The sequence below is a fragment of the Mustela erminea genome, chromosome 5 (genome assembly GCF_009829155.1).
Source record: "Mustela erminea isolate mMusErm1 chromosome 5, mMusErm1.Pri, whole genome shotgun sequence".
Classification (NCBI taxonomy): domain Eukaryota; kingdom Metazoa; phylum Chordata; class Mammalia; order Carnivora; family Mustelidae; genus Mustela; species Mustela erminea.
This window is the reverse complement of record NC_045618.1, coordinates 106,729,304-106,873,482: the sequence shown is the minus strand read 5'-3', so window position 1 is coordinate 106,873,482 and position 144,179 is coordinate 106,729,304. Positions and strand designations below refer to the sequence as shown.

At 38.0% G+C, this 144,179-nt stretch overlaps 1 long non-coding RNA gene across 1 annotated transcript; it reads left to right on the top strand.

The window, feature by feature from the left end:
* Nucleotides 1-25,928: 25,928 nt before the first annotated feature.
* LOC116591451 lies at nucleotides 25,929-75,644 on the top strand. The gene is made up of 4 exons (XR_004286011.1): nucleotides 25,929-26,066; nucleotides 73,652-73,758; nucleotides 74,963-74,993; nucleotides 75,477-75,644. It is a non-coding gene; the product is annotated as an uncharacterized LOC116591451 (long non-coding RNA).
* Nucleotides 75,645-144,179: the final 68,535 nt, after the last annotated feature.

Sequence of the window (144,179 nt, the reverse complement as noted above, 5' to 3'; positions counted from 1 at the left end):
AGTAATTACTTTGAATATAAATGGACTAAATGTTCCAATCAAAAGACACAGAGTGACAGAATGGATAGAAAGTAAGACCTATGTATATGCTGCCTACAAGAAACTCACTTCAGACCTAAAGACACATGCAGATTGAAAATGAAGTGATGGAAAAGCAATTATCATGCAAATGGAAGTGAAAAGAAATCTGGGGTAGTAATACTTATATCAGACAAAATGGACTTTTAAACAAACACTGTAATAAGAGACAAACAAGGATACTACAAAATCATAAAGGGAACAATCCAACAAGAAGATATAATGTGGTAAATATTTAAGCACTCAACATGAGAGCACCCAAATACATAAAGAGGCTAAAAACAAACATAAAGGAAATAGTTGATAGTAAGATAATAATAATAGGGGACTTTAACACATTAGTTATAACAATAGATCACCCAAACAGAAAATCAACAGATCATACAAAATAGTGGTTTTGAATGACACACCGGACCAGATGGATCAAACAGATATATTAAGAATATTCCATCTTAAAACAGCAAAATACATAATCTATTCAAGTGCACGTGGAACATTCTTCAGAGTAGATCACATATTAGGCCACAAAACAAGTTTTAACATATTCAAAAGGACTGAGGCCATACCATCTTTTCTGTCCACAACACTATGAAATTGGAAATTAATTACAAGAAAAAATCTGGAAAGCACACAAATACAAGGAGATTAAATAAAATGCTGTTGAACAATGAGCAGGTCAACCATGAAATCAAAAAGGAAATAAAGAAATACATGGAAAAAAAATGAAAATAAAAACACAATGGTCCAAAATCCTTGGGGTACATGAAAAGCTGTCCCAAGAGGAAATTTTATAGCAATACAGGTCTATCTCAAGAAGTAAGAAAAATCTCAAACAACTTAACCTTACATTTAAAGAAAAAAACAACAAAACCAAAAGTCAGTAGAAGAAAGGAAATAATAAAGATTAGATCAGAAATAAATAGTATAGAAACAAAAAACCCAAAAGAACAAACAAATTAAACCAGAAACTGGTTACTTTTCATGGAAAAGATCCATGTAATTGATAAAACTTTAGCCAGACTCATCATCATAAAAAAAGTAGAGAAGACACAAATAAACAAAATCAGATATGAAAGAGGAGCAATAACAACCAACAGCATAGAAATCAAAGGATTATAAGAGAATATTATGAAAAATTATATGCCAGCAAATGGACAACCTAGGAGAAATGGATAAATTCTTAGGAACATAAACCTACAAAAACTGAACTAGGAAGAAACTGAAAATTTGAACAGACTGATTACTAGGAATCAGCAATCAAAATACTCCCCAAAAACAAAAGTTCAGGCCAGATGGTTTCACAGGCAAATTCTACCAAACATAAAAAGAACAGCTAAGGGGTACCTGTGTGGCTCAGTGTGTTAAAGCCTCTGCCTTAGGCTCAGGTCATAATCCCAGGGTCCTGGGATCAAGCCCTGCATTGGGCTCTCTGCTTAGCAGGGAGCCTGCTTCTTCCTCTCTCTCTGCCCCTGCCTTCTTGCGATCTCTGTCTGTCAAATAAATAAATAAAATCTTAAAAAAAAATATCAAGAACAGCTAATACTTATTGTTTTCAAACTATTCCAAAAAATAGAAGAGGAAGAAAACTTCCAAATTCACTCTGTGAGATCAACATTACTCTGATACCCAAACCAGATAAAGGCACTAGAAAAAAAAAAAAAAAGAGAGAGAGAGAGAATTACAGACACATATCTCTGATGAACACAGATGCAAAAATCCTCAACAAAATGCTAGTAAACTGAATTCAACAATATATTAAAAAAATCATTCACCATGATCAAGTGGGATTTATTTCTGGGATGCAAGTTTGGCTCAATATTCACAGATCAAACAATGTGGTACATTATATCAACAAGAGAAAGGATAAAAACCATATGATCATTTCAATAGATGCAGAAAGAGCATTTGACAAGTATAACATCCATTCATGATAAAAACCCTAAAAAAAATTAGAATTCTGTATGATCCAGTAATTCCACTACTGGGTATTTACCCAAAGAATATGAAAACATGAAGTTGTAAAGATACATATAGCTCTATGTTTATTGCAACATTATTTACAATAGCCAAATTATGGAAGCAGTCCACATGTCCGTTGATAGATAGATGGATAAAAAGTGGCATAATATACAATGGAATATTATTCAGTCATAAAAAAGAATGAAATGAATGAAAGGATTTCATTCTTTTTCATTCATCATTTGCAACAACATGGATGGATCTAGAGAGTATAATGCTAAATGAAATAAGTAAGTCAGAGAAAGACAAATACCATATGATTTCATTCATGTATGGAATTTAAGAAACAAGGCAAAGGAAAAAGAGACAAACCAAAAAAACAGACTCTTAATTATGGAGAACAAACTGATGGTTACCAAAGGGGAGGTGGATGAGGGGATGAGTGAACTATATGAAGACGATTAAGAGTATACTTACCATGATGAGCCCTGCGTAATACATAGAATTGCAGAATCATTATATTGTACACCCAAAACTAATATAACACTGTGTATTAACTATATAAGAATTAAAATAAAAAAATAAAAAATAGAATAGTAAAAATTTTTAAAAATAAAATTTAAAAGTAATAATCTTAATGTTTATTGGACATTTAATATGTACAATGTTCTGTTCTAAGTTTTTTATATTATCTCATTTCATCTTCTAAATAGTCTAAATAGGTACAATTATGATCCTAATTTCACAGATAAGGAAACTGAGGCACAGTGAGGTCAAATAATTTGACCAAGGTCACAAAAACAGGAAGTGGTTAAGTCAGGGATCTCTATGGAGTCACTTTGATCTGGAGGCTAGGTATGCCTTTAACTAGTGGCAACACTGGTAAGGAGCTAATCTAGTCCCTTCATTCAATAGGTGTAGAAGTTACAGGTCACACACACTGGTGATATCTTATTAGTGAGGACCCATGGTAAGATTAAAATTCAGAGCTCAACTTCCAGGAAACTGCCTGACTCTAGGTTTAGTTTAGATTTTAGTATGGAAGGAGAGAAGACAAGAAGGGAGGGAGAGAGTGGAGAAAAAGGAAGGAAGGAAGATTCATAGATCAGTTAGTTGATTGTTTGATAAATCAAATGATTGGTCTATAGATGGACAGAAAGATTAATAGATTAATAGACCACTCTCAGGTATCTCTAGGACAAAACAGTTCTAGCCTACAGTAATCAGTTATTGCTCCTTAAGCCATGGAAAAAATACAAAGAGATGCTATTAGTACCACCCCTGAGTCTCCTCAAATTTATTGCAATTACACAAGATGTTGTTATGTGCCTTCCAGGAGGCCCACAGTTGGAGAGGCAGGAGGCTTTGAGCGGGTAAACTGCTTTCCCAGCACAGCCTCAGAGATTCCTCTCCTGAAGAAAAATTGACTTTATTTTCTGTCTAAATTAGCTCACAAAGTTTTGTTCTTGTTTCATTTCATTGACTTTTTAAATAAAAAGTTTGTAAATTTTAAAATCCTCAGTCTCTTTGGATGAGTCATGCAGGAAATCAAATTTCTGCTTCAGTTCAGTTTATATTTTTCTCCATTTAATTATCTTAATCACATGTAGTCCTACTTCTACTCTCAACCAGCCCCTGTTGTAGTATTTAATTAATAAGGTCACAGATAAGAAAGGTTCTGATTGTGCTGTATCATTTTATGTGAGATTCTAAATTCCCCAGAGGACACAGATCAGGTTTGAACCCAGCATTTTGGGTTGCTTTCCAACTCTTTTAACAAGTTTTACATTTATTTTGTTATATATAAAGTGTATTTTAGGAAAGCAGGAAGAGGTCTACAGCCACTGCCAGAAATTGTGGAAGTATAATTTACTGAAATATTTATATATATATTTTCCTGAATTTTCCTTTCTTCCCAAATTACTAAAATTACCTGGACATATTGGAAGTCCACCTCAGGAATTTTTGTCATAGGGAAAGCACAAGCACTAGAAGCGTTTAGCTTTCAATAAGCTCAAACCCATCGATAAGGCAATATCAGGTGTCCAAAGAGAGGGAGGAGAGAAAGTTCTAGAGAGAGCAAGGGGGAAGATATACAGGAGAGATTACTGGGGATTGGAAAGGGATGAAGGGCTGGGGTCCCTGCTCATTTCTCTCTGCTCACGTATGAGACGGAGTGTAAGGGGACTGATAACTGACTCCCAAGAAGTGGTACAAGAAAGTGGTCACAAATGAGGGTGGATGCAAGGGACACTGAGGGAGGCAGACCCTCCACCATCATGACAGGCTTTGGGGAAGTTAAAGAGAGAAGGATCTCCTTGCAGGTCCCCTTTTACTCCTAACCCTGGTTCTTATCTACTACCCCACTCCAATTCTGTGGCGATCCTTCCACTTACTAGAATCTTCCTCTGCCTTCAATGGCCAGTTCAAGTCTTGTCTTCTCTACTAAGTTTGTTCCATTAACTCTGGTCCACTAATTCTTATTCAGCTCATCCTCAGAACTCCTTCATACTTACGAATTGCCCCACACAGAGACTTTTAATGATTTATTGTCCTTAAGTTTTCTCTCCTTCATTCTTTCAACGGATATTTATTGAACACCTGCTGAGTGTGCCAGTCTCTGTTTAGGCACTGGGGAGGCTCTCATGTACCCAGGGACATGAGACTACTCTCAGGACACTGACACTCTAGGTGGGAAGAGACAGAATGATAGGTCCTGCTCCTCAATGTGTGCCAGGCTCCTGTTGGAATCTAATTATATGTTACAAGAAGGGAAATGTTGTACCACACTTAGTAGTCCAGGCATGGCTTCTGGACCACTCTTTGAGGAGAAATGGTATATTGCAAACTCCCCAGAATACACTGGAATATCTAAGCATACTAGGTAATTAAGGAAAGAGGGTCCACAGATATCAGGCAGGATTCTGAATACCCCCAATCTCAGGAGCAGGGAGATCTCAGATTTCATCCATCTTGGAATTTGTATTTTATCATTATTATTACTAAAGACATAGCATGTAAATACTGACTTCAGTGTATTTCCTTTGATCTTAGAGTTGAAGAACCCTAGAGTTGTAGAATCTTCCTATATGTCAGTAAAAAGGTTATTGGTGATTTCTGAGTTGCTTATAGGGAAGATGACCTACAAGAAGTGTCTTTCCTACTCCAGCTTGAGTGTGTCCAAATGGTCAAAGGAACTGTTTCATACTCAGGAGTCAGGAGTTGGTAGATCCATTATGGCTAAATATCTTCCCAAGCCTAAGTGAGTTGTTGGTTTGAAAATCTGGCTTCCCTGCCAATAGAAAGATAAAAAATGGAAGTAAGGCAAGTTAATATTGGGTGGTCTTTTTCCAAATTACTGGCATTGTCAAAAAAAAAAAAATTCCCACACAATACTGGAGGCCAAATATGTCCCCGGAGAGAGGGATTTTTGGATCCACAGGGAGTAGTGGAGATAGAAAAATAGATTGATGGTTTCTAAGAAAAGCAATTATCTTACGTTTGGTATTAGAATCACTTGGTTCAGACTATTACTTATGAACCATTCTTCCTGTTGATAATTATCATTTTGTGAGGCAGAGATCTCAACCATGGAATTAGGAATTGTCTTATTTATTTTTCTTACAATAGTGTGTCAACAGTAAAGAAAGAAAAGTCTGGAAGAAGCAGGGTAGTGGGAAAGAGATATTTGTAATCATTAACATGGTAAAGAAATAATTACGGATCTCAAATAGACCCTAGAGGGATACCAGATGTTACTAGCAATTGAGAGGAAACCTGGCTGGCTATGTATGTGAAATAGGATCTATCCTTGCCAATGCCACCCTTTGAGGCTTCAAAGAGGAAAATTAGAGCTTTCAAAGCTTCGCTGGCAAATTGGCATGTAGTATTTTGTTGAAAAAAAAAAAAAGGAAAGGGAACTAATGTATAAAGAGACTCTTTTCCTTTGTGCCTGCATTTTATATTATAGGAAGTTTCCTACTCAGAAGATAAAGCTAGAATTATCTTCCTGTTTAAAAAAAAAAAGTCGATAGTTTAAGGATATGTGCCACGAAATGAGATTTATCAACTCTTGGAAAAACTGACCCAAGACAAACTGCATCCTTCAGTACAGTCACATTTGAGAAGAGTGACAAAGACAACCCATCTTATGTCAGTTCCACTCAAATTTTGGTTAACACATGATGTTTTATGGCCATATATTGGGGTCTCTTGGCTTCCTTTGGCTATATGCAGATCAGGAGACAAAAATGAAGAAAGGGTATTCGGAGTCGCTCTTTAAGTAGGATGAATGACAGGGCTGACAATGGGTGCAACAGAGCTCAGCAAATGTCAGCCATTCTGGAATGCGCCATTATGTCCTGGCATTATCATGCTCGGTTTTCCTAGGAGATCTGGTCAATCTACCTGCTGGGTGGCATGGAAATTTCACAATCTTTGTAGATTGCCCACAGATGCTGCTCCTGTTTCAGCCAAAAGCCATTTTTAAGTTTATTATGTCAGTGACTAAAAACCAATTTCCAAAAACTGAACTAGACAATAACAAAAATTAGTACAAGGACAGATGATATTAATTAAAAACAATATGAGTCAGAGGGATAAATCCAGTTTTGTGAGTAGTATTTGGAGACATGAAATACAAAACAAACAGACTTCGGTTGCTTGTGGGGGGAAAGAGGAGTCAAGAGGGAAACTTTTGTATTGCTATAATTGTCTATTACTATGAAACAGATTTCAGCCATGTTGGGACTGCTAACATCCCACAAATAAGGAGAACTCCAAAAAGTTTGGTTAGGGGAACACCTTTCTCTAAAACATACCATACACTATTTCTATATGCTGTCCCAATGCACATTTACAACAGCAAAGGACTTAGCTAATAAAATAACTAACTGGGTGAGCAATCAAATAATTATATGTCACACAGTGTTCTGCAAACCTCTTTCATCATTTGAGATTTATCCCTACCTGGTACCACTCTCTAACTTAAGTCTCCCAACCTCCTATTGTACCCTTCTGTACCAGGTTGGATTCTTACCTGGTTATTTTTTTTTTTTTTAAGATTTTACTTATTTATTTGACAGAGAGAGATCACAAGCAGGCAGAGAGGCAGGTAGAGAGAGAGAGAAGGAAGCAGGCTCCCGGCTGAGCAGAGAGCCCGATGTGGGACTCGATCCCAGGACCCTGAGATCATGACCCGAGCCGAAGGCAGCGGCTTAACCCACTGAGCCACCCAGGTACCCCTCTTACCTGGTTATTAATGCTGAGTCTCACTATAGTCTATGCAATTAAGAAATTATATTTCATTTTTTATCTGTTCTTCAAATTAGTATTTGTCACCAATAAGAGAAGATGTGTAATTTTTTTTTCTTAATTTCAAATTGTGTCCCTAAGTAGCTGGTTAATCACCATTTATAAACATCAAGTTATTTTTCCTCCTTCTGTCATTTATATGCAGCCTCTTTGTATGAAATCTGCTTTTATGGATAGATTTTAAAACAAGCACAGAGTAGATTAGGTGAACTCAGTAGTACTGTTCATTATGTAGTGTGGACAGGGCTAAAAGACATGTTAAAATTAAATTTAAAAATGATGATCACTCCAACCAGTTGGCCAAGGATTAACGTAAGAAACACATCCAGTGAGAAATCTCAGAGTCTTCAAAACAAGTCAGAGTGAGATCATTGTCTCCTTCACTCCCTGGTTACCATTTCTTAGCTTTTATCTTACAAGCCATTTTGCTCTGTCTGCAAGATTACGCTGTAGAACTACACTTCCAGTGGGCTGGCTAGAACACTGGGTCTGGGGTTATTTTGTATGTTACTTGCACTTGGTGAGCAGGTAGTGTTCAGAGCAGTTGGCAGCAAATAGGAAAGTATGATGAGAGCGAGGGCAAGCAGAAGGGTGCAAAGTCATCTATGAGAAATACAAGGGCAACTTCTCATGCCTGGTGGAATCTTCACCCAGTGTTGGTGACAGTCCTTGTGGGAGTCCAGGAAGCTATACCTTTGAGAATATGCTGCATTGTCTCCTGCTTTGTGTAACCATCTCCATACCTTTTTGTATGCATTGCCATTAAAAACACTTCGCATGATTTAACTGGATCTGTGGGAATTTTTCCGTTACTCCATCCTTCAGCCAACTGTGACAACTACATGTCTGGAAAGGGCATAGGTTTGAATTGCATGGTCTCGAGGATTTCTGTGTTCTTCAGTTCTTAATATACAAGTCAAGGATTCCTAAGAATTAGGAGATGATGATTTCAAAATCCTCTGATATAACAAAAAGAGCATGCAAACTAAAGAGTGACTCTTCCTGTCCTAGTACCCAAGGAAAATCCCAGAGCATTACAGATTGTGCAAAATAATCTGGTTAGTTGTATATTAGGCTGTGTTTCCATATCTTGTGGTTTGGCCCTCAGTTCTAAAGCATAACTGAGTTGACTTACACTTGTATATACCATGTTAATAGTTACAGGCAATATGCTTTGTTAATAAATGTCAATAAAAACAAGGCCATAATGTACCATATAAGATGCCTAAAAGTCTCTGTTGATCAGGATAATATTATTGAATAGGAACAAACAACTCTAGCCCTAGAAGAACTTGCTACATGCTCATTTCTTTCCAGAAGTATGGGAGAAGTCAGGTGACTCCATAAGCTACTGGGCAAGGGGTAAACATTGCAGTGGCTTTCAGAATTTACCTGTCTAAATTCTAGACTACCACAAGTATAAAACAAAGATGTTTCGGTATTCCTTTGTGTTCCAAATAAAGCTACTGTAGTCTGACTTCCTCATGCCAATGGGATGGAATTATTATCTACCACTTAGAACATGTAAGACATGTTAATTAGCCCTTAGAATTGCTCAGTAAAATGAAGTCTGTGCTGAACTGGATGTAAGCATCTGCAAAGCAAATATGCTAATAGCCTTCTTCATTAGCTTTAGTTGCATAAATGGAACAACTGAAGTTTTAAGATCTTTTTTTACTAAAAAAAAAAGTTAAATTGCTTGAGAGTGCTTCAGGTATGCATTTGGGTACCTTGGTGATTAATACTACTTCCTTTCTCAGTGAACAAAGTTTGTGTTTTATATAAGCCTGTGGTTGGTTGGTTGGTTGGTTGGTTGTGTTTTTGCCTCTGGTTTTTAAACTTACAGATTCTCTGAAATTATTTGAGGGCCACTAGGCTTGGGAGTAGGGATGAGTTAAGTTTTAGGGAAGAAACCCTGTCTGGTTTCAATCAGAGCAGGTTTGATTTTTCCTCATATACTGGAGTTCCATGCAAGGTTCTCAGGGTGGTGGGTGGGGAATTTTCACTGTTTAGAAATGTACCTGGGGAGCACCTGGGTGGCTCAGCGGGTTAAAGCCTCTGCCTTCTGGTCATGATCCCAGGGTCCTGGGATCGAGCCCCTCATCGGGCTCTCTGCTCAGCGGGGAGCCTGCTTCCTCCTCTCTCTGCCTGCCTCTCTGCTTATTTGTGATCTCTGTCTGTCAAATAAATAAATAAAATCTTTAAAAAAAAATGTACCCGGAAACAGTCTGTAGACAGCATTGTGCTAAAAAAAACCCATGTAGTTAAAGCATTATGAAATGCGTTCTTGGAAAGGGAGCTAGTACTTCTTAAACACACAGAGATGAGCCAAATTTAGTGATGTATATAACCAAGAGGTACAAGCTGGGGGTGGGGGGCTGAATGATAGAAACAGAGGTTGGGAAAACAGTTCCCATGTGGGGGCACCTTCCTCTGTTATGCATTGAAAATCAATAAAGAAGTCTTTATTATAAACTCCCATTTCACATCTAAACTGCACATTGGCAATGATTATGCTTGAATGTCATCTCTAAGGAGGACACTGAAGTGTTTCACTTGAAATCAGCTAAAATGTGATATAGAACCTGAGGCACTCTTTATGGTTAAGACCACCGTTAGGTTTATCATCCAATTTGTTTGACCTGTAGATTACAATTCTATGAATTACTGCTCTTTGGAAGGGCTTTGTCCTAGTCAAAGTATCATTATTTGCAGATGACATGATACTATACATAGAAAATCTTAAAGACTCCACCAAAAAAAACTACTGGAATAAATGTATTTGGTAAAGTTTCAGGATACAAAATTAATACCCAGAAATTGGTAACATTCCTATATACTAATAACAAAGTAGCAGGAAGAGAAATTAAGAAAACTACTCCATTCACAATTGCACCAAAAGGAATAAAATTTGCACCTAAGAATAAACATAACTAAAGAGGTTTAAAGACCTGTACTCTAATGAATCACTGAACATTATATCAAAAACTAATGATGTAGTATATGTTGGCTAATTGAATTTAAATTAAAAAAAAATGAAAAAAGAAAAAGACCTGTACTGTGAAAACTATAAAACATGGTGAAAGAAATGGGAGACAACACAAAGAAATGGAAAGATATTCCACACTTATGGATTGGAAGAACAAATACTTTGAAAATATCCAAATTACCTCAAACAATCTATAGGTATAATGCAATCCCTATCAAAATACTAACAGCGTTTTTTCACAAAACTACAACAAATAATATTAAAATTTGTATGGAACCACAAAAGACCACAAATAGCCAAAGCAATCTTGAAAAAGAAAAACAAAACTGGAAATATCACAATTCTAGATTTCGAGGTATACTATAAAGCTGTTTTTTAAAAAATTAAATTTATTTTCAGCATAACAGTATTCATTATTTTTTCACCACATCCAGTGCTCCATGCAATCCGTGCCCTCTATAATACCCACCACCTGGCACCCCAACCTTCCACCCCCCCCACCACTTCAAACCCCTCAGATTGTTTTTCAGCGTCCATAGTCTCTCATGATTCACCTCCCCTTCCAATTTCCCCCAACTCCCTTCTCCTCTCTAACTCCCCATGTCCTCCATGCTATTTGTTATGCTCCATAAATAAGTGAAACCATATGGGTTTTAATCAAAATAGTATGGTACTAGCACAAAAAGAGACATAGATCAATAGAACAGAATAGAGAGTCCAGAATTAAACCCATGCTTATATATGCTTATATGTAGTAATCTACAACAAAGGAGGCAAGAATATACAATGGGGAAAAATGATTTCTTCAATAAATGGTGCTAGGAAAATTAGACAGCAACATTAACAAAAAAAAAAAAAAAAATGAAACTGACCACTTTCTTAAACCATACACAAAAATAAACTCAAAATGGACTCAAGACCTAAATGTGAGACCTGAAACCATAAACATCCTAGAAGGGAACAGAGGCAAGTGGCATCTGTCAGAAGCATCTGCCTTCAACTTAGGCCTGAGATCAAGCCCCACATCAGGCTAGGGAGACCCTCAGCAGAGGGTCTGCTTCTTTCCTCTCTCCCTCTGCCTTTCCCCCTGCTTTTGTTCATGCTCTCTCCCTCTCTCTCTCTCACTCTCTCAAATAAATACATAAAATCTTAAAAAAAAAAAACAAAACAGGCAGTAATTTCTCGGATGCTGGCTGTAGCAGCATTTTTCTAGATATGTATCCTAAGGCAAGGGAAAGAGGCCTATATCAAAACAAAAAGCTTTTGCACAGTGAAGGAAACTATCAACAAAACAAAAAGGCAACCTACTAATGGGAAAAGATATTTGCAAATGATATATCCAATATGCAACTAATATATAAAAAAAAGAACTTATATAACTCAACACTAAAAAAACAAACAATCCAATGAAATATGGGCAGAGAACCTGAACAGACATTTCTCCAAAGAAGATATCCAGATGGCCAACAGACACATGAGGAAATGCTCCACATTACTTAGCATCAGGGAAATACAAATCAAAACCACAATGAGATGTCACCTGAAACCTGTCAGAATGGCTAAAATAAAAAAGACAAGAAATAACAAGTGTCAGCAAGGGGAACTCTCATACACTGTTGGTGGGAATGCAAACTTGTACAGCCACTGTGGAAAACAGTATAACGATTCCTTAAAAAATTAAAAAAAAAATCACTACCCATTTGGACATTTACCCGAAGAAAACAAAAATGTTAATTTGAAAGGACATATGTACCCTGTGTGTTTTTTTTTTAAAGATTTTACTTATTTTTAAAGATTTTACTTATTTATTTGACAGACAGATTACAAGTAGGCAGAGAGGCAGGCAGAGAGAGAGAGAGGAGGAAGCAGGATCCCCACTGAGTGGAGAGCCCGATGAGGGACCCTGGATCATGACCTGAGCTGAAGGCAGAGGCTTTAACCCACTGAGCTAGCCAGGCGCCCCTACCCTTGTGTTTTTTGCAGCATTATTTACAATAGCCAAGATATGGAAGCAATTCAAGTGTCCATTGATAAACAAATGGATATTATGTAATATATATAAATTATACAGACAATGGAATATTACACAGCCAAAAAAAGACGGGGTTATGCTATTTGTGAACACATGGATAGATCTAGAGGATATTATTCTAAGTGAAATAAGTCAGACTGACAAAGACAAACACCGTATGATTTCACTCATATGTAGAATCTAAAAAAATACAAATGAGAAAACAAAGAAAGAGCAGAATCAGACCTATAAATATAGACAACAAAATGATGGTTGTCAGAGCTGAGAGGGGTGGAAGGGGGCAAAATGGGTGAAGGGGAGTAAGAGATACAGGTTTTCAGTTAAGGAATGAATAAGGCATGGGAATAAAAGGCATAACATAAAGATTAGAATCAATGATATTATAATAGCATAGGATGACAGATGGTAGCTTCGCTTCTGAGCATAGCATAATATATAAAGTTGTAGAATCACTATGCTGTACACTTAAGATTAATGTAACATTATGAGTCAATTATGCTCAAATAAAAAGTTTTTAAATAGTAAAAAAGAAATTTTAAATAATAAAAAAGAAAGTACCAATAAAAAAGAAAGTATCAATGCTTCATCCTCAGATTTGAAAGGAGTAAGCTTGGGATTGAAAAGGACACTCTAAAATTGATTTCTGTCTACTCATGGGTTATTCCAGGGCAAACTCTTACACCCCAAATTTTAAAAAAAGTCAAAGGTAGAGCAGCATCTTTGTTCCTTGGGTGATAAGAAGTGCATTCCCTTTTGCTGTTTCTATAAAGGAGAATGTTAAATGTTCCATGAATAGACTGTCCTGTAAAGCCCTTTTTGGAATACATCCTAAAATATACTTAGAGATTAAACAAAAGATTTATGTACAAGAATGTTACAGCTTTATTTGTAATGAAGGATAATAGAAAACCACTTAAATATCCAGCAAAGGGTGTTCAGTTAAATAAATTATGGTACATTCCTATATTGTAATGTTATGCAGCCCTTTAAAATTATACTTTTGAGGACAAATAACTTAATTTTTTAAATGTTTTATCTATTTATTTGTCAGAGAGAAAGATAGAGAGTGAATGAGCACACAAGCAAGGGGAACAGTAGGTAGAGGTAGAACAAGTCTCCCCACTGAGCAAAAATACCGACATGGGGCTCGACCCCAGGACCCTGGGATCATGACCTAAGCCAAAGGCAGAAGCTTAATGAACTGAGCCACCCAGGCGTCACAGAAGGTAAATAATTTTAGAAAATTCTGATATAAATGTTTAGTGAGTATATGTTAAATATTATTATAAGGTTAATTTAGTGCAAATGTTAAGTGTACATAGAATTTAATCCTTATATATTCAACAATGTATAGATATAAGCATGAAAATAAGGAAATTCATCAAAATACTAATAATGTTTTTCTGTGTTGGAAGTAATAATGACATAAATACCTTTTCCCTCTGGATCTTCCTCTGTTGCATACATTCTTTATTAAGAGAAAGCATTATTTTTAGAATCAGAAAAAACTAATTATATAGTAAGGCACTTGTCCAGATAGAAGGTGACATACTTTTCTGTGTGAGAAAATAAATATATGGGTGAAATGAACTTGGGGTCTCTAGCGAGAAGATGAGTAATTTACCTGGGAATTCCCAGAGCATCAAGAGAAGGAGACCCAGATCTCACTCCCATCTTTTTGATGTTCAAAGTAACTGAAATTTTTGGGTGGGCTGGATAGCTCTGATCATAACCGAATGACAAAAACGGTGGGGAAACCTCTTAATACACAATCATCTCAAGGATAGAAAGAGGATCCCAAAGTGGTTATCAAAGATGACTAATGTGTTGGTTATGGTGGGATGAAGACAAGAATCCGCCCCGACCCACAGGAGAGTTTCTAGCTTTAGCCTGATGCTATAAACTAAAAAAAGCATTCCAGGGACATATGTTATCACTGAAGCTGTCCCTCTGCTAAGAAGAGAAATTCTTTGCTAAGGGAAGTTGTGGACTCAAACCATTTAGTTGAAACCTTAAAAAGAGATACAGACTTATTTTCTATCTCCAACCTAGTAAAATGGGACCTAATAATTGTTACTTTTTTCAAATAAAGGGATAAAACTAGCTTAGAATACATACAGGCAAGATATTAGATAAAGTGCTATAAAATGAGATGAAATGGTATAATAAAAATCAAGACTGATTAAGATTATGAAAAAACCTTTAATAATTATACAAATAAAACAGCTAGATTAAAAATACTATGAGTATATGAATAGCAACACAAAAATTACCTTAAGGAATACTCTAGATAAATATTGTTAATATTATTATATATCCTTTGAAATTCTCCATAAAAGTGGTATAATACCATACATAGTCATTCACAGTTTAACTTAAACACTTACCAGATATACATTTGTACATCAAAAACACAGATCTACATCATCTCTTTCAATGGCTGTGAAATATTCCATTTTATGGTGTAGTGATAATTTTTAATATTCTGATTTTGATGATCTAACCTTAAGGGTTGGGATTATGATGGTGAACAGGATTCTGTCTCCAAGTGGGAACTTTTTTCTACAGATGGTTTTCCTCTTATAAAAATACAGTAACTAGGACCATACTCATATTCAGAGCTAAGAGAATGGGAATTCTCATAATCTAAAAGATAATTTTGTGAAGGTCAACAGGACCCAGGCAGAATAATATTCTGATTTATTAGACTTGTCTCCTTATGTTAGATAAAACAGTTGAGCCAATGTTAGTTTGACCTGCTCTTCTCTTCCCGAGTCTTAGAGTGAAATATAGACCAAAGAGAGATAATACTTCTGCCTCTCCTGATACAATAGCCTTGAGCAGTGAAAAAAGCTATTTATTCTGGTGGACAGAAATCTGGAGAGACACTACAAAATCTCTGAGCTTTGGACACGCTGAGGCTGTTGCAGTCAATATTACCTTTCTTTTGCCTGAATGAAATCCTGCCCAACATTTCCCTTCTAGATCATTCTAAGTTGGAAATCTTGTGGACTTAATGTAGGTGGTCCATGAATCAGGAGGAGTAAAACACATCTATTCAGAAAAGAAATCTATCTGGACCAATGAAAGTCTTTTACCAGGATAAGGAAAAGATAGTTTGGGGTCAGGGTGGGACATGTCACTGGAAAGCAGTTATAGCTTTCACTTTGCTCTTATATCCAATAATTAGAATTATTTTTCTTTATAACTATCTGGTGGTAAAAAGAGCTTAAAACAGTTGAATAGTTTAGGGGGTCTAAAGAAAATTACAACAGGCTTGATGCATCATAATTCACTTAGTTCTTTTATAGATAGATCTCCTTATAGATCTCTTTTATAGACAGATACTTAGTTTCTTTCTGGGTTCCCCCCCGGCTTGCTCTTTCTTTCTCTCTGACAAATAAATAAAATCTTTAAAAAAAATAAAATAATTTTTAAAGAACTGTTTAATTCAAAATGTGAGAAATGGTACACCACTTTTTTTTTTAGGTTACTCCTCAGAATAATCATAATGATCATCATTATAACAGCATTTATTTAGGACTTACTGTGTGGCCAACTGCTATGACAACCACACATCTTATTTACTTTTCAGAATAGTGCAATGACATCGGTTTGATTAGTTCATATATTCATTGGCCATTTATAATTCTGGGGGCAAATTTTTGTTCTTGTCTTTTGCCTATTTCTCTTTGTGTAGAAGAAGTACCCTTTAAACATTAAGGTAATCAACCATGTCTTATACCATACTTATACCATGTCTTTATTGGTATAAGTCAAAAGTAATTGATAAATCAGAAAGTGGGAGAAACAGGCTCTTACTGAGATACAGGTGGTACAAAAATAAAATGGGACAAGGAGATGAAGAGATGATTGGAATTGGAAGTAAACATATGAAATTGTATTTTCATATATCTTAGTCTCCCTAAATAACCTTAGATTTGTAAACAAGTTTCAATGGTTACCAGATTGTATAAACACTGTGCGATTACCAAGAAATATTTACTTTTTAATGCCTTTGGATGTGGTCACAGAATCAATGATTAAGGAATTACCTTCTACAACTAAGAGTCATGGACAGTAGGCAGTGCCCGTCAGAGCTAAATCAGGCACTTGCTTCATCATCAGGACAAGGGTCTTCACTATTCCTGACTGGAAGAACTTGGTTATTACTCTAGAAACAGTGACTGTGGTGTATTTCCTCTTTTTCCCTTTTGTGTTCCAAATTTACCACTGTTGGTGGGAAAAGACCTTCTCTTAGATTGTAGCTGATCAGACCAAAAAGAGTCACATAATGGAGAGAAGTGCCCATCACCAACAGATCCTAGACTTGTAACTTGATGATACAACTGGATGGGACTTTGGCAGCATCTCCTACAGGAAAAGGGAAGCTAAGTCATGTTAGTTGGCATTTGGGTGGCAAAAGGGCAGTCTGTGAAAGAAACTGCTTGTTAGCTGACCTCATTTTCTTATTCCTCTGTAATAGACACCTTGAATTTCCACTAAGTCCCTGCCTCCCTTGCACCTAGATATGGCCATGAGACTAAATTCTGGTCAGTGATATAAATGGTAGTATTGTGTACAAATCAGGATTGTGCCCTTAAAGTGGGGGAGGTATGTCCTACTCTGCCTTCTTTTTTTCCTACCTTGCTTCAACTGTGGATGAGATAGTGGACCATCAAGGACCATTATTAGAAAAGGGGAACATCTTAGAGATGGTGCAACAACACAGGAGTCTGGGTTCCTGCATCACCTCATGGAGCAGATGCCTTAAACCAGCATGGCCCCATTTGCTTCCAGTCTGGTGGGCTACAGGAAAGTGAACTTCTTTTTTTTTTTTTTTTTTTTTTAAAGATTTTATTTATTTATCTGACAGAGAGAAATCACAAGTAGATGGAGAGGCAGGCAGAGAGAGAGAGAGGGAAGCAGGCTCCCTGCTGAGCAGAGAGCCCGATGCGGGACTCGATCCTAGGACCCTGAGATCATGACCTGAGCCGAAGGCAGCGGCTTAACCCACTGAGCCACCCAGGCGCCCCAGGAAAGTGAACTTCTAACTAACTTTTTCTTTGGACCCCTGTTATATAAAACCTGTATTCCAGTTTCTGTATGTAAAGATTATACCTTAGTGTATTTTGTCCTGCTACAGTTCTGAAATACACAGGAATTAATGTTTTTGCATAATTTTTTGTTGAGAAACCAAAGTACAAGTTAAAACATGGTTTAATTTATAATAATATCCTAGTTGAGCTGACCAGGGATTTATCTTGAAACTGAGAAATGTTAAATATATTTTTTCTTTTTTCATGAAAACAAAGTTCAAACTTCTATTTGGGAAAAAAATCCTGTTTTTAATCCTTTTATAAATGGAAGGTTTATATTTGCAAGTATTTTAACTGGTTGCTTGGAAGGTGTCTTTTCTAAACAAACATTTTTTAAGCATAGAGACTTCCAAAGAACATTTAAAAACCCAAATGGTTTATATTAAATCTGAAAATTCAGAGCACTAAGTTTAGAGTACTTTTAGAAAGCACAAGAACTTATTTTTGAAAGCGAACAAACATTAACATGCCCATGTTAAATATAAATCATTAAAAAGCATACTAGAACTAATGTAGTCATGGTACTTTTCTCCCTTCATTTTGAAATTTAAAAATCAACCTTTCTGTCATATCTTGCACAAATTGACATTCTTCTAACTGTACATATAAGCAGCTGTTTGGCATTAGGTTGGGTCAGCTTCACTTTTTTTTTTTTTTGCTTAAGCACTTAGCCAATCTTTTAGATTCAACTGAGATTTCCTGCAACTTCTCAGGTAAGATTTTTTTTTTTTTTTTCCAAGAGCTTTGTTATTTTCTCATACAGTAAAAATAAGAAATTCATTGAATTCCAATTAATTTGCTCCCTTGAATCTCAGTTCACCTCTAAAAATGAACAAGCAAAATTATTGACACATCAATTTTTATTTTTGAGGATTCAAGTACAACAAATATGTTAAAGTATGGTAGGCACCTGTTATTCGCAAGGGAGTAGACAAACACAGTCAGACAGATGATTTAAACTAAACTTGAGGCTTTCTTGGCCAGGGATGCGGTACAATGGGTGTGTGTATGTGTGTGTTTGTCCGATTCAAACCTAGCAGATAATCAAAATGAGACCTTTGTCAAGGATTCTGCCATGTACAGACCAAGTCCCTAACTAAGGTACTACTTCCAATCACTAGGTCCACTTAAGAAGGTGAGTCAGGCCTGGCAGATAAATACATTGGTATGGAGAATTCAGAAATTCTTGCATTAGTTATTGTGCAAATGAGATTCTAATTCCTAGCCTATTTCACAGAACAGAATCGGCTGTATCTCATTTCAGCATGGTAAGAGACATTCAACATTTTGCATTTGCATTTACTCTTAACCATCATATTCATCTTTTCCAAAGCTGTGTCTAGCAGAAGTGATTATCTAAACATGGGCTGTATGATTCTGGACTGTCTGACAGATGACAGACAGCTTGTTACTGAAAGCTTACACTAAAGGTTTTGAAAGACTCTTTAAAGACTGGCATCAGGAGATACAGCCATGAGAATACTGTCTTGCTGTCATTTCGTTAGACATGGTGGCTCTGAGTCAACATCCAAGCATACTTACTCATGCATTTAAATACAGAAGTAAGTATAAAATCAGCATAACTTTTATACCCTTCCTCTTCTACTTTATATATCTATAACTTTTCTTGTGTCTTTTATAGATTGACCACATTCTCCCCCTCATTTTAATTTTTAAATTTTTTCTTATTTTTTACTAACATATAATGTATTATTAGCCCCAGGGGTACAAGTCTGTGAATCGCCAGATTTACACACTTCACAGCACTCACCATAGCACATACCTTCCCCAATGTCCATCATCCAACCATCCTCTCCTAACCTCCCTCCCCCAGGAAACCCTCAGTTTGTTTTGTGATATTAGGAGTCTCTTATGGTTTGTCTCCTTCCTGATCCCATCTTGTTTCATTTATTCTTTTCCTGCCCTCCAAACCCCTCACATTGCCTCTCAAATTCTTCGTATCAGGGAGATCATATGATAATTGTCTTTCTCTGACTGACTTATTTCGCTCAGCATAATACCCTCTAGTTCCATCCATGTCGTTGCAAAAGGCAAGATTTCATTTCTTTTGATGGCTGCATAGTATTCCATTGTATATATATACCACATCTTCCTTATCCATTCATCTGTTGATGGACATCTAGGTTCTTTCCATAGTTTGACTATTGTGGACATTGCTGCTATAAACATTCAGGTGCACATGACCCTTTGGATCACTATATTTGTATCTTTAGGGTAAATGCCCAGTAGTGTGATTACTGGGTCATAGGGTAGCTCTATTTTCAACTTTTTAAGGGACCTCCATGCTGTTTTCCAGAGTGGGTGCACCAGCTTGCATTCCCACCAACAGTGTAGATGGACCACATTTTAAAAAGTCTGCTGAGGATTTCGTTTACCAACTAATGCTTTATGATTGTGCTATTTCAATTTCTCATTATTATTAATGGTGCTTCTGATGAAGCTGGAAAAAGAACATGAAATAAAGTCCAAAACCAGCAGAAGAAGGGAAATAACAAAGATGAGAGTAGAAATAAATCATACAGAATTCAAAAACAAAGTAGAAGAGATCAACAAAAAGAGGAGCTGGTTCTTTGAAAGAATTAACAAAATTGACAAATCCCTAGCCAGACTTATCAAAAAGAAAAGAGAAAGGACCTAGATAAATAAAACCACAAATGTAAGAGACGAAATCACAACCAACATCAAAGAAATACAATTATAAGACAATATTACAAGCAATTATATGTCAACGAATTGGACGTTCTGAAAGAAATGGATAAATTCCTAGAAACAAATAAATTACTAAAACCCAAACAGGAAAAATAGAAAATGTGAACAGACTTGTAACCAACAAAGAAATGCAATCAGCAATCAAAAAATCTCCCAACAAACAAGAGTTCAGGATTAAATGGCTTTCCAGGGCAATTATACCAAATATTTAAAGAAGAGTTAACATCCATTCTTCTAAAACTATTCAAAAAAAAAAAATAGAAATGGAAGGAAAACTTCTAAACTCATTATATGAGGACAGCATTACCTTGATTCCAAAACCAGACAAAGACCCCAAAAAAGAGAACTAGAGACCAATATCTGTTATGAACATGGATGCAAATATTCTCAACAAGATACTAGCAAATCAAGTACAACACTACTTTAAAAGAATTGTTCACTATGATCAAGTGGGATTTAATCCTGGGCCGCAGGAGTGATTCAATATCTGCAAACCAGTCAACATGATACACTATATTAATAAAAGAAAGAATAGGAACCATATGATCTTCTCAATAGAGGCAGAAAAAGCATTTGACAAAATATAGCATCTTTTCTTGATAAAAACCCTCAAGAAAGTAGGGATAAAAGTCAGAATAGCTAAGATTAACCAGTGAGGAAATGACAGGTGTTGGTGAGGAAACAAAGAAAGGGGAACCCTCCTACATTGTTGGTGGGAATGCAAGCTGGTGCACCCACTTTGGAAAACAGCATGGAGGTTCCTCCAAAGTTGAAAACAGAGCTACCCTACAACCCAGCAATTGCACTACTGGGTATTTACCCTAAAGATATAAAGGTAGTGATCCGAAGGGGCACATGCACCTGAATGTTTATAGCAACAATGTCCACAATAGTCAAAATATGGACAGAACCTAGAAGTCCATCAACAGATGAATGGATAAAGAGGATATAGTATCTACATAGAATAGAATACTATGTGGCCATGAAAAACCCAAAACTTGCCATTTGGAATGATGCAGATGGAACTTGAGGGTATTATGCTAAAAGAAATAAGTCAGTCAGAGAAAGACTATTATCATATGATCTACCTGATATAAGGAATTTGAGAGGCGGGGTGGGGGTTCGTGGGGGGAAGGGAGGGAAAAATGAAATAGGATGGGACCAGGGAGGGAGACAAACAATAAGAGACTCTTAGTCTCAAGAAACAAACTGAGGGTTGTTGGGCAGGGGGAGGGATAGGGTGGCAGGAGTGATGGACATTGAGGAGGGTATGTACTATGGTGAGTACTGTGAATTGTGTAAGACAGATGATTCACAGACCTGTACCCCAGAAAAAATTAATACATTATATGTTAATTTAAAAAAAAGAAAGAAAGTAGGGATAGAAGGAACATACATCAGTATCATAAAGGCCAGCTAATAATATCCTCAATGGGGAAAAACTGAGAACTTTTCTCCCAAGGTCAGGAAGGTGACAGGGATGTCTACTCTTACCACTGTTGTTTAACATACTACTGAAAGTGCTAACCTCAGCAGACAACAAAAAGAAATAAAACACATCCAAATCAGCAAGGAAGAAGTCAAACTTTCACTCTTTGCAGATGACATTAAAAAAAAAAAAAAGACCACCAAAAAATTGCTATAACCGACATAAGAATTTAGTAAAGCCACAGGATATAAAATCAACATACAAAAATCTGTTGCGTTTCTATACACCAATAATGAAGCAGCAGAAAGAAAAACCAAGGAATCAATTCCATTTACAATTGCACCAAAAACCGTAAGATACCTAGAAATAAACCTAACCAAAAGGTAAAAGATTTGTATGCTGAAAATTATAGAGCCCTTATGAAGGAAATTGAAGACCTCAAAGAAACAGAAAAACATTCCATGCTTATGGATTGGAAAAGTAAATATTGTTAAAATGTCTATACTATCCAAAGCAATCTACACATTCAATGCAATCCTTATCAAAATAGCACAAGTGTTTTTCACAGAGCTAGAACAAACAATTCCAAAATTTGTATGGAACCAGGAAAGACCCCAAACAGCCAAAGAAAAGTTGAGAAAAAAAAAAAAAAAGAAAAGAAAGAAAGAAAAAGCAAAGCAAAGCAGGAAGCATCACAATTCTGGACTCGAAGTGGTATTACAAAGCTGTAATCATCAAGATAGTATGGTACTGACACTAAAACAGACTCATAGATCAATGGAACAAGAGAGAGAACCCAGTAATGGATCCTCAACTCTATGGTCAATTAATCTTTGATAAAGCAGGAAAGGATAACCAATAAAAAAGACAGCCTCTTCAACAAGGGGTGTTGGGAAAACTGCACAGGGACAAGTAGAAGAATGAAATCGGACCACTTTCTTATACCATACACAAAAATAGATTCAAAATGGGTGAAAGACCTAAATGTGAGACAGGAAACCATCAAAATACTAGAGGAGAACACAGGCTATAAGGAACCTCTTTGATCTTGGCCTCTGCAACTTCTTATTAGACCCATCACTGGGGCAAGAGTAACAAAAGCAAAAATGAACTATTGGGACTTAAGCTAAAACCCTTCTGCACAGCAAAGGAAACAATCAACAAAACTAAAAGGCAGCCGAAGGAATGGGAGAAGATATTTGCAAATGACTTTTTTTTTTTCCCACTGAGAGATATAAAGTAAAGATTTAATTAAATGGAGACAAACCATTTTCCTGGAAGAAAAGAATCAATGTTGTAGAGAAGGCAATTCTTTTTAAATTGATTTATAGATTTAACATAACCCCAATGAAAATCTCAATGAGATAATAATACTCAACTGTTGGCAAAAGTACAGTGGAAACAGTCATTTTCATGTACTACTGGTAAGAGTTCAGATTTGTGCAGTCTTTTTTTTTTTTAAATTTTCAACTTTATTTTATTTTTTCAGTGTTCCAAGATTCATTGTTTATGCATCACACTCCCAGTGCTCCATGGAATACATGCCCTCCTTAATACAACAGGCTCACCAAACCCCCCCACCCACCAAGGAAGAGGGAGTTGCAAATGACATACTTGATAAAGGGTTACTATTCAAAATCTATAAAGAACTTATCAAATTCAACATTCAAAAACAAATAATCCAGTTAAGAAATGGACAGAAGACGTGAATCCATAAAGAAGACATCTAGATGGCTAACAGACACATGCAGAGATGCTCAACATCACTCATCAACAAGGAAATACAAATCAGACAAATGGATAAAGAAGATGTGGTCCAGATATACAATGGAATATTACTCAGCAATCAAAAGGATAAATACCCAACTTTTGTATCAACATGGGTAGGACTGGAGGAGATTATGTTGAGTGAAATAAGTCAAGCAGAGAAAGTCAATTACCATATAGTTTCACTTACTTGTAGAGCATAAGGAACTGACCTTAAGATGAGGAAATTACACTGGATTATCAGGGTGGGCACAATACCATGGAATTTTACTTAGCCATCAAAAAGAATGAAATCTTAACCATTTGCAACAACTTGGATGGAGCTAGTGTATTATGCTAAGTGAAATAAGTCAGAGAAAGACAAATACCATATAATTTCATTTATATGTGGAAATTTAAGAAACAAAACAAAGGAACATAGGGGAAGGCAAGGAAAAATAAAATAAAAATAGAGAGGGAGGCAAATCATGAGAGACTCTTCACTATAGAGAACAAACTGAGGGTTCCTGGAGGGGAAGTGGTGGAGAGATGGACTGGATGGGTGATAGGCATTAAGCAGGGCACCTGATGGGATGCACACTGGGTGTTATATGTAAGTGATGAAGCACTAAATTCTAACCCTGAAACTAATACTATACTATATATTAACTGACTTGAATTAAACTAAAAACTTGGAAGTAATAAAGAAAAAATAAAGTAGAAGTCCTTGCTCCTGGTGAGACTACCTCTTCCCAAGCTTTAACTCTTACCAGGATCAGAACGATGGCTACAGAAAGGGACTATTTCTCCATGTATCTATATATAGATAGAGAGGCAGATATGGCACAGAATTACTCTAGGGCTGCCACTCACGCTAGTCTCTGTAAATGGTGCCCCTGGAGTTAGGTCATGCACAACCTTCAGGTTGTATATGACAGCCCTGGCTACTGAACACAGCGTGCTTCCAGGAAGATAAATTGCCTGTCCGCTTCTTAGGGAAGACCTCCACTCCCACCAACTCAACATTCTTCATATGACACTTTCAAGATGCCTAACAGACTGGTCTCAAGAAGGATATTACAATTAAATTATTTACCCATCACTCTTAAAATTAAGAATGAATCAGATTAGAAAGCTAAGAAACAATTAGGATGAATTCCATCATTTGTTGATTTCCTAAATCCCTGCAACTCCTCCAACTCTGACTGTACAAGAACCTCTGAGGTCATTCCTCATCTCTCTGACCCTTACTTGGTAGAATGCCTTGTTAAGACCCGATTAGGGCACCAGCTAAAGGCAATACCTGGGAGGCTACAGTTGCTGTCCAAATGTTGAGGCAATGCAATCAAGTTGAGAACAAGTAATTTACTTGGGAGGTGAACTTGGAAATGTTGGTAAGGGGGTGAGGAAAAGAAACTGAGAAATGAAAGAAGACCACAAAAGATGTATTTTTGAGCTTGTTAATATTGTGGTTAACTGGGGCTCAATCCCACTGAGTATCTTGGGAGGCAGTATTGGACATGTGTCAGAATCATCTTCTTTGAGGGGTTAGGAAGCTGGAGATGTTTTTCACTAGCTTCCCAGGTATTTGTTTTCTGGCTGCTTTCAGGGATATTAACCCTTTGATCCTTCTGCCTTACCCTTGTAATGGGTGGTCCTGCTCCCAAAGTCAGATAAAAACCCTCAGATGTTTACTATAGAAAGAGGTTGGTACTTGGGCAAGTACCAATAACATCTGCTCAAGAAGTCATCTACGCCTACATTTTTCAGGTAGGTAAGCTGATAAATTTCTTATTTTTATTTAAGAAAATTTGAGGTGGGGTTATATTTTCACTTTTCACTGAATGAAGTCCAACTAATCCACATAGCAGACATATATATTACATAATCCATATGCTATAAAATTACAAGAAATACTCATACCAGGCATAATAATTCCATGATTAATAACACTTGGCACTTCTTCATAGTTACAGTATGAATTTAGTGGCCATCTGCTACACATCAGTCCCCATGCTAGTCATTTACATGGACTAAAAACAGTTACATTTTATTGAGCCCTAACTTGAGCCAAGATTCTTAATTGTACTATTTGTTAATGTGTATGTTATTTTATTTGGCAAGGGAGGAATTAAAGTTGCCAATAAACTGACCTTAAGATGAGGAGATTACACTGGATTATCAGGGTGGGCACAATATATTCATGAGGGTCCTTTTCAATAAAAAAGGGAGGCAGGAGAGTTGGAGTCAGGGAAATCTGAAGATGCTGCTCTGCTGCCATTGAATGAAGGAAGAGGTGCAAGCCAAGGAATGCAGACAGTCTCTATAAATTGGAGAAGACAGGGAAATGGATAACTCCCTAACGCCACCAGAAAGAATATAGCCCTGCCAACACCTTGACTTTTGCTCAGTGAGACCCACTTTGAATTTATGACCTCCAGAACTGTAATCATAAATTTGTGTTCTAAGCCCTTAAAGTTGTGGTAATTTGTTACAGCAGCCATGAGAAACTAATCCATTGTAACTAAAGGTGGGTGGTGGCCTCTGTAGAACTAGCTATTCCCAAGGTTCCAGAAATAATTGAAGTGTTGATAGATCACTTAGAAAGGTTCTACATTACCAACTTATATGATGGAGGGCTGCATAAGCACACCATGAAAAATGAACATAAGGAAAAATATCAATTTAAAGGTAGGACTGCTTACAGATGTTCTATTTGAGAAAAGCTTAGCCTGGTAAGTTACAGCCTAGTTTGGGGTGAAGACTTCCCTGGGGTTGTCTTCTCCTAATAGTATAAAGTCTTGACAAATCACTGGATGTGTATTCCTTTTTATTAATCTCATAACGAATCTTAGAATTTTTTCTTTTTTCCCTTAGTCACAGAATACAATAAAAATAAGGTAGGATCTGAAAAATCCTGTTTTACTTTTGGGTCTCTTTTCTTCTTGAAGTCCAATACTACTCTTTGAACACAGACTAGCAAACAATATACTCACACCAAAAAATCTGGAAAAATATTACCATTTTTATGTTTAACAGAAGTCAAACTATCTGTTTATAGAGAGATTAAACGTATAGTCCTTTGAAGAATATCTATCATCTCTATATTGGTGTATTTGTTATTTCAAAGTATGTACTCCAGTTGTTACATTGACTTTAATATATATATACCTGAGGAAATGTTTCTAATTGTTCCATGACATTTCCAAAATGTAATTTTACTTTGTAAATCAAATAATGACAAAGTTAATCCACAGTGCCAAGGGCTTATAGTATTGAGATCTGATTCAGTTTCTTTTTTTAAAAAAATTGATTCTGATGGAAGAGATTGGTAGAGAGGTAGGTTTAAAACCGCTGTAGACGGGCACCTGGGTGGCTCAGTGGGTTAAAGCCTCTGCCTTCAGCTCGGGTCGTGATTTCAGGGTCCTGGGATCGAGCCCCGCATCGGGCTCTCTGCTCGGCAGGGAGCCTGCTTCCTTTTCTCTCTCTGCTTGCCTCTCTTCCTACTTATGATCTCTCTCTGTCAAATAAATAAATAAAATCTTAAAAAAAAAAAAAAGAAAAAAGAAAACCAACCCAGAGCCCAGCCTTGCGTAACAGCATGGCCTTGCTTATAGTTGATATTAAAAAAAAAAAACAAAAAAACAACAACAAAAAAAAAACCAGCTGTAGAAAAAATCAAGGTTATCTCCAAAGAATTTCTCTGAGAATCAGGACAATCATTTATTGTTGTTGTTGATGGACATCTTGGCTCTTTCCACAGTTTGGCTATTGTGGACATTGCTGCTATAAATATTGGGGTGCAGGTGCCCCTTCAGATCACTACATTTGTAAATCCCCAGTAGTGCAATTGCTGGGTCATAGGGTAGCTCTATTTTCAAATTTTTGAGGAACCTCCAAACTGTTTTCCAGAGTGGCTGCACCAGCTTGCATTTCCCCCAACAGTGTAAGAGGGCTCCCCTTTCCCAGCATCCTCACCAATACCTGTTGTTTCCTGACTTGTTAATTTTAGTCATTCTGACTGGTGTGAGGTGGTATCTCATTGTGGTTTTGATTTGAATTTCCCTGATGATGAGTGATGTTGAGCACTTTTTCATATGTCTGTTGGCCATTGGGATGCCCTTTCACAGAAATGCAGGACAATCATTTGGCTGCATTGTCAGGTCCCATGTTAGAGTCTGGTCTCATCAAGAATGTTCAGAGCAGCAATATCCACAATAGCCAAACTGTGGAAGGAACCAAGGTGCCCTTCAACAGACAAATGGATAAAAAAGATGTGGTCCATATACACAATGGAGTATTACTCAGGAGTCAGAAAGAATGAATGCCCAAATTTTACATCAGCATGGTTGGGACTGAAGGAGATTATGGTAAGTGAAATGAGTCAGGCAGAGAAAGTCAATTATCATATGGTTTCTCTTATTTGTGGAACATAAGGAATAGCATGGATATAAGTTTCTTGACAAATCACTGGATGTGCAGGGGAAAATGAAGGGGGAGAATCAGAGGAGGAGATGAACCATGAAAGACTATGGTCTCTGGGAAACAAACTGAAGGTTTTAGAGGAGAGGGGGTTGGGGGGATGGGTGAGCCTCGTGATGGGTATTAAGGAGGGCACATATTGCATGGAGCACTGGGTGTTATACATAAACAATGAATCATGGAACACTACATCAAAAACTAATGATGTACTGTATGGTGGGTAAAATAACATAATAATAATAAAAAAAAGAATAATGGCAGTTTTTCTACTCAATAGGTAGTTTTTATTCCTTCATGCTGAGAGCGTGGAGAAGAATAGAAAATGAGGATTTATAAAAGATGTCAGGGTAGAAAATCCATCCAAATTCATCTGGATTGGGCAAACTAGCTAATAATCCATATTTTTGAAGCTATAGAAACATTTCTCAAGAATAAGCCATCATGTACTCATCTTCCTCTAAATGCCAGTGTATGAGTGATTAAATGGTGGTATTTGAACAAAGTCCCTTCTCTACTCTTAAGTTGACTAACATACACCAGAAAAAGTTTTTTTCACCCTATATTTTCACAAACCAGGATACTTTGCATCAGGAGTTCAAATTTCATTTTGCTTTGTGTGAATATTTTGGGATTGTTTGCTTCTATATATTTATTTAAATATAAGATCACATTTTCCTTTATGGGGAAGAGACCCTTTTTGTTGTTTGTTTTTTGTTTTGGGTAAGGAGACAAGCAATCTGGCCTCCTGTGCCTCTTGTTCCACTTTTCTTTAGTTATCAAACAGAGATGGTTGCTTCCCAGTCTATGGGTACATATAATTGATTGCTTTTGTGATCTACTGCTTGATGTGGGTGAAAGATATTTCAAGCTTAGGAGACAGACATTCAGGAGGAGTTGAAAAATTCCTTTCTGGACGCCAGAGAAGGTTTCCTGACTAACTATGCCAACATAACTTCAGAAGAGCTTAAAATCTTTTTGCAGGTAAGAGATAAAGGGGTTTTATTTTGAGAGTTATAAATTTGTCAATTGTGTGAAAGACAGCTGTAGATAGGAGATTTTATAGAATGCCTTCCTGTGTGTTTTACTTAAACTTTCATAAATAATAGCACTACTTTACTGGCCCCTGAAGAGAGAAGGAAAAAAGTGATGGGCCCTTCTAGTGGCAGAAGATGTAAAGAAAAGAGCAAGAGAATGTAAAGTGGGTAAGACAGATAGATACTGGCAAGAGGAAAAGTTATACAGAGCAGATAACACTAGGGCATAGGAACTCTAAAAAGTCAGGAAAGATTAATTAGGATTGGACCAAGTTTTCCACTGACAACAATTATTAAAGCAAAACGAAACAAATGCCACAAAAACAACTGCTGGAAAATACAGGAGTAGAGGCAAAGCAGATTGGCCCCAAAAGGGGAATGACCATTTAAATCAAGCGCATGAGCCAAGTTCCACATTGTCTTCTGCCCTGTGAGTTACTTTTCAGTCCACTTGGTGAGAGGCAGTTAAGCCCCAGCAGAAAGCCACAGCCTTACGAGTCTGAAGTGACCAGTCAGAACGTAGGGCTCTAACAGTGGTTGCAATCTGAGAAGAAAATTCCAGAGAGGAGGAATCCTCTAAGTGAGAAAGTCTGCAGATGCCATATCTACTATGAATTCTTCTCAGGCTGTTGGCTGGCTCCTTAGTCATGCCGCTCAGAAAAACAAATGAAAGAAGCGTCTCTGATTCCAAAGAGTCCTGAAGAGACTTAAGCAACCACCTGTTACTGGGGAGACGGAAGTCAGAGTTCAAGTCTCACCAAGTTAGAGGGGATTTGGTAAACACCCCACACTGTTGAGATCCCAGAAACACCACATCCTACAAGTAAAACTGAAGATACCGCAAACTCTAACAAAGTATAAAATCAGCTCTCAACAAGATTAAAGTGATCTGCTGGTATTCCATCTGCCTGCCAAATAAACCCCAAACCCTCTTTTTTAAGGACGGTAACATTATCCAGAGTCTCTTTACAAATTTTCATATACAATGGCCGGCAGTCTATTAGAAAATTAGGAAATATGATTCAAAATAGAAACAATTGACTGGATACTAAGTGAGCCATAGGCATTAGAGACTCACCAATAATTTGAGACAGAGCATTACCTAAAGACTTCAAAATAAGTTTAAGAAAATCTAGTTAATAGTTTAAGAAAATAGTTTAAGAAAATCTAGGAACAGATAGAAAATTTTAGTATAATATCTGGAATTCTTAAAGAAGCATCAAACCAGTATTATAGAGATGGAAAACAGATTAGTGGTTAAGAGAAGTTAGGGATAGGGTGGTGGTGGTGGCTGTGTATCAAGGGATAGTGTGAGGGAGAGTTTTGTGTTTTGTCGACAGAATAGCTTTGTACCTTCATTTTAGTGGTAATTACATAAGTCATCTTGTGCTCTTTAAAAATAAAAGCTTTCTTGAGATACTGTTCCCATACTCCTACAATTCACTTACTTAAAGCTCACAATTCTGTGGTTTTTAGGATATTCAGAGTTGTGCAAACATTTTATGTTATTTCTGTCTGGTTTTGCTATCTGTCAGGCAAGACTTAAGGATAGCACTGGGAACAAAACCGCCCCTTACTTTTCTCCCTCCCTTCCTTCCTTTAGTAATTATTATGTGTACCTACTTGCTCCGTGTCTAATGAATGATACTGAACTTGAAATACCTCTGGGAATTTTATGTAAAAGCAGCATTCATCCCCATGGCAGATTGTGTCTATTTTTCCTTTTGAGCTTGGGCTTTTTGTCTGTTTCTTTAGTAATCAGTTTCATTTATTTTATGTCTTTTGGAAATACTTTGCAATTCAAATTTAAATATGATTCTTGCTTTTCAATGCTATGTTTTATTATTTTGTTTTGAATGCTTTTAGCATTATTTTAATGGAATTTTAGAAAAGTAGGCAAGAAAAAAGAGCCTGCTGCACCACTTAAAAGTACATGTAGCCCGAAAGTCATCTGTATGCCATTCTTTGTATACTATTTACAAGTGATTACGGTGTTCATCTCAACCAGCAATCCACACACCTCTTCTATAGAGTCACTCAAAAATATGGCCCTGGCTAAAATTCGCTTCTAATCTGACCTCCTCTTACATGACCTATCAGCAGCATTTGCCACTGGTGATCCCTCTCTCCTTCTTGACATACCTTCTTCACATGGCTTCCAGGACACTGTGTCTAATCCTGATTTTCCTCCCGTTTCATCTGTTTTTATTTCTGACTTGACTTTGCTGGTTACATTCTTCTCAATAATATTGAAGAGCTCCTGGGTGCAGTCCTCTGAACTTCTCACTTTTCTATTTATTCTCATTTCCTTTGTGGTTCGTCTCTCTCATGGCTTTAAATACCATGTATGTGATAAAAACTCCCCAATTTTTATCCCCAGCTGAGGCCTTTCCCACAAATTCCAGGTTGTAAATCCACTTTCCTGTTTGAAATCTCCACTTGGATGTCTAACAAACTGCTCAGACTCATCATTTCCAAAAGTGAGCACCTACTCTTTTCCTTGCAAAAGGAGAATCTGCCACCCACCCCAATCACCACTGCCTTCTTCATCTCCGTTGATGGCAACTCCATTCTTTTGATTATTCAGGTGAAAAGTTTGGGAGTTGTCCTTGATTATGATCTTCCTCTTACTGGTAATCTCTCAGGAAAACCTGCTGGCTGGGCCTCTGAAACATAGCAGATTCTCACTGCTTCTCACCCCCACTTGGTCTCACTGAGCCACCGTTTGGTCTTGTTGGGTCCCCCAATAATGGGTCCATGGTCAGAGGAGCGAGACTGATACAAAGCGAAGGCCAAGCAAAGCTTTATTTTGTGCCAAGCATCAAGAATCAAACCGACCATCAAACAGACCGGTCGGGGCTGCCCCTTCCAGAGAGGGCTACCCCTCCTAGCCTTAAACACTAACTTTTATAAAGCAAAGGCCATGTAGTTGGGCCTGGCCACAGACATGTGGCCAATGAAACTGTAATACACAGAGGAAGCTGCACAGTCGTGCTAGGTCCCACACGGTGGTCAATTGAGTTACAATTCACCCCATAGTAGCTATGTGAACTAGCTTATCACCTTAGTCAGAATTGGCACCCAAAAGACGCCCAAAAGGTGGGGCCCACACTCCTTGCTAGCTAGGGAGATAGTATGCAGGCTGTACTGACTGTGGGTCTCCACCTGACCTGACCCACCCTTGTATTTGGGCGTTATCTCCACCTGATCTGACCCACCCTTGTATTTGGGCTTTGTTACCTGGGACTGGTTTCCCAGATTTGCTTTTAAGCAAGCTCTTGGGGGGGTGTGTGTGTGTGTGTGTGTCAATTTAAGTTTTACTGCATAAACAACAAAATGGCTGTTCAATCGGGGTGGGGCCCGCTCTGGCTGAATAGGCCCTTACAGTCTCTTCTGGAGCTTCTGCAATATGCTCCTAATTGACCTGGTTCGACGTGGTTCTCCATGTTCTCTTCTCAATACAGCAGCCAAGTGATCCTTCTGGCATCCCTTTGGTATGTAAGTCATCTCTGCTCAAAACTTTCAGTGACTCTCCCCATTTCCATCAGGTTGAAATGTAAAGTTCTTTAATCTTACATGATTTGGTCTTCCTCCTCTATTTACTCTTCTATTACTCTGCCCTCGACTTTGCTCCACAGTGCTTCATGTCTCTAGAAGAGCCCAGGCTCCTACCTTTGATCTAGTTCTTTCCTCTGCTTAGAATGTTCTTTTCTCAAATATTTGGCTAAGTTTTTCATTGCCTTGAAGTCCTGGCTCAAATCTTATCTTCTCAATGAGACTTTCCCTGTCACACCCTATTGTGCTCTACTTACCTCTTATCACCTCCTAACAGATTAGACAATAGTCATGTTTATTACCCCCTACTGGAATCTAAATTCCACAGTGGTGCATTGCTTTTCATATTGCTTTAAGGGAAAGGTCATACATTTCATCAAGCTCACGCTTACTTCTTTCTGTTTTGTGTTAACTTGTAGACACAGACGTTTTCTATAAAAAAATGGAATAATCCCCTTAAGAAATGAAATTATCTGAGTTGGAATTTTAAAGATTCTTTTCCATTTGTGACATCCACATTAAGCACAACAGGTGAGTAAGGTGTTTTATTTTTAATTTAATTTAGTTTTTTATTTAGAATGCCAAGTATTTAAATTATTATAGCATGGAACTTTGTCTACATAAGTCATAACCCCTTCAACCTGCAAATTCAGAATGTGATTTTATTTTTAGGATAATATTTCACCAATCCATGCAGCTTCCCCTTTATTTGTGATTTTTGATCACTTGTATCTTCCATAACAAATTTGATGTGCCTTTTCACTTTAGCTGGTGGTCTTGGCAATGGCACTTCAATCTAGTCTTCCAACATACTAATGAGATAAGTAGCAAAGCAAGAACCAGACAGACTTTCCAGGACTCCTGATAGAACTCACATGTCTGTAAGTTTCTCCGGAATTCAGCTAGAACTTGGCTAGATAATTTTGTGATTTTAAAACAAAAAGTTACCATAGGCTTCTGCTAAATTTTAGACAATTCTATGATATTTTAATTTCAACTAAGAGCAACTGGGGTTTACAAAAAGAATAAACATAATTTAAGAGAGCCATTGCCAAAGACCCTCAGGATATTCCTGGGAAATACCAGTTTAGACTGCCAGAGACCTCTGGCACTGCTGTGGAATTTTCCTACTCATGGGACTAGAGAAGGTTAATAAGTGATGACTGTTATTCTCAGTATGGCATGCTCAGATATATTTCCTTTACTAAAAATAGGATGCATATTCACGGTTATGGAGAATGTGATGCCTGCGAATTCCCAACAAAATAATGATCTGTTTAGAAACCATTCTTGCTTCTTATATTTCAGTAAAAGAATTGAGAGAATCTTGGGCTTTAAGGGGCCCATGTGAGGTCAAACTGTTAGGACTGGATGTCACCATGACCCATGGTTCCTGTCCTGAGGATAATAACAACAGGGGTCTGAATGACCACCTCCTTTGATGTATCACCTGGTAGTGTTCACGAAGTCCAGGTGATTGGGGGATGTAGAGAGCAAGATGGAGTCATTCATGTCAAGTAGGGACGTAAGCAACCAAGGGCACTGCTGCTAAAATTAGATACTGCTAAAACCAGCACAGGCTAATGACACACAGAACTGATAACTTGCAGAATCAGAAGAAAGCTGCAAAGGCCCAAGACTGATTAAGCAGCTTTCAAAATCGAGGACTTTTGCAGCAAACTGTCAGTCTCTCCAAATGCTGACCCTTCCACGTCTGACTGCATCACAAAGGCAAGCGATGACCAAGGGTCTGCCTGACTGATCTCTGAACATAACAGAGACCCTTCACTGCTTGAAAATAATAAGCAGCATGTTCAGAAAGCTGACCCACTGGTCTGAGTCCTCATCTCACCCAAGCATTCATGTCCTGACTCTGCATTTGATTCCTTAATTTCCCACCCATTGTTGTATCTTGTTTGTTGTGACTTTGTAGTATACTTTGCTTTGTGTGATGTGTGAGAAGCTAAGTTAAATGTGTACTGAAATGTCATTGAATTTGGAAACCTGAAACTGCTTTACAATTATGTTAACCTTGCTAATGACTGAATAAAGCTGACACTGTGGAAAGACACAACTCACGGAAGTGCTTTCATAGCCTGTTTGCAGTAGTGGGCATGAATTTTGTCATCTGATTCCTAAGCCACTCCAGCTGTGGGCCACAGCAGATGAATAATTTTAACTTCAGGAAGTTCAACTGTATTCATTTGTTCTGTTTAACAGGGAGTTAAGAGAGATGAAATCATCTGACCATTCTCTTTCATTTGATGTTCTGATATTTTTATCTCGTCGAGACAGAATCAACTGAAATACCAGCTTGCCTGAAGAATAGAGGCAGTCCTTATTTTGTAGTCCTGGAAACCGTCAACAAGCCTACTTTGCCTTTATTCTTAAAACACATTCTTTTAAACAAACGAGAATTAAGGCAAACTATGAATATATATGAGTTCAGACATGACTTTACATGGGCATGAACTTCTCACGTTGCTTTAACATTGCCAGGCTGTTTAAAATATTGTCACAGGCAACCAAGGGAACTTTTATAAGAACTCCATGAAAAATTGTGAAACTTCATTCTTCCCCCACCTTTTGGCTGGGGGGAGAGAGAAAGAGATACTGTATTCCTATTCTTTTATATGATTGAAAATGGAAATTGAACTTAAGAGCCATGGGCATAAAATTGTCAACTCTGTGTGAGTGTGTGTCTGTGTGTGTTTCACAAAAGCAACTCCAAATCCACAACTTAGAAAAATGAAATTTTGTCAAATCTTGTGCTACACACAAGGTACCAAATACTAACTTTAGAGATTAAAATTAGATCCAGTAGCAAGAAGGACTTATTCAAGTTTGACTCTATGCAAAGTAGCAAATCTCTCCATTTTTCTTTTTGTTGTCCCATTAGTAGATGTTATAAATAGTCATAGAAGAATCCACAAAAAAGTCCTTTTTATTTTTTTGCCCAGCATTATATGATTAATTTCCTATACCATTGAATATACTTCCACAATGCAATTCTTAAAAACTGAGAAGTATTTCTTTGGGCCATTTTCCTCAGCATGTCACTTCTAATGTTAGATATGTATGTCAGTTCCAATTATTCACTCAAATAATGCTTTCGTGATACTCTTACACACTTTTCTGATCATTTCGTTAGGAGAAACTCCTAGATATAAAATGGCTGGATAATACTTTATATTATTATCCTTTAGGTTATGGTCAATTGCTCCCAGAACTCCTATGGGTCAGATATTCTGTGTCTTCTATGCTTTCTTAGAGATCCCTCTAACTATTACATTCCTGAAATTTGTGAGTAATGCAATATCACAAGCATTTTCTGGACTCAGGGAACACCTTCAGAATATGGGAATGAAAGAGGTGACTTTACTAATTTTTTTTGTTTTCTTATATATGCTTGCATTCCTAAGATAAGTACAAAGATTTAATAAATTCTGATTAAATACATCCTAAAAAGAATCTCTCTCTAGAGCCCAGATATGGACCCTCAACTCTATGGTCAAATAATCTTCGACAAAGCAGGAAAAAATATACAGTGGAAAAAAGACAGTCTCTTCAATAAATGGTGCTGGGAAAATTGGACAGCTATATGTAGAAGAATGAAACTCGACCATTCTCTTACACCGTACACAAAGATAAACTCGAAATGGATAAAAGACCTCAATGTGAGACAGGAATCCATCAGAATCCTAGAGGAGAACATAGGCAGCAACCTCTTTGATATCAGCTACAGCAGCTTCTTTCAAGATATGTCTCCAAAGGCAAAGGAAACAAAAGCGAAAATGAGCTTTTGGGACTTCATCAAAATCAGAAGCTTCTGCACAGCAAAGAAGACAGTCAAAAAAACAAGGAGGCAACCTACAGAATGGGAGAAGATATTTGCAAATGACAGTACAGACAAAAGGTTGATATCCAGGATCTATAAAGAACTTCTCAAACTCAACACACACAAAACAGATAATCATGTCAAAAAATGGGCAGAAGACATGAACAGGCACTTCTCCAAAGAAGACACACAAATGGCTATCAGACACATGAAAAAATGTTCATCATCACTAGCCATCAGGGAGATTCAAATTAAAATCACACTGAGATACCACCTTACACCAGTTAGAATGGCCAAAATTAGCAAGACAGGAAACGTGTGTTAAAGAGGATGTGGAGAAAGGGGAACCCTCTGACACTGTTGGTGGGAATGCAAGTTGGTGCAGCCACTTTGGAAAACAGTGTGGAGATTCCTTAAGAAATTAAAAATAGAGCTTCCCTATAACCCTGCAATTGCACTACTATGACCCTGCAATTGCACATACTAAAATTTACCCCAAAGGTACAGATGTAGTGAAAAGAAGGGCCATCTGTACCCCAATGTTTATAGCAGCAATGGCCACGGTCGCCAAACTGTGGAAAGAACCAAGATGCCCTTCAATGGACAAATGGATAAGGAAGATGTGGTCCATATACACTATGGAGTATTATGCCTCCATCAGAAAGGATGAATACCCAACTTTTGTAGCAACATGGATGGGACTGGAAGAGATTATGCTGAGTGAAATAGGTCAAGCAAAGAGTCAATTATCAGATGGTTTCACTTATTTGTGGAGCATAACAAATAACATGGAGGACATAGGGAGATGGAGAGGAGAAGGGAGTTGAGGGAAATTGGAAGGGGAGATGAACCATAAGAGACTATGGATTCTGAAAACCAATCTGAGGGTTTTGAAGGGGTGGGGGGTGGGAAGTTGGGGGGGCCAGGTGGTGGGTATTATGGAGGGCACGTATTGTATGGAGCACTGGGTGTGGTTCATAAACAATGAATTCTGTTATGCTGGAAAAAAAAATAATAAATAAATAAAATCTTAAAAAAAAGAATCTCTCTCTATATGTACATATATGTGCAAGTATATATGTATGTACATACTTGTGTGTGTGTGTGTGTGTGTGTGTATTTGGTATGCTTGCCCTAGTCCTATTTTTTATTGGATTTCTATATCAAGAAAAGGGTATTCAAATGAAAATAACTATAGTGCTTTATTTTTCTTCTTGTGAGAACAGAAGTATTCTTTCAAAGAACACTTGCAAAATATTATATACGTATGTAGATTTATATGCACATATTTAGAACCATGATTTTTTTTGATTTCCTGAACCACCATATGAGCTAAGTGCAGTAAAACCTAACAGGTAGATTTTCTGCAGGAGGTTAACACCTTGAATTCAGTCCTTCTAATTCTAGGTTTTGAGCTCTCTTGCCTCATAATCCCTCCCTTGATACTGTTAAGGGTAAGAAATTACTTAAGTCTATAGATTATAAAAGTTTATCATTGGAAGAGCTGTTGGAAAAACTGGTAGGCAATTCATGTTAAGTTGAAGAAAAGTGGGATAGAATTGATGTGGGTGGATGGTCCATTCCTGGTGCTGTGTCCCAGGAAGAAGTATGCAGAGAGGACAAGGACAGGCATTGCTTGCTCTTATTGCCAGTAGGTTCTGCATCAGGTGTTCCTGTAAGTCAGGCTGCACCTTAACAATGACCCCATAAACCAAACTAATCCAGTTAAAACTGAGGCAGCATGCTCCTTTCCCTACTTCTCTGGACTCATACCCACTGGCTTCAGAGTGATCAATAAAAGGTCAGCTTGAGTCTAAACAGGCCTGCTCTAAGCCAGCTGCCCCAGGTCTTCTCAGGACAGAACAGCACTGACTAAAGTGGCTAGTTAGCTTAGTTATGACTTGCCCAATCCCAAGGAAGTGGAGTCTTGAGAAAGTCCTAGATTATTTGGTCACCTACTCTACAATAGTGATCAGTGAATGCTCCTGGACTTGACCCATTCTTACCAATAATTCTTTCTTGGAGGTGAATAGAGAAGCAAGAGCTTTGAGCATTCCTTGGGGACCAAAAATCCTTTGTGAAATAGTTCAGCCAGAGAAGCTTTTTCCCTCTTAAAAGAAGGAGATCAGATTGCATCTGCAAAGATTTACCCATCCCCACTGCCCCACCCCATCCAGAGGCATGTTATCAACATTTATAATATTGTCTGCTATCAAAGATTTGGTTGTTTCAGAAACTCAAGATCTCTTGGATGTTGCCTTCCAGAGCCTATGCAAGGCCAAGGTTGTACCTTATTTACATGCTTATAGATATGTCTAAAGAAACTCATCAGACAGAATCACTCAAGTAGTAGATAATAGCATGACCCAAATACAATTTTATCAGTGAAATCATACTCTGAGTTTTCCATTATCATACAAAGTTAAGTAAAAGAAGCTATTAACAATAGTTACCTTAGAAAGTGAAACTTTGAATATTAATCTCCTCTTGTTCCCAGAGCTCCTTAACAGTCCCAAAATACATACTAAAAGTTAGCTATCTAATTCTTCCACTTTCCTCTAATTCTGACCTAATTTTCCATGGGTGGTTTATATAGGCTTGAATACCTCCAAAGCTAAATAATGAATCTCTGTTTTCAAATTTCAGAGAAAAAAAATGAAGAATTTTATTACATCAGTTCCATATTCCAACACATTTAGAAAGTACTGCAGATCTTACAACGCAATGTCATCATTGCAATAAGCATATTATATAAACACTAAAATTTAAGACAATATTGACAAGATGTCCCTTTATAATAATAAATAAAAAAGTATCTTAGCAGTATTTGTCCTATACAAGGTGCTCTATAAGTGAAAGTTTAAAACATGTTATTTCTTTTTTTTTAAAATTTTTTCAATTTATTTATTTTCAGAAAAAACAGTATTCATTATTTTTTCACCACACCCAGTGCTCCATGCAATCCGTGCCCTCTAGAATACCCAACACCTGGTACCCCAACCTCCCACACCCCTGCCACTTCAAACCCCTCAGATTGTTTTTCAGAGTCCATAGTCTCTCATGATTCACCTCCCCTTCCAATTTACCCCAACTCCCTTCTCCTCTCTAACAACCCTTGTCCTCCATGATATTTGTTATGCTCCACAAATAAGTGAAACCATCTGATAATTGACTCTCTCTGCTTGACTTATTTCACTCAGCATAATCTCTTCCAGTTCCGTCCATGTTGCTACAAAATTTGGGTATTCATCCTTTCTGATGGAGGCATAATACTCCATAGTGTATATGGACCACATCTTCCTTATCCATTCGTCCGTTGAAGGGCATCTTGGTTCTTTCCATAGTTTGGTGACCGTGGCCATTGCTGCTATAAACATTGGGGTACAGATGGCCCTTCTTTTCACAACATCTGTATCTTTGAGGTAAATACCCAGGAGTGCAATTGCAGGGTCATAGGGAAGTTCTATTTTTAATTTCTTGAGGAATCTCCACACTGTTCTTCAAAGAGGCTGCACCAACTTGCATTCCCACCAACAGTGTAAGAGGGTTCCCCTTTCTCCACATCCTCTCCAACACATGTTGTTTCCTGTTTTGTTAATTTTGGCCATTCTAACTGGTGTAAGGTGGTATCTCAATGTGGTTTTAATTTGAATCTCCCTGAGGGCTAATGATGATAAACATTTTTTCATGTGTCTGATAGCCATTTGTATGTCTTGATTGGAGAAGTGTCTGTTCATATCTTCTTCCCATTTTTTGATATGTTTGCCTGTTTCCTGTGTGTTGAGTTTGAGGAGTTTTTTATAGATCCTGGATATCAACCTTTTGTCTGTACTGTCATTTGCAAATATCTTCTCCCATTCCATGGGTTGCCTCTTTGTTTTTTTGACTATTTCCTTTGCTGTGCAGAAGCTTTTGATTTTGATGAAGTCCCAAAAGTTTATTTTCGCTTTTGTTTCCTTTGCCTTTGGAGACATATCTTGAAAGAAGTTGCTGTGGCTGATATAGAAGAGATTACTGCCTATGTTCTCCCCTAGGATTCTGATGGATTCCTGTCTCATGTTGAGGTCTTTTATCCATTTCGAGTTTATCTTTGTGTACGGTGTAAGAAGAATGGTCGAGTTTCATTCTTCTACATATAGCTGTCCAATTTTCCCAGCACCATTTATTGAAGAGACTGTCTTTTTTCCACTGTATATTTTTTCCTGTTTTGTCGAAGATTAATTGACCATAGAGTTGAGGGTCCATATCTGGGCTCTCTACTCTGTTCCACTGGTCTATGTGTCTGTTTTTATGCCAGTACCAAAACATGTTATTTCTAATGTTAGTTTACCTATCTGTCTCTTCTCCTTTCCTCCCACAAAAATGTCATCTCTGTGGACAAACTGTCTTTGTTTTACTTTGTATCTTTAGTTTCTGATCATACTAACAAAATAACAAATGCTTACTGAATAAATTTGAATTAATCATAAAAAGCATCTAATTAATTAATCTGAAAAAGAACTGTAAACAGAATACCAATTTTAGGTGGGAAAATTCATTTATTTTCTCTTGTAATTTGAGGTAGGGGGATGTCTGTTAATGAAATATGATCAGTTTATTTGTCCCAAAATGTTAATGTCCAAATAGTGATAGTTCATACTACCTTTTTGCATACCAGTGGGTCCCAGAGCTGGAGATGCAAGTGAGCAAGTCACAAGGCAAAAGAACCTTATAGTCTGAGACTTAGGGAGGGCAGGAAGTAAGGAATTGTTCTACATGAAAACAATGTGAAGTGCAACAAAATGCATGGAGAGAGAAAACTGAATTAAAAGATTAGTAACAGAGATTTACAAGGAGGAAGATGATTTAGTTGACTGAGCTAGGAAATACTCTTAGATACAAAGGAAGTCTGTGAATCAGAGTGCATTAGGATACACCAAGCACGCCCTTGGTCAGGAAAAGATCTATAAGGTGCACATGGTGGTTTCATTGTCAATAGCTCTCTAATATTGGGTTGATTTTAACATCTCTCTCCCACTCTCCCTTCCTATTTCCCTCCTTCCCACTCTATCGCCTTCCTTCCTTTCTCTTTCCTTTTTCTCTTCCTTTCTCTTTCCTTCCTTCCTTTCTTTCCTCCCTCACTTCCTCTCCACCCCTGGTCCCTCCCTTCCTTCCTTCCTTCTTTCCTTTCTTATTTTTCTCCTTTCTTTTTAGAGAGAAAAATTAAAATTTACATCCTCATCTTTTTCTTGATAACTGGTCTTGTCATTTTCATCCTGCTACCATCATTAGTTTTCACGCATACAGAGGGCTGGACCTATAAGAAAGGACTGTATTTTGCATTTATCTCCTTAAGTACCATGGAGTTTGGTGACTATGTTTTAGGTAAGTCAACTGAATCTTGGAATTCTATTAATAGTCACAGCCACACAGAACTAACAAGATTTGAAATAAAAGTATAACTAGAAATACAGCATTTATCTATAGGAGTTAAGGTAGAAACCCAAACTATTTTTCAAACTCCAATCATCTGACAATCTGTGAAAGAATCTAAAATAATTCCTTTCTGCCCAACTTCCTCCTTTGTTGAAGCCATAGAGTACACTAAATGTGGGAAAATGGAAGAGAGGAAATCTTTCTACAGCATGTCACCACTAGCTCACCCAAGTATCCAAAATCCATGCGTAATGAAAATACCAGTATAAAAGGTAACTCTCATGCAAAATGCACTCAGTGTCTTTCCCAATAGATAAGTCTGCTTTCACCTTAGAATAAATATACTGTATAAGGAGACGTATAAATAAACTGTATAAAGACCCCCAGAGATTATTTATGTATATACCTAAAATTCAACAGTAACAAATCAAAAAAGTATTTTGTAAGAAGGATTATATTTATAAAGCCTTTTTGTGTTTATAAATTCTTTATAGGAAAAAAGCAAATCTCCAGGCTATATATTTTGTGGCTCATCACTGCTTCAAACTAACATCATCATATTAAGCATTGTTTTTACTATTAACATATTTTTAAAAAGTTAGCCCAAAGAACATAGGTATAGCACCCCACTTTGCATACATGCCTATGTCTCACACTTATATAGAAGAATCAGTATTCTACATAAAAAGGACAAGAAGCAGAACACTGATGTGTGTTCTACCACAATCTATCTGTGTCAACCTGGATAAACTAGTTGGCCAATATGATTCAATTTGATCTAATATAAAATAGCTGGGATGATGGAAACTTTGAACCAGTTGTTTTTTTTTTTCCCCAACTTGTCACTCAACTAACCTAGCAATCAGTATTTCTTGAGACTTTTTTTAACCATGTGAAGGTCTTAAGTGAAGTGTGCTGACGAATTAACTATAACTAAAACTTGTTTCCTGTTTATAAGGAGCAAATATTGGAGTAAGGAAGATTTAAATATAGAAATAGACAATTACAATTCATGTTGCAATAAGTCATAACTTCCTATGAAAATTCCAGTTGCTTTTTTCTTTCTGTAGAAATTAGCAAGCTAATCCTAAAATTCATATGGAAATTCAGGACATTCAGAATAGCAAAACAATTTTGAAAAGGGACAGTTCAAGGACTTATACTTCCTGAATTAAAAAATTACAACATTACAGCAATAAAAGCAACATGGTACTCATATAAGGATAGATATAGAGAGCAATAGTAGAGAAATAAATTCAGACATCTATGGTCAATTGGTTTTTAAATAATAAACTTAATTTTTTAAGAGCAGTTTTAGGTTTACAGAAGAACTGGGCAGAGTACAGGGAGTTTCCAGATACTCCATTATTTTACTTCACAGTTTCCCCTGTTATTAACATCTTGACCTAGTGTGGTACAGTTGTTACAACTGATGAACCAATATTGATATTTATTATTAACTAAAGTCCATGATTTATATTAGGTTTCACTCTTTGTGTTATATATATATCCTATGGTGGTCAGTCGATGTTTGACAAGAGCGCTAAGACCATTCAATGGAAAAAGGATAATCTTTTCAACAAATAGTGTTGGGCCAACTGGATATCTATATGCAAAATAATGAATGTGGACCCCTACCTAAGCTAACATCCCATACAAAAATTAACTCAAACTAGATCAAAGATCTAAATGTAAAAGCTAAAATTCTAAAACTCCTAGGAGAAAAGATTTGAGTGAATCTTTGTGACCTTTTAGCAGACAGTAGTTTCTTCTAGTTTTCTTCGGTTGCTTGTGCTTTAGGTGCCCTGTCTAAAGCACAAGCAACCAAAGAAAGATAAGTAAATTGAACTTCATCAAGAACTGAAATATTTTTTTAATCAAAATATACTATAGGGGCGCCTGCGTGGCTCAGTGGGTTAAGCCTCTGCCTTCGGCTCAGGTCATGGTCTCAGGGTCCTGGGATGGAGCCCCGCATCGGGCTCTCTGCTCAGCAGGGAGCCTGCTTCCCCCCTCTCTCTGCCTGCTTCTCTGCCTACTTGTGATCCTCTCTCTCTGTCAAATAAATAAATAAAATTAAAAAAATATATACTATAAAGAAAGTGAAAAGACAATCCACACAGTGGGAAAAAGTATTAGTAAATAACATATTTGATAATGGTCTAGTCTCCAGAATATGTAAAAAATTCTTACAACAATATAAAGACAACCTATTTTAAAAGTGAGAAAAGGAGTTGAATTGATATTTCTCCAAAGAAGATATGTAAATGACTAATAAGCATATAGAAAGATGCTCAACCATCATTAGTCATTAGGGAAATGCAAATCAAAACCACAATAAGATACCACATTACACACACCCGAATGGCTATAGTAATAATAATAAGATGGTAAGTGTTGGCAAAGATATGGAGAAATTGGAACCTCTTATCCTGCTGGTGGGATAGTAAAGTGAAACAGCTACTATGAAAACAGTTTGGCAATTTCTCAAAATGCTAAAAAGAGTTACCATACGACCCAGAAGTTCTATCCCTAGGTATAACTGAAAAGAAATAAAAACATTTCTTCACAAAAAAAATTATATATGAATGTTCATATATAATGGACACAACCCAAAGACCCATTAGCTAATGAATGAATGAACTCCATGTGATATATCTATACAATGGATATTCAATTCCTTATCAAATAGATAAATGCTATATTTTATTGCATGATATTTTTGTGCAGACCATCTTGAATATATACCTATATAAATTATAGTTCATAGTAAGTAGTTCATATGTGTTACTGGTGGTAGAATATTAATTTAACTAAATTAAACAGTTATAGAAAATTTCTCACTTCCTGTAAAATTCTTGAAATTTTTCTGATTAATCACAGTTATATGGAACTTAAAATTCCATTATGAATACATATATATATATATATATATATATATATATATATTTAACACATTCATTTTTATTGACTCACTGGAGAAGTCATAAATCAGATGACCTATTTCACCTGTATTTAAAATAAACATAGCCTTATATCATCATTCAGACCCATTCACCAGCAATTTATTTTTATATTTATTTTTTTTAAAGATTTATTTATTTATTTGACAGACAGAAATCACAAGGAGGCAGAGAGGCAGGCAGAGAGAGAGGAGGAAGCAGGCTCCCTGCTGAGCAGAGAGCCTGATGCGGGGCAAGATCCCAGGACCTTGGGATCATGACCTGAGCTGAAGGCAGAGGCTTAACCCACTGAGCCACCCAGGCGCCCCTCACCAGCAATTTAAATGTAAAGATATTAATTCACTGAAATTGACACGACAATAAAGTCCATTAAAAGAGAGCTTGAAGTACTGCAAAAAAATCTCAACAATAAACAAGTATGAAAGCTAACAGGATAGATATTTGCTAACCAGAACATATTAAAATGGCACAGTATTTAAAAGTTTTAAATAGCGTACTAAAAAAAATGTATACTGAAATATCTTCAAGAGGCTTACTTAATTTCAGTAATATTCACAGGCAAGCAAAGACTACAAGGGAATGAAAATGCAAACCAGCAGTTTCACTGCCTCACTGAGCAAGGCATCCTGATAGGAACTCTCCAAAATCACAGCCAGAAATGCAATGTTTAATCCTGTTGTTGACAAGTGAATATAATAACATTCCTGGGAGAATATCTAAGGACAGGCATTTAAATGAACAATTCTTCTTGTAAATCAAACAACATATATAGAAAATAAAGCTTAGTAATAAAAAAAATAGATGTATACATAGAGGTAGATTTCTAAGACATCTAGTACACCAGAGCTGCTGAACAGTACTGGAAATCTCAATCAGGTTATCTCAGCACATAGTGTTCAATTTTGAAGGATTTGCCCTTCTATGTATTCTAAATATTTTGTTTTGTTCTTTTTGTACTCTAATACCAAAGACCACTTTCAAGTTCTTATAAAATGATTTAGAACATCGAAGTTATAAATTCCAAAGAGGTGACTTTGAAAAATCTTTACTAGCAAATTGAATAAATTTGCAAACAAAAATGTTTAGAACTTTTTAGTGAGTATCACCCTCATACTCTGGCAGAGATTCCTTAATTAGAATACAAAAGCAGACCCTTTCAATTGGTGTCATAACTTCTTTGCCTCTTTCAATAAACATCCAAAAACTAATGTTGCATATGCTTTTCTGCGCAACTAGTGTTGCATATGTTTTCTTTGGATAAGATCTAATAAATTATAATACTTAGACACATTAAGTATATATTATATATATATTTAACACATTCATTGATTTGGAATTGCTCAGTAACTTAAGAACATTTCAAAACGTTTTAAACAAATTAGTGTAGTATCTAGCTTGGATTTTGTATGTCAGGATTCTCTAGAAAAAACAGAATATATTGTATATAGATGGGGGAGGGTATATATTTATAGAAGCCGCATATATAGAGATTTATTGTAAGGAATTGGCTTACTTGATTATGGAGGCTGAGAAGTCTCATGGTCTGCTGTCTGGAGACCGAAGAGAGCCAGTTGCAGTCTCAGTCCAAAAGTCCGAGTATCTGGAGGGCCAATATCCTAATTTAAAAACAGTTAAGGGTGTCTAGATGGCTTAGTTGGTTAAGCATCCAACTCTTGATCTTAGCTCAGGTGTTGATCTCAGGGTTGTGAATTCAAGCCCTGCGTTGGGCTCCATGCTGGGTGTGCAGCTTACTTAAGACAAAAACAAAAACAACAGTCAGATCAAATTCTTCCTTAACCTACCTTTTGTTCTATTCAGACCTCTAACAGATTGGATAAGATTCATCCATGCTGGGGAGAGCAATCTGCTTTTGTCAGTCTATTGATTCAAATGTTAATCTCATGCAGAAACATCTTCTTAGACATACCTAGAATATTTAACTAGATAACTGGGTACCCTGTGTTCCAGTCAAGTTGATACATGCAATTAATCATCATAATTTCCATAAGAAAATTACCTTTTAAAAGGTCAATTTATGTCCATAAACCCTTAACATTTCTATGAACTTCTATAGAAACCTCCATTAGTCATATATAGGAGTGTACTCATACACTTTATGAACTAAATATAATTATTATCCTCATTTTACTGATGTGGAAATTGAGGGTAAATAGCTTACACAAGGTTACACAACTATTAAATGACAGGGTTATGGTTTAAACTCAAGTCTGTTTAACATAAGCATTATCACCCTTAACCAGATCACTCTAACTAGCATGGAAGGAACCTTTGAAGGGTTGTGTACTGGAGACAGAAAGACAATTACAACCCTGTGACATTGTGGACAGAGATCTTGGAATGATTTTAGTGCTTTTACTATATATATATATGTGTGTGTGTGTGTGTGTGGCTGGTAGATATATATATCTAGATAGATATACCTATCAATCTTACCTATCAATCTATCTAGATAGATTGATAGGTATATCTATCTCTATCTCTCTCTCTCTCTCACACACACACACACACACACACATCTATCTCAGAGGTTGTGTGGTATGTATGAAGGGTGCCAAGGGTGACTGAAGTTCTAGCTTGAATATCTTCTATTCCAGCTACCCGAATTATTATATTTGATTCTCACGTAAGTAATAGTAATAGCAGAATGCATTTTCCCAGAATAGGAGGCATAAAGGGTTTTGAAATGAGTGTCTTTAATTGATTCACAGAAACCATATACAGTGCAATAATGAGAAACAGATAGTCTTAATCCTAACAGATCTTCTTTTCTCTCCCAAGCTGGTAGACAGAACTGGCTCTTGCCAGACTGCTATCGTCAACATATTGAGTTGATGAGTTTGTAACAGAGGGAAACATGGAGGGATGAAGTGTAAGAAGCAATCCCCTCATTTATGATCTCTGGGCATATGGCTAAGAACAGGAGGAGAGAAAACATTGTGACTACTGACATTTGCCAGTCCTATCATGAATTTTGATAGAAAAATTCATTAACTTTGTTTTTTTTGAGATGTCCATTAATTGTTACTATAAAAAAACTTTTCTTTTAAAAAAAAACCCTCATTATTGGGAATTTTAAATCATTGAGAGACATTAAACTCAGCTACGTCCGTTTAGTCAAGTACAAGAACCCCACAGGCCAAAATGCTCTGAATAAAGTTCATTAGTTAATCAGCCATCTTTCAAAAGCAAAGTATTTTCTAATTTCTTAGACATTTCTTCAACCATGCCTTTAGCTTTTGACTTATCAGTGAAGTCCTGCCAATACTTTAGGGAAACTGCTAGAAGGAAAGTCTGCGTGTGGGAAGAGGGGGCCTTAAAGCAAAGATTAGCACTTTCCTGGCTAACTGTTCCAAGTGCAGTTGTGGAATTATAGAGCTGCACAGCTGGGACATTAAGAATTGCAATAGTGACGTGGCGCCTTTCCATCTTTGGATGCTCTTAGTTTATTAACAGATTTTTTAAATGCCAAAGAGTTAAAATACTTGACTTATAACATGTCTACACTTAATACTTTAAATGCAGAAATACAGTACAACATACTTATTTTAGAAGAAAATTACATTTGCAAAAGATGGGGCCAGACTATCATTTAATCAAACAGAAGCATGAAATTGTATGATGAAATTCATCATCTTGCAGTGTGTTCTGTATATCCCATTTGGAGATCCACATTTGAGGCCCTTCACAAATATGGGCCTCAAATAAATGGTGTCTCAGGTTCCCATTAGGGCAGGTAGGGACCAACTCATTTGACCCAAGAAAATAGTTCACGGTTACACCTCAGACTTAGTTGGCAAATGATACTGTTTCTGAGACACTCCTGCCCCTTTCTACCAATGCTCTTCCTAAGAAATATATTTTATGGCATGTTTTGAATGCTTATGACTTAGGAAGTTATATAACTTGGCTCCTTGTGGGAATGACCCAGGGTGCTTTATTCTTCACAGAAATTTCTTTTGACCCCACAACACATTCCTTTCTGCAGAACTTCTGCAACAGTCCCAGCTGGATTCTGAACTCACACAGATTTGAGTTCAACTTCTGTTCTGCCATAACTACTTGAATGACCTTGAGGAATTACCAGCCACTTTGAGCCTACATCTCAACTGTAAAATAAGGATAATAATATTTCTCATTTCATAGGGTGGTCTGAAGATAAAATGAATTGCTCCGAGCAAAGCACCTAGTGTTGCCTGACAGCTAGCTAGTACTCAAGAACAGTTAATCACAGTTACTGTTATTCTTTTCCCAGAGTTGTACCCAAATTTTCCAAGCAAAAGAGACCTTGTAGAAGATACAAAAAAATGAAACAAAATTTTTCTTCCTATTTTTTGATATCTTTAATATTTCAGATATTTTACTTCTATTTTAAAAGGGGTTGAAGGCACTGAGAGCTGAAGAAAAGTAAAATGTAGTACCAAACTCGACCTCCAGATGTCAGTATGAACTCAACTGATTGAGGCACTATCAAATAGGATGGCTGAGGTCCCTCTACTCTTAGTCATTAAATAAAATTACAAATGCACAATAACTATTCTTTGATTTTAGAAAAGTAACAAATAGATCAGCTTCTTTGACTTCAGAAGATATTGCACCATAAAACTAGTATTGAAAAAGTTGAACACCTTTAACCACAAATAAAATTATGGACGCACGGTTATATTGAACACTTGCTCTTGGAAAAAAAAATTATTTATATGATTGTGATATATAACCTATGGGTCTTCAGAAACTATTCAAGAGTAGAGGATGCTATATATAATATTTTCCACATTCTATGGCTGTGCAGTACACAGAACATCTCTACTAGAGAGGTATATCAGATCATTGTCTTCCAGACAATGCCAGACTGTCTTCCAAAGCAACTCCCACCTCAATAAATGAGTTCCTGTTGCCCCAGATTCTCACCAGCATTTGATGCTGTCAATGTTTTAAATCAAGTAGGAATCAACCATAAGAGTGCTATGCTGGAATAAGAATATGTATTTTTCATATATTTAGCCATCCAAATAGGTATGTAGGTGTAGCTAATTATTGTTTTAATTTGCAATTCCCTAATTGCATCTAATGTTGAGCATCTTTTCCTATGTTTATTTGCCATCTGTATATCTTCTCTGATGACATGTGTGTTCAGATATTTTGCCCATTTTTTAAATGTTGAGTTTTAGGAGTTCTTTGTATATTTTGGGTACAAGCCCTTTACTGGATATGTTTTGCAAGTGTTTTTCTTAACATTGCTTTTGTCAGGGCAGAAGTTCTTAATTTTAATTAAGTCCAACTTTGCAAATATTTTCTTTCATGGATTGTGCTTTTGGTGTTATGTAAAAACTCATCACCAAACCAAGGTTCCCTGGATTTTTTCCTACTTTATAATTTAGGAATTTCCTTTCAGAAATTGTTGAAACCTCTTGTTTGCTGATGGCCTCCCTTCCCTCTTATTCATCAATCTAGCTTATCTGAACAGAGCACTGAAAGAGATGGAAGATGGATATTTTTTGTGTCTGCCATTATATTTAAAATTATTTTTGTTATTAAAAATGTATTAGAATTTGTATATTTTTATCCCAACATGGCACTGTAAGGTTGATTCCTACTTAATGTTTTAGTTGTTCTTGGCTAATATAGTTTATTAGTTGTTTCCTCATATTTTCTAGGGAAATAATATTTGACATCCTTTTTAGAATTTACTATTTCTTTATCTTATTGCATCAAATAGCTTCAGCATAATTTTTTTGTTACATATTTGGTTACATATCTGGTTATTTCTGAAAGACACCCTCCAGTAAGCAAAGGGATTTTCCATGTCCTTCTATCTTCTGAGGTGTTTCTCTGAAAGACACTGAATTTTAGCAGATGGCATTTGGTAGGAGGTCATTTTTCAACATGATTACAGAGCTTAATGTATCTTCTTTATCTTCTGCATTTGTCATTTAAATTCTATATTTCTCTCTCTCTTAAACTCTTGAATTTTTCTTGATATTCTAATTTGCATTTTCAGCAGTGTTTATTCTGGTACTCATTATCTTTATTGAATGTTCAATGCTGCTAGCTCCTATTTTTAATATTTTGAATAACATTTCTTTTTGCTTGATATTTTATATTTGTAAATGAAAGGATAAGTTTGAAACACCAAACCACTTTTCTGTTTCCTCGATTCTGTTTCAGTGGTGGTCATTTGTATGTCAGCTTTGCCACTTCTTTTGAGCATTTAAAAAACTTAATGAAAATTTTATATAGCTTGCTATACATGAAATACATATAACTAAGAAAAAAAAAAAGATATCCAAAGGGTTCTGATATGAATGTCCAATTCTTTTTTTTTTTTTTTTTTAAAGATTTTTTATTTATTTATTTGACAGAGAGAGATCACAAGTAGGCAGAGAGGCAGGCAGAGAGAGGAGGAAGCAGGCTCCCTGCTGAGCAGAGAGCCCGATGCGGGACTCGATCCCAGGACCCTGAGATCATGACCTGAGCCGAAGGCAGCGGCTTAACCCACTGAGCCACCCAGGCACCCTCTGCCTTTGTATAGTATATCTATATAGAGTATATATATTCAACCTTATGAATGAGGGAAACATTTTAGGAAATGTCAGAGCAACAATTTCTTAACTGGTCATAAAATACTTCTTATACTTTGCCAGCTCTTTCAATCTCACTGGCCTGCACAAAATTTAAGGGATCTCCAAAAATTCTCACCAATCAAAATACATCATATGTTATTGTAATATTTTTTTGAGGTGGGAGAGGGGCAGAGAAAGAAGGATTGAGAAAATCTTACACACAGACTCCACACCCAGTGCAGAGCCCTATGTGGGGCTCGATCTCACAACCCCAAGATCATGACCTGAGCTGAAATCGAGTTGAACACTTAACTGTCTGGGCCACCCAAGCCCCCAGTGTAATACTTTTTATATAAAAAAACTATGCAAAAAACTATGATGAACAAAATATTAAAATTTTAAATAAAGAAAGGATCAGATTATTGATTTTTCCTACTGCTTCAGACTTCAATATGGCTTAAAATGACACTGTTACCAATCCTGTCTTTATTTAAAAGTTTGATACTTCTAGTAATTTTCAGTCAACTGAGTTTTTTGATGCATGTACCCTTAAATTTTATACCCAGGGCAATGGATGAGTCCCTCACTCATATCATCCTAGTTCCAGTCCTCCTCTTTTACTACAGTGTGTACAACACACTGATGTGGAGAATCATGTGCTCTAACTTGACCCAGATTCAGAGATAGACCAGGTTTTCCCAGGCACCCAGCTCACCAAGTTCACTTTTTTTTAAGACAATATGCGATTCAGGTAAAGCAGACGGATGAAGAAAAGGGGAGGGAGGCCAACAGTGGACAAGAGATTTCAACAAATTTTGGGAAGATAGAAAGTAAACAGAGGAATGACGTCAGAAGGAGCCTCAGGAGAAAACCAGAAGCTAGCACCTATAGACAGTCATGGTGTTAGTCTCAAAGAAGCTCAAGGCTTGGAAACTCCAGGGTAAGAGTTAGACATGGAACTAAAATCATGGGCACTAATTCAAAAATCTTTATTGAGAACTCTTAATAGCCCCATGTCTTCTCCAACCCAACACTTCATAGCTGCTCTATTTCCCAAGCCCCAGACAGGAGGATATGTCTCTAAAGAAAGTCAGTGCCCCAGAAGCAAAGACCTCTACATTCTGGCATTTAGCAGCCTCCTACTATAACAACCAACCTCTCTGCTGGTCATCTAAAAACAAATCTCACCAGTTGCTATGGCTTTATGCCTGTGCATTCTCAAATACTTATGGCCATCTAAAGACCACTACTTCAGCACTACTGAGGTTAGTCTCCAAAATAAGAGACCAAAATAAATAAGCAAGAAATAAATGGGCCTGAAGAAAATAGAGATGGCTCATGGAACAGAAGAGTGCCTAATGAGTCTCTTTGGAGATCTTATGAAAATATTTTATTCTGACAAGAAGAACTGGATAATAGGAAAAACAAATAGCACAATTTTTTCTTTTAATAAAAAGCCTTTGGCCCTGAAAACCATTATCTCCAACCAAAAAAATTAATAAAGGATTAGAAGATAAAGCCAAGAAAATATTCTATAAAGTAGAGCAATGAGACATAGACTCACATTTTTTTTTTTTAAAGATTTTATTTATTTGACAGAGAGATCACAAGTAGGTAAGGAGGCAGGTAGAGAGTGAGGGGGAAGCAGGCTCCCTGCTGAGCAGAGAGCCTGATGTGAGGCTCTATCCCAGGACCCTGGGATCATGACCTGAGTAGAGGCTTTAACCCACTGAGCCACCCAGGCACCCCAGACTCACATTTTTTTAAAGAAAATATGAGATTCATGGGAATCTATGTAGGAAGCCAATCAACCCAGTAAATGGAAACTCCAGTGTGAAAAAAATAGTAGAACAGAGCTTCCCACAGATAAATATAACTACTTTTCATATGGAAAGCTCACCATGGGCCTACTGCAGTAAAAAAATGAAAGTCCCATACGTTGGATCATTAGCATGAAATTTCAGGAGAAAAAAATCTGGAAAAAAGGGGCATCTGGGTGGCTCAGTCAGTTAAGCACCTTCTTTAGGTTTAGGTTATGGTCCCAGGGTCCAGGGATTGAGCCCTGAATTAGTTACCAGTGGGGAGACTCCTTTTCCTCTCCCTCTGCCTACTGCTCCGCCTGTTTCTGCTCTCTGTCAAATAAATAATAAAATCTTTTTTAAAAATGTGGAAAATGGAGACAGAGAGAGAGAAAAGAGATGTGGATTAAACATTGAGAGTCAGACAGTGAGATGCACACTGACATTTCATTTCTTATCACCCAAACTAGATGCTAAAAAGAATATGAAAGAACATCATCAAATCTATGAGGAAAAAAACATTTTCAACTTCAACCCCAAGATTTAAGTACTGGTTATTTAAAGCCTGCTCAGTGAGAGCACTGATCCTTGAGTAGATCTATGTGTATTTATAATTTTAAAAGCAGCCAACTTGGATAACATAGGTAGAAAATAACAACAGGGGCATGAGGGTGTCTCATTCAGTTAAGCATCCAACTCTTGGTTTGGCTCAGGTCATGAACTCAGGGTCATGAGATTGAGCCCCACATCAGGTTCTGTGCTCAGCAGGGCAGGGAGTCTGCATGGGATTCTCTTCTGCCTTCCCCTGTTCTCTCTTTCTCTCTAATAAAAAAAAAAAAAAAAGAGAGAGAGAGAGAGAAAAGTGACCAAATCCACAAATCCAAGGTTAGTGAGTTTAATTCACATTAAAAAGATGGGCAGTGAGGGGAAACACTCAAGAGTAACATTAGCAACTGCTTTGTAAGTATTTATTTTTAAGGCTAGTCCTTCAGACACACATCTTTCTTTTTCTATATTATGTTTACATTTAAGTAGCTGTTGGTAAAAGAACTTTGGTGCTATTCTGAGTATCAGTTTTGTGACTAACCAACAAGGATTTCACTGGGCATGGGAAAATAAAAGCCCAGATTTAGACATTTCAGTTAATTGGAAATTCTTTTGGTAAAATAACAGAATTTTAAAAATTAAAATAGCAAGCACAGAATATACATCTACCCAAACACACCACCTGAGAAGGAATTGGGCATTGGTTTTGTATATCTTCTGGGGCCAAAAAGAAACAGTGGCTAGAACCATGTCTGGAGGTGACAGTTTCTATCTGAAGGTTTACAATATGCCCACCTTCCTGGCCCTGGCAGTTCTTACAATGAACTTGGGCAACCTGTCCAAGCAGAAAGTATATGAAACTTTGGTAACTGACATGTTCAAAGGAAACACATCTGCTCCCAGGACAGTGGGGGCACAGGAGATAAGTCCTAAGATCTGTATTTCAGCTTTTTTTTTTTTAAAAGATTTTATTTATTTATTTGACAGAGAGAAATCACAAGTAGACAGAGAGGCAGGCAGAGAGAGAGAGGAGAAAGCAGGCTCCCTGCCAGAGCAGAGAGCCCGATGCGGGACTCAATCCCAGGACCCTGAGATCATGACCTGAGCCGAAGGCAGCGGCTTAACCCACTGAGCCACCCAGGCGCCCAATTTCAGCTTTTTTTAATTGCTTACAAAGAGCCTCAACCTCTTCTGTCTTTCATACTTTCTATTTCTCTTCTGGTTTTACTCTTTTCTCTCATTATGTTATTAACTTTATTATATCACTTTTATATGCTTTTTATTATATTTACTTGGACATTTTCAGTTGAAGTATGTTCTCTTAGCTAATTTAGTTAATTTTAGTTAATTTTATAACCTGTAGTCCTATTTACCACCTGAAAGTACAAAGTAGCATTGCTCTTACCAATGTTCTAATCAAACTGGGGGATGCCCTGTCTCGCTTTCCTTCCTCCCAGGGTTCCTCCTCCTGCAGAAAATTCCCAGAAGTCTTTGTGAAGCATTTCCTGTCCAAAAGACTAATGCTGGTTCTTCCTGCTTTTCCCCTGATTCTATAACTCAGACACATCCCCCTAAGGCTATAGAACATCGCACCCACTACTAGAAGCTGATTTCTGGAAATTTTACCAGAGTTATGCTCAGAGAGGCTGGGCGGAACTTTCTGGACACAATGGAAGCACTCATCCCCAATTGTGTCCAAAGTGACTCCTCAGTTGAGCTCCTGCTCTGTTCACTGCCACAGGAACCTGTGTGAATTTCTGCCTGAGCGGCAGTGGATCTTCAGAGCTGGATGGTGGGTGAACCTCATGCCCTCTGCCTCTACACACTCAGCAGTGTGAGGTGGTCCAGGGTGAATCTGGCCCGAGCTCTAATACTGCAGCTCTTCATGTTCACTTCTCCAGATTATTTCTCTCATGAAGATGGCATCAGGACAAGATCTTCTGTCTATTGCACGTGGTACAATAGAGATAAAAGAGGAAACAGTCTGGGTGATACCTGGCCACATGCCCCATGAAGAATTTTGCAAATATACAATGAAGAACACTGAACTTGAATTAAAATTAGAATGGCCTCATTTACCTTCCATGATAAGAGTGTGTGATTCATTCAGAAAAAATCTGACTAGAGAAAAACAAACATTGGTTAGGACAGAAATATCCACACACATGGGATCCAGGGGCACCTACATGCTTAGTTGGTTGAGCTACTGACTCCTGATTTTAGCTCAGGTCATGATCTCAGGGTGGTGAAATTAAGCCCTGCATTAGGGAACTTAAAATTCTCTCCCTCTTCCTCTGCCCCTCCCCTGTCTCTAAAGAAAAACAACACACACACTTTTTTCTTTCTTTTTTAGCCAGTACTACATTGAGAAGTCATCCATTAAGTTATCATTATTGTTTATTACCAGGGCACCTTTATTTTATTTTTCTCCTTTTTAAAATTTAAAATCAATTTAATTAACATTTGGTGTATCATTAGTTTCAGAGGTAGAAGTTAGTGATTCATCAGTTGCATATAATAGCTAGTACCCATTACATCAAGAGCCCTCCTTAATGCCCATCACCCCATTACCCCAGTCCCCACCCACCACCCATCCAGCAGCCCTCAGTTTGTTTCCTAGAGTTAAGAGTCTCTTGTGGTTTGTCTCCCTTTCTGATTTCATCTTATTTTATTTTCCCTTTCCTTCCCCTATGTGCATCTCTTTTGTTTCTTAAATTCCACACATGAGTGAAATCATATGATATTTGTCCTTCTCTGACTGGCTCATTTTCCTTAGCATAATACCCTCTAGTTCCATCCACATCATTGCAAATGGTAAGAGTTCATTCTTTTTGATGGTTGAGTAATATTCCATGATAAATATATGTGTATATATATGTATATATATACACACACCACATCATCTTTATCCATTCATCTATCGATGGTTCATTCCATATTTTGGTTATTGTGAACATTGCTGCTATAAACATTGGGGGGCATGTGCCTCTTCAAATCACTATGTTTGTTTTCTTTGGATAAATAACTAGTAGGACAATTGCTGGGTCATAGGGTAGTTCTATTTTCAACTTTTTTAGGAACCTCCATACTGTTTTCCAGAGTGGCTGTACCAGCTTGCATTCCCATCAAGAGTGTAAGAGGGTTCCCCTTTCTCCAGATCCTCACCATTTGTTGTTCCTCACACCCGTGCTGACTGGTGTGAGATGGTATCACATTGTGATTTTGATTTGTATTTCCCTAATGCCAAGTGATGTGGAGCATTTCTTCATGTGTCTGTGTGCCATTTGTATGTCTTCTTTGCAAAAATATCTATTCATGTCTGTTACTGGTTTCTTGATTGGATTTTTTGTTCTTTGGGTGTTGAGTTTGATAAGTTCTTTATAGATTTTGGGCACTAACTCCTTATCAAGTATGTCATTTACAAATATCTTCTATCTGTAGGCTGTCTTTTAGTTTTGTTGACTGTTTCCTTGCTGTGCAAAAGATTTTGTCTTGATGAAGTCCTAATAGTTCATTTTTGCTTTTGTTTCCCTTGCCTTTAAAGACATATCTAGCAAGAAGTTGCTGTGGCCAAGATGGAAGAGGTTACTGCTTGTGTTCTCCTCCAGGATTTTGATTCCTAGCTCATGTATAGATCTTTCATCCATTTTGAGTTCATTTTTGTGTATGGTATAAGAAAATGATCTAATTTTATTCTTTTACATGTGGCTGTCCAATTTTCCCCAACACCATTTGTTGAAGAGACTGTCTTTTTTCCATTGGATATTCTTTCCTGCTTTGTTGAAAAGTAGTTGACCATAGAGCTGGTAGGTCCGTTTCTAGGTTCTCTATTCTGTTTCATTAATCTATGCATCTGTTTTTGTGCCAGGACCATACTGCCTTGACGATTACAGCTAATAATAGATCCTGAAGTCTGGAATTGTGATGCCCCAGCTCTGGTTTTCTTTTTCAACATTCCTTTTGGTATTTGAGGACTTTTCTGGTTCTATAAAAATTTTAGCAATGTTTGTTCCAGCTCTGTGAAAAATGCTGATATTATTTTGATAGGGATTGCAATGAATCTATAGATTGCTTTGGGTAGCATAGGCATTTTAACATTTATTCTTCCAAGCCATGAGCATGGGATGTTTTTCCATTTCTTTGTCTTCTTCAATTTCTGTGTAAGTGTTCAATAGCTTTCAGAGTACAGATCCTTCACCTGTTTGGTTAGGTATATTCTCAGGTATCTTATGGTTTTTGGTGCAATTGTAAATAGGATTGATTCTCTGATTTATTTTTTTCCCCTCTTTGTTAGGGTATAGAAATGCAATTGACTTCTGTACATTAATTCAATACCCTGCCACTCTGCTAAATTCTTGTATGAGTTCCAGTAATTTTTGAATACAGTCTTTTGGGTTTTCAATACAGAGTATCATGTCATTGAAAGTTTGACTTCTTCATTGCTGATCTGAATGTGATTTATTTCCTTCTGTTGTCTAATTGCTGAGGCTAGGACTACAAGGACTATGTTGAACAACAGTGGTGACAGTGGACATCCCTGTACTATTCCTGACCTTAGAGAGAAATCTCTGTTTTTCCCCCCTTGAGGATGATATTCACAGTACCACCAGGACACCTTTAATGATGTCCTTGAACAGAAGCCCTTAACCACTTTGTGAATTGTTTTACCTCACATCAGGTTCCATGCTCAGCAGAGTCTGCTTCTCTCTCTCTCCCTCTGCCCCTCCCACCACTCATGCATGCTCTCTCTTCTCTAAAATAAATTTTAAAAAATATTTAAAAAATCAGAGGGATCCCTTTTAGGTCAACACACTGAATAACCCTGGGCAGAGAGTCTTGATATTACCAGTCACTGAAGATTTAGGCAAAGTAGGAAATCCTTGAGGCCAAATAGAAGCTTGTTTGGGGTTAGCTGTAGGCTCAAAGGCTTTGGGAATGAAGACTGAATACACAGTTTAATAGGGACAAAGAAATTACCACATAACAATTACTTAAAAGCTGTTAGTTGATTTTTTTCTCCTTTTCCAAAATGGTTCCCTCAATCCTGTTGATTCTAACAATGTCCAGTACTGTTCATAGGTGGAGGTATAACTTCACTTCCTGCAAGACCATTTCCTCTTCAGGAAATAAGGCAATTTCCAGCTATATGGGATCACCAAGACAAGTCTTTGCCTTCCATGACAAGAGGGGCCATATCCAGACACTAACTACAGATTTATTAATAACACCCAGATCATGTACTCAAGTATTTATGGGTGAAGTCTGCACCATATGGACTTATATTCAGCAATGTAAGGGATCAAATGATACATACACAGCAATGGGAGAAGTAATGTTTGTTATGTATAATCCCTAAACTAGCTTCTAGGTGAAGTATGTGTACCCATTATCAAAAAGATTGCTAGAGAATCTTTATCAATATGAGTATAAATAAACTCTTTCCATTAAGGAGGAAATAGCTCAGTGAGGATTCATTGGTAACCAAGTGAAGGAGACCTCAAAGAAATTCTTTTTATCCTCCCTGAAGTCTAGAGCAATGCACTTGCATGATATATTTGGATTCTTCAGGGAGGCTGGCTTGGCACCTTAAACCTTTTGTGAGAAGAACCATGAAGCAGAAAAAGAGACTAGAGCTGAATAACTTATTCATAACATAGACCTTTCTTTAATGGCTCAAACTTTAAAATTTGGGGGACCTCTGAAAAGCTGGAATAGGACAATTTTCATTTAATGTCCTAGTCTATTGCATCCCCAGAAAGACTGCTGAGATCGAGGGAGGGTCCCATCATGGTGCTGTCATGCAGGGAGAATAAAGGTGAATTCCACAACACTGATTAGTATGGGTATATTCCATTTTCTATCCTAATTGTTTTTACTTACATCAAATTATGTGTCACTTTCCAATTCACTGAATATTATGCAAGGAAATATTTTTAAGGGTACCTAATATTCCACTGACTGGATGGACCAAAACAATCCCTCATTGTTGTTTAGGTGGTTGCCAATTTTTCTGATTTATAAATAAACCTGTATTATAGTTAATCACAAAATTTTTGTAGCTTTATCTATCCTTAAGATATATCCTTAGGGAAATTGCCCATTATTGTCGAACATTTTAATGAATCTTTATATAGGGATAATAAAGGTAAATTCCATAGCACCCCACAGTGTATGTTGGGATCCAGCACTGCTGATATTTTGGGTCAGACAGTAGCTTATTGTGTGGGGCTGTCATATGTGTATTATAGGGTACTTAGCCATCCCTGGCATCCACCCCTTAGATGCCAGTGGCATACCCCAGTTGTGATGACCAAAAATATCTACAGACATTGCCAAACATCCCCTGTGTGGACAAAATCACCTCCCGAGTTAAGAACCACTGGGTTAAAGAACAGGCTTTACTGGGAGAGTTTAGCTCAGAAAAGGCATACATCTTTCAGTCTTTGCCTATTCTCATAAGAAGAGTGCTGAGGCTGGCTACAGCTGAACAGTAATAGATCTCTGAATATTCGTAGGTCTGGAGACTCCCACCCACCATTGCTCCCCATTCTGGGAGTGTCTGAATATACAGACAATGGCCAGATCATATATGATACTAGAACCCAGACTCACCACCTCTGCAGCAACCCGTCTGGGAAGCCAAACCACAACATCAGCAGAAATCTTCCCAGAGTGGTCAGGCCTTGCTCAATGACTGTCAGCTTCCCTTTTTCATCCCTGCTTCCAACTCAGGATCAATCAGAGTAAGCCAATAATGTGTCCCCACAGTAATCACGAGAGATGCCCTGCTTCTAGTGAGCCCTTTCCAGCTTCCCCATACCAACCATCTCTGATGAGAGCATACCTGAAGCTTTCCTTTTTTCTCCCTATGAAGCTTTTCCATTTCCCTTGCCTGGCTTTGAATCTCTGCCAAAGGCAAGTCATGGTGGGTGACTCTCTTGCTATAGCAAGCTGTGAATAAACAACCCTTGTCTGTTCTCAGCCAAGTAGTCTTCATTTATTTCCACAATCCTTATTGGTTAGGCATGAGATTGACTTCATTAGAAACAAAGAAGAGTGTTGAGATGCCAGGCATTCTGGCTTTAGATGCAGCCATTTAGGGAGCTGTCTGGGAAACACAGCTGCTCAGCACCTGGAGATGTTGGGGCCTGTGGGAAGATGTAGCCCCTGCTGGGGATGGGGTCAGGGACAGGGATGGGACAAGGGGAGATTCCCCTAGTCCCTGTCATCTTAACATCCACAATACCTGGAATGAATTCCCAGGGTCACTACTGGACAAATTTATTTTTGCCCCTTAGTTACATTCTTGTCATCATGAGGCAGGCAGGGGGAATAACTGGACTTTATTAAACATTTCTGAGACCAGAAAATGGAGAGAAGTTACTTGTTACATCTGCTCCCCCTATGCTTGAAAATATATCCCAAAGCAAAAAAAAAAAAAAAAAAGGCTGCAGTGTTCTTTGTTGTCCCCTACTTGGGCAAATGGGTCATTCAGATCAGATTTGACCCAAGTGTCTCAGTCAGTTCAGGCTGTTAATGACAAAATTCCATAGACTGGCTGGCTTATAAACAACAGAAAAAAATTTTTTTATTAACATATAATGTATTATTTGCCCCAGGGGTACAGGTCTGTGAATCGTCAGGTTTACACACTTCACAGCACTCACCATAGTACATACCCTCCCCAACATCCATCACCCTTCCCACCCAAACTTCAGTTTGTTTTGTGAGATTAAGAGTCTCTTATGGTTTGTCTCCCTCCCAATCCCATCTTGTTTTATTTCTTTCCTTCCCTACCCCACAAACCCCCAACTTTGCTTCTCAAATTCCTCATATCAGGGCTATCATGTGATAGTTGTCTTTTTCTGATTGAATTATTTCGTTCAGCATAATACCCTCTAGTTCCAGCCATGTAGTTGCAAATGGCAAGATTTCATTCCTTTTGATGGTTGCATAGTATTCCATTGTGTATACACACACACACACACACACACACACACACACACACACATACACACATATATATACCACATACACATATATATAAAGAAGATGTGTGTGTGTGTGTGTGTGTATGAAGTGTATATATATATACCACTTCTTCTTTATCCATTCATCTGTTGATGGACATCTAGGTTCTTTCCACAGTTTGGCTACTGTGGACATTGCTGCTATAAACATTCGGGTGTATGTGCCCCTTCAGATCACTACATTTGTATCTTTAGAGTAGTGCAATTGCTGGGTCATAGGGTAACTCTTTTAAACTTTTTGAGGAACCTCCATGCTGTTTTCCATAGTGGCTGCACCAGCTTGCATTCCCACCAACAGCGTAGGAGGGTTCCCCTTTCTCTGCCAACATCTGTTGTTTCCTGACTTGTTAATTTTAGCCATTCTGACTGGTGTGAGATGGTATCTCATGGTGGTTTTGATTTGTATTTCCCTGATGCCGAGTGATGTGGAGCACTTTTTCATGTGTCTGTTGGCCATCTGGAGGTCTTCTTTGCAGAAATGTCTGTTCATGTCCTCTGCCCATTTCTTGATTGGATTCTTTGTTCTTTGGGTGTTGAGTTTGATAAGTTCTTTATAGATTTTTGGATACTAGCCATTTATCTGATATGTCATTTGCAAATATCTTCTCCCATTTTGTCAGTTGTCTTTGGTTTTGTTGACTGTTTCCTTTGCTGTATAAAAGCTTTTAATCTTGATGAAGTCTCAGTAGTTCATTTTTGCCCTTGCTTCTCTTGCCTTTGGCAATGTTTCTAGGAAGAAGTTGCTGTGGCGGAGGTCAAAGAGGTTGCTGCTTGTGTTCTCCTCAAGGATTTTGATGGATTCCTTTCTCACATTGAGGTCTTTCATCTACTGGGAGTCCATTTTTGTCTGTAGTGTAAAGAAATGGTCCAGTTTCATTTTTCTGCGTGTGGCTGTCCAATTTTCCCAATACCATTTGTTGAAGAGACTGTCTTTTTTCCACTGGACATTCTTTCCTGCTTTGTCGAAGATTAGTTGGCCATAGAATTGAGGGTCTATTTCTGTGCTCTCTATTCTGTTCCATTGATCTATGTGTCTGTTTTTGTGCCAGTACCATACTGTCTTGATGATGACAGCTTTACAATAGAGCTTGAAGTCTGGAATTGTGATGCCACTAACTTTGGCTTGCTTTTTCAACATTTCTCTAGCTATTTGAGCTCTTTTATGGTTCCATATAAAATTTAGGATTATTTGTTCCATTTTTTTTTGAAAAAAATTGATGGGATTTTGATAACGATTGCATTAAACGTGTAGATTGCTTTAGGTAGCATAGACATTTTCACAATATTTGTTCTTCCAATACATGAGCATGGAACATTTTTTCCATTTCTTTGTGTCTTCCTCAATTTATTTCATGAGTACTTTATACTTTATGAGTACAGATTCTTTGCCTCTTTGGTTAGGGTTATTCCTAGGTATCTTATGGTTTTGGGTGCAATTGTAAATGGGATTGATTCCTTAATTTCTCTTTCTTCTGTCTTATTGTTGGTATATAGAAATGCAACTGATTTCTGTGCATTGATTTTATATCCTGACACTTATACTGAATTCCTATATAAGTTCTAGCAAATTTGGAGTGGAGTCTTTTGGGTTTTCCACATAAAGTATCATATCATCTGCAAAGAGTGATAGTTTGACTTCTTCTTTACCGATTTGGATGCCTTTAATTTCTTTTTGTTGTCTTATTGCTGAGGCTAGGACTTCTAGTACTATGTTGAATAGCAGTGGTGATAGTGGACAGTTTTGCCATGTTCCTGACCTTAAGGGAAAAGCTTTCAGTTTTTCCACATTGAGAATTATATTCACTGTGGGTTTTCCATAGGTAGCTTTGATGATATTGTGGTATGTACTCTCTATCCCTACACTTTGAAGAGTTTTGATCAAGAAAGGATGTGGTACTTTGTCAAATGCTTTTTCAGCATCTATTGAGAGTATCACATGGTTCTTGTTCTTTCTTTTATTAATGTATTGTATCACATTGATTTGTGGATGTTGAACCAACCTTGCAGCCCTGGAATAAATCCCACTTGGTCATGGTGAATAATCCTTTCAATGTACTGTTGGAACCTACTGGCTAGTATTTTGGTGAGAATTTTTGCATCTGTGTTAATCAAGGATATTGGTCTGTAATTCTCTTTTTTGATGGGATCCTTGTCTGGTTTTGGGATCAAGGTAATGCTGACCTCATAGAATGAGTTTGGAAGTTTTCCTTCCATTTCTATTTTTTGGAACAATTTCAGGAGAATAGGAATTATTTCTTCTTTAAATGTTTGGTAGAATTCCCCTGGGAAGCCATCTAGTCCTGGGCTCTTCTTTGTTGGGAGATTTTTGATGACTGCTTCAATCTCCTTACTGGTTATGGGTCTGTTCAGGTTTTCTATTTCTTCCTGATTCTGTTGTGGTAGTTTATATGTCTCTAGGAATGCCTCCATTTCTTCCAGATTGTCAAATTTGCTGGCGTAGTGTTGCTCATAATATGTTCTTGCTCATAATATGTTTGTATTTCTTTGGTGTTGGTTATGATCTCTCCTCTTTCATTCATGATTTTATTTATTTGGGTCCTTTCTCTTTTCTTTTTGATAAGTCTGTCCAGGGGTTTATCAATCTTATTAATTCTTTCAAAGAACCAGTTTTTAGTTTCATTGATTTATTCTACTGTCTTTTTTTTTTTTAAAGATTTATTTATTTATTTATTTATTTGACAGAGATCGCAAGTAGGCAGCAAGGCAGGCAGAGAGAGAGAGAGGAGGAAGCAGGCTCCCTGCCAAGCAGAGAGCCCAATAAGGGGCTCGATCCCAGAACCCTGGGATCATGATCTGAGCCGAAAACAAAGTCTTAACCCACTGAGCCACCCAGGCGCACCTGTTCTACTGTTTTTTTTTTGGTTTCTATTTCATTGATTTCTGCTCTGATCTGTATGTTTCTCTTCTCCTGCTAGGTTTAGGCTTTCATTGCCGTTCTTTATCCAGCTCCTTTAGGTGTAGGGTTAGGTTGTGTACTTGAGTCCTTTCTTGTTTCTTGAGAAAGGCTTGTATCATTGTATACTTTCCTCTCAGGACTGCCTTTGCCATGTCCCAGAGATTTGAACCGTTGTGTTTTCATTTTCATTTGTTTCCATGAATTTTTTCAATTCTTCTTTAATTTCCTGGTTGACCCATTCATTCTTTAATAGGATGCTCTTTAGCCTCCTGTATTTGGGTTCTTTCCAACTTTCCTCTTGTGATTGAGTTCTAGCTTCAGAGCATTGTGGTCTGAAAATATGCAGGGGATGATCCCAATCTTTCAGTACTGGTTGAGACCTGATTTGTGATCCAGGATGTGATCTGTTCTGGAGAATGTTCCATGTGCACCAGAGAAGAATGTGTATTCTGTTGCTTTGTGATAGAATGTTCTGAATACATCTATGATGTCCATCTGGTCCAGTGTGTCATTTAAGGACTTTATTTCCTTTTGATCCTTTGCTTGGATGATCCACCCATTTCATTGAGGGGGGTATTAAAGTCCCCTACTATTAGTGTATTATTGTCAATGTGTTTCTTTGATTTTGTTATTAATTGGTTTATATAGTTGGCTGCTCCCATATTAGGGGCATAGACATTTAAAATTGTTAGCTCTTCTTGTTGGACAGACCCTTTGAGTATGATATAATGTCCTTCCTCATCTCTTATTATAGTCTTTGGCTTAAAATATAATTTATTTGATATAAGGATTGCTGCTCCAGCTTTCTTTTGATGTCCATTAGCATGGTAAATTGTTTTCCATCCCCTGGCTTTAAATCTGAAGGTGTCTTTGGGTCTAAAAAGAGTTTCTTGTAGACAGCATATTGATGGATTTTGTTTTTTTATCCATTCTGATACCCTGTGTCTTTTAATTGGGGCATTTAGCCCATTTACATTCAGAGTAACTATTGAGAGATATGAATTTAGTGCCATTGTATTGCCTGTAAGGTGACTGTTACTGTATACTGTCTCCGTTCCTTTCTGGTCTACTACTTTTAGGCTCTCTCTTTGCTTAGAGGACCCCTTTCAATATTTATTGTAGGGCTGTTTGGTTTACAAATTCTTTCAGTTTTTGATTGTCTGGGAAGCTTTTTATCTCTACTTCTATTTTCAATGATAGCCTAGCTGGATATAGTATTCTTGGCTGCACGTTTTTCTCATTTAGTGCTCTGAATATATCATGCCAGTTCTTTCGGGCCTGCCAGGTCTCTGTGGATAAGTCTGTTGCCAATCTAATATTTTTACCATTGTATGTTATAGACTTCTTGTCCTGAGCTGCTCTCAGGATTTTCTCTTTGTCACTAAGACTTGTAACTTTTACTATTAGATGACAGGGTGTGGACCTTTTTTTATTGATTTTGAAGGGGTTCTCTGTGCCTCCTGAATTTTGATGCTTGTTCCCTTTGCCATATTAGGGAAATTCTCCACTATAGTTCACTCCAATATACCTTCTGCCGCCCCGTCTTTTTCTTCTGGAATCCCAATTATTCTAATATTGTTTCATCTTATGGTATCACTTATTTCTTGAATTCTCCCCTCATGGTCCAGTAGTTTGTCCCTCTTTTGTCCCTCTTTTGCTCAGCTTCTTTATGCTCCATCATTTGGTCTTCTATATCACTAATTGTCTCTTCTGCCTCATTTATCCTAGCAGTAAGATCCTCCATTTTCTATTGCACCTCATTAATAGCTTTTTTGATTCCAGCTTGGTTTAAACAACAGAAACTTATTTCCCACAGTTCTGGAGGCTGGAATATGTGAGCTTAAAGTGCCAGCATGATGGGGTGAGGGCCCTCTTCCTGGTTTGTAGACAGCACTTTCTTGTTATGTCTTCACACGTTGGAGGGAGGGGTGAGGGACCTCTGTGGAGTCTCTTTCACAAGCACTAACCCCAACCAACCAGCTCCCAGTTGGACACCCAGTCATGGGTGTAAATAGTAGATGCATGAGGGTAAACAGTAGATGCATGGAAAACCACTCTGTATTCATACAACCATTCTGCTTTTCACTTTCAGCACAGTATTCAATATATTACATGAGACATTCAACTTTTCATTCTAAATAGGCTTTGTGTTAGATGATTTTGGCCAATGTAGGCTAATGCAAGTATTTGGGGCATATTTAAGGTAGGCTAGGTTAAGCTATGATGTTTGGTAGGTGTACTAAATGTATTTTCATCTTATGATATTTTCAGTATATGATGGGTTTATCCAGACATAACCTCATTTTTAAGTCAAGGAAGATCTGTATTGTTAAAAGATAAACTGAGACATATTAAACATTTTAGGAGTTTGAGCAAAAATAAATTTGAGTTGGGCAGTGCCAAAACAGAGGTGGTCAAGAACACTCTACCAGCAGGAACTAGGGGCAAGACTTATAGAAAAGACCCAGAAGCAAAGGGAGGCAATTATTTGGTTGGCTGTAGCTTAGGCAGCTGCCTTAATTGGGAAGGTCTAATTGGCTGTTTATAATTGGTTTTTCTCAGGCTTTGATTTCTTAACCTTGAGGCTTAGGTCTTGGTTTGCTTACTTAGGCCACTAAGGCATTCAGTATCATCTCAGTCTAATGGGCTCCCTGTTTAACAGTTTTTATATAAAGATTCATTTTGCTTCTCTGGAAAACCCAGCCTAATACAGGGTTAAATGTTGTCATGAGCAAATGCCCCTAAGCCTAGGATTCCTGCATGACCAGTTTTACATCCTCTCCCCCTTGATCACGGAACACTCCAAATCCAATCCCAGGTACAGGCCAACAAATTCTCATAATTCATTGTTGTATAGCATTTTTTCTTCCTTATTAGACCACAATGTCCCTTGAAAGTTTATGCAGGGATTTAACTCTAGATGTTGACATGGCAGGCAGGAAAGGAGGTGGGCGTTGCTTCTGAGGGGAACATCTGGTAGCTTGTCAGGGACAGGTCCTCCTGCAGCATTTTCTAGAACAGCCTCCCTTATCAAGAAAAGGTGAGTCACCTCTGCAAATGCAGGGGGTCCAGGAATGAAGGATATAGAGTCAACATCCTCAGGAATATCCATCCAGATTTCCCTGTCCCAAGCTTCAGAATGCACACAAGGGCCCTAACTTATGTATAACAGACCTGCTTTGGCCGAGTAGTCGAAGGTCTCTAGAGCACTGTGACTCTAAGGACTAGGTTTTCAGCTTGTTGTTTGGCTATGACCTTCCAATGCAGGATATAAAGGTCTTTCCAAGTGCTGCAGAAAGGCTCTCTGACTCTCACATTTACCCAGGAACTGCAGACTCAAACATGCCTTTGTCTATGTCTATACCCATACCTGTGTCTATAGACAGAAAGTTCACACTTTGGTTTTTTAAAATGAACACAGAGAACACTATTTCATAGTGTTGAAGATGAAGTTTCCTCACTTTCCCAAAAAGGATAATACTATAATTTATGGATCATATCTTCTGAAATAAATCTCTCAATCCATACTTTTTGGGGTTAATATAATTTTTGTTAGATAGGGGTTTAAAATACTCACAAAATTTTGAGAAACAATGGATTGATGATTAGAAATAATGTGTAAAGAAACAGATCCCAGTTAAAATAGCTCTATACGGGGGCGCCTGGGTGGCTCAGTGGGTTAAAGCCTCTGCCTTCGGCTCAGGTCATGATCCCAGGGTCCTGGGATCGAGCCCCGCATCGGGCTCTCTGCTTGGCAGGGAGCCTGCTTCCCTTCCTCTCTCTCTGCCTGCCTCTCTGCCTACTTGTGATCTCTGTCTGTCAAATAAATAAATAAAATCTTAAAAAAAAATAGCTCTATACGGTTTTGTGCGTATTTCTACCTTTACTAAAATACACAATGGGAAAAGAAATGCAAGCACAGCTTTCAGAATGAGCTTCTATTGTACACAAATGTCAGTGTGAGTCCAAATTTAGGGTGAGGCTGATATGGGAAAGGTGACAAGTGAAGCTGAGATTTGCATAAAGTATTTTTCTTAATGAAAACACAAAATTAAAATAAATGAATAAATTTCAGCATGGAAATATAATGCACACAAGAGGTTTATGGAGGGACAGCTGGTTTTTTTTCTTTTTTTCTTTTTTCTTTTCCTCCTTCCTGTTCTGACACTTTTGAATGTGCTCTATAGAAACCCTTTGCAGTTTGGGTGAAGGAAACCTATTGAACATTAATATCCAGTACTTGGCTTCTTTTTTCTTCTCCAACTTCTCCATTTCTTGAAAGAACTTGGTTAGTAAGTTAAATAGAAGAGCAATCCAGGAGAGACCATGGAGATTCCAAATTAATAAAAAGATTGAGTAAGTGATGTCCTTATTCTCTTTTACAGGATTTGAAACTAAAGATAAGAGACAAATAAGATGCATATAATCAGATGGTGACTTTTCACCATAGTATTTTCTTTCTATTCATTAGAAAAATGCCTCCTTTTAGGATCTTATCCTGGTAACAAATTAATATAAATCATATCTAAAATTATCACTGCTTTCAAGGAAAAAACACAAATTATACATATTCAGATTCTGTTCATTTTTAAAGTACATCTAGAGGGTAAAAATTCTCTTTCCCTTTGAAAATTATCCTTTTGAAAACCATAATATGTATAATATTTTACAATGAGTAACTTATTTACCATTGCTAATGCTAGGAAACCTTAAAAATGAGGGAAAGAAAAGATAAATATAAGTCAAAATCATTTTAATGAGATTCAGATTTTGTTAACAAAAAAATAATTCATTTCATTGTGCCACTTATCTGTATTTCTGTGTTTAAAATTTTATAAATTCATTGCCTTCATCATTAGAAATCTTGGGAACTCTTTGAAGAGGGAAAAGAAAATGATTCATAATTCAATCATCCTAATACTGCAATGCCACAACTTTTACATTCTCTTCAGGTCTGTCATTTATTTTTCACAATTACAATATACAGATATGAAGAGGTACAGCTAAAAGAGCATGAACTTTGAAGGTAAAGAGAAGTAACCAGTGATTTATCACAAGATAAATCTTGTGATTTATCACAAGAATACAATTTAACTGTGCTTATTAGAGCATGATATAACAGGAAATATTTTAAATACCAGACACTAAGTTATTCAATATTTATCTGTAATTTCATAAATCAACCAGCTAAGATTAATGCAGTATAATTATCAGAGAGTAAATTGAATAAGTATAATTGGAAGCCTACACTCACTTTTGACTTAAAATGATATTTGGTTTACTGTCCCTGATGAAGCTTCTTCTAAATACTGCCTCCCAAAGCACATGGGTGTGGGTGCAGGAGAACATATATATTAATAAAAGAAAAATATATCTAAGACTGAGAGTCCATAATCTGACATAACCTGAGTGCACATTTTACTAACTAAAAAGCAAGTGTAAGGAATTTCTGCATTAGTACATGGAATATTGTAAGAGATTATCATCCCCAGATAATCTAGCAGAAAAAAACAGGTAAGCTACAAGATCATAGTTTTACTTAAAAAAAAATAGAGAGCTGAGGACATGGGGGGAAAAATCCAAAATGAGCTAAATTTTAGAAAGTAACAAGCCCTTCCTAAGAGAGAAGCAATGCATGGCTGCTCGCTTCCCTGTACAGTGATTCCCACTGTGGGTGTACCAAGTGCAAGAGAGGTTGTCCACTGAAGCCTGGAAGCAGGGCAAGAGAACATGCGGAATCTACCTGAAGCATACCAGGTTTCAGTGAGTGAAGGCAGTGGCTGGCAAAAAAGAGAAGCTGGGCCCTGCAGAGGACAGAGAACAACCCAGAACCCAAACAGCTATAGCCAACCTGTAAACTATAAACTATAAACTATATCTAGCTATGTTTTCTAAATTTTCTTCAATGAACGTGGGAAATGTTTATGTCTTTGAAAATGTCTTCATTCTTTTTTATTATGATTCTTTTTAGTGAAAAGAGAATGCAATTAGAAAAAAGATGAGTACTAAGCTACACAACATAAGATGAGAAGTTCTAGAATAAAATTAGGAGAAAATTTTTACGGGAATGCCAAGTAAGTACCAACTATTTCTGCTCTGGGAAAAATGTAACAGACTTTTCTGAGTGCTATTTAAAAATAGCTCTTACAGTTTTAGGTGTGTATCCTCAAAATATTTTTATAAAATCATCAATCTAGATGCTAAATATTCATGACTTAATTTTTAGTCCTATGTAGATTAAAGATAAATATTATAGGAATACTTCCATTTCTGAGTAGGATAGAGTAGCTAGTGATGAAACAATGCCCAAGCTGAGAATTAGAAAGATCAGATACATTTTTAAAAAATCATATATTTAAAGGCACTAGAGAGTTGCTAAAGCAATGAATACTAAAAGGATTAAGATACCAGGTAGGGGAAATAAGTCAGAAAATCTGTAACTGCTTTTTTCCTTGGCTCTTATGCAGATTTTGGGCACCAGTAAGAGGCTATGGTTCTGGGCTTTATCTGAGAAGAATACTACTACTGAGAAACAGAGAAATCAGCAGTGCTTTTGGTAGTCATACATGGCTATGCTGACAAAGTTGCAGGTCTGAAGGGTTTAGAACTTACAGTTTGTTTTCGCCTCCAATATATTGCCACATTTTGAAGCTGCAAGAGGTTGAAGGCTAAAAAACCAAAAACCTTTAAAAGCAGAACAGAATTTCCAGTATATTCAAGTACCAGGAAACAAAAAATTGGCTTCAAGATCTACCTAAGGGAGTCACCTTGTGAACGTACCAGGCTTTCCTTTGAAGGTAATGAATAACTACAATTTGGGAATAAGAAGCCAAAAGGAGACCAAACCTTACTAAACCTGCAATTTCGGTCTCAGATCATCCTTTGACTGAATGAAGGTATTCAGTTATCCTCCCCACACTCTATATCTCTATATGTCTAAAAGAGAAAACAGCAAAACCTCTCTGGAGGAAGATAGCATTACCGAAGCAGCTATAATTTTTAAAATACACAATGTCCAATATCCAACCAAAAATTATTGGGCATGTCAGGAGACAGAGCCATATGGCCAAAAATCAGAAAAAAAAACCAAACAAACCATAAAATAGACCTACAGGTGTTCTAGATATTGTAATTAATAGATAAGAACTACAGACTATGATTATGTTTTCTTAAATATAAGAGAATATGGAAAAATAGATGAAAAGATGAAGAGTTTCACCAGAGAATTCAATTTTACCAAAAAGGGTGGGACAATAAAAAACATTTTAGAACTGAAAAAAATTATATTAATAACTCATTAAATGGATTTAAAAGCATGTTACATATAGAAGTTAGGATTAGTAAACTAGAAGACCAGTTACCAAAAAGTATCCTAAGGGGGGAAAAAAAAAGCTAAATACAGAAAATATGTTAGAACATGTGAAACCAAGTGAGGTTTTACATTTATGTAACTGGAGTCCCAGAAATAGAATAGAGAACAAGAAATACTCAATATTTGAACATATAGTAGCTGAGAATTTTTCAAAACAGATGAAAAATATCAATTCCTCAATTCAACAATCTCTGTAATCCCCAAGCAAAATAAATACAAAGCAAACTACACTGAAGTAATTAATAAATCGCTGAAGACCAAAAACCAAGATAAAAGCTTAAAACAAGGTGTGGTGCTGGGGGAACAAGTGAGGTGCAAGGGAAAGGCTCTTTGCCTCAAAGGACCAACTGTAAGACCAACAGCTGACTTACTAGAAAGGATAGAAACCAGAGAACAATCTGAGGGGTTTGAAGTGGTGGGGGTTGGGAGGCTGGGGTACCAGGTGGTGGGTATTAGAGAGGGCACGGATTGCATGGAGCACTGGGTGTGGTGAAAAAATAATGAATACTGTTATGCTGAAAATAAATAAATTTAATTTAAAAACAAACAAAAAAAAAAGGAGAACCTAGACACAGTGAATACTAAAGAAATAGATTTCTTCCTTACTTATCCTATTTGATTTAAATATGCTCTGAATGAATAATGGTCCAAACTCTATTTATGATTCTGTTCCTGCCACAGGGATTTGTAGAGATGGATCCTTAAATACTTTCACAGACGTAAAAAAAAAGAAACCAGAGAATAACATAGCATCTTTAACGTGCTGAATGGGAATAACTGCCCATTTAGAAATCTACATCCAAAATGACTTAGGGGCAATTTTAATCTGACTCAGATATCTATGAAAACACTTAATGTCTGTACCGTTCTATCCTTCTCCTTTTCCCACCTTTATTTTAGGAAGGAATTTGAAATACTTTCTGGAAAAGTTACATAAGTCACATGATATAGGGTTAATCACTCAAGCCCCATGTTCTGATTATATGTGCCTTTTGTTTATCATGTGTGATCAAGCAGAGACATTTAGTTTAAAAGGAATTACTCTGCATCTTATTCCCATAGTCAGTGATCACTCTGGTATGAGGAATGAGGGAGGAGGACAAGGGTGAGTTTATTTATACAATGGATTTCTTTAAAAGGGCTTAACCTGTATCTTATCTCTCAAAGGAATCTGTTAAAATTTCCATTCTATCCTTTATTTTTCAATCTGTTGCTGTGATAGCTAATCTTACTTCAAGATTATTAAGACTCACTATTGTATAGTCTCTAAAACCAACTGCAGTTATGGTGGTGAATGAAAAATTCCTTCAACGGAAGTTCATTTCTCTAATGCCATGAAAACAAATGGTGGAGTTACCAGAAACAAAAGTGATCCAATTATAATGATAAATAACTTCTTCCAAAGATAAATACTCTTCCATTCCAGAATATATTATAAAAATAGATAAAACATTAGCAGGTACATCATAAGCCAGTAGCATTAAGAAACTGTTGTTTGCTCCACTGAAAGTTCTTGTTTATTCCTTCATTGCTCAAAGGTTTGGGGCCCTTATTATAAACTGATCATTCCTTTGAGTAATCCTGCCCCTGAGAGTTTGTTCAGACCCTACCAGTCTACCTCCCATCATCCTTTGTTCTGTCATCTTGTGTCTTTTCTCCTATTCTCTGCATCTAGACCATGATCTAAGATTAACTTCTATGTGACACTTTAATGTCCTCCTTAAGATTGCCCCTGCCTGGTATCCAGTCTGGTTACAGGTCTCCATTGCTTGTTTTGCCCACAAACCACCAACCAACCCCAGGACAGCCCTTTTGGACTAAGCCCTCCAGCCTCCTGTGCGCTGGCATTATAAGGTAAGTTAGACAACCATCAGCTAGAAGATCAGGGCACTAATTGGCATCACTGAATATATCATTTACAGTTTGGAGAGTTTCATGAAACAAGTTATATTTACATTATCCAACAAAATAAAGACATTCATCTTGTAATTTCTTTTTTTTCCCCATTTTATTTCTTTTCAGTGTTCCAGCATTCATCGTTTATGCACCACACCCAGCGCTCCAAGCAATACGTGCCTTCCATAGTACCCACCACCAGGCTCACCAATCCCCAACCCCCTTCCCCTCCAAAACCCTCAGCTTGTTTCTCAGTCCACAGTCTCTCAATTTCTTTTTATGATCCAAGTCGCATTTATTATAAAGTCATCATTTATCCAGCATCTTTTGCCCTTACTGCCAGCCAGCATTTCATTATATGAAATGCAGGGCAAAAAAAGGAGAAAAAAAAAAGACATATTTTAGGCCTTCACCAAGCTTTGATAAATAAACATTTAGAAAATTTGTTTTTAATTTACATATTTAAATATCATTTACTTATATTTACATATAATTTGTGTCATAACACCAGGGACTGAATTCTAAGTACCACAATGACAGGACTGATATTTTAAAGATACTACTGCATAAGGAGATTTATGTTTTGATAGTATTTAGTCATAGTGGTCACATTAGATCCTGCTGTGTACTGTATTTTCTTTCATGGCAGTACACTATTCTAATCTACTTGTATATTATTCTGAACACTAGAAAGGGGGTTTACATGAGGAAGTTGGTTTTGGAATCAACCACTCTTGGGGGGGCCCTGACTGGGAAGCCCCCCTCGAAGCCCTCCTGCATGGAACAGAGAAAAATTAGGAAAAAAGAGCAGCAGGCAGACATTTGGAATACATTTTGAGAATTTTATTTTTCTGTGGAATCAAGAAGTAATGTGGAATCAAGGAGTGTTGAAGCCTTAATTTATCTGTGAACATAATGAGAATGTTCTTGTTTTACTAAATTAAATCAGATTCAGACAGAATGTTGAGCATCTAAAATGGCTGGGAAAGGCTTATTTGAATTCTGATAATACCTGGTATAGTTATTATAAGTCTTTCTGTGGAACATGGATGGGTAAGATTACGGAGCTTTATTTGAGAGGGGAAATAGAATAAGTAGGATTTGGCCCTATTATGATATAGTCTTGTCATTGATTATGGACCATCTTAATTTGTTTTTATAGCTCCTGAAGACCACACCAGTGAGGGTTTGAGGTGAGGATCTGACCATTTCTGTCATTGGGTGGATGTGTAGGAGAAGAGAAAGTTTGGTGAAGAGGTTCTTGAAGCCATATGCCGATTTCCCTGAGAGGTACAGCAGCAACTGTGGCTGATCGCAGCCTGTGTCTTCACATCCAGTGAATTAACAGAAGAAACAAAAGGGTCTCAGAAAAGCTGGCTTTAGTGAGGGTTAAGGGCTTCCCACTCATCTTCTTCCCTACCACTGAGTCAAGGTAGGGAACACTAGAGGACCAAGGGCACAGTGTATGTAGTCAGTATTTCTTACTCCTGAAAGTTTTCCTTTCTTTGGACTCTGCTATGGAGTCAATCACATTTTCTTAAAATTCATGTCAAAGCCCTAACCCCTAGTATCTCAGAATATGACTGAATTTGAAGATAGGACCTTTCAAGCCAGAATGAAGTTAAAAGAAGGCCAGTAGTGTGGGCCCTAATCTAATCTGAGTGGTTTCCTCATAGCAGGTTAGGAGAGACACGAGAGGCTGGTATGCATAGTAGATACCTTGTGAAAAAACATGAGTGCAGCCATCAGTAAGCCAAGGAGAGAGGCCTGATGAGAAACCAAATCTGTCTGCCCCTAGCTCTTGGACTTCTAGCCTCCAGAATGTGAACAGATAAATTTCTCTTGTTTAAGCCACCAACTCTATGGTATTATGTTAGGGCGGTCCTACCTAATACCCTGTTCTTCCACCAGATGAAAGATCTGTATCAAGCTGAAGCCTACGTTGCCTCGAGAAGCCTTAGTCTCCACTTAGTATTGAGGCAAAACTCTTCTTTTGGTATTTGCACTTTGCTAACAGGCATCTGTCTAAACCTGATGTTCTTTCCTTCTCATCAGAGTTATACAAGAATGTGGGCCCAGGGGAAACGACAGCAAAGAAGCCATTAAGTTTGACCAAAGTTCTTTTTATGACCCATCTTGAGTCACCACACAACCAAATCCATTTGATCCAAATACTTCAAAGTTATATAGAGCATCATGGAGTGGTGGTTTTAGCAAAAATAGACAAGATCTGGCAGGCCTACTTATTTTATCTTAATTTTTTATTATATATCTTGCCCTAAACTCAACACAATTCATGTAAGACTTTTTCATTCTATAGGCATGAGAACTACTGCTGTATCTGAACATCTTGAAAAGTCAACTGTACAGAGCAGTGGTATGAAGAGAAGTAGGGGAGTTAGATTTAGGTTCTGATGTTAGAAATCTCAACCCTATCACAGTTTCTATTGTTTTAGATAGGAATAGCTTCCTCACCACAAATGGGGTTGTCTAGAGGACCATATGCTAATATTTTTAAACTACATACTATAAATCTACAAATATTTATTTTTATATATGACGTTAAAGAAAGCTTATTAGATATTATATTTTCTCAAAAGAAAATTCTTTCTGTAATTGTCTGCTGAAGACTAATCACTTGGTCCCAAATATTTAAAATATTATAGACTTCGTTTCCTGATCTCACTGCTTTTCTCCCCATTTATGAAACAAGATTAATTAATCAGTTTTTACATATTTAACTTTTCCAATGAATAAAGTAGTGTTCTGTATGCCAGACAATTATTGTAACTGGGGATAAGGTAGTAAACAAAATGTATACAACAAAATTTCTGGCCCCTACTCAAAATTAAAACTTCTTTATATAGTAACATATAACCAGCAATAAAAACAATTAACTGTTAAATATTAAAGATGAAAATTTCACATGTACCCATAGTATTAAAGTTTTGCTAGATGTCCATAAAGCATAAAATGTTTAGAAGTTATACAGAATATTTATAGTTCTCTTTTTAAAATGTTTAATTATCATGACAAACCCATTTTAACTGCTATTAAATTTCTGTTTAAAAATTTGTGAATGGGTGGTGTCTGGGTGGCTCAGTCCATTAAGTGTCTGCCTTCGGCTCAGGTCTGATCCCAGGGTCCTGGGTTCAAGCCATAAGTTGGGATTCCTGCTCAGAGGGGAGTCTACTTTTCCTTCTCCCTCTACCCGTCCCCACTGCTCATGCTCTTTCTCTTGCTTGTTGTCTCTCTCTCTCTCTCTCGCTCAGATAAATAAATAACCTTAAAAAAAAAAGTTTGTGAATGGGAAAAAATTTTAAAAATAAACAAAATTTGGGGTGCCTGGGTGGCTCAGTGGGTTAAAGCCTCTGCCTTCGGCACAGGTCATGATCTCAGGGTCCTGGGATCGAGCCCCGCATCGGGCTCTCTGCTCAGTGGGGAGCCTGCTTCCCTTCCCCTCTCTCTGCCTGCCTCTCTGCCTAATTGTGATCTCTCTCTGTCAAATAAATAAATAAAATGAAATCTTAAATAAATAAATAAACAAAAGTTTGTGAATGGGCAAAGTAGATTTAAAAGTTTATGAATAGTTTAAATTATTAATATTAAATATAATTTAACATGACATAATTTTGGATACATTTTAATAATTTAAATATAAGTAAATTATGAAAAAATAATGGAATTAAGTCATTAGACTTAATTAGGTAGCTCTTTAAAATACCATCACAGAAAGGTATCTATAATAATTTTGAAGTTAAATTTTTTTTTTTTTGGCAATACAATTTTTATTTAAAAGAATCCTGTGTAGAGAATGCCAGACACTGGCATCATGGCAGCATAAGAAATCCCTTACTTTTGTTCCTGTTACTCCAACAACAAAAACCTGGCATCCATCCATAGATAAAAGTGTCTTTGAGGGAGCTGTGGGATCCAGCCCCAGATGCCAAGGGACCCAGGAGGCATCTCACCCACCTGTGTGTGTCAGGTTATAGGCAGACAAGCATTGGCCCCATCTGTGGAACTATAATGGCCTATAAACTATCTCCAATCCCTCTTGGCTGCTCTGCCCTCTAGAGAACACTGACTTACACAATCGCTCACTGTTGAAACTTTGTGGACATCTAGGTTTCCAGAGGAAAAGCTCCAGCACTCCATTGGAGGAAACAAAACAAAACAAAACAAAATAAATTTGGCCACATTTGGTAAGAGGAACGATTTGGCTTTGTCTGTATCACCCCTACTCCAAGGTGGACCAGCTCAGGGCCAAAAAAGATCTTTCTCAGCCTATGTTTACCCTGTGGGGCAAAGAGAAATCATAGGAGTGAACACTCAGTTTCTCTAGTTGTGTGGGATGCTGTCAGAGGGGCTCCCTTCTCTCACCTCATTCAGAGTACTGGATTCTGAACTCTGTGACTGGGAGTAGATGGGGTGTGTGGGGTGGGTGGAGTGGGAGGAGTTTGGGAGAGTCTTGGGGGCATTAAAGGAACACAGATCCAAATGCCATCATCACAATGCCATCACAAATGTCATCAAGAAGCCCACCGCTGATCACTGGGAACACCTCACTGGCCCACAGGTATCCCCAGGGCTCTGTGTCTCCCACACACATTCTTCCTACCCTATGGCCATCTCCCTGTGTACACTTCTGACAGCGTGACCAGGCCAGCTACTGAACAAGTGCAGACAGTCAGCCAAACATGTGGGCTAGAGAGAGACCACAATTTGAGCCTTAGCGCCAGCTATAGAAAAACAGAAGAGAAGCTGTTAGCACTCGGCCTGAGATGCTGAGGCTCCAGAAAACGCATGCTACCTTCAGAACCCTGCCACAGAGGGAGCCAGAAGCATGAACAGGTACACACGAACAAGGTCTGAGATAGCCCCAGCATCTCCAGCCAAGCTGACGGAAAGTATTTCTATCCTGAAGGCAGTTAGCAAAACTGGAGGAGATGACTGCTATTTCAAATGAGAAGACAGCAACACAAAACTTCAAAGAACATGAAAAATCAAAGTTACACAACACCACTAAAGAATCACAATGATTTCCTGGTAACCAAACCCTGAAGGCCCAGTGATCTGCAATTTACCAGAGGAGGGATTTAAAAAGTTAAAAAGAGAAGAGAAAAATGCATCGAGGATGAGAGAAAAAAAGAGCCCTCATGTGCTGTTGGTGGAAATGCAAACTGGTGCAACCGTTGTGGAGAACAGTATGGAAGTTCCTCAGAACATTACAAATAGAGCTACCCTACAATCCAGCAATCCCACCTCTGGATCTATGTCCAAAGGAAACTAAAACCATCTCAAAGAGATATCTATACTGCCATGTTCACTGCAGCATTAATCACAATAGCCAATACATGGAAACAACCAAAGTGTCCAGTGATAGTTGAATGGATAAAGATACCCAAACACAAGCACATACACACAACGAATTATTATTCAGCTGTGAGAAAGAAGTAAATACTAACATTTGCAACAGCACGGATGGAACTTGATGGCATTATGGTAAGCAAAATAAGTCAGACGAGAAACACAGTTGATCCTTGCATGACACAGGTTTGAACTGCACGGGGTCCACTTATCTGTGGATTTTTTTATAGTACAGTACCATAGATTGGTGCACACCTTAAAATTATATATTATATGTCAATTATATCTCGGTAGAGCTGGCAAAAAATCCTGTATACGTATGTTTGTGTACACACAGGGAAAATTCTGGAAGGATATATAATGAACTTTTCTAGCTTAGTGATTTATGATACGATGTTAATATAAGTCAGAATCCCACTCCTGGGCCCCATCCTTCCTTTCTCCCAAAAGTAACCACTGTACTTACTTAAATAGGAATCACTTCCTTGCATTTCTTCATGGCAGTCGTTCTTAAAGTGTGGTCTGCAACTTCCAGGAGCCCTCAAATCTTTTTGCACATCTACAAGCTCAAAACCACTTTAGTAATCCTAAGACATAATTCGCGTTTTTCTGTGCTGACATTTGCACTCTTAGTATAAGAGAGATGGTGGCAAAAGTTGTTGACACCATGGACATCAAGGCAACAGCAGCTGACTGCACTAGCAGTCCTGAATATTAATATTCCAGAGAAAATGAGAAATTGTGCATAAAGAACTTCTGTTGCTTACTGAGGTATTGTGCTATTCCTAAAGAACAGTTCATCAACAAAAGCCCTTTGGGGTCCTCGATAATTTTTAAGAGTGGAAAGGGGTCCCAAGACCAAAAAGTCTGAGGACCACTGCTTTGTGGTTTTATCATCAGATGTGAATCCCTATACACTTTAATTTAGCTTTCCTATTTTTTTTAACTTGATAAATATTTTAAGCTCCCCCTCTTCCTTTTAAAAACTGACAAAATAAACTTTGGACAATTTCATAAGTTCTGACAAATGTATCTACCTGTGAAACCACATTTGCAATTAAGATCATGAATTTATCCCCAAATGCTCAAAGTCTCCTCATGCCCCTTGATGGCCCATCCTCCCCTGTTCTCCACACCCTATCCTTCCCTCTGACCTCAGAGACTCATAGATCTGCCTTCTGTCACTCCACATTAGTTTGCATTCCCTAGAATTTTCTGTAAATCTTTTATATGGTATTGTAGTCTTTTTTTTTTTTAAATCTGGCTTCTTTCAGTAGAATGAATTTTGAGATTTATCCGTGTTGTGGAGTGTTATCAATAGTTCACTCCTTTTATAGATAAGCAGTATTCCAATGTATAAATATATCAATCACAGTTGTTTATTCATTCCCTTGTTAATAGACACTTGGGTTGTTTCCAGTTTTAAGCTACAAAGAATAAGGCTTCAGTGAATATTTATGTGTTAGTCTTTGTAAGGATATGCTTTCATTTCTTTTCAGTGAATACCTAGTAATAAAATGGCTAAATGACAACGTAGATATACATTTAATTTTTTAAGAAATTGCCCAAAAGTGTCTCTCAAGGTGACTGTACCATTTTATGTTCTGACCAGTAGTGCATGAGAGTTCTGGTTCCTCCATATCCTTGCCAACACTTGGTGTGGTCCATCTTTTTATTTCAAACTGTTAGATGTGTGTTGGTATCTCAGTGTGGTATTAACTCGTGTTTTCCTAATGACTAATACTTAGCATTTTTTTTTTTAATGTGCTTGTTTGTCTTGTATATATTTTTACTGGTAAAAGTTGTGCTTAAACCTTTTTCTCCATTTAAAAATACTACCTCTCTCCGGACTCCATTTAAAAATTTTTAATCTTGCTGAAGTATTATTTAGGCTTTAGGTCAGTGTTTCTTAAACTTTTGTGTACACCTTTATCACCTGCAGGGCTTCTTAAAACAGACTGAGGGGCCCCATCTCCAGAGATGCTGAGTTTGCACTCCTGAATGGGAGCCAAGTATCTGCATTCCTAACAATTCTCAGATAACATTGACGCTGTTATTCCTGAGACTACGCTTTGAGAACCAGTCATGTAGATCAGAGTTTCTCAACTTTGATACAAATGACATTTTGGACCCAATAATTCTTTTCCGTCTTTGTGTCTTATGCATTGAGGGATGTTCAAGAACATCCTCAGCCTTTTCCCTCTAGATGCCAGTAGCCCTCTCCTCCTGAGTGGTGAGAATCTACTATGCTTCCAGACATTGCCAAATGTCCCCTTGGAAGGCAAAAATTACTCCAGTTGAGAACCGCCGGTCTAGACCCCTGGTTCTCAACCTTGGTGTACATTGAAATCACTTGGGGATCCTTAAAAACCATCGAGGACCCCACCTTCAAAGATTCAGATCAAATTGGCCTGGCATCAGAATCTTTTAAAGCTCACAGGTGATTCTACTGTGCAAGCAAGCTTGTGACCACTAGGCCAAACTCTAATTAGAATACGCGGAGCAGATCCTATAGTAACCATTGACCTCCAAAAAGAACACAAAGAAGTACCAAAGAAAGTGCCAGCCCACATTCTGAAGCATTATCCCAAAGTCAGGACTTAGATTACATCAACAATTAACGGGATTCTCACCTTGCCTATCTACTCTGCATGGGCTCTCTGAAGAGGATCCCTTCTTTATGTTCTTTTATAAAAAATAAGAATACAGTTGACCGTTAAACAAGGCGGGGGGTTACAGGCTCTGACCACATGCAGTGGGAAACCCGTATGACTTTGACTTCCTCCAAACTTTACTAATAGCCTACAGTTGACCAGAGGCCTTACAGGTAACAGTCAGTTAACACATAATTTGCAAGTTATACGCATGATATACTGTATTCTTACAATAAAGTATTCAGAGAAGAGAAAATGGTATGAAGGAAATCACAGGGAAGAGAAAATACATTTACGGTACTATACTGAGAACAATTCCCATACAGGTCAGTGCGCCCAGTCGTTCCTCAGATCTGTCTCCTGCTTCAGCGGTGTTGGGGCAGAACAGACCCAGGGCCGACCCTCTTCCAGCCTCCGCCCCCACCCACCCCCAGCTGCTTTTCCAGTCCTGACCTTCAGAACCATCTTCTCTGCCCCCCTGTGCTTATAGGACTAGCAGCACCGTTTTGCGGGCTTAGCTTCTCGTTGCCGATCAACCGTAAGCCCCGGATGCGTCAGGATGATTCCACGCAGGTGGAGGCCACCACCGCCTGCCGCCCAGTCAGCGTGCGTCTGCCGCCCTCCCACACCTACCTCTCTCCGAGCTCCATTTCCACGGCGAGGACGTGACTCGGGAGGACGTAGGCCACTTCCTCTGCGAGTTGGCTGAGGAGACGCACGAGAACGCCGCGTCTCTCTGGATGTCAACCCGCGCGGCAGCCACGCCCCGTCCCAGGACTGCGGAACCGCGCCCGGGATAAGTGGGGCAAAACCCCACTTCCGGTGGAAGCCGCCGAGATCCTCAACCAGGCCCTTCGGGAGCTGCATGCCCTGGGTTCTGGCCGCGCAGACCCCCATCTCTCTGACTTCCTGGAGAGCCACTTCCTGGGTGAAGAGGTGAAGCACATCAAGGAGATGGGGACCGCCTGACCCACCGCTGCAGGCTGGCCAGCTTCTCCCCCCACCCCTCCCACCGAGGCCGGGCTGGGTGAGGATCTCTTGGAAAGGCGCACCTGCCGCGTGCCTGGCAGCCTCTGGTACCCAGCAACCCTTCAGGAGCCCGTCTGGCATCCTCCTGGCATTAGAACTTCTGCCTGAGTCTCTCCCTGCAGGTTTTTAACCAACGTGGAGCCCTCTCCCACGCCACAGACCAAATGGAAAAAATAAAGCTTTCACAGCAAGGAAAAAAAGACCCTAGCAAATGTTTTTAAAAATGTGTATGTGGACCAATGCATTTCAAACAGGTGTTGTTCAAAGGTTAACTGCAGCTTCCTGAAGCATGTCTACAACTTAGCAATTTGGTAATAAATTATTCAATTTTTAAATAAAGAACCGTATCTCTAATTTTTTTTAGAAAGAGTAAAACTTGTGCTAATTACTCAGTAGACCACACATGATTCAAATTGGTATGTGGGCAAAGCTTTGCATCTCTGGGGCAAGTGTCTGCACTTCCACTAATTCTTTGGGTAATCTTGGGTAAGTCATTCAGCCTTTATGAAATGCCGCCTTCTGTAAAATTAAGGAGTTGACTAAATGGTTTTGAGAATGTTTAGGTTATACTGATTCACCATGGCCTTTTTTTTTCCTTTTTTTTAAAAATGGAGAGGGGCAGAGGGAGAAGGAGAGAGAGAATCTTAAGCAGGCTCCATACCCAGCCAGAGCCCCACATAGGGCTTTATCTCAAGACCCTGAGATCATGATGTGAGCCGAAATCAAGAGTCAGAGGCTTAGCTAACTGAGCCATGGAGGGGTCCCTCACCACTGTTCATTTGATAAGTTAAATGGTTAGAGGAGAATCACCTAAGGGGAAATAGATGGTTTCCTTGAATGTTGGATTTTCTCTTCTCCGTTTTATAACACAGGATGACTTGCTTTTTCTACTCCTACAAATTTCAACATGAATCCAGTAAACATAAAGTGTCATGTCCCTGGCCAATCTAAGATTATGAATCCACATCATATATATTTTTTAAAAACAAAACTTCCCTACCAAATGGATGTGTGTGTGTGTGTGTGTGTGTATGGAGAGAAAACTTACCTCATTTATTCCCTTATTTAAGGTAGTTTCCAAGGTTTTCAAATAGCAGAGAAATTAATTTACCACTACTACTAAAGCATATGAAGTTAGAGGGATTCCAATTGCAGCAAAGACAACACAGAACATCTGTCCACCAGCAGTTCTAGTAAAAAAAACCTAATGAAAAAAAGATAAATTCAATGCCCCTCAAGATATGATAACTTCGTATAATTTGCCCATTTGACATTGGGCTTTGAGGGCAAATTATGTCATTGGTATTCTAAGAGCCCTAGCATACATCACATATATGAAACAAACAAAAAAACCCAATAACTTATATTTCATCCTAAGAAAATAATCAAGAAATGTGAGTGAAAACAAAAAAGATTTTTCACAGTATTAGTATTTCAAATTTTAAAAAACTGGAATCAGTGTTAAGTGTTCAGGAATAAAGGAGACTGAAGGTAGACAATCTGCTCTATCAATACAATGAAATACTGTGATGTCTTTCAGGATTATAATGGAGTACATATGACTAGGGAGACACTTAGGACATATTATTCTGAGAAAACAGTCTAAAACTGAACAGTGTCATTTATAGATGAAGAACTTTCTATCACAAAAGGTTGATAGCTAGTGTGTATGGAACTTCGAGATTATGCTTAATTGTTTAAAAATATGGTTTTCTAAATATCCAAGTTTTCTACACTTAGCATATTCTACTCTTACAATTAAACAAGAAAGTGAAGAGCGTTTACTTTAGCATAATTTTTAAAATGCATGCTACTATTTATGAGCTTAGGCCTGTCCTCAAATGCCCTTGACCCTTCTGGTATACTCCTTCCCAGGTGCCATACATAGCAAATGCTAAGGCAGTACTTCCTTCTCTGGAGAACTGCCCTTAGCCTAGGGGAGCTGTGCACCTGGGAGGTGTGTCCATACCTCAACTTGGGAGGCACTCATCCCAACTGCTGACTGACAGAGGATTATAAAAAACCCTTTGTGGTACAATCCCTGCTTCAGAGGTAGTCTGTGGTTGAGACTACTGTATACGGTTAAACATCCATTTGTTGATTTATCAGTTTTAGATATTTTGTAATTGAAAGATGGGGATTCAACTCCTATAATCACCATTCTCTTCCTGTTCTTCAAGTTTGATATTTATATCGCCAATTTTCATTCTTCTGTATTTGTCTTTGTACTTTAAAAAATATTTTTAAGCCCCAGTTTAGTTTAAATATTCTTTATAAATTCTTGATTCCTGATACTGTACACTAAGTTCTTTATCTCCTACATTATTTTTTCTCTTTTTTTTTCCTTCCCCTCTTAGCCATTCTACATTCTGGTTTCCTTTTTAGAGCATCCTCTGTAATAACATTTGCACTCTGCTCCACAGGTCCAAGTTATCCCATTTGGGGAGCTCCTTGTTCTAAGGACTTTTTATTTTTAACCTCACTCATCGGTCCTTTTTTGCCAAGAGTTGCTGATACAGCTTTGGGGGGAATGGGAGAAGAGAATTAAGTTCTATTTGACTTATTTGGGAAACTTTTTCTAGCTTTGAAACATTTTTTGTTGAGATGGAGTGGAGGGACAGCTTTTCTTACTCCCCACACTTGTTGGTCCAGAGACCACAGTCTTAAACCAAGATTTTAAGAGACCCAAGTGTAGAGAAAAAGAAAAAAATGTCTTTTCACAGAGAGTCTAGAATACTGACAGCTTCCCTCCTTTATCTTAGTTAACCTAGTTCTGGGAGGATATCTGACCCTTAAACTACTACTTTATTTCATTAAACCTAAGATACCAACCATACAAAGGTACAGGCAGTATTTAGGCAGTCCTATATGCAAAACACTTACAAAATAGTTAACATCCTAAGTTTAATAAATAAGCACAATAATTACCTACCATGGATATGATGACTAAGGATATCATGAAAGAGTTTCTAAACATCCAAAAGGAGGTAGCAGTCTTATTTCCTAGGGGTGGTATTCCTGATAATATGAGAGATGCCATCATCTACAAATTAAGAGAAAAAAAAAAACAAAAACAAAGTGTGGGGTTGTGTAATTTCTATTTCTTCAAGTATAACACTAAAGAAAATTAGTTCCATTTAGTTGGATTAAGACCAAACCCATATTTAACTGGGTTGGATTAGACATTTGCCTCAGGACCAAGTGAAACAGAAATGTTTATGATGAGAACGTGTGATGGAAAACCTTGTTTGTTTTAGTGGTGCCATCCCTTTTAGAAGTTGCGTATGGGTTAGATATGTGACTGTAACAATAGACTTTGAGGAAATTTGTGAGAGTGGTGTACATAAATTTAGCATAATGATTAAAAATGTTAATTAAGTTCAATTATTTTCAAGTATTTAGCAAATCTGGGTCACAGATACCTATAGAGAGACTTCCCAGTTTAAATAAACTGAAATCATGAGAGATATAAGAAAAATGATAAAAGAGCACAGTAATTTTATCACATCATTGGAGAATAAGAAAAGAGTTAATGACAGGGCCAAAAATTTCTGGAAAGTGTATTATTTTTTAAAATTTTATTAGGCTCCATGCCCAACATGGGGCGTGAACTCATGACCCTGAGATCAAGAGTCGCATGCTCTATAAGCCAGCCAGGCACCCCTGGAAAGTTTAAAATACATAGAATTTTGTTGGTGAAAGAATCTTGGCCAAATAATTTCACAATCTAAACAGTAACAGTAGCAGCCTCTTCAAGGGGTCAATGTCTTAATTCTCTAAACACTCTCCAAAAACTGCAAATACAAAGTCAAGGCGAAAGGAATATCGAAGTGGAGAGTGGTACAATGAGCGGAATAATTAAAAGATTTTTTCTGTGCTTCCTGATTCTTTATGGAATGCTTAGATGAAGCTGATATTAATATATGAAAGCAGATATGAATAGCACAGATATAAAGGAAGGAAGGAAGGAAGGAAGGAAGGAAGAAAATTATACATGGCCTATAAATATAGAATCCTAAATTTTAAATTAGGATTTAAATGTTATCAAATAAAATCTAGCAGAGTTATAAAAGAGTACATTATGACTCAAAGAACATACTAAAGTTTAGTAATAGGCAATCACTAAAAATATAATAAAGATGAAAGCATATGTTAATTATCTTAATAACTACAAAAATAGATAAAATGAAATAGTTTCAGGGAAATATAAGTTAGAAATAGGAACAAAGTGTTTTAATTTGATAAAGAGTAACTATAATAAACTCCAGAAACTTCATGTTTAATAGTGAAATATAAGAGATATTCCATTTAAAGTCAAAAGCAAGATAAGAGTGCCACTATGGAAGTCACAGATAAAGCTAATAGAATTAAAATCCTAAAATTTCAAATATTGCAGTAATTGGACACAGAATATGATATATGTTTCAAATGTTTAACACAACAAAAGGAGTTAGAGACATGTAGGAATACAATATTATCAAGAAACACCACACCAGTTTAAAGAGGGTAAAATAGAACCTCCAGAAAGGAAAAATATAATTATTAAAATTTATCATTCAAAACATTAGATAAGAATATGGAGCCAAAAAAATAATGGAAGATGAATATTGTATTACTGAAAATATAGCAAAAAAGACAAAATACTGGAGAATAAAAAAGAGGGGTTAAGAGATATCAGAGGAGAAAAATAATAAGCCAATCATATTAGTCATTTTAAAAAATTAATAAGTTTCTCAGAATTGATAAGAAAAATAGCTATGAAGTTTCAGGAGGCAAACCCCAAGCAAAACAAAAATAGAAGCCCCATCTAGACTATTGAATTAAAGCAGTAAAATAGCAGAGATCAAAAGAAGTTCACAGAATCAGAGAAAGTCTCTGATGCCAAAGAGAAAAGATAAATTACCTACAAAATATAGGCAATTAGACTGACAGAAAGCTTCTTAAAAGCAGCTGAAGAAAGCACAAAATAGTGAAATAATGTCTCCCATGTCCTGAAAGAAAACAATTGTCAACCTAGCATTGCATACTCTGCTAAAATAAATTTCAAGAAAAAATATGAGATGATAAACATTCAGACCAAAACAAAACAAAAAAGAGTGCTTTCAACTAGCACACTCTCATGAGAGAAATGTATTAAAGCTATCTTTCAATAGGAAAATTAACCCTGGAAGAACCTCTGAGAAGAAGAAATAACGAATACAGACATCAGTAAAAGTGGGTGAATCAAAACAGAAACCAAGTGTACAATAATACATATATGAGATTGATTGATTGATTTTAAAGGTTTTATTTATTTGACAGAGAGAGAAATCACAAATAGGCAGAGAAGCAGAAAGAGGGGGTCGGAAGCAGGCTCCCTGCTGAGCAGACAGCCTGATGCGGGGCTCGATTCCAGGACCCTGAGATCATGACCTGAGCCGAAGGCAGAGGCTTAACCCACTAGCCACCCAGGCAACCCCATATAGGAGTCTAAAAAATGAGATTGAACAAAACCACTCTGCAATGGCATGCTAGGTGAAAATGGGGTGATGGTCATCAGAGGTACAATATCCCTAGAGACAGGCTGTAATCACTAAGAAGGGAAGCAAATGAAATGAGCACTACCACTGCCCAGATTGTTTGGAAGTAATTTCTAGATTGGGACACAGAGAGGGGGATCCCAAGAGCACGATGTTGTTTCTGAATTGAAGAGACAGAGATTGGAGTTCAATAAAGCTGAGGCGGCTACAATTTGTGGACAGAGTTTCACAGAGGAAGAAGCTACACAGAGAAAGGGTTCTAGAAGTCTGCACTGAATCTTTGGCTGAAAAACATTGTGCACATGGAAAGGATGAAACTTTGGGAGGTTTTGCCAAGTATGGCAGACATTTTCAAAGTGGCCCCCATGGTCTTGTGTTCATGCCCCGTGTGATTCCCTTCCCTTCAACAGTGGGTGGGACCTGTAATTTATTTCTAATGTCACAGCATATATCAAAGGTGGCAGGACATCCATGATTCCACTTATGTGATTAGATCATATGAGACATATGCTGATCTTGTTAGTCTCTCTCCACCTTGCTGGCTCCGAGGAAGGAGGCTGCCGTGCTGTGAACTGCTATGGAAAGGGCCATGTACATGGACTTGGCAGTAGTGCTGGCAGACAAGCCAATGTGAGACTGGGGTCGTGGGTAGGACTGCCTGAAGGAACTAAATGCAGTTAAAATCTCCATGAGTTTGCAGGCAGGTTTTTCCTCATTTGAGCACCAGATGAGTCCAAACCCATCTCAACTATAGTCTTGCAGAGGACCCAGCTAAGCTGTGCTCAGACTCCTACAGAAGGTGTTTCTGACGTACAGAAACAGATAATAAATGTGTTTTAAGCTACTAAGTTTGTGTTAATGTTGTTATTCAGCAAGAGCAAACTGACGTATTGGGAATAAAACAATTACTGTGGTCTGTAAACTGGAATATTCCTAGAGCTCATACCAGGTGAGGAACTGTTTGAGCTTACTCAGCTAGGGTGAACAGGCCTCACCGCATGTTCAGGACATAAAGGAGAGAACTCAAAGAGGCTGTGACCGAGAAGGGCAGCAAAATTCACTCCAGAAAAGGAGCCACTTTAAGCCTGAAAGGAGCTTAAGATAAATCCTAAAAGGACTAAAGTAATGTTTAAGTAACTTACTTACTTGTCTGTCAGAGAAAGTTAAAGAATTTACAGGATTATAATAAAACCAAGCACCTTAAAACAATTCTCAATGTCTATTATCTAATTTTTTAAAAATATATTTGACAGAGGGAGATCACAAGTAGGCAGAGAGGCAAGCGGGGGGTGGGGGGAGGAGGAAGCAGGCTTCCCGCTGAGCAGAGAGCCCGATGTGGGGCTTGATCCCAGGACCCTGAGATCATGACCTGAGCCGAAGGCAGAGCCTTAACCCACTGAGCCACCTAGGCACCCCTATTTCTAATTTTTAAAAATTAGCAGACATACAAAGAAGCAGGAGAAGGTTACCCATTACAAAAGAAAAATCACTCAAGAAAAACAAACCCATAAATAACAGTTCCATTAAAATGATGGAATTAGCAAATAAGGACCTTAAAAAGGCTAATATAAATATACCCAAAGATAAATCATTAACATAACGAGGAGAGAAATGGAATATTTAAGAAGTAACCAAATAGAAATTCTAGAAATGAAAAATACAATATTCAAGAAGAATATATCACTAGATTAGATTATCAGCAAAACAAAAGATTAATAAACTTAAAGATACAGCAGTAGATTTTATCCAAACTATTGTAAGCTATGCAACCCAGAAAACTATGGGACATTTTTAAAGTGCCAGACTAGAATTATATATCCAATGAAAATGTCCTTTGAAAAAAGGCAAAACAAAAATTTTTCAAAACAAAACAAAACCCGAGAGGATTTATCACCAGATTTTTGTAGTTCTTCATAGGCTGAGTACTTCTGAATTGTGTTCTCAACGCTTTCAGTCCTGTCATAAGACTGTGAGTCTAATTCATGCTCTATGGAGAATGTTGATATTTTCATGTTGGCAGGCAATCTACCTGTTTAGATTCGGACGACAAGTTCTGACTCACATTCTGTGGAATGTGCTCAGCTCTCTTGGGCTCTATCATGTGGGCCTGCCCCACAAGTCCATCGCCCAGGTCAGTCTGAGATCTAGATTCAGGCCTACCCATGAGTTCCATCCTCAAAAGTCTTTGAAGTGTGAATTAGGGTCAGATCCATGCATGTGCAAGCCAGGGTGAGTCCAGAAGATCTTAAGCAATTTTATAGGTTCACTTTCCCAAACAACTTCCTCTCTGTGATCTCCCCATTATTTTTCTATAAGTGGGGCCTCCTGTTTTTGGCCTTCCAGCCAGAAACCAATGACTTCCACAACTGTACCATATCCAGGGACAGAGAAAGAAGGAAGACAAGTAAAAGGGTTTGGCTTTCACCTTGAAACTACAGCTTCAGGGAACAGAGGGTGTTTTCCCTCCCTCAGAAGCTTGCCTCCTGGGGATCCTCTTGCTTCCCCTGTTTCTGTTGCTACTACAGTAGGATTGCTTGGCAGCTTGGGTGCAAGACAATGAAGGAAAGAAAGAAATGGGAGGTTTTCCACACAGTTGCTGAGCAGTAGGAGTTCCCTTTCCTGCTCCTGAGATGGAACGAGAGGGTGTCTCCCAGAGCTCTCGGACTCTACCCATTCTGTTTCCAGCTGCTAAAGATGAGGCTCAGGAGATTCCAGAGAGGGTAAATCCTTAACTCACTGCTAGTCCAATACTTCAAATTCTGGTGTTCTTCCTCAATATATTGAAGCTACTACTTACTTTTCAGATTTCTCAAATACCTGATCCATATATTCTTTCCAGATTATATAGTTACATTCAATGGGGGAGAAAGAGTGAAGTGTGCTTTCTCTACCTTACCCATAAGTGATTCTAGAACAACAGGATATGTGCATTACAAACAACAGCAGCAAATCTTGATGCTTACCTCACACAATTCACTAAAAATAACTTGAAATGTATCAGATAGATAAATATAAAAGCCAAACTATAAAATTTCTGGAAATCTTTGTGACTTTGGTTTAGCTGAAAATTTCCTAGATAGAACACAAAAAGCACAGCCCATAAGAGAAAAAAAAATAGTATTTATAAAAAAATAGAATTCTCTTCAAAAAAAATCATGAATAGAATGAAAATCAATCCACAGTCTAGGAGAAAATATTGGCAATTCAAACTCCTGACAAAGTACTTTACCCCATACTGTATACTGAACACTTAAACTCTGCATTAATAGGACAAATGAAAACAAGGGCAAAAGATCTGAATAGACTTTTGCAAGAGATGATATAAAAATGACCAGTGATCTCATAAAAATGCTCAAGATGAATAAGCATTAGGGAAATGCAAATTAAAATTGTAATGAGAAATCATTAGATTGGTTAAAACAGAAAACTTTAAAACATGAAATTGGGGGGGGGATGTAGAGCGACTAGAACTCTCACTTTTGCTGAGGGGAATATAAAATGATGTAACTACTCTGGAGAACCACTGTTTGGCAGTTTCCTATAGAATTATTCATATCTATTTACATAGTTCATTTTTTATAAAGATCTTATTTATTTGTCAGAAACAAAGTGAGAAAGGGAACACAGAGGGAATGGGGGAGGGAGAAGTAGGCTTCCCACCTAGCAGGGAGCCCAATGTGGGCCTCAACCTCAAGACCCTGGGATCATGACCTAAGCCAAAGCAGATGCTTAATGACTGAGCCACCCAGCCACCCCCTCATAGTTCATTTCATATAGTAATTTCTCTCCTAGGCATTTACTAAACAAAATAATAACAGTTTCCTCACAAACTCTTAAATAAAAAATATTTGTAGCAGCTTCATTTATGATAGATAAACATAAAAACAACTCAAGGCTCATCAATGTGAATGGGTAAACAAATTTTGGTATCGATATACAATGGACAACTACTCAGCAATAAAAAGAAATGACATACTGACAAATGCAATAATAGAGCTTATTGTCAACAGTATGGTGGTTCCTTAAAAAATTAAAAATCGAAAAGCCATATGACTCAATAATTCCATTATTGGGTATTTACCGAAAGAAAATGAAAACACTAATTGGATAAGATATATGCATCCATATGTTTATTGGAGCATTATTTACAATAGCCAAGATATGGAAGCAACCTAAGTGTCCATCAATAGACAAATGGAGAAGGAAGACGTGGTTTCCATCCATCTATCTATTTATATAACTGAATATTATGCAGCCATAAAAAGGATGAGATCGTGTCATTTGAGACAACATGGATGGACCTAGAGAGTATCATGCCAAGTGAAATAAATCAAAGACAAATACCATACGATTTCAATCATAAATGTAATATACAAACAAAAACAAAAAGCAAACGAATAAGCAAAAAAGAAGACTCAGACATATGAATGCACAGAATAAGCTGATGGTTGCCAGAAGGGAAAGGGATGGGGTTTTGAGAAAAGTGGGTGAAGGGGAGTGGAAGATACAGGATTCTAGCTACAGAACAAATAAGCCAGAGGAATAAAAGGGACAGCATAAGGAATGCAGTCAGTGATATTATAATCACAATGTATTGGCACAGATGATAGCCACTTGTGGTGAACATAATGTATAACCTGTCAAATCACTATGCTATACACCTGAAACTAATGTAACATTATGCGCCAACTATACTAAAGAGAACCCCAACCCTCCCTGAAACCAGACCAAAACAAACCAAAATCATACTAAGTAGAAGAACCCAGCCTCAAAAGATGATGCATTACATGTTTCTTATATACTAAGTGATTTCACTTTGTGTTTAAGAATACACAATATCATCACATAGTAATTCTTTCCAAATTCAAAGAAATCTTGATCAACCCCCCCAGCAGAGTACATTCTGAAATTTAAAAATCTAATCTTGAAATTCATACAAAATAGTAGGAAAATGTATTCCAGGACTCCTTGCAAAGCTATTGTAATTCAAACAGGAAGAAATAGAATCAAAAGCCCAGAAACAAATTTATGTACAAATGAATATGTGGCATATGATAGAGATAACATTAAAAATTAATGAGAAATAATGAATTAATCAACACATTGTTCTCTTTCTTTTTTTAAAAAACATTTTATTTATTTATATGCCAGAGAGAGAGAGTGAGCGAGCAAGCACAGGCAGGCCGAGTGGCAGCAGAGGCAGAGGGAGAAGCAGGCTCCCTGCCGAGCAAGAAGCCCAATATGGGACTCGATCGCTGGGATCATGACCTGAGCCCAAGGCAGCTGCTTAACCAACTGAGCCACCCAGGCGTCCCTGCACACTGTTCTCTTTAAAAAGAAAAATATGTAGAGCTAAATCCTACTTTACATGTAAAGATACACAATCCAGATTAATAATCTAATTAAAAATTAATGATTTAGGGGCGCCTGGGTGGCTCAGTGGGTTAAAGCTTCTGCCTTCAGCTCCGGTCATGATCCCATGGTTCTGGGATCGAGCCCCGCTTTGGGCTCTCTGCTCAGCAGGAAGCCTGCTTCCCCCTCTCTCTGCCTGCCTCTCTGCCTACTTGTGATCTCTGTCTGTCAAATAAATAAATAAAATCTTTAAAAAAATTAATGATTGACGTATAAAAAAGCAAAATATTTAAAACTTTGAAAGAAAGTCAAAGAATATGTCTTTATGACATTAAAGTTAGGAAAGACATAAGCTATACAAATGCTCAAGGAAAAGAGTAATCAGAATGCCTACATCAAAATTAAATTACTCTACAACAAAAGGTAACATAAGGAAAAATTTAAGGACAACGTGTCTAGAATTTGGAGCATGACAATCTCTGGAAAAAGTGGAAGGGAAATAAGCCAGATTTTCTGCCAAATTCTTATCTCCTTTTCAGAACATCTGTTGGCACTTCATCCGAAATAATGAAAAGGATAATTTCAATCAGAATATTTGTAGTTTCTATGCTCATAGTGATTGGGTTGTAATTTGTTCGCTCTCTGACTTTCACCTCCTCCACCTTCTTATCATCTGCTGCCTTCTTCCTTCTTGCCCGTCTGCGGGATTTCTTACCCTGTCTGGCTTATAGCTAAAATGAAGTTTCCTCTTCGGGTAAACTACAAGTAGTCTCAACAAAGGAAGTTATTTCACAGAATTTCCCATTAAACGCCTTCTCTGCCTAGGTGGCGGTCCTATGCCGAGATAACCATATCTTCATCTCTTATCTGCACAAGAGTTCCACATCTTCTTGAGTCAGATTAGAACAATTTTTCAGAAAAGCAATTTTTGCATTAATTGGCACCCCTGTACCTCAAAGTCTTTCTCCAAGGCCTTCTCCAAGGCTTGAAATATCATTGCCCCAAGCACAAGGTCCAACATGTAGCCAACAAGAGTGTGCCCTTTTGGATTTTGGTATTTGTCTTCTCTTTATATAGTGGAATGGGGGTCGGAGAATTCACATCACTTCAATGTCCTCTCAGAAGAAACCCAACACAACAAAGCAAAACAAAATGATCAGATATGGAATGTGAATTCACTTTTACTTATGAACCTACCTTTAAACAACTATATAAAAGAGACCAATCCTAAATAGTCATGGTAACAGAAAAATAACTCCACTTTTGCTCCTGACTATCAACTTCCTCATTGAAAAAAAAAAAAAAATCAATTGTGCTATTTGGGGAGATCAGGAAATATTGCAGGGTCAACATTTGCCAAATGACTCCATTATTCCATCAATTTCCTTTGAGGAAATGTTATTATGAAGTTATACTTTGGAGTACATCCTGTGAACATTTTTGAAAGAGTACAGTATTGATGCCTCAATGTCTGATAAAACAGATTAAGTCAGATCATTCACCCTTTACCAGTTACGAGTGGCATGAACATAGGTCACTTCCTTACCCTTGCTGTGTTTCAGATTCTTCTTCTGTAGTGACTTCGGAGGATTATTATAGAGATTAAATGAGTTAATATATTGAAAACCTCAGAATGAGGCCTAGCCAATAGGAAATGCCGAAGGAATCTTAGCAAGGGGTTGAAGAAGTGGTGGTGCTTGCAGTACAGTAGTGGTAAAAGGAGGAGTATTTACTTTGCATCCCGATTCCTCTATCCCTTGGCTCTGCAAGCAGGAGACAGAGAGGAAGCACATGATTGCTGGCAAGATGAAGGAGACTCTTAACTGAATGAGGCCAGATTCTAATATTCAGAAAGGGGAAACCCCTGTGTGTTTCATACGACTCTAGGACCTGGCTTTGAGACAGGCCTTCTCCACTTGGAAGGAGCAGGGCTCTCCACTACAATCTGCCTCTTCACAGCCTCTTCCCCTTTAGAGAACAGGGCAAACCTCAGCGGCACTGACCCCCATCACCTGGGTGAACTTTCTTTCCTAGTGGGATTTTTTTAAAAGAAAGCATATTATCTATGCTTTTGTATGTGATATTCAAAACTATGAGAAATCATTATAATAACAAGTATTGTTGAAATCCATGTGGTTAGAACATCCAATATGTACCCTAATACAATATTACACAATTAAATATATCATGATCAGTTATTAATATACATTTCCAATGTCAAATAATGGATTTGATCATACTGCATGTAAATAATTTAGAATAACAGTGGAACAGTACAATCTTGCCTAAGCAGCTCTTTTTCTTTCCATTTCTATCAGCATAATCATATGCTTTTATGTCCTTCTATTTCCATGTTTAAACTAACAATAGATACTGTGACCAAAACAAAAGACATCTGAATTAAACCTACACTTAGTCTTTCTTAGGTCTCCCTCTCTTCCATGATTTAGTTTTAGGTGGACACCTAAAACTAAATCACATTATACGTCAGTTACATCTCAACTTAAAAAAAGAAAAAGAGTACTTTCAGGAACCATTACTTAGGAGATCATTTACAAATAAATGCATCTCATTTGGTCATGTTTCCTAAGAGGGCTTTCATTGATCTGCTGGGATAACACTCTGCCCTGGGAGATTTTGAACTTTTGAACTTTTCATTAACACCCCAACATTTGGGGGTGTGTTCTCTGGTCATATTACCAAGTCAAGGCTGCTCCCCGCCATCCCTGCCACCCAGGACGAGGCCCCCACTCTAGTGAAGCAATGAAAGTAATCCTACTGCTAGACTGGAAGTTTTGTAATTCAAAAGTGTAAGTTGGATGTCTGAGAAGGGACATTTTGAGTCTGTCTAAATGACCTGTCACTCTACCATTCCATCCAGAACCTTGGGGATGGCTAGTTGTACACACTGTTGCCTCCCATTGTTACCACGTCCCTCCTGCTGGCCGTGCCCAGCAACTTCACCCTGTGATTCGTATTCTACACCCATTCTCCCCTCACCTGCTACATCTTTGCTGTGACCTCATTCAACTAACCCCTCCTCTTCTTGCTGGTCCCTTTCATGGCAATGATGAGGCTCCCTCCCATCCTTTGCTCAGGGACCCTTTTAATATTCACTCCTTCAGACTGCTTGCTGCTTCAACTCCTGTCCCTTCAGACTCAAGCTCAATACTGCCAGGCCTCTGCGCCTTACCTATGTTCTTCCTGCCCTTCTCCACTTGCTGAAATGCTCCCCAGTCTTCCAGACTTGGATACCTGATATCATCTGTGATACCCTTTTATTCCTAAGTTGACAGAAGGTTCTCTGTTTTTAACTCAATTGTAGCATTTATTTGTATATTCATACACAGTTCCCTGCTGAAGATATACATCGACTTTATCTTATTCAAGTTATACCTCTTTCAAATACCTAACAGGGTTTCACATACTCAGAAATGCTTCTTAATGCAACTGAATAATTTCCATAGAGCATGTATTATTGACAAACTTCATACTGCCCCGTCTAGATTATAATATCCAGAGACAACATAAAGTATTGCAAAAATCACAGGCTTTGGAGATTGGTGGCCCTGTGTTTGAGTCCTGGCTCAGTCACTATGTAGTTTATGACCTTGGATAACTCACTTCCGAATTTCTGTTTTCTCATCTGTAATGTAGATGGCATCATCCCCTTGCATTATCATTTTGGATTTGAGTTCCTGTGCAGACTGCCTGACACAAGATAACTTCTCCATAAATAGATTTTATGACTTTATGACTAGTTGTAATAATTGTCTTCAGGAAGAAAGAATCTTACATTTTATGGTGACTTCCATCTCATGGTGGTTTTTTTGTTGTTGTTTGTTTGTTTGTTTTTAAATGTTTGCTGAGTGAATGGAAAATGTGGTAATGAAAAACCTTGGAGATGGAGTCTTGACCAGAAGTTTCTGGGAATTATTGTGTGAGAAACAGGAGTGGGTCTTCTTTTCTTCTCTTAAATCCCAAAGAACCAAATGGGATTCTTCTACTAATTTATCCCTGGTTGCTTTGAACTAGGAATGAGACAGCCATTTGAGTGTATGAACCCAGAGTGTGGCTCCCAAACACTCAGGGAAATGTTGGAGCTAAGTGACTTTAAACTTGGACTAACTCTTAACAGTGCAGAAGAGATCACAGTGTCCCTGAATTCAGATGTCCTAATGCCAGATCACAGGGATTGAATTGGCAGTGTTACTTGCATTGTAATGCTAGGATTCACTGAAGGGTAAGGTGAGTCAGCCTGTCGCAGATGGAAGCTCCCAGATGCTAAGCAACAAGTTGGGACTCTAGGAAAGAAAAATACCAAGGTTATGCTTTTTACTTCAAAATAGTACCAAAAAGAAGACGAGGAGTGGAAAGAAGACAGGTAGGGAGAAGAACAGAAGGAGGAGAAAGAGGATAAGAAAAGGAAGCTTTGCTGTTTTAGATACTTATCATGACGGAATCTTTCCGATTCATTTTAACACCATATAAAGTAATTAATTTTAATCTTGTTTTTACAGATGAAGAAACTGCAGCTTAGACGAATTAAGAAATTTGTCCAAGATCACATAGCTGTTGTGACCTTCATAGGTTAGATTCAAACAAATGTCCAATTAGCCCTAAACTTACGTGTGCCTTTCAATAATATTCATTCATGTATTAGATAAATATTGGTTGAGCACCTATTTGCTAATCTCTATTGGTGTTGAGGGTATAACAGTGGACAAAAAAGACAATAATTCCTGTCTTCATGGAGCTTACATCCTAGTGGGAGCTTTCAGATAATAAACAAATAAATAGGTAAGATTAAAAAAAAATCAGATATGAAGAATGCCCTGAAAGAGAGTAGAGCCAAGATGAGAATGGAGGTATGGGGTTGGGGGCTGTCATATTTTCAAAAAATATTTTTATTTGCTTTTTAATTCCAGTATAATTAGCATACAGGGTTATATTAGTTTCAGGCATACAGTATGGTGATTAAACAATTTTATACATTGCCCATCCCCCACCCACCTCCCCTCTGGTAACCATCAGTTTGTTCTCTATATTTAAGAGTCTGTTTTTTGTTCATCTTTTTTTCTTTGATCATTTGTTTTGTTTCTTAAATTCCATGTGTGAGTGAAATCAGATGGCATTTGTCTTTCTCTGACTTATTTCACTTAGCATTATATCCTCTAGATCCATCCATGTTGTTGGAAATGGTAAGATTTTACTCTTTTTATGGCTGAGTGTGTATATATATTTTCATATTCATTGGGTAATACCCAGTAGTGGATTTTCTGGATCATATGGTAATTCTATTTTTAATATTTTGGGTAATCTCCATACCATTTTCCACAGTGGCTGCACCAGTTTGCATTCCGACCAACAGTGCAAGAGGGTTTCCTTTGCTCCACAAGAAACTTGTTGTCTCTTGTGTTTTCTACTGTAGCCATTCTGGCACATGTGAGGTGGTATTTCACTGTATTTTGACTTGCTTTTCCCTTATGATGAGTGATGCTAGCATCTTTCCATGTGTCTGTCGGCCATCTTTATGTCTTCTTTGGAGAAGTATCTGTTTGTGTCTTCTGCCCATTTGTTAAATGGATTACTTATTTTTTTGGTGTTGAACTGTAGAAGTTCTTTATATATTTTGGATACTAACCCTTTATGGGGTATGTCATTTGCGAATATCTTCTCCCATTCAGTGGGTTGCTTTTTGTTTTGTTGATTGCTTCCTTTGCTGTACAGAAGCTTTTGAATTTTGACGTAGTCCCAATAGTTTATTTTTGCTTTTGTTTCCCTTGCCTCAGGAGACATACCCAGAAAATGTTGCTATGGTGGGAACAGCCATTTTAAATAGCACAATTAGAGAATACCTCACTGGCAAGATAGAATTTGGGCCAAGACCTAAAGGATTGAGGAGGAGAGCTGTGGGAATCTTGGGATAAGCTTTTTAGGCAGTGGCTGTAACAAATGCAAAGGTTCTGAAAGTGGAATATTTTTAATTCATTTTTATGTGTGTGAAGAACAAGGAAACCAGAGTAGCTAAAGCAGATTTAGTGGGGAAAGAGTAGGTACTCCTCAAAATCAGGGTGCATTTGCAAATGAGAAAGCATGGATGCCATATGATCAAGGATAACATTCACACATATATGATAGATGGAGGAAATTCATAAGAGAAATAAATGAATAGAGAATATCTGTGATTTACGTTGAAGGAGTTGATATGGAAGTAGGAAGAAAGGATAGGATGGAGCTTATAGTTTTCATTTAATATGCTTCTGAGCCACCCAGGCATCCGTCCTTGCTTCTCTGCTAATTTTTATACCAAGGATATATTTCAATTTTAAAGTTTAATTGAACAAGGGAATGAGTATGCATATAAATGTGCCTAAGTGCATGCACAAGAATATTTATTTCTTCACGTTTTGTAATAATAATGAATAGGGAACCACTTTTAGAAAATAGACCATCCATAGAGGGAAATATAAAGATAATGATAAAATAGAACTATACATTGATTTGGAAGGAGGCCTATAATCTAGAAATCAAAACACTGGAGTGAGAAATTTATTTTATAGATGTAATTGAATAAATGTGCCTGTTTATTTGTGTGCCAATATACAAAATTCCTCCAAAGAGTTGATTCTACAGTAATAGCAAAACACAATGGAAACTATCCACGTGTAATTATGGAATTGGATAAAAAATTTGTAGAGCATTCAAATGCTAAACTGTTAAACAGCCATTTAAAATTACTGCATAAGGGTACCTGAGTGGCTCAGTCAGTTAAGTGTCCAATTCCTGATTTCAGATCCAGTCATGATCTCAGGGTTGTGAGGTCAAGCCCCATGGCCAGCTCCACACTGGACAATGGAAGCTGCTTAAGATTCTCTCTCCTTCTCCCTCTCCCCTCCCCCTTCACTAAAAAAAGAATAATAAAAAATTAAATTACTGCATAGATCTCTATTTAGCATGAAATGATATGCAAGGTATATTTTAGTTATTTTTTAAGATTTTATTTATTTTAAGAGAGATGAAGGGGAGGTGGGGATGGTTAGCAGAGCGTGAAGGCAAATGCAGGGCTCCATCTCATGGCCCTGAGATCATGACCTGAGGCAAAATCAAGAGTTGGACACCTAACTGACTGAGCCATCCAGGTGCCCTGCAAAGTATATTTTAAATTAATAAGAAGCAAGCTGTAAAACTGTAGATGTGAAAGAATTCAGTTTTTATAAATGATACTAGAATATAAGTTCCATGGAAGGAAGGATTTTTATCTTCAGCACTATATTCTCTATACCCAGTTCCTAGAGCATCGCCTACACACAATAAATATTGTTGAATGTTGAAAGAATGAATAAAAATGTGCGCCCACACACAAAAACAAAGGACCTATCACAATACATTAACAGGATTTATCTAAAGGTAATATCATTTCAATGGTTTTTATCTTTCTTCATACTTACCTATATTTCCTAACTTTTAAAAATTAACATAGATCATGTAACAAAAATGCCACTTTTACTTAATGTTTATTTAGAGGATTTTAAGTCTCAGTACATCTCAAGACTAAGAGTTTAGAAAACATCCAATATTGAGAATAGCTGTAATTCACTGTTTTCTAGCTCAGGACTCAAACGAGGGTTGGTTGCACTCAGCAGGACTGTTGGCTTCTATTGGATTGAAATGGCAGATTTGCAAGTGGCTGAGAAGGGGAGACTGAACAAATAAAAAGGGAAAACAAAGCAGAAGCCAAAAGAAGATCCTTGGTGCTGCGGGATCCTAGAAGATACACAGGGTGCCGAGAGTCCCAGTCGTTTGGGAACTTGGCAAGAACCGTTACTCTCGATCTACTTTTAGGTGCTGCACTTGCAGATCAGGCAGCTGCCCCTGGTGGACTATCCGGCTGGGCTTCGCCAGGCACAGGTGTGATTTGCACACAATTCTGTCAATTACGCATTTTCTCTTGAATGATGATGCCTTTTTATTCAAGAACAAAGTGTGGACTTGCCAGTCTGCCTGAGCAGGGTTAAGGCAGAAGCTATGCATTTCCAATGGGGCCGGGAAAGGGCAGTTGGAGCTGGGCCAAAGTTAGTTAGCTGTTTCTTTAACAGAAGGTTACTTCAGCGTGAGGCTATAGCAACACCTTTTCTTACATTTCAGAATTCTGTAAGAAATTTAAGAAGACATTTTTTGGTTTTCAATAACTCCCACAGCCTGAAGAGCTGGAAACTAAATCAGAGGAACCCCAGGCTTTCTGGAGCCGTTTCTCCTATTTTTTTTTTCTAATCTCGTTTGAAATATGTGCACTTAATTGAAATTGTTATATACTATATGTGATCTTTTAGTTCATCCGTCATTTCCTTTTAGTTTTTACCCATGTACCTGCTGGTATTGCTTTACCCTGTTTATTTTCTTCTTCCTTCTTCAAATTTTTAATACCGTATTTACCTATCATATTTATTCCTTATATTATCTTATTTCTAAAAAATATTTGATCTTACCACATCGTCTTAATATATCCTTTTAGATAATTCTGTCCCTCTACTTTATAAAATTGTAATCACTGCATTCCATTTTGCCAGCATGACGTGTGGTCGCGTTTCTTTTAAATGTTTCCATTAAACCACTTGAATCTCACCTGGGCCTTCTGACCTGTGATACCCAGAGTGTCAGGAATGCTTTGTCTCATCCAGGAGGTTGGTCCCAACTCTCACCCTCATTCATTGCTATGTTCGTCCAGGGAGATTTATGCCAAGTCTGGCCAGGGCCCCCAATTTTCAATGTTACCATTCTTGAAATGACACAGCTGTGTCATCTGAAGGACCAGGTCAGGTTCTACTATTTACTGTATCACCCAAAAGAATTTGTGCGATATTTGTTGCCTACTCAGTGGTCATTCCCCTTTCCCTATGTTCTTGCTGGTATTTTTTTCTTTTCTTTTCTCTTTCTTTCTTCCTTTCCTTCCTTCCCTGTTTCTTTCTTTCAAGATTTTATTTTTTTACTTTAGAGAGAGGGATAGAGAGAGTGTGTGTGTGCATATACAAATCTGAGTAGGATGAGGGGCAGAGGAAGAAAGAGAATCTCAAGCTGGGCATGGAGCCCAATGGCGGGGGTGGGGGGTGGGGTTGAATCCCATGACCTGAGATCACGGCTAGAGCTGAAATCAGGATTTTAGCACTTAACCAACTGAGCCACCCAGGCACTCCCCCCTTTTCTTTAAGTAGGCTCCACGCCCAGGGGAGAGACCAACCTGGATCTTGAACTCACAACCCTGAGATCAAAACCTGAGCTGAGATCCAGAGTCAGAGGCTTAACCAACTGAACCACCCAGGCAGCCCCCTGGTGTGCTTTCTTGACCAACGGAGACTGATGGGAAGAATAACCATAGTAATAAGAAACGCATGGGGAAAAATAACTTTTCATCTATGTTGAATGTGATTATGTCTACATCATTATGGGATGCCATAATGAGAGAAGGACGGAGTGACTGTCAACAACATGAAGATGGCAAAGGGAGGGGCGCCTTGGTGGCTCAGTGGGTTAAGCCTCTGTCTTTGGTTCAGGTCATGATCTCAGGGTCCTGGGATCGAGCCCTGCATTGGGTTCTCTGCTCAGCAGGGAGCCTGCTTCCCCACCCCCCCTACTTGTGATCTCTCTATCTCTGTCACCTAAATAAATAAAATCTTTAAAAAAAAAAAAAAAAGATGGCAAAGAGAAAGATGGAGAAGTACCAGAGTTCACCACTGCATTGGGTCGCTGAACCAAAACTGGAACCACTTTGCCTCTGGACTTCCCTGAGTGATAAAAAATGTCTTTGTTACTTAAACTCATTATAGTTAGGTATTGTGCTGCTTGTAGCCCAAAGCCTCCCAAGTGGGACATACTGTTCCCACGTGAAGATCCACACTATCCACACTATCAGGAGTAACCAGTGACCTCAGCCCTTTTCTACCCTGATGGTGACTTTCTCTTACAGACCTCAGTTGCATTTTACTGCTCATGAAACTGCAGGTTTCAGCAACTATGAATCCCTGATAGAAGGAGTCAGACGTTTGTTCTTCACCTCCTACCAAATATTTGGGCTGCATGCACATTTGCCTACAAATTCTAAGCAACTGCCAAGTTCATCATATCAAAATTTCTCCTAGAATACAAATGTAAAGTTCCTCCTCACTATCTACCTGCTACATAATGACTTTCTTCATAATTATAGAGGCAAAGTATGTTCATATAAAGAACTGGAAAATGCCAGATGATAAAAAGAAGAAAATCTCAATTTGCCATGCAGAAATCTGTTCAGCTAACATTGCAGTAAACTTCTTTTAAATCTTACGTCATCGAGGCTATACTACACATATAATTTTGTATCCTGGCTTATTCATTTAACATATTGTTTTAAATCTTAACTTACTATTCCTCAAAAGCATGATGTTTAAAAGTTGGAAACTATCCTATGGTGAGGACTGTATAAAAAGAAGCTATATAATACATAAGAGAATGCTGAAACGATGGGTTCTAGAGTAAAAATTCCTGCTCCACTTTTTAGACGTGTGGTCTTAGACACGCTGTTTAACCTCATGGAGCCTTAATTCCTTCATTTGTAAAATGGATATAATAATAACACCTACCTCCTAGGTTTGTTATGAAAAATAACGTGGAGGCTCAAAATAGGATTTGGCCCAAAGTTAACACCCAACAAAGGCTTATTGTAACGAAATTTTTGCATTGTTTCCTATTTTCTCAAATATAAATCAAACACCCATGTCTTAAAACATCATTAAACATAAATCACTTTTTGCATCTCTGATCATTTTTGGGAGTCCTAGTTAATGTCTATTTATTTTTGATACCTTCTTTTAAAAGATTTTATTTATCTATTATTTGAGAGAGAGAGAATATGAGAGAGAGAGAACATGAGAGGAGAGAGGTCAGAGGGAGAAGCAGGCTCACTGTCAAGCAGGAAACCCAATGTGGGACTCCATCCCTGGACCACAGGTTCATGATCTAAGCCGAAGGCAGTCGCTTATCAACTGAGCCACCCAGGTGCACTATATCTGATACCTTATCAGAGTTTTATAAAAATAAAAAAGCAGGGAATTCAGGCCTCAAGAGACAATAGTGAGAAGAATAGTTTCCATTTTAGTTGGTCTTTTAGTCCCAACATTATAGAGTAGATTTACCCATTTCCTCTAAAGTTGAGCTCCCTACCTTTAAACTGAAGTAATTCAGTCTATTCACAGGTCACAATTAGCTAAAAACAAAACAACATGTCTGTTCTGGGAACCACTCAGATGACCTACTAGAATGGTATCTTCTTTTTAAGTTTTGGATTCTCATCTTCCTTTTTAAAGAGAAATCTAGGCTTTTTCCTCCATATAATTTTTTTAAGGTTTTAGTAATTTATTTTAGAGAAAGAGAAAGAGAGAGCAGGGGCAAGGGGAGACGGGGAGGGTCAGAGAGAAAAAGAGTCCCAAGCAGACTCCACACTGAGCTTGGAGTCCAGGTCTCAGTGCGGGGCTTGATCTCATGACCCTCATGGCCTTGAGCTCATGACCTGAGCTGAAACCAAGAGTCGGTCACTTAACCAACTGAGCCACACAGGCACCCCCTCATCTATGTAATTTTCAAAAATTCATAGGAGCACAAGGAGTGGGTAAGAGAGTCCTTTCTGGAAGGAGCCTTATTGTAGCCCCCAGGTATAATTTTAATTAAGTAGATTAATTAACTAATTAATTAGGCAATTAAGTAGTTTCATCAACCAATTGTCAACTTCCTTGAAAGGTATGCTTTCATTCATCCTATGTTTTGATGGAAAATGTTAGTATATCTTCAGCTGCCTGCTTGCCTCCAAGTCAAAGAAATGCCACAGTATTTGTCCTGAATTCTTGATTACCAATTCTAGAATTCTCTACCCCCATAGCAGACAAAGAGAAAATAATGAAAGGAAGAAAGCATCTTCTGGTTTTTTCCCTACTCTGAAAATCCTTTCACAAGACCCACTTCTCCTCCTTAAATCTCTGAATCTTTAAACTAAATATAAAAGTTATTTTGGATCAACTTATATTAAACTCATGAAGAAAATTTCACTGACTCCCAGCAGTTTTAAATCTGGATTCTGTGATAGATTTATATCTTTCAGAACTTAGGTTTCCTTAAAGGACACCCAGGAGCTTTCATCTGTGATGCTTTTGCTGCCCTCCTGTGGCTGTCCTGGATCCTAACAACCTGGAGAGCCTTTTTGTCCAGCTGCCTGGTCTCACCCTTTGTCATCTGCTTTCTCTGCCAGTGAGCCTCCTCCTCACTCTTATCTACTCTATCTTAAGGAATTCAGCCCTTCGATGACTCATCCATATTCATGGCTCCATTTGACCCAAGACTGTAACATTATCCGCTGCTAGACTCCATCTCCCTTCCGGCATTGGTGCTCCCAAGTGTGACTAAATGCTTGCTTCCTCTTTGATGGAGAGTGTACGTTCTTAGTAATGGTGCATTCGGTTAAATGATCATTTATGTAAAAATGATATTCTCAGTCCTTGTTTATAACAAGGCCCTTCACAGGCCAGATGATCAGGCTGGACACATTTGTTGGCAAAACTTGGCTTCTTCACTGATCATTTTATAGGCATTTCTGGGTCTACTTGTTCTGGTGGTGGGGGGGGTGCTTTTCCCAGAAGCCTGTTTCCTATGTTTTTGTCTCTCCTCACCATCCAGTTAAATATGCCTTTTCCTGGTTCAGACAACCTCACAAAGATTCTTATCTGCAATCTAAGGAAGGTTTCTAATTCAGAATCATTTGCCAAAATGGAACGCCTGGTGCGCTTTATGGGAAATTAATCATTTAGCTTTTCCTGGCACTTTCTCAAGTTTTAGGAAATGATGTACTCTCCTCCCCCGACGGAAACAGCTTTTTAAAATTAAAATCTAAAAATATTTACGAGGGAAGACGCCAATTTCATTACAAGATAAAGCCGGCACTAAAAAATGGGCTAACAAATGAAGTGACACAAAGGTTTCAGGATAAGAACAATTACCTTCTCATCGTCTCTTAGCTAAACACACCAATACTGAAAATGCAGGTAAACAATAGTAGGTCCTGGATATATGACACTACACTAGTGATTTAGCAATTAAAATGGGTACTGAATTCTAGTATTCCCTACTTCTATGCAGGTCACTTAACCTATCAGTGTCCTGGTTCACTCATCTTTAAAATGGCTCAGTAGGTTAAGCGTCTGCCTTCGGCTCAGGTCATGAACCTCCCTCTCCCTCTGCTGCTCCCCCTCCCTGCTTGTGCTCTTTTGCCCTGTCTCTCTGTCAAGTAAATAAGTGAAATCTTAAAAATAAATAAATAAATAAAGTGGAGACAATGCTACATACTTTCCAGGGTTGTTTATAAAAAACGTGGTACTTTTACAAACTGTAAATCAAGATACAAATATGAAGTAGTATTGTTTACACTCTATCTTTTGGGGGATAAAATTAAAAGGAAAACAACATCAAAACAGCCAAACAACAAAGAGCCTCCTCTAATGGTTCCTTTGTAAAAACTTGGCAAACTCGGAGCAGATAAAGCAAATAAACACATTTTATTCTAAAGACAGTTTTCTATATTTTCCTGTCATAAATCTGAGAACATTTGTAGTGTACACAGCTGATGGTTTCTTACATTAAAGCAAAACTCTAAACTCTCGTAGACATTAGGTTGAAATTCATAAAGCCATGAAGTCAGATTTTAGGGAGAAAACAGTATAATGCCTAGTTAGGTATTGCCTGTTAGATATTGGCCAGTCTGAGTCCAGCTGATTTGAAGCAAAAGATTGACCTGAAATGGTCGAAATGGTCATCTGACTAAAGAAAATGTGGTCTATAATGCAAGAGGATCATCTTGGAATTAACAAACTCCTCTACAAGACCTAGAGAACACCCTCAGGACAGGCCACCCCTACTTAGGGGTCACGTTCCCATCTCCTGTGGGACCACCTTGTCTTGTCAGCCCTCATTCTGCACAACGGCTAACCTCTGCTCACTCACTTGGGTCTTAGGAAATCTTCACTGTCATTTTAAGAGTTAGACCTTCTAATGGCTAATTTAACACTGCAGTCTTTTGGGGATAATAGCCTATGCCAAATAATATTTTAAAAGAAGAACACCTTTTAAAACCAATCTCACATAGGGGTGTCTGGGTGGCTCAGTATGTTAAAGTCTCTGCCTTCGGCTCAGGTCATGATCTCAGGGTCTTGGGATTGAACCCCGCATCTGACTCTCTGCTCAGCAGGGAGTCTGCTTCCTCTCTCTCTCTGCCTGCCTCTCTGCCTACTTGTGATCTCTGTCAAATAAATGAAAAAAAAGAAAAACTTTAAATAAAACCAATCTCACATGGAATTCCAATTTATGAAAGAGTTCAAAGGGAAGCTGGTCCAATTGAAATAGGAGTTGGGGGATTGTCTAGATTTCTCTGAGATTCTCCTTCAGCTTTCGCTTCAATCTCAGACAAACTTCAAGGATTTTTAAGACTTTAGGAAACCCAGGTTGGAAACATTGGTCTATGCTAATGTGACAAGTGGTTTTCTAAATAAGAAATTTGGATAAACTTTAAAATAATGGGAGGCATCATGAGAGAAAGCAAATCAGTCTCTAGATAAGAGAATGCCCGAGAAGAAGTACGAGGGAACTTTCTAGAGTGATAGCAGTACTTTGTATCTTGACAGGGTATAGGTGTAAGCATTTCTCAAAATTGAACTGCACTCTTAGGACCTCAAAATACACCTCAATAAAAGAACAAAGCTAGAGCCAGGCTGAATCTAGTTAGTTCCCAGATAAATACTGACTCATGTTCACTTAACTAAAAAGGTGCTCTGAAACTTTACTGGGTTTCATCTACGAAGGTCAAGCTTATGTTTATGGAGCAGTCACTATGGGCTTGTTAATACTGTAATTCCAAATCAAGTAACACAGTTCAAAGAATCAGCTCAATGGTTGCAAAAGTTACCACTGTTTAATCTCTACTTGTGATTTATCTTTGATGGAGATAAGAAGGACATTACAGCCCGTATTAAACTGATTAATACTTTGCATCACAATTGCAGTGAGAGCTAACCCTGTAGCACCCTAGAGACCATTTCAAGAAAAATGATTCTGAAAACACAGCCTCGTTTCAGGTCAAACCCAAGTGTTAATTCTCAAGTGGCATTAGGAGTTAGGAGTTTCTTTCCAAAACCATGGTTCATATACATTTGGTTCTTACAAACGTTTGTGAATCTGATGAAATATAGACCTTTCCCCTTAGATATGTGTCTGCATATTGTGTGTGCACGCGCGCGCGCGCGCACACACACACACACACACACACCCTAACACTGGATATATTTCAGAAACTTATATTCCCTGAAGCCTATTCAGGAATTCAAGTAAAGAAACCCTTCTCTGAGCCTGGATGGCTCAGTCAGTTAAGCATCTGCCTGTGGCTCCAGGATTGATCCAGTGGGATGGAGCCCCATCCTGGGATGGAGCCCAGAGCCAGGGCTTCTCCTTCTCCCTCTGCCTGCCTCTCTCCCTGCTGTGCTCTCTCACTCGCTCTCTCTCTCTATCTCTGACAAGTAAGTAAATAAAATATTCTTTTTTAAAAAAAAAGAAGAATCCCTTCTCTGAATATTTTCTCTGCTTCAGAAAGTCTCATTTGAGAATAGTCTCTATAGTGTGGTAGAATAATAATAAAGTTGTCCAGGGGGCAATGATTTATGCTCTGTTCCTAAGTGGGGCTGTCTTTGTTGTTGTTGCCGAGAAATTTATTTTCTACAAACTGGCTCATGTCTATTAAAGGAATATCTAAGAAGTATGCAGCATTGTTTGATTTTCAGACACAGCATGAATACCACATGATTTACCTTGGGGCTTCTCCATAATAAACATCTACTGAATTAAATTTTAAACTCATGATTTTCCCTACAATTCTAGAAGCTTCAATTTCATTCATGGATAGGAAACCTCAGATACAGAACCATTCAAGATGAATTGGTGAGTCAATGCAAAGTTTTATAAAAAAGACTAAATCCTTGCTCTGGTACCAGCCCTTTTTTTTGAAGGCTATGTCACCACCAAATGTTTTAAATAAATAACTAACAGCAACAATAATAGAATAATTATCATTCTAGGGGCAGTTACAAGCACGAAGCTAAGAAATGTTCAAAAAAATCCACCCTGAACAATAAATTTGAAATCAGAATTTTAAATGTAGATTCACACTGAATGATGATCTTTAAAAAATAATGTGAACATATTCTTCATCATCTGGTGATTGTCTTAACACTGAGTGTCGCTACTTCATTTTAGTATTTGAGCTTGCGCTTAGCCTGCCATTGTGCTCATGCCATGTGAGAGCTAAATAATTTCATGGCATCCTACACAAAGAAAGGTTTCTGGCAGTTCCACTGGAGAAATGTAATGACAGATCTGTGTTCACGGAGCACAAAGTAGTTTGAGAAATGTGCTCTAAAAAAAAAAAAAAGAAAGAAAGAAAAGAAAAGAAAGGAAGAAAATCCTTGTTGATTGAATACTTGGTTTTCAAAATAATATTTAACTTTTCTTCCACAATACCAATTTAGCAGTAAATGTTATAATAAACATAAAGAAATTCTGTTTCCACTTCCAGAAATAAATGGATTAACCTCCCACTTAATGTAGATTTCAATTCCCTAAAAATATTAACCTTAATGCTAATCTTTAGTGATTAATAAAATTGGCATGTAGGAATTTCTGGCTTGCGGAATTTTGACATATTATAACAACTGACTAACCTGAACTATCAAACAAGTCCTTGGAGTTTTAAATTTCACTTTGTATGGCGTATTTATGCAAGTAAGCCTTTTCTGCATTGGAAACAGTGAAGCCAGAATGTTGCAAGTTATAGGACCTGACATGAAGCCTCATCACATTAATATTATATTCAACATCAGTGTCAATAAACAACATTATCTGTCATGTCAAATAACTTGGACTTTGTTTTTATTTGATTCATGTGTTTGTGATGATTTCAAAATATTTATTCTCCAATAGGGCCTGGAAGTGTAAGTTAACTTATTTCTAGTTTTAGGCTTTAGGTTCTTATGCTTGAATAACACCACAATACTACAATAAAATTTTATTTTATTTTATTTTATTTATTTTTTTTTTTTACAATAAAATTTTAAATAAAAAATTTAAGTCAATACTGGGAAGGTATATGAATATATATTTCCTTTAAGGGGGATCTACATATGTTACTCAAGTCTAAGAAACACTGGTCTAGAATAGCAGTGGTTAATTTATCAGTATCCTTGAGATATATATTTTTTTAATATTTTATTTCTTTATTTGACAGAGAGATAGCAAGTAGGCAGAGAGGGAGGCAGAGAGAGAGGGGGGAAGCAGGCTCCCGCCAAGCAGAGAGCCCAATAAGGAGCTGAATCCCAGGACCCTGAGACCATGACCTGAGCCGAAGGCAGACGCTTAACCCTCTGAGCCACCCAGGCCTCCCTTGAGATACATTTTTATCACTTAGTGAGTCAATTTCTCAGGCTGATGCATGAGGATACCATGACAAAGTTTGTCAAATACCTGGATGAAATCAATACATTTTTGGTGCCCTTTTAAGCATTTTCGGTACATTTTTGGCATTCTGGTGATCTTTTCATTTAGTGATGCTATAAAAAAAATAATAAATTTTGGAATAAAGTTTAGGGAGTCACTTTGTCTCCCTGGAGACTCAGGGAAAGCCATATTTGTTTTCTCTGATTCACTCTGGAACACATTCTTCACTGTAGAGAAGACAGAAGCCAGAATGACACTTAGGGAGCTTTGTATCATGTGGCAACCTTGGGATCTGGGTGCTTCACTGTGCTTCAGATAGGAAAGGGGGATAAGGGAGAGACGATTCCAACACTGGGGTATGGTGTCCATTCTCTCTTTCTCTCCTTCTCTTTTTTGATAGAAAAAGTGATGGTGCCTCTCATGGAGGCCAAGATCTGCCTGTATTTCAATCATCAGCGGCAAGTGTCTGGGTGTTCTCCCTCATTCTGGAAAGTGATCACACCTACCCATGGGTGCTGAGATGGGCATTCTTTCAGACTCTAGTCCCTGCCAGTCTCTGGACATAGAGTCCACATAGATAGGATAGTTCACCTCTGTTTTCTGGTCTTTTTGAGGCTAAGGGTCCCCATGTAAATCATCATCCATGGCTACATATTCTAACTGACCCATTGACTCCAATTCTGCCCAGCTCCTACCACAGGCTGTCCTGTACTGGGGCCACTCTAAACCTTAGAAGTAACAGAATTCCCAGGCAATTTTCTCTCTCCTAGCTGTAAGGCCTGTGAAGACAAGAAACTTGTTTCCTTTGTTTGTCTTCTTATTTTGAGCATGGAGCTTGGTACCTAACAGATAGGTGGCTTTCAAAAATATTTATTAAATGAACAATGAGTAAATGAATGCAAGTTTTGAAACATGTCCAACCCTACCAATTAAACAGAGACCTGAAGCATTTTATCCCACTTCAGAAAACACAAATGATTTTTTTTTTTCTTTTTTAAATCCCAGGTTATTTCATTTGTGTGGTCTCCAAATCCAGCATCTCTTTCCTTGTGGTCATTCTGGTTTGTAAAGGACTGAAACAAAGGCTTTCCTCACACCTTTCTCAGTCATGGAGCAGAAGGAAATGCAATATTCCCAGGGCCTGGAAGTCGGCACCCCTTCTCTTCCAGGAGGTGAAGGAGAGAGTTCCAGCTGTCCAAACAGTGAGGCAGAGACCTCTCTTTTACCTCAAGACTGAAGGGAATTTTACTTCACTCTGCGTAGAAGTCCTGAAGTCCAATGTGAACACAAAATAGGATTTAAAAATCTGCTTCCAGGAAAACTTCTGTGGTTACAGGAACCATAACTGCTTGCTCTCACTCTCTGCTTCAAAAGAAACACTCCCCACTCCCCAACCCCTTGGCCTTTGTCATGTGTGAACAAAATGTATCCATCCATTCATGTAATCTTATTCTTACCTTTGCTTGAAAATGCACCAATAATGTTTGCTCATTTTAATTGTCATTTCAAATAAATTTTCCAGAATGAAAGGGCATGATTATGATCTGACTCTCAAATTTCTACTAAAAAATTCAGATTACTCGCCAGAAATCCAGGACCTTCTCACACCAGAAAAAAACTAATTTCTTGCTATAGAAGGTCACACTGACATTAAATAATGACATATTTGAGGGAGGCAACCTAACCAGAAACAGAGTGATTAATAACACCTAGCCCATACCTCATCTTAAAATAAAAATTATGTCAAATTTTCAGTATCCTATTATGTACCAGCATAGTAAATAGTATTTTCAAAAAAAGGCCACAGCCATGTTCCTGGTCCTGCACACCGCTTTCCCTCAAGGAGAACAGTCTATTTTCTCCCCCCTTGAAGTTGAGCTGACCTTTGTGGATAAACATCTGCCTAAATGAATAGAAATGAGACATCACTGCAAACTTCCAAGACAAGATCATAAGAGCTCCATCTGGCTTTCCATGGTGGGAGGTTCACTCTAGGAACCCAAGGATGACCTTGTGAGGAAGCTTAGGTTATAAGAGGAGGTCACATGTAAGTGTTCGTCTGACTGTCCCCAACAGACAGCAGCACCACTCCCAGACCTGTAAGGGAGCTGGTCTTCAGCTGATTCCTTGGTTTCAAACTACCCCGGGTAAAGCTGAATGGAGCAGGAATGAGCTCTTTCCACTGTGCCCTGCACAAACAGCCTCTCTTTGAGCAAAATAATTACTGTGGTTACTTCAGGCCACTAGGTTTTGGGTTGTTTGTTATGCAACAGTAGACAACCAGACTAATCAAATGCTCTATTATCTCAATCCTGTGTTCATTTAATCCTCATAAGAATTGGAAGGTGGGTATGATTAACTCCATATTGCCAGTGCATAAGCAGACACTGTGTTGAGCCCTGGAAATATGTTAGTGAACATGGCAAACGTTATTTCCTGCCTTCACAAGCTTACAGGGCACAGTGATTGTGTTATTTCCTTTAGAATCATAAGCCATTGGGGGCGCTGCTGACCCTTCACTACACATATGAGAACAAAGATCATGCATTTCCCTAAACACTGTCTTAATCGTAATATTCTCCAGAAGGGATAAATTAAATCATGTGTTTCTCTTGGCTTCAGATGCAGTGTGCATGTATGTGTGTGTGTGCGTGTGTTTGTGTGTGGTGTTCTAACATTAGAATTTTACAGACTGAGTCTTAAACTATGGTGGTTGGCTTTCTATTTTCCACTTGATCCTTCTAAATATGTTTTAAATTTTCTTATTATTCAATAAGAATAAAAATATATGTAAAAATATTTTTATAAAGCCTAAAATATAAAACACAATATACATTTACTGAAGGGAAACTAGAAAATATAATTAATGAAAAACAAAAATTATACCAAAGTGACAATATAGATATATAACTGAAATATTTTAATAAATAGGCTTCCAGGAATTTGCTATTCCTATGTATGTATATGCCTGTCAGATGACAGAATATTGACGAGGACACACCAGACTTAAAATTTCTTGCCTCTTAACCTCATTCACATTGGTACTAGAAATGGAATGATAGATGCTTAAAATCAATGCAAAAAAAATCAATGCAAGTAAAATCAACTTGGCTTTGAAAAGTATGAGTCTAGAGAGGACGCCCTTCAAATATTTTTTATATTTTTTCACTTTAGGAAAGTAAGATAATTCAACTAAAATAGAGTATCTTTAAACGTTTTAGGATTTAGGACTCCTTGACCTCTTGGTTTACGCATGTTCCTGTATATTTATAGTTATCTAAGATCTCCAGGGTCATTAACACATTGGCTGTGACTTTGATGCTTTGGCTATGGAAGATGTACTTCACCCATTAGCAGCATCCCACATTCTCGAAAGGCAACCTCTGAAGCCTGGTTTTAGCTGATTGTGGCAATCTGGGTTTCATTATTTAAGAGAGATAAGATGACAGATTGGGCTGGTTCCCGCTATCTCAGAATAGCAGCCTTAAATATTTGGAAAATGTGAACACAAAAATATTTAGGGATTTAAAGAGTGTATGCTATTTGCTGTCTGAAAGAGAAAAAGCAGAAGATTATCACCCAAACAGTTTTGATATTGGGTTTTATCTTCCTGAAACAAGCAGACGAAGGTTGAAAGCGTCTGTTGCCACTGACCGTGAGACTGTGGACTTACTCATATCCCTAGCATCTCTCATTTGTTTTTAGCTTCATGTTTAGTGAGTAACAGTGGAATCTGGGTGCCAAAATGTTTTTAGCAAATACTGTCCAGATCTGCCAGCGATTTCAGCTGCTCATGACCATGTAGAAATACAAAGCAGGAAATGTAATGAAGAGGAACAGAGCTTTCAACGAGGGAATGTTCAGAAAGGTTTCATAGGTTAGAGTTCAGCTCCAACTGTGAATTTCAATTTACTACACCTTTTCTTTTCTCTCTTAGAGTATTCATGCCTGAAGAAATGATCCGGGAAAAGAAGTCATTTTGGATTATCTTTTTCATCACATGAAGGGATATTTCTAACAGCCAATGGCTCATATCTTGGGATCTCGACTTCTCAAAAGAATTCTATTTTCAACTGCTAGACGCGGCTCTCCACTTAAGAGACCGCCTTCCCTCAGCAGTGAATGGAGGCCATGTACATCAGGCCTTAGCTATGGCAAAGATTAGTTCCCGGGAAGCCTGAATTCTTGCCATCCCTCATATGACATTCTGCATTTAAATCAGACCACCCAAAAGGAATAGATATGTGACCAGCAGTCATCAGTGTAGTTGAAAATATAAAGCCCAAATCGAATGGCCCACGAGATATTTGCTGTTTATATTATCTGCTTCCTCACGGTGTTACACGTGCATAAATAAAAGTACCAAAGAAAGGAACAGGAGGCCAGACTGAACAGCTGGAAAATGTATGACAAATCTATAGTCCACTCACCTTCTGATTTCATTCCAGTTCTTTGCACCAATCAGTTTCCTTCTATAGCAATTCATAAGCTTATAGGAGAGTCATTATGTTGCTCTCCAACGCTAACTCATTTTGGGGTCAAATAGGCAGTGAGATTGCAGGAGGTTACAAGAGTTGAACAAAGGAAAGCCAATTCAGTATTATTTTTATCTGACTGGGCATTTTAATGTCACTGAGAACAAAAGAGTTCTCCTCTTCCCTTTTCTCACTTAACTCTGGCCATCAAGGAAGACTTAGAAATGTTATTATAATTATGGCTTACATTTTCATAATTTCTTGATTCCCTGGAGTATATAGAAAAATGAAAAGATAATGTTTTACCTTTAAAGACTGAAATGGAAAAACCTCCTGTTCGTGGGATCTCTCTGGAATGTAGTGATTTGTGATTGCAATCACAGAGCCAGCTAAAATAGCATATGAGCTCTCCAATGTCTTCCTTCTGTCAAAAAGAACATTTCATTGAAACTACCTTTATAGCCTGGAATGGCTGTCTGCTTTCCAAAAAGAGTTCTAAATGGCTATTAAGCAACCAGTAACTCTGCCTAAATGTAGAGCAATTAGAACCATTTTCAGAGTTTTGAAAGATTGTTCTAACCTCGCCCCTTCCTTTGCCAAGACCTTAGATGGAATCAAGAAAATAAGCAGCTTGCAGATGAAGAAGACCAAAGATGTGAATCAGCACTATGTTTGAAAGTGAAGTGTGTCTGCACCTTTAGAGCAATTTTTGAATTTTTAATTATTATGATTAACTCTGGAAAATGGGAAGCCATAATCACAGAACATCTCCTTCATTAAAAAAAAAAAAAAAACCCTCATCCCATCAACCCCAACCCACATCATTATGCATCTGTGCAAGGCCCATCTTTTCAAAATTATTTTTTTCTACTCAATTCCTTATCCCCACCTTCATTCTGTGCATTAAAGTCATCTTTTCCAATGTGCTTGACATGTGTCTATTATGAACAGATACTTATTAAATACACACTGTGTGTGTTGACTTATATAATGATTTCATGGTATAAATATTGCTTTATTTCTTACTTTTTGGAAAATTTTGTTATAAGCTCTATCTCTGTTCCTCTATGTGCATCAAATGCATTGCTCCTGATATTGCACAGTCGTTCATGCTGTGCGCTCACTACTTTCTCTTTATCCCCACTATGGACATTTAGGTGGCCTCAATCTCCACACAGTTGATGAATAAGCAACAGTTGATGAATATCCTTGTACAGTCTCTCATGGATCTGTAAGAGAGTCTTCCCAGGGTATGGATCCAGGAGTAGGATTTCATGGTCATCTATGCATAGCTGATTCTACTGGGGACTCTAGGATCTACTCTTTTCTCTAGGACAGCCAGGCCGGTTTTGCTCCTCCACCAACAATGTAAAGCTTGTCTCCTCACATTCTCATTAATATTTGATAATGTCTTTCTAATTCTTGATAATATAGTGGGAATAAGGTAGTATCTCATCGTTTCAACCCTGTTGGGATTCTGCAGAGAGATCGAGTGTATTTTGCATGTATGCAGATAGTTACATGACATTAAGTGGGAGCATGGCATTGTTTCAGAGTTTGAGACTGGGAAAGAGTCTGTTTGGCTACTGATCTGAAGGACAAGTTATAGATTGATGTGGATGCTCAGCTTAGTTTGTTTCGTCAGCCCTCCCAATGATTCTGTGAACTGTACATACCATTTAATAAACCCCTTTCTGCTTAAAATAGTTAGAAGGGATTTTCTTGTTGGCAGCTAAGAAGGCTGGTTTGTATAGTAATTGGTACCATAAGTGGTTGCAAACCCTCAAGGAATGGGAATCTAGGATAGGTTATTCAGATAGGTTAAGTTTGAAAGCAGTGAGGATCTGGTTCCCATTATAATACAGGTCACCACAGGATTTTATCTGTGGACTTTTATTTTTCCATACACATTTTGGAATAGATTTGATGACAGTCTCAAAAATACTCTTGGATTTTTATTAAAATCATATTGAATTTATAGAATAATTTGGAGATAACTGACATTATTAAAATATTTTTGTCCATCAATGAACATGGTATGGTTCTCTATCTGGATTTTCCTTTATGTCCTATGATAATATTTTTAAAATTTCTCCATAAAATTTTGTGGATCTCTGTTAGATTGTTTCTATTTCTGGGTGATGTCCATTTCTTCTCTAGTCCAATAACAATCATGTTTTATATACAGGAAATTATGAACCACATTTTGTTAACCATTATAAACATGGTATATGATGACTATAAAATAGAAAGGGAGTGGCAGAGGGAAAAATTTAAAATTTTTATTATGTATAAGTATCTACTTTACAGGTTTTTTAATGCTCTTGTGGATGATATCTGGATTTCTTATGCATTTTCTAGTTGGTTATTGCTAATGTAAAGACATAGTAGGGGTTAAGGACACTTGCTATACTCTCTTATTCATTCTACCAGTTTCCCAGTTGATTCAGCTTTTTTAAACATAGATTGATCTTATCATTTGCAAGTAATGACTTTCCTTTCTTCCCTTCTGATCTTTAAACTCATTTATTTCATTGCCTTATTTCACTGACTAGGTCTCTAATGCTAAGTTGAATAGGATCAATGATAAAGAAAGTCAAGTCCTGTGTCCAGTCTTAAAGAGAATCATAATAAAAGAAAGATGAAGGGCTTTGCAATCTGGTCTCCTCATTTGCCACCCCTTTATCCTAGAGCTGTCTCCCTTGGTCATAATTACTTGTCCTTGGGGTGTGCCATCAGAGAGAAGGAGGTAAGGTGGGGAAGCCCAAGCCCTGCTCAGTCATTTGCACTTATTTTGTTCCTCCCCAACTCTATTGAGCTCAAAGACCACTCTTGTGTTAATCTCACTGATCTGGGCTACTCATTTTCTGCCTCAAGTTTAGACAGAGATGCCAAGAGTCTTTCAGGGCTCTCTTTCTATATGCCGGCTACCTTCCATCTGTGGCTACTCACCCCTTCCTAGGCTCTTACTTCAGCTAGAACTCACTCCAGGGACTTTTCAGCTTTCCCAATACTTTCTTAGATCCATCATTTTCTTTCTCCCTTCTGAGGCATCTTCAGGTCTGGGTTTAGAGTAGCGATCCAGAAATTCCTTCAAGCAACATCTTAAATTTTTGTTATCTGGTATTGTTGTCTAAAGATGAAAAGAGTAGAGATGAAACTTGGTTGACAATGTAATAAAGAGGTAGCACAACTTGCACACCTACCATGAAGTATTATCTATGAAATACTATGAAATTTGGCCTAACACTAGGAAGGAGACTAGAGTTGGCCAGAGCTTTGCATACCTCAAGCTCTTGATCCTTTGCACAGAGGGAGAATAAGAGGGCAGGTTGTTGCAGCTGAAGATGTACTCATAGTCTATTTACACCTGTCTAAACTCCAGCTTTTAGTCAATGGTGCTAGATGTTTGAAATTGCGTAAGAGAAGGAAGGAAGGTGGGAATGGGCAGATCATACACCAAAAAAGTATGGCCAGAGATTTTTGCCCTTGAACACCAAAAACTGAGAGAGGGACATCTCCCAGGGCAAAGGAAGGCAGCTATGCTCACTACTATACCACCTACGCTGATTCCCAGGGAAACAAACAGATGAGATGGCAGTTAGGGAAAACCTAGAACAGAGCATTGGACTGCCAGCTCGGGCCTCTTCCTTCTTCCCCACAATGTTCTCTAATAGGAAATGAGTACTTTTCCAAGATAAGCAATCATCAGAATAGTACCAACACTGGACTTATGCACAGACATTAGATCTAAGTGAAGAGCAGGAAAAGAACATAAAGAAAGATCAAAAAAAAAAAAAAACCCCAAAAAACAAACAAAAAAACCTTGTATCTTGAAGAAGCTTTTAAAATGAAGACATAAATGAAGAAAGAGTTCAATATCTTAAAGCAGTTACAAATCACATTCCATTCCTCACAGAGACTGTTCCAACAGAGACTGTGGCTGTTGGGAGTCCCTTGCTTTATGTGGTTCCAGGTCCACTCTCTTGACCCACACCTACTCCAGGGAAATACCTTCCTTGCCTAGCTCTTGGTGAGAGTCTCACTACCTCCCAATGTCAGGCTTTCTACTCTTTCCCACACCGTACTGTTTTCCCCGAGCACGAGCCAGCCACCAGACACTTGAAAAGTACAAAAGATGCTCCCCTCCCATGTCCTCCATTAAATTCTATTTTGAAAGTGGAAAAATTACGAAGTAAATTGTTTAAAAAATACAAATTTGGTGAAATTTTATTCTGTGTAGGCAAAATATAGCCATGGATTTAAAAACCAGAAAGATGTTTATATAATCTGTAGGCAACTAGGTATTTTTTTAGTAGTTTTCTTTAAAAAAAAAAAAGAAAGAAAAGAAAACTATGGTAAACTTTACATAAAATTTGACCATTTTAACTATTTCAAGCATATAGTTCGGTGACATTAGCACGTTCCTATTTTTGTAAATGATCATCACTTTCTGTCTCCAAAACTTTTTCTTCTTTCCGAACTGAATCTCTACCCATTAAACAGTAACTCCTAATTTCCTCTTCCCCTCAACTCCTGGTAATCACCATTCTACTTTTTGTCTCAATGAATTTGACTACTTTAGGCCCCTAATGTAAATAGAGGCATTTAGCATTCTTAAAATTGAATAAATCACATTATATGTGTCCATTAACCTCTACTTTGCATATTCAACATTCTTGTTATTCTCCAAACTGATTAGAAAGAGGTTTAAGTTCTTACTGATTGAATGTAACCATGTTAACAGGGGGTTTTTCTTGATACCAATAAACAGGTTTCTCTAAGCTTTAAATGTGCCAATACTAGAGAAAATTTATTCTGGATGGAGAAACAAAACTGAAGGAGAAAGCTGAGAGAGCAGAGTTATACACCGAGGAAAGAATCACAGAAAAGACCCAACTGATAGAATTCAGTGTCTCTTTCAGTGGGTTGTGTAGGTTTTAATTTATTTAGTAAGTAAGTATACCAGCTGGCTGGAGACCACAGGGCTGGACATACTGGTCCTGGAATGGAATAGAAGGCAAGGTAACTGGCTTTAGTTCATCACATGAGCTCATTCAACATTTAGAAAAAGAAAACATAGGCATTTGTTCTGATTCTCAGTTGGGAAACTTTCAAATGCTGCAATTGTTAAGAAATAGTAAGATGATATTTCTGACTTTTAAAACTGATTCACTGGCTTTTCATAAAGGATAAAGACTTCACATTTCAATAGTTATTCCAGAATGGCCTTTTATAATTGAGCTTTGTATTAACTAATATTCTAAAAGGCCTCACTCATAATCATCAGTCATTACAAGAGCTTCTCTGATGTTTCAGGCATGGTGCTACGCAGTGGGGTAAAAAGATACTACATTCAAATGATTCCATGATGAAATAGTGCTAGGTGGATAGTCAGGTAGGTAAGTAGCTAGCTACATTGATAAATAGAGACAAGAATGAAGAAAAGAGAGACAGGAAGAGAGAGAGGCAGAGGGAATCAAAAGCAATGTGGCAAACTAAGAATCAGGTAAAGGGTAAATAAAAGTTCTTTCTACTATTCTTACAACTTCAAGTTCAAAAACACTTTTTAAAGGTGCTACAAAAAGTAAGAAGATAGAATATAAAAGTAATAATGAGATCATTTAAAAAGTCATGTTATAAAGGGTCTTCCAACCTTATTTTTTTTTTTTAAGGAATGATTCCTCATCACAGTAATAGAGATTTAGAGGAAAATGGAGCTCCATGGGAATAAGTTTGCAAAATACTATGCTCCTTTCCCAGATAGTCTAGTGTACATTTTAGCATATTCAAAGATCAGAGAAGTCCCCTAGGAAGTAAAGCCAACTACTTTATTCTGTTTAATACAATTTGTCCCAATGTATTTGACCAAAGAACTCCTTTTTTTTTTTTTTTTTTTTTTGGTAACACCTATTAAAATAGAGATTTCAGAAGTGCCATTGTAAGATAAGGAACATTATCTCAATTTGTGTACAAATTCAGTTAGAAGGAGTCTACATGTAATCCTTGTTTGTTCCTGAGTTTACACAGATACAGTTCCAACTGGTTCTCAGATACCTTTGTGTGAAGGTATAGATGCATGGCCTTCCTTTAATTGGAAACTCTTATCCTAACTGTGGTATTTATTGGATTTCACACTGAGATAAATAGTTTTTGTTTATGTAATTTTCCCAGGACTAATTGCTGAGTTTTTAGAACACTCTTTCACTAAGCTTTAATGACTACAATTAAATGAACCACCAAGATAAAACAAATTATCAGTTCAGCCACCTATTGTGAACTGGTTGATCTTGAAGTACCTGACATAAACATGTAAGACTTTTGGCATTTTGCCTAAAATTGCTAGAGGCAAGATTATCCAGGTAATCTCTCCTTGTTCCCTTGAGTCTTTTCTCAAAATTCCCCAAGAGTAGAAGGTGACAGCAGAAATATCACATCAGATTTTTCTCTATATTAACAAAGAAATCCCTGTTACATGAATTCTCACTGTATGCTTCATTACTAGAAATAGTTGCAAATGAACACTTTGAGAGATTCTAAAAGTAGTTGAGAGCAATTTTGCTTTTTAAAAAAATGGTTATTTATTTATTATTTGAGAGAGAGAGAGCAAAAGGGAGCTAGAAGTCACCAGTAGGAGGGAAAGAGGGAGAGGGAGAGGGAACCTCAAGCACACTCCCTGCTGAGCACGTGCCTGCCATGGGGCTTGATCTCATCTCATGACCCCCAAATCACGACCTGAACCAAAACCAAGAGTCAGTCACTCAAACAACTGACCCATCCAGATGCCCCAACAGTTTTTCTTTCATAAAAAAAATTCCAATAAAAAACTTGAATAAGATGTCTCATTTCTTAAGTGATAAAAACACATCCTGGAAGTGAATTCAAAGAATGCTAGTTTTCATTTTTTATTTTATTTTTTTAAAGCGTTACTTTTTTTTAATGTTAAAGATTTTTATTTATTTATTTGTCAGAGAGAGAGAGAGAGAGAGTGAGCACAAGCAGGGGGAGCAGCAGGCAGAGGGAAAGCAGACTCTCCACTAAGCAAGGAGCCTGAAGTGGGACTCCACCCCAGGAACCCAAGATCATGTCCCAAGCCAAAGGCAGATGCTTAACAGACTGAGCCACCCAGGCAACCCAGAGAATGCTAATTTTTAAAGCTTACAAACTAAATATGTATTCAGATGCTACTGATGAACTCCAATATTCTGCTCCTTTTTGTGTATATATTTGGGGCAAATACCCAATACATGATCCAAAGTGGAAATACGAATCTGGTTTTATAAGGAATAGAATGAATTACCTCCACAATAATAATGTATATTGCTAGTAATAATGTTATATTAATTAATATTATAGCTAGTAATAACAATGTAATTGCTAGTAGTGATAAAGATATTTTCTAACTGAAGTAGGTTTTCTTCATAATTATACATGTGAAGTCATAGAACAAGATACAGTGATTCTTTTTTTCAAGATTATTTATTTAGCATTTGAGAGAGAGAAAGCAGAGGGACAGACAGAGGGAGAGAGAGAATCTCAAGCAGACTCCCCAGTGAGTGTGGAGCCTATCAGGGGCTTGATCCTATGACCCTGAGATCATGACCTGAGCAGAAATCAAGAGTCAGATGCTCCACCAACTGAACCACCCAGGCTCTCCCAGAATATAATGATTCTTAAAGAGCAAGTATTGATTTAATAATGTACCAATTCTCATTTAATTAATGGACTACATTGTTAAAAAAGGAAGTATATTAGTATAAAACCTAGCATTATTAAGTAGATAAAAGGAAGAAAAAGCATATAATGTCATATAGATTGAGCTTCAAAATAGCAAAATATCATTTTCCAGTGATATTCCTAATTCACAAATTTCTTTATACTTCTTTACAATTATGCTCAGCACACTGTGTAAACTGTCATTTAACCATGTTAATGAACTATCTTGATTTCTTTCTTTAAATTTGTGCTTTGGATTATGTGAAATAATGAAAAATAAGAAAAGATTGATTAAATGAAGAGAGACAAAGAAGAACCTAACATTCCCTGTGACTGTTTTGTATTAAAATAGAAAAGGACACAATTTTATTTCTGATGGTGGATTATAATGTGGAAAATGCTAATTACTTTCTTTTTCTTGGTTAGACCAAAGGTAGAGAAAATGGGTTTTGATTATTTACAAAAGAACTACGCATTAGAGTTCCATTGATTCATTGAAACAATTCATAATCACCTACCATTCACTCATTTAATTCAGAGATTTGTGAATAACAGCCCATGCGCTAGCCACCAGGTTTCACTAAGTTTTACTGGAGCAAATCCATGCCAATTCATTATATTTTCTATGGCTGCTAAAACAGCTGAGTGGAGCAGTTATAACAGAGACTTGATGGTCCACAAAGCCTAAAGTAGTTTGGATGGGTCCTTTGCAGAAAGAGCTTGTGGACTCCTGACTTAAGCAGGACTCCTCATTTGTTACCATTTAACAAGTGTTTTGCTGAGTCAAACTGGCATTGGTCTGAGGGCTGAGACTTCGGCAATGAACTCTGCCCCACAGAGTTTAACACTCTAGTGGAAGAGACCATTAAATAGCAATGACATCAGCAGCATAGTCAAGTCTAGAATAGGGGAAATGTGGCAGGGGATGGGAACACAGATCAAAGAAACCAAACCTAGAATGGAGAGGGGTGTATGGAGTAAGGGTAATCCTGGAAGGAAATGATACCTACACTGAAATCTGAAGGGCAACAGCCAGTCAGGAAAGTAAAACCTCGGGCTGGGGAGTTTAGAGGGAGAAGGAGGGAATTGGAGGTAGGTTGTGATTGTTGCGAGGAGAAAGACATATGGGGAGTCCCATGGATAAAAGAAAGTGTAGCATAAGTGATGTCTAGTCCAGTCAAAGCAAAGGCTTCTAGGGAGAAGTATAAAAAGAAAGCTAGAAAAGCAAGCAGAACCCAGATTATGAGTCTTACAAAGATCTCATGTCAAGCAAAATGGAAAGCCATTGAAGGATTTAAATTATGAGATACAATCTCATATTTATATTTTAGAATGATCACTTAGACTTCAGTCTGGACCTTGGAGAGGAGAAAGGCTAGAGTCAGAAATAACAACTAAGGGGCACCTGGGTGGCTCAGTGGGTTAAAGCCTCTGCCTTCGGCTAAGGTCATGATCTCAGGGTCCTAGAATCGAGCCCCACATCGGGCTCTCTGCTCAGCAGGGAGCCTGCTTCCCTTCCTCTCTCTCTGCCTGCCACTCTGCCTATTTGTGATCTCTGTCTGTCAAATAAGTAAATAAACCTTTTAAAAAAAAAAAGAAATAACAACTAAGATGCTCTTGTAGACACTGGACTCTTTCCATAATTTGGGTATGGTTGACAATGCTGCTATAAACATTGGGGTATGTGTAGCCCCTGGAAAGAGTGGTTTTACAAATTAGTAATTTTACTAATCCAAAGGGATACATGCAACCCCAATATTTATAGCAGCATTATCAACCAGAGCCCAATTATGGAAAAAGCTCAAGGGTCCATCGACTGATGAATGGCTAAAGAAGATGTGATACATATATATATGTGTGTGTGTGTGTATATATACACATGTATATATGTGTATATACATATATATGTGTATACATATGTATATAATGGAACATTACTCAGCCATAAAAAGGAATGAAATCTTGGATTTTGCAACAACATGGATGGACCTTGAGAGTATTATGCTAAGTGAAATAAGTCAGTCAGAGAAAGACAAATACCATATGATTTCACTCATATGTGGAATTTAAGAAACAAAACAAATGATCATAGAGGATAAAAAAGAGAAAAGCAAACCAAAAAAACAGACTCTTAACGATAAAGAATAAACTGATGCTGACCAGAGGGAAGGTGGGTGGGGGGCATGGGTGGAACAGGGGATGGGGATTAAGGAGTGCCTGTGTTGTGATGAGCACCAGGTGATGTATGGGAGGGTTAAATCACTATACTGTACACCAGAAACTAAAATTACACTATTTGTTAACTAACTGGAATTTAAATAAACACACACAAAAAAAGAAGCTGTTGTAGAGATGGAATTCCCGGTTATAGCCAAGTGAGGAGACTGGCAAATCCTCTACCTGAAAAGCAACTATAAAGCTGGAAAAAATTGGCAAACAAATCATCCTTCAAGAGTCTGAAAATTAATAAAAGCATGCAACAATCTGAGAAGCCTTTGTTATTGAAAATCTACTTAACTTCCCAAGTGGGAACATGGGAATCTGTAGTGTTCTGGACTTCAGACACCCCCTCCTCCCCCAGCTCAGCGGTCAGGGAAATGTTCCAAGGCAGGGCAGGTCACAAGGACCAGTAGCTTCTCCCTGACTGGCGAAGGGGCTTGGTTAGTGCAGTGTGGTGGGAAAAGACTGCATCCAACAGTGTTAACTGGCAAAAGGGACGATCACAACAGTACTTAGTAGGAAAGGCTCACAGCTCTGCTAGCCTGAGGTTATAGTCATTGTTGGAGAAGGCATATGTCTTGCAGGTCTGTGTGTATGTGCTTATACTGGAGAAATCCCAAAGCAGTTACAATGCCTTGTTGACCGTAAAGCTGAGCACACGCACATAGGAGACACAAAAGGGCCCAGCAGAGAGCAGAAGCCTGGGCACACTTGAAATGACACGAACTGAGAATGTCGCCTGCTTTACCCTTGTACATATTTATCCAGTAAAGAACAGGAGAGTTACTGGCTTGATGTGGTTGAGTCCTACCTCTATCCAACCTCTGTCTAAATGAAGCAATGCAGACACAGGGGTGACTTTAAAGAAGCAAGTTCAAAAATAAAAACAAGACTATTTTAAAAACCCAAAAACATGAAGCAGAGACATCAGCAGGTGCAAACCACAGAGGAGACAGATTTCACAGATCTTCTTGCCAGGTAAATCACTCGACAAAGAAACAAACAAAACCAGGGGTGCCTGGGTAGCTCAGTCAGCTGGGCCACTGCCTTCAGCTCAGGTCATGATCCCAGAGTCCTGGGATTGAGTCCCGCATCGGGCTCCTTACTCAGCAGGGAGCCTGCTTCTCTCCCTGCCTCTGCCTGCCACTCTGCCTGCTTGTGTTCTCCCTCTCTTTCTCTCTGACAAATAAATAAATCAATAAAATCTTTAAAAAAAAAAAAGATTCAAACAAAACTGCAACAACGCACAGTCATCAGTGGGTAGAAAAATCAGGATCCATAGTTGCTTTAAATGTATTATCTAAAATGTCTAGATTTCAACAAAGACTGCTAGACACTCAAGGCAACAGGGAAGTGGGACACAGACTAGGGAGTAAAAGAGCCAATAAAACTTGCCACCTGTAGCCGAGTTGTGTGTTTTGGAGGTTCTCATCCTCTAAAAAGCAGACCCAGATGAGATTAGACATGCCAAAGATTCACTGGCGGAAATGCTTGTGAACATGAAGGGAGAAGGGAGCAGGAATATGTGGGAGGGCCTGGGTCCCCGTGCAGGTCTGAAACCTAGGAAATGAGACCAGGAAAAGAAGGATCGGCTAGGGAGACCCTAAGTCACAGTGCAGTTCTGAGAAAGTCTCAGTGATCCCTTTAGAGGAGCCCAGTGCTGGACAGGCTCAGCTGTGGTACCCACACGAAGTGACTGGCTGGGAGTAACCTCAGAGAAGTGTGGTCTCAGTGTGGCCAACAGACGTGAAGGTACAGCTGCTCAAACATCCAACCTTTTGGCCTTCCATAATACATCCATGCTTGCGTGTCCACTCTTAGCAGCCTCTTGCTTCTGTTTGGCTCTCTTCTGTTTGCCAGAATAACTCAGGCCTCTGCACTTGGCGTCAGCTATCTCTAGCCTTCTAAGAGTGAGTTTACCTGATTCCCTGGGGCCTCACCAGAGTCCCCAAATCAATGAATTCTTACTTAACCATTCTTTTGTTTCAACCCACTAAATCGAATTCCAGGGGTAATGCCCTCATTCTTTTTTATTCCCCCAAGATATTCTTTAAGTAATCTTGGCTCTCATGCCTATAACTCCAAGATCAAGAGTCACAAGCTCCAGTCCACCAGCGGAGACAACCAGGGGCCCCGTAATCCCCTCATTCTTAATGGCACATGCTAGTTAATTCTTGTAACTGTTTTAAGATGTAATTTCTTCCTTCCCTCATCAGGCCCAGTACACCCCCACCAGGTCACAGTGAAGAATTAACCCAGATCATCACTCTGGCAGCCAGGAGAGGAGGTGGGAGCAGCTCCTGAGGGGGGCACCTGTTGCCTCGCAGGAGAATGTTCTCTGTAATGGCAACTGCAGGCAAGAAGAGTGATAGCTAGGGAAGGGTGACCACCTCTGCAAACCCTGAAAGTTCGGAGTCCCCGGGTTTGCCAGCCAACGCCCTGACACTGCATGAGAGACCTGCCTAGTCTGAACATTTCAGCATTGTCAGAGTTCTGTGGCTCTGTCATAGCTTCTTCCTGCTGCTCAGCTGTTTTTACTCTTCCATTTTAGAAGATAAAGATCTCTTCTTAAGCTGTTGGAGGCCCACTGGCTCGCACCCTTAGCCATTAATGGTTTGGTAACTGCCCTCAATATCTCATTATCCCATCAAAGGACGTCAAAATAGTTTATTAAAAAATAAAGCAGCTCTACTCCTGTAGACATTACTCCCTGATATCTTTCGCATGCCAGAATCAACTGCATTTTTCACTAACGGGACATTTTCTAAAAATCTTCAGCATTTGGGCTCTTACCTTTTGCCATAAACTACATCATGCCCTTCCCATTATACTCAGGCGAGGGTCCTTTGTACCAGCCAGCCAGCCAATGTGTGAGCCAGTCCCAAGTCCCATCTTACTGCTGGTTCTCTCAGACCCAACTCTTGAAACTAGCTGTGTCAGTTTAGGTCCTTCAAAAAACAGACACCAAGGTGTATTAGCCAGGCAAGAGATTTCCTGGGGGAAGGATGAGTGGAAGGGAGCAGGAGGAGGTACAGAAAACCTTTAGGTTATGGTCCAGGTCTGAGTCCTGCAGAAGGGGAGAGGTAAGGACTGATTGGGTGGGAAGAAGCTCAGACCTCAGTGGAGTTCAGAGAAAGTCTCAGCAGGGTTGATGGAGGCCCCAGAGAAGACTGCCTCTAGAGGAGCCCAAAGCAGGGAGGCATGGCCCAGCTCAAGGATCCACACCATGCTCGGACTGTTGGCTTAATCATTGGCTGGGAACAGCTCAGGAAGTTGTTTGGGTGTGAGTGCCATGTGGCTTTAGGTGAGGCAGCTGGAAGCTGTCAATCAACTGTGACCCTCAGCAGTTCTACTAAGTGATGATATGACAAGTGTAATTCCATCCTCTACACATGTTTTTTGCCAGTGTTTCTGAGGATGCCTAGACTAGAGCTTTTGCACAGAGGTCTCCTTTTATTTTGTACTCCTATTCCTGTAGGATCTGTAAGTGATCTGTCTCCTCTAGCGATCATATCACTTCCGAAAATCTCAATGCTCTCTTGGCATCTATGCCCCAAACTCAAAGATCTCACTTCATTCCCCAAAGTAGTACTATCACAGTGCTATGATAGCTATCTGACATACAGAAGATTGGTGATAATGGGGAAATTCCAAGAGAGATACATGAAACACTTAAATTTTAATTTTAGGTGATATCATGCCTAAAGTCCACTGACCCTTCTCTGCTACAAGGAACCTCTTACTAGGTTTTCCAACCCTCCCCCTTGCCACTTGTCTCTTCCTGAGAAAATTTCCCCATCCATTTCTTATCTCAGTATCAATTTTCAAAATTCTCCTTCTCCTGGGTTGTCTGGAGGGGAAAAAATAAATATTCTTGTGTTTTGCATTCCTGCATATAGTTTGTGGACAATGTTTATCTTGGATAGTAGTTGAGGATCTGGAGTCTCATTGGGCAGAACCAAAAAAGGTCTAATTAAAGTGTTTTTAAAATATTGTAGTCAATCCCAGATTTCTAGTATATTCTCATATCTTGGGTTTGGCCACCCTCTCACTATATTTTTATTTGCTAATAAATTATTAAAAACTCAATCTCAGATTACACAGAAGGTTATGATAGCTCTCATGCAAAGATACAAGAAAACAAATAGCCATAAGCCACAGACTTTCCTATGCTATTCCTCATCTCAAGTTCATTTTCCAATCTATTGGTATTTTCATCTTTGAAGGAGGTAACATCCAGTATGGCAAATGTGCATTAAAAAGACTACATATCAATTTATGAACAGATGTAGGCATGTAGCCAACATGTATAAAAGGAAAATGTTTTAGGGAACTGATTCTTTGATGTGTATGTTCTTTTATAAGAATTTTTCTTTATCTCTCCCATAAAAAAAGGAGCCTAGTTCAAAGCACAATCAGTCTTTCATGCTAAGGACAATGGATGGAAGCAATTTGAAGCAAATGCCCTTTGATTAAATAGATGACTATTTGACTTCTTAATAAATAATCAACATCAAAATAAAAGCCTAGATCTTTTCAAGTTCACAGGGCTATGGTTTATTTTAGCAGAATTAAATGGTATATGCACTTTGAACTCTGTAGCTTAAATATTTTTAAAAGACTCCTTGGAAATGATTTTAAAATAACTCAACAATGTTCATGCACCAAAGCATGGAAAATTGAAAGCAAATCAAGATCCTCAAAATATATATTTGCCTTTCAGCATCACCTTGTACCTGTGGCTTTGATTTCAAAACAACCCTTGCATGTGTTTATTTTGAAGTCACTTTGATAGAGGGAGGTATGTGCTGCAATATACAGATAAGCAGGAAATGAACTGTGGATGAAAAATCTATTAGTTCCGAAACTCAAAGAGAACAGTGGCCTCAGCACTGCATGTTTGTCCCTTTGCCAATTTGAAATTCTCTCTGTTCCCAATGATGCCACCTGATTGTCCCAATTTTGAACCATCCTATCTTGCATTTGTACTAGATTATAGGTATGGGGAGTTTATTTTCTTACCTACAAATTCCAAAGAAAAATGATCCTTTTCACTCGTGTTCTTTGCTGGGATGCCCCAGGAATGGCAGCTATGTTCATCCTGCTGGAAAACTGGTTGCCCTTCTGTTGGTAATGCCAGCTGGTTCTTGCTTCAATCATGGCTGTCCCTTTAAAAAGTCAGCATTTTATTTTCTTCCCCACAATGGGCGACATGTTCCCCCCACAGTGAGCTGGAGATTCTTTCCCTCCACCACACACAAAGCATAAAAATACAAAACAATAGCTCTACACCCATACTTAATTCTAATTACATAGTTTCCTGAGAAGGCATTAGCTGAGAAAAAAGACCGAGGCATATCTGCTTACAACCTGCTTACACTTTGACTATGGCAGAGAGATTTCCTAAATGGTTACAGTTATTAGACTAGAACAACTAGGAAGAAGCTAATAATAGTTTGCTAATTTTTTTTTTAATTTAAGTTAATTTCAGAAGTGAGAATAAAAAGTATAAGTTGCTTTCACTTCCCCTTGCCTGGTCAGAAGATTTTCACATTAGTATCATGTAACAGTTTGCTGTGCATTCTTTGTGACTTTTTAATGCATTTACATACACACTTACATGTATAAGTATATCTAGGAGGTGGAATAGTGCTCCCAGAAAATTCACATCCACATGGAACCTCAGAATATGATCTTATTTTGAAATAGGGACTTTGCAGATGTGACCAAGGTAAGGAAGGATGTTGAGATGAGATCATCCAGGATTAGAGAGAACTGTAAATTTAACGATGATTGCCCTTATAAGAGACAGAAAAGAAGATGCAGACACATGGAGGAACATGGAGGAAAAGATATGTGAAGATGAGGGCAGTGCTTGGAAAGGTGCCTCCATAAGCCAAAGAACACCAAGGATTATTTGCAACCACCAGAACCGGAAGAGAGGCAGGGAGCAGACTTTCCCTCAGAGCCTCCAGAGAGAACCAACCCTGCTGACCCCTTGATATTGGACTTCTAACCTCTGGAATGAGAGAATACATTTCTGCTGTTTTAAGCCATCCAGTTTGTGGTAGTCTGTTGTGGCAGCCCTAGGAAACTAATATAGTCCATAATTATTTACACATCCACACACAATTATTGTCTTGGAAAGTTTCCATAAGAATCCGTGGTTCTCAGTGGAAGATGTTGTGCTCCATATAGAAACACATGAAGGTGGTTTGCATTTCAAATAATTGGAGGATGCTATGGGCATCGAATGGGCAACGTTCATATCAGTCCCACACACTGAGAAATTGTTCAACCTTCTGCCTGACTTTTGAATATCTCACCAGACATTTATGGAGGTGAAAAACCCATTTACAATTATTTGAGGCAAGGACCTTATGTTGTTATACAAGTAAACACAAACCATAGTTTTAATATGCATACATTCTCTGAACTTCCAAAAAATATGATCACTGTAAAGTAAGAGAACTCTGCATTTTCTTTTTTTTGGAATTATGTCTATGCAACTTGTTTGCATTGGTAGCTGTTGTCTCAAAACATCAGACAGTACTATTTTACCTGTTCATTGTGCCTGAACATTTATATAATTAAATAAATATTGCATTCATCAGGGTTCTCCTAATTAATATGAAGAGGTTTATTATAAGGAATTGACTCATGTGATTACAGAGGCTGACAAGTCCCAAGGTCTGTAGAGTAAGTTGGAGACCCAAAAAAGCCAATGGCATAGTTCTTACCTGAAGGCCAGATGGCTTGGTACCCAGGAAGAGCTAAGGTTTCAATTCAAATCCAAAGGCAGGGAAAATAAAACATCCCACAGTTTGAAGGCAGTTGGACAGGAGGAATTGCTTCTTACTTAGTTAAGGATCAGCTGATTTGTTCTATTCAGGCCTTCAACTGATTGGATGAGGCTCACCCACTTTAGGAAGGGCAATCTGCTCTACTAGATCTACTGATGTAAATGCTAATCTCATCCAAAACACCCTCACACACACACACAGAATAGTGATTGACCAAATATATATGTAGGCACTCTGTGCCCCAGTCAAGTGAACACATAAAATCATTCATCACAGATATTAATACACAATTGTTTTTCTTTCATTTCTACCTCATATTTTAGTTAAATGATATATTAGTTTCTTAAAAAAAAAAACCTAATTATCTCAGGTGATATTGTCTATGAATTTTGTTTTAGAATAGTAAAGGGGAGGGGGCGAACCTGGGTGGCTCAATCAGTTAAGCATCTGCCTTCAGTTCAGGTCATGATCCCAGGATCCTAGGACTGAGCCCCATATTGGGCTACTTGCTCGGTGGGGAGTCTACTGCTCCCTCTTCCTCTGCTCCTCCTCCTACTTGTGCTTTCCCTCTCACACACACTCTCTCTAATAACAAAAAGAAGTCACTGGCTATTAGAGGGTCAAGAAGCACCATGTGGTTGTGCTGCATTCAACTATAATGGTTTAATAGTCCTCCATACGTGCACGTACAGTAATACATTTGATGAACACTTCAGGGTTTTTTGTTTTATTTTTTGCTATTACCAAAAATATCATGGAGCTTACCCTTATACATGCATCTTTGTACATTTTAGAATATTTCTGTATAACAGATTCCTCAAAATAGAATTTCTCAAAAGAGTATACAGGTTTAAAATGTTAATAGACACTGTAGCAAAGGGTTTCAAGACTAGAACTTTCTCTTCAATAGAAATTATACACTGGAAATTATACAATGGAATGGAATTATACAATGGAAATTATAGTAAAAAACAGATATAGGTAGAGATACTTTTGAAACAAGGATAAAACTCTGGAAGCCCCACCCATTCCTCTGTGGGCCAAGGTAGTTCTTGGACATCCCCACAGAGAGCCTCAGGTGTCAGCAGCATAGCTTGAAGACCACTGGCCTGAGATATAATTTATCCCTTTCTTGGTAGCTTTGGCCTCGGAGGCTCCTCAATACCTTCCTCTCACTCTGTCTGACATCCAGGTCATTATCATCAGGTTAAGGGTTAGTCCACTCATCAGGTGTATAGGCTAACAACCAGCTAGGTTTGCCAGGCTGCCTGTATTATTACTATTTGCTTTAAAAATATTTAAAATACACATACTAAAAAGTACAAAAATGTAAACATATGGCTTAATAAAACACCATAATGTACATAGCTATATAGCCACTACCTAGATAAAGAAATAGAACCCTATTGGTGCTCCATGCTAAACACAACCGCCTCATTCCACCCAAAAGGTAACCACTGTACTAACATATATAGTAATCAATCCCTTGTTTTTCTTTATACTTGTACTCTAGTAAATACTATATATAAGTAAATATACTATAATTTCTTTTTTACTGTTTGGGGACTTCATATCAAAGGGATAATATAGCAGTCATTTTCTCTTCTTTGGTGCAATATTATTTTGGTGAGATTTTTAATTTTTTGTGCTATTGCATATGGTTACAGTTTTTTATTTTAATTTTTATTGCTATGTGACATTCAATTTTATGAATATACCACAATTTAATTATCCATTCTATTGTTGATGGGTGTTTGATTGTTCTTAGTTCAAGGCTATTATAAACAATGCTGTTATGAACTTTTCCGTACATATCTTCTAGTTCACATAGTCTTGCAATACTATTTCACACATAGCTAAAGATAGAATTGCTGGGACATAGGATATGCACCTAAGCTTTCTATTCTGACTTGTTTTACTAAGTAAACAATCAACTCTACTGGTTTTAAAAAGTATTTGTTTGGTAGATTACCTGATATCTACATGTAGTTTCAATAATCAGTTCTCAGATATTTTCCATAATATTTTATAAAATGTGGGATTGTATAGGGTTTCTTTTGGGGTGATGAAAATATTCTAAATAGACAGTTATGATTACACAACACTAAGTAGACTAAGAATCTCTGAATTATGTACTTTAAAAGAATGGATTTTATGGCATGTGAATTATTCTCAATTGTTTTAGAAAAACAAACAAAGAAACTTCCAAGTGACGATAAGAATTCAGGATTGTTGATGACAGAAGCAATGTAATAGGACACTCTTTCTACCTCCAACCAACCTACCAGGAATAATATGTTGGGGGGGGGGTGGGGCAAGGAATGGGGACTGAGGGGTAGGTAAAGAAGGAGAGGGGACAGCAAGAACATGATAGGCTTAAATGGTACCTTAGAAAAATGTTATGGTGTCTTATATTATCTGATCATGGGAAATAAGGAAAAGAAAATGGAATAGGCTTGGTGGAGTACTTTAAGCAACAGTTATATTTAAATGTGCATGATTTTCTGATCTACAAATATCAGCTCCCACATCCTAAGGAGTGTTAATATGATCATGGATTACATGAAGAAAATTGAGTTTTAGGGATAAAACTCAAGGTCACAGGGTTAACATACATAAATAATAATCACAATAGTAGTAATCACAGCTAACACACTGTTATTTCACATTTATTTTGTATTTATTGTAAGACTTCAAGTCCCTGCTGCATCACTGACTATCTATGTAAGCTTGAAGAAGCTACTTAGCTTCTCTTGACCTTCCTTTCTTCATTCAGTGAGCTGCTATTGTGCATTTCAGTTCCAAAAATGATGTCATGGGATTTGCCATTGTCTCTCCCCTGCTTTACTTTAAAGGAGGTGCACAGTAGTAGATCTGCCAGTTAGAAGGAATGTACACTTGTCCAGCTCTTCCCCACGTACCCCGCCCCCAACATAATCCCCTTAATGAGGTAAGGCTGCTGGCAAGAGACGGGAACATCCCCTGTGTCCGGAGAACACAGAAAACTGCCTTTCTGCTTGAAACTAGAGAAAAGGGGAAAATAAGAAAAAAAAATAATGTCTCAACAAATCATCCTGTCACAAAAGCATCCGACTAGCTAGAGAATTCTAAGCAGCATACCTACAAAAACCCCTTGTTTGAATTGTATGGTATTCTGTACTCTCAGGATATGGTATGAGAAATAGTTTTTTAAGTCTGTGAATGGTTCTTTGAAATATAGCTTTTTACCTTTTTTTAATAAAGTGGGGGATAAACTTATTTTTGTTAACAAGTACATGTAAGTAACAACTAATATCAGTTTTGTTCATTTCGCAGGTTTGAGGACATGTAAAGTGTCCAGAAAATTCCAACGGGCTTTTGCTATCAAATGAAACAAGATGGCTTCTTCAGCAGCTGAATATCACTCTATATAACACTTTTCTTCTATAAATGAAGGCCTTGTTTTACAACTGGCCTGGATGCTTCTGATTTTATTGGAACTATACTAAGAAGCTGGGCTGCTGTGAATTCCTGCCTTGTGGCTAAAGGTGCATAAAGTCAATACAGTGCCTGAGCGGCTGCGAGGTCGCATACCACCCACGTCCCAGGTGGAATTAAATGTCCTCAAGTAGGCTACTTGGAAATTCTAGTTTTTAAAGCATGTTTTTCAGAGCAGCAAAACACAAATGGCTGTGTGTATATTTACTGTACTTCATGCATTCCACATATAAAAGCTGTATTGAACATTTATGAGGGTTCTCCTCTGAAAAACTGCAGATCATAATAGAAAGTATGTTTTTGCATTTTTACTCAAACCTCAGACTCCAATAGACTGAGGGCCTGATGGAGCCAACTAAAAAGAGGGAGTTGGTTACCACAACATACAGTTTTCCTGGCACAAATAAAGCTGTCTGGCTTACTCAGGCTTTGAGGCAAAGGAACAAAAGAACCCAAGCAGTTCCAGAACATTCTGCCCACAGCTGCCCATGTCCCTGCTCTTTTTTTTCTGCACAGAAAGCAAGTGAGGGGAAGAAGCAAAGCAGGCGGTGCCCGTGAGCTCTGCAAGATGGGGTGAAAGGGAACACTGGGAACCTCTTCTTCTTTTTCCACTGGATATCTAGTACCTTTTCCTTGACTTTCAAATTTCAAAACTATTTGTACACTGTTGAAACAGCAAAGGTCTAATTATGAGTGGCTTCCCAGGGTTTGTGTAGCAAGTCCCTTTGTTTCCAAGGTCATCTTAGGAACAAATGTTCACTGCATTTATTGTTTGAAAAGTGTTTAAATATACTGAATTTCTTCCCAACCACTTACTGGTAATAGTCAGGGTCCAACAAGAAAACCCTCTATTATTTTTTTTTCCTAAAGGAAATCAATGCTCAGAAATAGTTACAAGGGTGATAGAAGAGCTGGGAGCCAAACAAGAGATAGTGAGGCCAGGCAGAGATTAAAAACGACGGAGAGACAAATGGAAGTAGTGGAGTTTCCAGAGCCCAGAGCCAGGGTCCCCAGACATGAGCTGTCACAGCAGACAGGTCCAGTGAGAGCCAGATCAAAGGGGAAATGCTGCCCCTGCTGGAGAAGCCATTCAAAGCAAAGAGCTGCCCTGTGTGCACCTTCCTCCTGCACCTCCACCCTCCACCCCCCAGCCCCACCTGCAACCTCTCGCCAGCCTCTTGAAATGCCCGAAAGCCAGAAGCCAACTGAGGAGAGTGTGGGAATTAGCCTGCGGGCAGGGCTGAACCCCACTGCCATGGAGAGCAGAGAAGGTGATGGGGAATGAACCTCAGGGCCCACTGAGATCACAGTTTTCTTGACCATTCTCTGGCTCCTCAAGGCTAAATAAAAGCTATTCCTGATATGAAATCTCGAGCTCCCTGGATTACGGGGAAGATTAAGTTCCAAAGGCTGCAGTCACCAAATGAACCCCACCTTCCGCCTACCTGCTAACTCAGGATGGCTCTCACCTGTGGTATCACCAGTCTCTACCGCCCTTCCAGCAAAAGCTCTTGTCCAATGGGGACCATTGCCTTTTCCTTGAATTTCCTGAGATTGTTTCAGTATTTTCTCATACTTACACAGGAACTATTGTGCAGCATTTTACGAGCTGTCACAAAGAAAAATGGGTGTGAGGATGAGTCCACGGCTGACAGGGTGCTTTTGCCACGTATGTCTTCCAGAACTTTGGGGTAAAGGGAGAGAGAAGGAGGAAAAAAAACTAATGGGAATGAGTGGTAAGTTACATCTCGCATTCTCTTTCCTAGCATAAAAACACCTTTTCCTTTTCTTATTTTTTTTACTCTGCCTTTTTAAGAAGAAAGGATATACCTAAGAGAAATATTTGGGCTGTCTAAGGGTGGGGAAAAAGGGCAGATCATCCAAAAGCAGCTGGAATATCTCTGCAATGGGAGTGGACCAGAAAACGCTCTTTCTGTGCCATCAGTGAATCGTTGCTGTGAGAAAGCCAAAATAGCAACTTCTTTATCTCCAAAACAATTCTCCCTGAGGCCAGTTCCCAGCTTAGTATGCACACACAGGACACTTCCCAGCTGTCTGGCAGGGCTGTGCTGTTCTCCACAGACCAGGAGCCTCAGATCACAAAGGAAGCTACCATGTCCAAGTATTTCACATCACAGGCAGGAGAGGGGCACAGTGGGTCTGGGAAAGTCCTGTGAGATAAGACACTATGAGGGTCAGTCTGAATACAGAAGGAAAGCTATTGTGCCGGCTCTCTGTTATCTTACTGAATCTTCACAACAGCCCCTCTTGGTGAGCATTCCTATTTTCTATCTATCTATCATCTGTTTCATAGATGAGGAGGCTGAGGCTTTGAGGCTGGGTTATTTGTCCAGCATCTCACAGCTAATAAGGGGCAGATCTGAGACTCAAACCTATGTCCATCTCTTCCGTAGATCCAAAGCTCTTCATCAGTTCTCCTGGTCTGCATATCAACTATAAGGGAAACTCAATGGAGAGTTACACATTCGGTGTTAACCAGCCTTGCAAACGATCACTGACCTCATCACCCATGGAAAAGATAATAAACAGAATCACTACTTGTTGGTTTTCTCTTTGTATTACCTGAATGCAAATGATCAGTGAACTCTTGCCATCTATTTAGTCTTAATGACTGAGTCATAGGCTATCTGTTGATGCCCTAGAAGCTTCTAAGTTCTGAATCTCTCCAGCTACCCAAACCCCTCTTTAACAGGATGTAGCTTAACCTCATAGACTTTTTAAAAGTGAACATTAGGATATGCTACAGGTATTTTACACTTTGTCTTCAGAATTTATTCATTAACTCTCATTGTCTATTCCTGTCAGCTTCTCCTCACTTCTAGTTCCCTGTGTCGTTAATCACCTGATTTCTGGCAGGTCACTTTATGGTTTGCTTAGCCCCTTTGATGATTGAACTTCCTTTGGACTTGCTGTCCTGGCCTTGCCCTCAGCATCCTCCCAGGACCTGCCCACCTGTCAACATTTGCCCTCTGGCTCCACAACCATTAAATGGGTTCGAGAAGCGCTCCACTTGGACCCTTGTGATATTGCGATTTATGAAGTAGAAATACATACTTGATTTTCCTCCTGGTTCTAGCACAGAGCTACTAAAACCCTTGGAATTTCCCAAGTGACAAGAGCAATGAAGGTGTCTTTTGTTATGTTAATAAGGTGACTTCAGGCATCTTCTTAGATCACCTAAGGATAGGCCTGGTCATCAGAGGAACCATGCATTAGAATTTTGGAATTTTCAGTTCCACACCCCTTCTCACCACCCCAGGGAGAGGAGAAGGGCTAGAGATTGAGTTCAGTCACCAGTGGCCAATGATTTAATCCATCACTCCCATGTAATGAACCTCCCATAAAAACTAAAAAGGATGGGGGTTCAGAGAGCTCTGGACTGGTAAACACAAGTAAATTGGGGGGAGACTGGTATACCTAGAAAGGGCATGGAACTCTACTCTCTTTCCATATAACTTGCCCTATGCTTTTCTTCCTTTTGGTTGTTTCTGAGTTATTTCTTTTTATAATAAAGTGGTAATCTAATAAGTAGAATGTTTCTCTGAGTTCTGTGAGCTGCTTTAGCAATTAATTAAATCCAAGGAGGGAGTGATGGGAACCTTCAATATATAGCCGGTAAGTCAGAAGCACAGGTGATAACCTGGACTGGTGTCTGAAGGCAGGAAAAGGGATCAGTCTTGTAGGATAGAGCTCTTAACCTGTGGAATCTGGCCCAGTCTCCAGGTAGATAGGGTCAGAATTGAGTTGAACTGCGGACAGCTGGTGTCTGAAAACTGCTTGGTAGTAAGGGGAAATTATGCATACACACACACACACAAACACACACACAAATTCAGGCGACCAGAATCATTAGTACTTGAACCTTATCAAGTACTCCTATTAGGCAAATGGGAATTTGACAGAAATGTTTCCAAGAGTGAAACTCTAGGTGTCCTTTAAAGGACAGGGTAGATTTTAAAAGGTAGGACAAAGTCCTCAGGGGAGGACTAAACAACTTCTCCAGATACTCTGCAATGCATGACTCTACATAAGGCAGGTATTCTGTGAAAAGTCAACTAGTTTAGCAAGATTCCTCTAAGTGCCACATTAGTACCTGGAGGCCAGTTTAATGTGAATTACATTGCAGTGAATATTTTCAAGCCAGACAAACTGTCTGCAAGATTACTGAGGGCCCGGAGAGTGCCATAATGACCCAGAAACAGAGGCCCAGAGGCACTGACCAGAAGCCTATGTAGAGCTGGTCTCTCAGGAGGAGTCAAATGGAGGGTTTAAGATTTTATGAAGAATTATGATTCTCAGAGATGAATGAAGGAAGCTAGAGAAAAACCACCCCGTCAAAAATGAAAGAGTGCCTTAAAGACTTGACAACAGTGGCAGTTCTGCCTGCCAATGCTGTAGGATAATTTATGAACCACACAGCAGTTCAGAGTGGTTTAACAATTACTGGATGATGAATATATACTTGGAACTGCTACTATTTCTGCAATAGCATAATGATATGAAATTAACAAATTCTAGTTTATTTTCTATCTGAGGGTATGAGGATGCAAATCAATCAGTTAAATATGTATAGATACAAACCTACTTGTTGAAGATCCTAATGATCTATAAAGACCTTCTGAGCCATAACCTCCTATATTTGGAAAAATGTAGAATTTACATGACCAAGGATGGATTAGTCTAGTTTTCATATTTACCTATTGTGGTAGGAAGAATAATCCTACCACCCCCCCACCGGAAGATATCCAGGTTCAAATCCCCAGGATGTGTGAATATGTTACCTCATATGGCAAAAGGGACTTTGCAAATGTAATTAAGTTTAAGACCCTGAGATAGGGAGATTATCTTGTATTATCTTGGTGGGTCCAATGTAATCACAAGGGTCCTTACAAATGAAAGAATGATGTAATAAGAGAATCAGAGTCAGAGACTGAGATGTGATGACCATAGAAGCAGACATTGGAGTGATTTGAATAAGGGCCCATGAGCCAAGGAATGCAGATGGTTTCTAGAAGTTGGAAGAAGGCAAAGAAATGGATTCTCCCTTAGAGCCTCAAGAAAGAACACAATCCTGCCAATATCTTGATTGTAGGCCACTGAAACCTATTTTGGACTTCTGACCTCCAGAACTGTAAGAGAATAAATGTTTTAAGACACTAAATTTGTGGTAATTTGTAACACCAGCAATATAAAACTAAGACACTTAATATCTTTCATTACTATTTTCTTCTTCTCTTTGCCTCATAAATTCAGAGAGCTCAACAGCCAAGTCCAAAACTGAAAGGAAATTCAAGAAAGCCTATTTAACAAAGCATGAGAAAAATACCATATAGATTCAAATGAAAGAAAGAAAAATATAGAATAACACTATAATTTTTATGCCATATTAGCCTAGAACCATCTTAGGCTAGTTAGTAATTCAATTTATTTAAATATTTTCAGTGTCTCTTCTTTTTTAAGATTTTTTATTATATGTCAGTCACCATACTGTATGTCATTGGTTTTTGATGTAGTGTTTCAAGATTTATTATTTGCATATAACATTAAGTGCTCCATGAAATATGTGTCCTCATTAATACCCATCACTGGGCCACCCCATTCCCCCAACCCCCCTCCCCTCCAAAATCCTCAGTTTGTTTCTCAGAGTCCATAGTCTCTCATGGTTCATCTCCCCACTCTGATTTCCCCCCCTTCATTTTCCCCTTCCTTCTCCTAATGTCCTCCATGGTATTCCTTATGTTCTACATAAGTGGGACCATATGATAATGTCATAAGTGAAATCATATGATAATTGACTTTCTCTGCTTGACTTATTTCACTCAGCATAATCTCCTCCAGTCCCATCCATGTTGATGCAAAAGCTGTGTATTCATTTTTACTGATGGCTGAGTAATATTCCATTGTATTTATGGACCACATCTTCTTTATCCATTCAACTGTTGAAGGGCATCTCTGCTCTCTCCACAGTTTGGCTATTGTGACCATGGCTTCTATGAACGTTGGGGTACATCCAGTCCCTCTTTACATTATATTTGTATCTTTGGGGTAAATACCCATAGTGCCATTGCCAGATCATAGGGTAGCTCTATTTTTAGTTTTCTGAGGAACCTCCACACTGTTTTCCAAAGTGGCTGTACCAACTTGCATTCCTACCAACAGTGTAAGAGAGTTCCCCTTTCTCCACATCCTCTCCAACATTTTTTTGTTTTTTGCCTTATAAATTTTTGCCATTCTAACTGGTGAAAGGTGGTATCTCAATGTGGCTTTGATTTGAATTTCCCTGATGGCTAATGATGATGAACATTTTTTCATGTGTCTGTTAGCTATTTGTATGTCTTTTTTGGAGAAGTGTCTGTTCATGTCTTCTGCCCATTTTTTGACATGATTTATTTTTTGGGTGTTGAGTTTGAGGAGTTCTTTATAGATCTTGGATATCAACCCTTTGTCTGTAGTGTCATTTGCAAATATCTTCTCCCAATCCGTGGATTGCCTCTTTGTTTTGTTAACTGTTTCCCTGGCTGTGCAGAAATTTTTGGTCTTGATGAAGTCTCAAAAGTTCATTTTTGCTTTTGTTTCCTTTGCCTTTGGAGATGTGTCTTGAAAGAAGTTGTCGAAGAGGTTACTGCCTATATTCTCCTCTAGGATTTTGATGGATTTCTGTCTCATATTGAGGTCTTTCATTCATTTTAAGTTTATCTTTGTGTCTGGTGTAAAAGAATGGTCGAATTTCATTCTTCTGTATATAGCTGTCCAATTTTCCCAACACCATTCATTAAAGAGACTGTCTTTTTTCATTGGATATCTTTCCTGCTTTGTTGAAGATTAGTTGACCATAGAGTTGAGGTTCCATAACTGGGCTCTCTACTCTGTTCCATTGGTCTATGTGTATGTTTTTGTGCCAATACCATGTTGTCTTAGCGATCACAGCTTTGTAATATAACTTGAAATCAGACAACATGATGCCCCCAGCTTTGTTTGTTTGTTTGTTTGTTTCCAACATTCCCTTGGCAATTCAGGGTCTTTTCTGATTCTATACAAATTTTAGGATTATTTGTTCCGCACTGTGAAAAATGCTCATGGTACTTTGATTGGGATGGCACTGGTAGTATAGATTGCTCTGGGCAGTATAGACATTTTAACAATGTTTATTCTTCTGATCCATGAGCGTGGAATGTTTTTCCATGTTTTTGTTTCTTCTGAAATTTCTTTCATGAGTGTTCTGTGGTTTCTAGAGTATAGATCCTTTACCTCTTTGGTTAGGTTTATTCCAAGGTATTTATGGTTTTCGGTGCTATTGTAAATGGAATCAATTCTCTAATTTCTCTTTCTACGGTTTCATTGTTAGTGTATAAAAAAGCAACTGATTTCTGTGCATTGATTTTGTATCCTGCCACATTACTGAATTGCTGTATGAATTCTAGTAATTTGGGGGTGGAGTCTTTTGGGTTTTCCACATAGAGTATCATGTCATCTGCGAAGAGAGAGAATTTAAATTCTTTGCCAATTTGAATACCTTTTATTTCTTTTTGTTGACTGTTGTTGCTAAGACTTCTAGTACTATGATGAACAATAGTGGCAAGAGTGGGCATCCTTATCATGTTCCCAATATTAAGGGAAAGGCTCTCAGCTTTTCCCCATTGAGATTGATATTCACTGTGGATTTTTCATAGATGGATGTTATGAAATAGAGGAATGTTCTCTCTATCCTTATAATCTGAAGAGTTTCAATCAGGAAAGGATGCTATATTTTGTCAAATGTTCTTTCTGCATCAACTAAGAGGACCACATGGTTCTTCTCTCTTCTTTTATTAATATGTTCTATCACACTGATTGATTTGTGAATGTTGAACCACTCTTGTATCCCAGGGATAAATCCCACTTGGACATGGTGGATAATCTTTTTAATGTACTATTAGATCCTATTAGCTAGTATCTTGTTGAGAATCTTGGCATCCATATTCATCAGGGATACTGGTCTGAAATTCTCCGTTTTGATGGGGTCTTTGCCTGGTTTGGGCATCAAGGTAATGCTCTCCTCACAGAAAGAGTCTGGAAGTCTTCCTTCTGCTTCTATTTTTTTTTTTTTTGAAATGGCTTCAGAAGAATAGGTATTATTTCTTCTTTCAATGTTTGGTAGGATTCCCCAGGGAATCCGTCAGGGCCTAGACTTTTTTTTGGGGGGGGGGTGTT